Source organism: Mesoplodon bidens, assembly GCF_964165515.1.
Source record: "Mesoplodon bidens genome assembly, chromosome: 6".
Classification (NCBI taxonomy): domain Eukaryota; kingdom Metazoa; phylum Chordata; class Mammalia; order Artiodactyla; family Ziphiidae; genus Mesoplodon; species Mesoplodon bidens.
In genome coordinates, this window is record NC_138162.1 from 5,477,312 (window position 1) to 5,582,383 (window position 105,072).

Here is a 105,072-nt window from a genome sequence, read left to right on the forward strand (position 1 = left end):
CTCTGCGGAGAGAAGAAAACAGAGTAAACGCGGAGAGAGCAGAGGCAGAGGACAAGGGGAGGGGTGGGAGGGAAGGGAGAGGCAAGCCCCCGGCCCCTGACCATCTCTGAGCCTTGGCAGCCCTTCCTACCCCAGGATTCCAGGAGACTCGCCCAAGTCCTCCCAGCGAACTCCCCTTTTCTGCTTAAACCAACCCGGGAGGGGGGCAGGCCTCGTGGTCAAGAGCCCTGACTGAGCATGCGCCATAATCCCGCCTGCAACCTGAGTTCCTGGAGTGACCCGTGCGGGCCGGGCCCCTACCCTGCAAACGCTGCGCTGTTGCCCACCCTCTTGCCTGGAATGTTCCCCACTGTCTCCCCACCCTTTGAGGCCTGGCCCAAAGCCCTCCTCCTCCTCTCCTCACTGGTGTCCCTCCCTGAGCCTTTCTGCGCTGCTGGACACTGGTTTTGTGTTCCTTTCCTGCCTCGGTGTCTCCAGCCTGAGCCAGAGGTCAGCTGAGGACCTCTCCATACCCCACCCCTCAAACTCCCCCAGGCCCTAGACTTTGCCTAATAAGTCCCCCGGAGCAGAAAGGAGAGGGCAGATGGCTGGAGTTGCAGGACCCCAGCAGAGTCCCCCCCAGTGGGAAGACACTGGCAAAGCCGATGGGCTCAGCTTTGTCACCTTCCTTCTACCTCATGTGGGCCAAGAGGGATCACTGAACCTTCTGCCACTGACTCACAGGGTGTGTGTGTGTGTGTGTGTGGCATGTGCACCCATAGCCAGGTGGTGAGTCTGCACCGGAGGACCAAAGGCACACCACCAGCTAGTAAAGGGGTCCTTTATTGCCACGTTAAACAGAGTTGGTAAAACAGAAATGGTCTGGGCTGCTGCCTGTCTCCCCTGCTGGGGGGCAGGAAGAACGCTGGGAAGGGGCTGGGCCCCCCGAGGCACCCACCCTCCCAGTGCCAAGGCCCCGCGGTCTGCTGGAAGAGGGCCCGGGAAAGGGGAGGAGTGCCAGGAGGAGATGCCGGGAACCCTGGGCAGGGCCTAGCCACAGTGGGAGACCCTTGCGTGACAGGCTAGAAAGGCAGCCAGGCCTCCACGCCCAGCAGGGCCTCCCATGTGGCAGATGGGGCCACAGAGCTGCAGGGCCAGTTTGGGAAGTGTCAATCGGTCAAAGGCCAGCCAGGGTTGGCAGGGTCACAAAGGGAAGATCCAAGCGACCTGTCTGAGCCCCCTGGCCCAGGCCCCCTCAGGTCACAAGGCCATGGCCCAAAAGGGGCACCGGGCCTAGGGCAGGTGATTCCTTCAGTGAGTTTGACCCAGTCCCAGGATCTTGAGAAGGAAGTATTCCACAAAGCCAAAGAAACCCCTGCATGGGCAGGCCACGGCCCGGCCGGGCTAGCAGGCTGCACCACAGCCCCAGGAGCCCTGGGACTCAGGTTCCTTTGCTGAGAACCCCCCAGAATCTTGTGTCTTTTGACCTGCCTGGTCCCTCAGCTATGCAGAGTTGCTGGGTGTTCATGGCGGGTGACACATTGGTCAGGGGGCTGCAGGACAGAGGGCAGGGCTGGGACTGGGGGCTCTGGTTCTTGCTGAACCCGCCCTGGATCTCTGTGGATGCCCCCCCGACCCTGCCCGGTCCCAGCCTCCCAGGTACCAACCCTGCCTGAGTATGTCAGTGCCACAGGGCATTTAACATAACATAACATAACATAACATAACATAACATAACATAACATAAACACCCCCAGCATCCGGAGGGGGCGCACCACACATGGATGGACTTGCACACGTGTGCACTGCACACACGGGCACATGTCCGCATGTACCTGTGCGTGTGTATGTGCGTAAGGGGTGGGAGTGCACGCTGATGGGGGTGTGCACACCGTAGCCGCCTGGGTGAGCTCTGAATGCACACTCACTCCTGCCGGTGTGGAGGGGGTGTGGGCACAGACTCGGGGGGGTACGCGGCAGCAGGGTCTGGGCAGTGTGCCTGCATGGCGCACCTGTGGCGGGCGTGCATGCCCCGGGCCGGGGGCACCGTGGGTCCGGGCAGCCCTCACTGCCAGCTGGCACAGCTCTCGGGCAGGCTCTGCAAAATGGCCTCCAGATTCTGCTTGTCAGCACGGATCTCAGCAAGGTTGCTTTCGAAGCTCTGGATCTGCAGCTGCTGCTGTTCAGACTCCTGCTCCAAGAGCCTCAGTTTCCCTTGCAGCACCCCTGGTGGGCCCAGTTGCAGCCTCAGGCGCTCCAGTGCCCGCTGGGTCTCATTCAGGGCCCGGGCGGGGGCTCCGAGGGTGTCCAGTGACCCTGTGGAGGGGCACAGACAGCCTCAGGGTGGGCTGGATCCCCTGCAGGCCCCAGAAGCCTGTTCAGGCCCCACCCCCAGAAGCCCTCCCCAGCCCAAACCCTCCAGGTTTCCGAGTGCCCACGATCTACCAGGAAGGCAAGGGACCGAGAGGGCAGCGTGGTGAGGCAGGTGAGGGCCTGGCCTGGGCGCCCCACCGGGCTTACGTGCAGACCCTGGAACCATCCCCCTGGGTGGCACTGGGCAACTGTTAATTTTTTTTGTTGGTATTACTATTCCTGTTAAACAATGAAGGCCTCGGGTGAGTCCTGAGCCCCAGTTTCCTCATCTGTACAGCAGCGTGTGTGGGGGAGGCCCCGTAACGCCTGCTGCTCCCACACACTGTTTCAGTTCGCTGAGAGCCCACACTTACCGATGGCACTTGTGGGCCAGGATGCGGGGACATCAGGGTGAAAAGAAAAGTTTCTGGCATCAGAATGAGGGTGGGTGAGGCAGACGGGGCAGGAGGGGCTGTAGGCCTGGGAAGCAGGCAGCAGGGGTCTAGTCCTGGCCCAGCACACATCAGGACTTCCCGGAGGAGCCTCTCCAAGTGCAAAACGAGGGGGTGGGGCCGGGTGCCCGCATATGAACTTGGTGATGGTGGCATGGAATCCACGGGCTGTCTCCCCGACCTGGCCTTTGTCACCTTGTCATTAAGGTGGCATTCAATGGAAAGACAGCTGAGCCAGGTGGAAGAGTGCTGGAGTCACAGAAACAAATCCTCAATGCCTTTGAATCCCACAGGACCCCCCCTGGGCCCCAGGGCTCCCCATGGCCCTGAGTTTCCGGGGCAATGAAGGCTGGTTTGGAGGACAGGCGGCTGCAAGAGCTGAGCCCGGGGCAGGGAGAAGCAGAGAGAAGCTGAGCCCTGCTGCCGGGCAGGCCCTGCTCCCAGCCAAGACTCGGGGAGGTCCCACCATCCATGGGAAAGTCCAAACAGCCTGGCCTTTGAAGAGGTTACAGCCTCCACTCTAACTGCCCAGCTGGGTCTCCTGGGGCGGGGACAGGGTCTAGGTGTGCGTGGTCACTCCTGCACCCCCGAGTCAAGCATAGTGCCGATGTGAGAGAATAAATGACAAAAACAACGGCCGGAGTGGTTTACCCACATAGAGCGTTTGTTTCATGCTGGGCATCGTGTCCAGTGGGCTGAGTTCTTGCGGGTATAGACCTGTGGCTACGAGCGGGCACTCTGAATCGGTCAGACCTGAGCGTGATCCACAGCCTCCCCACTGACTGGCTGTGGGACCCTGGGCACATCATTTAAATTCTCTGTGCCGGGCTTCCCTGGTGACGCAGTGGTAGAGAGTCCGCCTGCCGATGCAGGGGATATCGGTTCGTGCCCCGGTCCGGGAAGATCCCACATGCCGCGGAGCGGCTGGGCTCGTAAGCCATGGCCGCTGAGCCTGTGCGTCCGGAGCCTGTGCTCCGCAACGGGAGAGGCCACAACAGTGGTACCGCAAAAAAAGAAAAAAAAAAAAAATTCTCTGTGCCTTAGTTTCCTCATCTGCAAAATAGCAAGAGCATAAGGATCCTTGCCTTGAAAGCTAAAATGGGATACGATCACGTGTGTGAATAGCTTAGCGGAGGCCTGGCATCCAGCCAAAATGCAGAACCCGGTGATTCTTCCTTGTCTTATCGATCACGGTAACCAAAATGCATGCTGTTACGTGGATGAGCCTTGAGGACGCTACACTAAGCGAAATAAGCCAGTCACAAAAGGACACACACTATATGGTTCCACTTAGGTGAGGTACCTACAATACCAACTTCACAGAGACGGAAAGCAGAGCGGGGGTTGCCGGGGGCTGGGGGAGGGGGGAATGGGGAGTCTGTGTATAATGGGGACGGGTTTCATGTTGGGCTGATGAAAAAGTTCTGGAGATGGATGGTGGCGATGGCTGCACAATAAGGTGAACGCTATGCCTAATGCCATTGAACTGTACGCTGAAAGATAGTTAAAATGGCAAATTTTATGTTTTGTGTATTTTACCCCAACTTTTTTTCTTTTTTGGCGGTACGCGGGCCTCTCACTGCCGTGGCCTCTCCCGTTGCGGGGCACAGGCTCCGGACGCGCAGGCTCAGCGGCCACGGCTCACGGGCCCAGCCGCCCCGCGGCATGTGGGATCTTCCCGGACCGGGGCACGAACCCGTGTCCCCTGCATCGGCAGGCGGACTCTCAACCACTGCGCCACCAGGGAAGCCCTACCCCCACTTTTAAAACTGCTTGTTGTTCACTTCAGCCTAACTGCTCTGACACTGTCCCCTCGCCCCTGCTCTGAGGGCTCCACGTCTTGGGGGCTGCCCCTTTCACGATTTACTATCTCATCACACACTGCACAGTGTAGAAAGCACTCTCTAAACTACCCCATTGTTACTCCCATTTCCCAGGTGGGGGAACTGAGGCTCAGAGAGGTGGAGTGATTTTCCCAAGGTCTCACAGCCAAGGAAGGGAAAGTGCCAGACTTGACTGCCAGTCTCTCTGATTCCAGACCAGCACCTGATCCTCGATGCCAGACTTGCTTCTGTGACGTTCTCTCTCCTTCTCTGAAACCCTCCACCACGGAGGGCGGACCTAGTCACCTGGTACCTACAGGTGTTCTGTGGGTGCTGAGTGTTCTGTGTCTCTCCTCTCCTCCTGACTAGCAGCCCCTGGAGGACCAAGTGAGCATGCTTCTGGACACCATCCCTGCCTCGCCCCGGGGGGCCTGGCGCGGTTACCAATGCTTGTCATTGACCACAAGTCTCGGGATGGGGGGAGCCACGGACAGGAGGGCTAGGAGGCCAGCTTCCCCAGGACGGGGCCTCCCAGGAAGATCCCGGAGATGCACCAGGGACCCAGGGGGCCAGGGCCCGGCCTTGGGGTCTCCTTACCCAGCCTGGCAAGCAGCTCCGACAAGGCTTTGATGTCCTTCTCCAGAGAGATGCGTGATTCCCGGATCTCCTGCTCCATCTCGCTCAGCCCGGCACCCACCTTTTTGGGGAGGGGGTGAGAAGAAAAGCTTGAGCGGCTCCTGGCTGGCTCCCGGGACCACAGGAGAAGGAGCGCTGGGGTCTCAGCACACGTACCCGATCAGCTGCTTCTAGCTGCTGTCTGCGTGCTTCTGAGGCCAGCACCTGCTGGGAGGCCTGTTGGAGCATCGACTGCGTCTGGCTGGAGAGCCGGCCAGCCCTGCGGTGCTCTTGCTTCCCCTCCGTCAGCAAGGCCTTGGCGAGCTACGGGGTGGGCGGCAGCAGCAGGGAGGGGAGTGTGAGCGGAGAAACTCCTTTTAGAGGTAAAGGGTGACCGCCCCGCCAAGCGGTCATAGATTCACGCACCAGATCGTTCATTCATTCATTCAACAGCTGTGTACCAGATGCCGGCAAAGTGCAGATTGCTGGACACTACACATCTCCCCCGAGAGGAGAAATTCCAGTAATTTACAGATGGGGAAACAGAGGTGCAGAGAGGAGAAGCTGGCCAAAATCAAAATGGCAGGACCAGAAACCAAGCCTGGGGACCCCTTCAACCCAGCACTGTCTCTAGGGAGCTGTAGAGGCAGTTTACTTGGGCCCTGAGTGACGGAGCTGGGAAGATGCATATCGATTCAAATTTGGCCCTAATTAAACAAGAAAAGTCTAGAAGTTTACGGAGGAGAGCCAAACAGGCCGAGGTGTGAGCCCTGGTTATGGTAAGTTACTGAACTGGGCTGGGCGTCAGGGTCCTCACCTGCCCCATGGGGACAGCAGTGGCATCTATTTCATGCGGAATTCATGCGGAATGTCACCCGCGTGAAGCTCCGGAGCTCAGAGCCTGGGACCCCTTAGCAAGTGCAGAGTATTCAGCATTGCATACAGAAGGGGCATTTACCCTACAGAAGGGCACCTCTCCTATGACAGTCCTCCCACAGGCCCAGAAGGCAGGGATGCCCCTGGAGTCACATCTGTGGCCCTGACCTTGGCACTGTCCTTGGCCAACAGCTCAGCTTCCCTGCCCTTCTTCTTGGCACTGGAGGAGATAGAGGCCGCATTTCCCAGCATCCTCTCCACCTGCTTGGTCTTCTTTTTGGACTCTGCAAGGAGCCTGTCCTGGACGATGGCTGCCTTCCTCCTCAGTGCGGCCTGGTCCTTGGGCCGAGGAAACCTTGGCTTCATTCCTGTAAACCCGGCCGAGGCTGTGTCAGGAGGGCTGGGCTCATGCCTGGAGAGCCCATCGGGTGGTCACTGTCAGATGTCTGACCAACCCCAGACCCTTGGACAACGTGAGCAGAGGTATGAGATGCATGAGATCTGTGGGTAAACTTCTCAGGCTCACCCAGGGAAAACAAATGAGTGAGACATACTGCCTTGTGAGTGTAAAGATTCATGTTATATTATGATACTTACTAAAGTCACAGAATTACGTGGTGGTCAATGCCTGGGCCAGTGGTAGAGATGGGAGCTATAGCACAGTACACAGCAAGATCCATTAAGTTCTTTGTTTTTACATACCATGCATTTCTCAATAGGCTTTGAGGCAGCTTATCGTGATGAACAGACCAAAAACTGGACCATTAAAATGATAAACCAAAGGCCATATGTAACTGGGGGGATGATGAAGAGTGAGAAGTGCCAGAAAATTAGGATAATGACAGTGTAGGTACCAAATGCACTATTTACCTTTTAGCCTCCTAGCAGCCAAGACAAAAAGAGGAATTCTACAATTCACATAGGTTTTTATTATCTAATAAGTAGTTTCCTTCTATATAGAAAGAGAGACTTTTTCATTTCCTTTCAGATAAAATTCTAAGGGAAATTTATCCTAAGGAGTACTGATTATAGTAGACAAAGTCAAAATTTAAAAAGAATCAAGGGGACTTCCCTGGTGATCCTGTGGTTAAGAATCCACCTTCCAGTGTAGGGGACGTGGGTTCGATCCCTGGGTGGGGAACTAAGATCCCACATGCCGTGGGGCAACTAAGCCCATGCATCGCAACGAAAGATCCCGTGTGCTGCAACCAAGACCCGATGCAGCCAATCAATCAACCAATAAATAAATAAATAAATATTTTTTAAAAAAAGAATCAAGCCTTCTAATATCCAGGGACATAATACTACATAATCATTCTACGAAGATAATCCAAAAGTTAGATCTACTTTGCTTCCTGTACGCAAAATTGGCATTTCTTAAAGTGCACTCTGGGGGGACTTCCCTGGTGGCACAGTGGTTAAGAATCCGCCTGCCAGTGCAGGAGACACAGGTTCGAGCCCTGGTCCAGGAAGATCCCACATGCCGCAGAGCAACTAAGCCCGTGCGCCACAACTACTGAACCTGCGCTCTAGAGCCCGTGAGCCACAACTACTGAGCCCGCATGCCACAGCTACTGAAGCCCTCGCGCCTAGAGCCCGTGCTCTGAAACAAGAGAAGCCACTGCAGTGAGAAGCCGCACACTGCAACAAAGAGCAGCCCCCACTCGCCACGACTAGAGAAAGCCCGCGCGCAGCAACAAAGACCCAACATAGCCAAAAAGTGCACACTGGGGAGCCCTAATTCTACAGGGTGTTGATAAACGCTAGGGGAAATTAAGTTTACATAAAGTGAACCTGGTTTCTTTATTGAAGGACTTCTCAGAGCCTTTAATATTCTCAGGTGTGCACTGCAAGATCTCAGGGGGATCTATAGCACGTGACATTTCCTAAACTTATTTGAACACAAATCCTCTCCTGGCAGAGCAACTACAGGCTAGGGGCTGTTCCACATTTCATTCAGTAAAATTTCCTTTCTTGGTCTACCCAACTGTAAAATGGGGGCACTTGGCCTCATTTTCCTACAGCTCAAAAGAGACCTGGACTGGCATCAACCCATCAACCCACATTCTAAAGAGAAACACTGCATCCCTTCCCATAGCCCCACTGGACATTGGACCAGGGCAGCCATATTTGTACCAGGTAACCAGACCCCCAGCCAGAGTAGCCTAGATCAGGGATGGACAGCTGATGGCATCAGATTCTCTTCCCATCTGGTCCTGAGGGGCTCTGCGTGTGGTCTGATGATGGATGGCCACGTAGGCAAGAACCTGGTGAGTGGTGTGTGAGATGGGGAGGGACAAGCAGCCACAGGACAGGGAGGTCCTTAGAGGCAGAGGGAATGGTCTCCTTGACTTAAGCCCACATGACTGGACTTCTGTCCCCTGCAGCCAAGCCTGCCCTGGCTGAGGCATGAGTCCTGGTATCTGTCATGGGCATCTGTGCATCCATGAGCCTGGGGCTAAGCAGGGCACACATACCTTCTAGGTCAGCCAGCAGAGTCCTGGCTCCTGTGACAGTCACCATGGCAGCCTGGACAGATGAGGAAGCCCGGGTCAGGGCAGATCTGGCTTCCCGGTGCAGCTGGAGAGAGAAGAGAGAGGCTGGTCAGGTGGTGCTGGAGGTGTGCTGGACAGAGAGGGGTCAGGTGGGCACGAAACCCACATGTACAAGGTCCCAAAACACCACCAAAACTCTGACACTGAATTATGCTGTTTACCAGGAACTGATTTGTTTTATTATACCAATATTAAACTTTGAATATCTCTCCCAAGAAGTTACCTGTCTCACAAAAGCTCAGAGGAAAAGTGGAACCTAAGAACTAAAAGAAAGATGGACAACTGGAAATTTCTTGTCAGAATGCTGCTGCATCTCAGCCAGAGGATGTGAAGTAGTGAATCTGTTTGTTATACAACTTTTACTCATAGAAAATTAGTTTCTTCCCCATTGCCACTAAAAAAGGCTGGATACTTAAAGAATTTGGGTTGATGGATGAATAGATACACAAAATGCTGTGTATCCACATCATGGAATATTATTCAGCCATGAAAGGGAATGAAGTGCTGATATATAGTACGATGTGGATGAGCCTGGAAAATATTATGGTAAGTGAAAGCAGCCAGACACAAAAGGTCACATATGGCACAATTCCATTTATATGAAATGTCTGAAATAGGTAAATCCATAGAGACAGAAAGCAGATGGGCAGTCGCCAGGGGCTGGGGGGAGGGAGGAATGAAGAGCGCCTGCTTAATGGATATAAGCAGTCACCCTTTGTGGTGATGAATGTTTTGGAACTAGACAGAAGTGGTACTTGCACAACATTGGGAATGTGCTAAATGCCACTGTGTTGTACACTTTCAAATGGGTAATTTTATGTGATGTGAATTTCAAGCCATCAATCAATCATGCGGGGTTTAAAAAAATTTTTGGTAAAGTCTTTATTGAATCTGTTACAATACTGCTTCTGTATTATGCTTTGGTTCTTTTGGCTGCGAGGCATGTGGGATCTTACCTCCTCAATCAGGGATGGAACCTGCATGCCCTGCATTGGAAGGAGAAGTCTTAACTACTGGACTGCCAGGGAAGTCGCAATCATGTGGGTTTGAAGAGCCACCAGATGCTGCCCTGGGAGCCCTTGTGTCTTAAGTCTTACTCCAAATGCCTAGCAGGATGGGAGAGGAAGGTGGGAGGCGCTGTGTTGGGGCACTGCGCACTGGGGTCTGGTCCTGACTCTGCTGTGGCCTCATCTGTGCCCCAGACCAGGGTGATGGACTAAATCAATGGGTACCACCTCAAGGGGCCCTGACACAGCACAGCTCTCCCAGTATGTGACAGGCACCAGGCCCAGCTGTTCGGATGCAGGCAACAGCTTTCTGCCTTGTTTCTTGTCTTTAAAAGGAAAATAAAGATGGATACCCGGGACTTCCCTGGTGGTCCAGCGGTTAAGACTCTGCACTTCCACTGTACGGGGCACGGGTTTGATCCTTGATCGGGGAACTAAGATCTTCAGCGCCCCGCCCCCAAAAAAGATGGCTACGGGATAAGCCACTGCTGGGATTTGAATAAGGTCTGTAGATTAGCTCAGTGTATGATATCATGTTGATTTCCTTATTTTGATCCTTGTAAGGTGGCTGGGTAAAACATTAACAGAAGGAGAATCTGTGTGAGGGTATATGGGACTTCTTTGTGCTTTCTTCGCAACCTTTTTCTAAGTCTAGATGAAAGATGAAAAGTTAAAAAAAAAACACTTGAAGGGGTGCTTATATTTTAATAGGTTGGAAACCACTGGCTGGGGCTCCATTCACCCCGTAATTCTTAAATTCCCTGATTATTTAGTCTTGCAGTGGGGTTTAGCACTAGAGCAACGTATGTGCTCCCTAAAATATCTGGCAAGTGAACTAATGAATGCAAGAATAAGTGAATGAGACCCATCCCAGCTGTAATTAACACTGAGTAAGGGTGGTGGGCGTGGCTCTGTCTGTCTGTCCATCCTGCCTCCTCTCACACCTTTACTCCTTCTCGGGAAATCAGGACCTCCTGCCTTGGCACGAGCTAACTGAGGTTCTCTGGAATTTGGGGGAAGGCACTGGTGGGGGGGAAGAACTACTTCTGGTCTTTGCCCTGCCCTCCCCCTGCAACCCCTGAGCCCAGATCATGCCTGGGGCAGCCCCAACCTTCTCCAGGTGCTGCCTCAAAGGACAAGAACCCACCTGCGTAAGGGGCTCTGTCTTGTGCAGCACGGCCTGGGCGGTGGCCTGGAGGGTCCGGGCAGCCTCGGTGACCACGCGTTCTCTCGATGCGACCGTCTTCTCCAGGGCCTGCACCTTCAGGTCCAGGGTCCTGGCCTGGGATTTCTGAGGCTGCCGGGAGATGGAGGGCTCAGACAAGGCCTGATGGGGAGGTCCGAGGGGCAGGTCCTCTACTGGGTGGGAGAAGCCCAGGGGCAGGGACCGTGGGGGGCAGGGGTGCACGTGGACCCTAAGAAGCAGAGGGGCCAGGGCGAGAGAAGCCAGACTGGGGAAGCTGTCACTTGAGGTTTGATTCCAGCCCCAGCAATTTCTAGAAGCACAGACTCAGGCAGCCCAGCTAACCTCCCTGACCTGCGTTTCCTTCCCCAGGCTCACAATTCCTCAGCTGAAACCTTGGGGCCGGACGTACTTCTGAATTCAGAATTTCCTGTGGGGACTGCTTATTACCTAACGCCCTCAGCAGTATCTGGGGCAGCGCTCAGGGCCAAACATGTCACTACCTACATTTTCCTTCTTCACACACAGTGGGAGGATCAAATACCCTGAGGAAACAGCCTGGGAGCAGTCAGTCCTGGGCAGGCTGGGCCCCAGATGCATTTCTGTAAGTTTAGTCTCTTTTTTTAAAGTTTAGCTCCCAAGTTTTGGAATTTCAGGATTACTGAGAAGACTTGATGAGCTGATTTATCCAGAGGTGAGGAGTGTAGGGTGACAGCCACATAGAGGATGAGGGCATTGCTCACGAATCCCCTCCAGCCCCTCATGGATGCAGCCCTGAATTAACCAAATGGGTGAGCTCTAGCCGACAGACGGACAAAGTAACCGAGGCACAGGGATGGGAAGTCCTTTGCCAAGGTCACAGAGCTAGAGTGGCGGAGCTGGGATTTGGTCCCAAGTCCGTCTGGTGTCATTGCCAATGCCACTATGATGAAGAAGAGGCCTCGGCCTTGATATCATCATTATAATCAACAACAAAGATTGGCTGAGATCTTTTAATCCACTGCCTGAGAGTTAGAAATAAGCCACGTCCTCTGCCTCTGCCTGGGCCACACTGGTTTCCCAGCTGCCATATTCTCCCTCACAACCACCGCATGCAGAGCTCCAAGGACAGCTGAGCTGACCGGTGCTGCAGTGGCAACTGGTGAGGCCAGGCGCTGGGCTGCATCTGCGCTGACTTGCTGCATGGCGGCCAGCACCCTCTCAGCTTCAGGCAGCACCTCCGCCACGGCCGTGCCCAGCGCCCTCTGGGCCGCGTGTACCTCCTGGTACCTGGGAGGAGACAGAGACAGGATGGCCCAGGAGCAGGATGCAGGCCATCCCTCCCCGTTGCTGTCCCGGCCCCCCCAGTGGAGCTCCCGGTTGAAGGGGCTCTGGCAACTTCCCGGGCAGAACCGCCGTCTGCGGAGTTGGTACCCAGCAGCTGGCCTCGGAAACTGGCTGCTGCTCGGCAGCTGTCTAATGAATGGGAAAGGCAGCCGAGGGACTGCATTCTTGTTTCTTCATTCACTTAATTCAATCACGCTTTTCTGAAGGAGCTCCCGCTTGGTTTCCACTTGAGAATCGCATGTTTTGCAAATGTTTGGCTCCTCTGGATGAATCATGAAGAGGAAAATGCCTGTTGTTGTTGGGGGGATAGCGGCCCAGGCCCTGATGCCCTTGAGTGACCTTGGGCATGTTGCTCTCCAGGTAAATGGAGACCTCTGGGCTGCATGACTGTTCTGGGGCCCTTTTTCCCTGAAATGCTGTAATCCATCAACTAGGACAGCTTTCCTGTCCAGCTGTCCACACCCTGCCCCACCCAGCTCCCCCTACCATGGGTACTGCTGGACCACCCCCCACGCCCCCCACCCCCCCAGCCAGGGTGCCTCCCATCCCTCATCCCTTTACAGAGAGCCAGCTGCCCCTGCCCCTGGGAGTGGGTCATGTGATCCACCCAGCCATACCGATTGGCTCAGGACTGGCCACCTGACCCAAGCTGGGCCAATCAGATTCTCTCATCTAGGAAATCTACTTGGGCTCAGTGAGACGTTGGTGGGTCTCCGTTGACCCTCTGAATGAGCTGGATACAAGGGGGCCACCCACAGCAGAGAAGCAGAGGCCAAGAAGAAAGCTGGTGCTTGAGAGGAGCTCCCGAGGGGTCTGGGGAGGGGCAGGGGAGCTTCAGGGGGCCGAGGATGAGCTGATCTGGGCCCTCCTTGTTTAGGTTCTCATTCCTTCTCTCCGGAGGCTAAGCTGCACCCCGGCATGAGTGGGTTCCTCTAACGCACCACCAAGCAGGCCTAAGACCCTAGGCATCGCACCCCGCCCTAAAGAACATCAGGACTCAAGGGAAGGAAGCCGGTTCTGGAACCATCGGCCTCTGACCAGGCCCTGCCAGCTTCAGGAAGCCAACCCAAGCTCCTACCCACACCTGGGAGGTCTCCTCACCTGTCCTCTAGCTCCTGCTGGGCCTCCAGGGCTGTTCTCCCCTCCACCAGACTCCAGAGAAGCGCATAACTGCTGTTGGAGGTGAGCAGGGCCTTCCGAGCAGTGGCCTCAGTCCTGGTGGTGGTGTCCCTGTGACTGTATGACAATACCCGCCCATCACCAGGGGCTGACAGAGGGGGCCCTGGCCCAACCCCCACCCCCCGCCACCGCACGGGCCTCTTGCCATCCCAAAGGGAGTACAGCCACGGGTGCCAGGCCCCTGTCCTCCCTCTGCCTGACGCACAGTGAAGACTGATGGGAAGGGGACCCGTGCCCCTGTTCCTGTTATATAGGGTTTACGCCTGTTGTCCTGGCATAATAAATAATAGGGCCTTTGATCACACATAAAATCTCAGCTTGGACAATAAATTATATGGTTACCCTAATAAAGAGAGCATAGAAAAGACAGCCTGGGTTTGAATCTGGCTCTATCACTTCTAACCCCATGTCCTTAAGCAAGTCACTTTACTTCTCTGAGTCTCTTTTCTCATCTGTAAAATGGGTCTACAGTCCCTAAAGTACAGCTAAAGGGACAAATTGCTTCAGAGCTTGTGTCTTTAGGATCTTAAGCTGCTTCTTAAAAGCAGTGGATGAAACAACCCAAATGTCCATCAACGGATGACTGGATAAACAAAATGTGGCATATTTGTACAATGGAATATTATTTGGTTGTAAAAAAGAATGAAGTACTGATATATGGTACAATATGCATGAACCTTGAAAATATTATGCAGTATGAAAGAAGCCAGATACAAAAGACCATGTGTGGGCTTCCCTGGTGGTGCAGTGGTTGAGAGTCCGCCTGCCGATGCAGGGGACGCGGGTTCGTGCCCCGGTCCGGGAAGATCCCACATACCGCAGAGCAGCTGGGCCTGTGACCCATGGCCGCTGAGCCTGCGCGTCTGGAGCCTGTGCTCCGCAACGGGAGAGGCCACAACAGTGAGAGGCCCGTGTACCACAAAAAAAAAAAAAAAAAAAAAAAAAGACCATGTGTATGATTCCATTTATATGAAATGTCCAGATTGGCAAATCTATAGAGACGGAAAGTAGATTAGTGGTTACCAGGGGCTGAGGAGGGTAAGGAGGAATGGGGAGCGATGCCTAATGGGTACTTGTTTCTGGGGTAAGGAAAATGTTCTAAAACTGATTGCGGAGATGGTTGCACAATTCTGTGCATATTCTGTGCAATTCTGTGAGTATACTGAAAACCACTGAATTGTACTTTAACTGGTTGACTTGCATGGCATGTGAATTATATCTCAGTAAAGCTGTTATAAAAAATGAAGGCTCTCAGATGCCTTCAGTCGACCAATGTCGGCAGAGCCCCCCACCCCGACCCCTGCATCTCATGCCATCCTTGCACACCTCTCCTTCCCATGGCGATGACACTTCAGCTCTGTACTCAAGTGATTCCAACTCCCGGGGTGGGGATACCTATGGGGCTGGCCCTGACCCTGGAAGCCCCCAGCAGAATGGCTGGGCTCCCTTCATGGTTGTGTGGCCAGGACCTCACCATGCTCCCAGGGCATGGGGGCTCACCTCCTGGCGAGGGCACGGGCCTCTATGGCCAGATGGCTCCAGTTGGTGGGCTGGCCGAGCCCTTCCTGAGGAATCGCCTTTAGAGAAGAGAGAGAAATAGGAGGAAACTGATGGTCCATCCCTGAAGGGCAGGGCCCACATCTGGCTAAACTGTCAGGCAGACCTGGGTGATGCCACTTATTTCATAAACACTCAGAGCCAGCTACAAAGTCAGCATCCAGTGGGCAGAGCCCTAGAGCTTGGAAATAACAATAACGACGCCTACCACTTGCTGGGCATTCACTGTCTACTTGGAATACGGCTCGTTCTTTGCAAATATTATCTCACTGCATCGCCAGAGGAGGCACTGGGTGACCGCTATTTTGCAGGTGAGAAAACTGAGCCTCCCAAAGCAGGGGGCGGGGGCATGCCCCAGGCTCAGTAGAGGGGAGGAGTTGGGGAGGGGTCCCCTGGGGTACCAGAGATGCAAGGATGGTGGCTGCATGCAGAATCTCCTCTTCTGAGGACTCCAGCACCGCCTCTAGGTCTGCCAGCTGGACGCAGGTCTTCTCAGCTCTGGCCTGGGCACAGTGGGCATTCCTGCTCAGTGCCTGCAGCTGCTCCCGGGCAGCCTTCACAGCACCCTCAAGGCCTGTCACCTGCTCCAGGAAGTCTTCCTGGGCCCCTGCAGAAAGCCCAGAGTCCAGGAGTCACAGAGCAGTCGAGATTTCACAATCAAGTCTGCAACTTCAAGGGGCCCCATCTGTGTCCCCTACTCCCCCTGGGCACAGCTTGACTCCATCACCAGGCCTGAGCACTGGCTCCAAAGGAAAGGCCTCCCCATTTTACAGATGTGAAGGCTGAGGCCCAGAGCTGGCAAATCATGACCCAAGGTCCCCCACACAGGACATCAGCCACAGAGGAAGGACTGGAAGGAATCCAGGCCTTCTAGATCCACAGCGAACAATTCCTGAACCTGAGACAGCAGTGAAACCCGCCTTGAGTCAGCTCTGTAACTCGTAGCGTGGCTCAGTGTGGGAGTTTCAACGCACAGCATCTGATAGCTCCCTATTTTGTTAGTCTTGCAAACAGGTGCTCAGCTCACCTATGGCTGCTACAGGAGTGCAGGTGCTTGTGAACACGAAATTTAACAGAATAAGCAATTCACGTTTGATGCTCCTAAATTTCAGTGTCCCAGGGACAAATTCCACATGGACTGAATGACCATCTTTTTTCTTATTTACCCATTTATTTTCTATGCTGGGGATACAGCAGTGAGCAAAACGGCCAACAGTCAAAGACGGCAGGAACTTTACCTGTTCAGCACCTGGGACAGCGCCCCAATGATTATTTGTTGAGTGACTGACTCAACGAATAAACCCAACCCCTGTCCTCACTGAGCTCATGGGTACAGTCTAGGTGGCGCAGGGGGCATGGGGACGGAGGCTATAGTCAGAGGCTGATATTAATAAGGCTACAAAATACAACTGGGTGAGGGATATTGAAAGAGAGGTCGGTGGGATGACAGGACTGCATAGCAGGAGGAACTCACTTAGTTGGGGAGGTCAGACAGGCTCTCCCAGCAAGTGAGTTCTCCTAGGGGTGAACCCGACTGAGGTCAGCCTGAAGGGCTCCAAAGGGGGCATCTGACCAGCCAGCCCCCTCCCCTTGCCTCCCAGTCTCCCACTCTGCTCTCCCACTGTACCTTGCAGCAGGGGGTGGCCCTGGTAGACGTCCCCCCATGGGGCCTCTCCCTGTAGAATGTCCACTGGTCCCCAGGGCCTGCCACAGTTTGACCCCTGCAGCCACCCTTCCATCAGGGTCAGTCTGGCCTTCAGCTTGGCAGCCTGGAGGGGTCAGGGAAGGAATGGTGTGTGAGGTGGGTGGCCTAAAGTCCTGCTTGGAAACCTCTGCCTGGCCTGCCCGCCCCGAGCATTGCCTTCTCCAGTCCTACCCTGGGCCTCAAAGCTAAGCACACACCGGACCTCTGAGAACCAACCGTGCCCACCCTGTCCTCAGAGCTGTCCCTTCCCTTCTCATACCCACAGCACCTGCTGGCATTCAGCCGACCACACCTCTGCCCTCCTGAGGGAGGGAAGCCCCAGGAGGATTACTGTCTGTTTTGCTATGTTCCCAGGACTTGGCACAGAGCAGGCATGTGATCCCTGCAGGCTGAGTGAGTGTGCTTTGCAACGTCTCCTAGCCCCATTCTTTCAATCATATGAACAATACACGCATTTATGGAGCACTTGCTAGGAGCCAGGTAGGAGCAACCGCTGGCCACACACCAGCTCACATTCACCTTGTAACCACCCTAAGGGGCAGCGGATACAGGCCCCGAGCCCACTCCTCGATTCCAAAGTCCAAAATGCTCTGAAAACTTGCAAAGCTTTCCATTTCTTATTGGGTGGCAAAATCAGGTTGAAAAAACCCTGCACTCATTTAGAAACAAAACTGCTCTGAACAAGGCTACTTACGATCTTTATTTACCCCCTTGGTGTGACTATTCCCCTGTTTTCCTGCAGATGTATCGCTGGGTTTGATTAGGGGGCTGGCCCAGGCACTGCTGGGAGTGGTACCTGATATTCAGCACACACCATCCTATCTTTCTACGGAACCATCACTGGTTTCAGGTTAAGGGGCTGCAGGTCTGAACGATTTCATTTTGGAGTAGGAGACACACACTGAAACTTACCAAGGCTGTCACCTGCCTGGGCATGTGACAACTAACAGGGTTGGGGGGTGGGTAGGGGAACCCCAGAGGTCATGCTCCTGACCCCTGCACAACACCACCTCCCTGCCTGAGATACTACTTGTGTCCCATAATGGGCATTGCCCTCCTCCTGACCCTCCCCCAAAGGGCCTTCTGTGGTCTCGTCCCCATTGAACTTGAGAAAGTGTGAGTGGGTGGCCTGGGTGGTGGGGAAGGACTATAGCAGGAGCCACCTTTCTCCTGTCCGCTCAGGAGCCAGGGGAGGGCAGAGGTGGGGCTGGGCCAGATGGCTGCGTGGGCACAAGAAGGAGGTGGCCGGTGGTCCCAGAAGGCCTGAGAGCTGTGGGTAAGTGGGCATTTCCCGGTGCCCAGCACAGAGCTGGTGCTCACTGGGGGCGTGACATGAACAGAAGGTGGAGCGGCCCTGGGCAGGGCCTGGATGGGGAGGGCTCACCTCCTTCTTCACCAGGGCGTAGCAGGACGGGCACTCCTGGCAGTGTGTGCCGCCGGCCGTGAGGAAGAAGTTGTCCTGGCACAGGTCACACTTGTAGCCCACAAAGCCGGGCCTGCACACACACGTGCTGTTCTCATGACATTGGGCCGAGGCGGCGCCCAGCGGGGAGCACCTGCAGGCTGGGGGGCGGGGCAGACGGCGCTGGGTGCCCTGATGGCCACCCCACACTGGAACCCCCAGGTCCCCTGCACCCTTGCACCTGGCTGCTCCAGACCCCGTGGGCAGCTCAAGTACATTCCTGGGTCCTTCCTGGGAGACTGATTCAGAAGGCTGGAGGGGATGGCTGAGAGCCTGAGTTGTTTCAGTGCCCCTGGGATCTGAGGACCAGTCAGGTTTAGGACTGCCACGCAGTCTAACCATACAAACGAGGCCCAGAGAGGTGGCCTGATGGCCCCAGGCACACAGGAATTCAGCAGTGGAGTCTAGGACTAGATCCTTGGCCTCCTATGCTGTCTTCCGCTCTGCTCACTCCCTCCATGTTCCCACGGCTGCTCTAAGAAAACCTGCCCCATATCTGATCTCTCTCCTGCTGCATGGCCGTCTTCCCCATTGGTCCTCTTTCCTAGAAGCCTCACTCTCTAGGGAGCCTGGGAAGGACCCGGCTTCCTTACCCCGGCAGCCCTTGATGGAGAAGCCGAAGAAACCCAGCTGGCATCTGTCGCAGGCCTGGCCCTCGACGCCTGGACGGCAGGGGCACTGCCCGGTCTTGGGGTGGCACTGGTCCTCCTGGGAGCCCAGTGGGTGGCACTTGCAGCTACGACAAGGAAAGGGACCCAGGTCTGAGTCCAGCTCTGGGCCATTCCCATTCTCACCTCTGCCGGCTAGGGCTGGTGATCAAGCCCTCTGTGGACAAGGCCCCACCTCTGTGTCGGCACATGTCAAACAGCTTCCCTCAAGCTGTGCCCTGGAAAGCACAGTCTCATAAAATGCTCCCCACCCAAAAAAAAAAAAGGTATGGGGACCTATATACATTTGGACTATACCCTTCAGTTGGAAAGTCACCATGCAATTAGCATATTAAAGGCCTGAGAAGTCCGGTCAGGAAGAAACCTGTTTGCTTCACTGGGCATTTCCCTGGAGTTCTCCACTGCTCCCTAAAGACGGTATCTAAGCTGCTGCTGTGACCCAAAAGGTCACAGAGTGACAGAGTTACCGAGAAGGGAATCAGAGACCAAACCAGCCCCTGCCCACCTGGACATCCCTTAGGGCTGCTCTTGGCCTGCATCCTGGGCTGGCAGGGCCATGAATCTGACTCCCAAGGGACCGTCCCTTTGTCCCCCTTCAGTGCAGGGCACAGTGTACCTGGCAGTGGGCCTGGGACGACACATGCCAAGCCAGGCCCCTCTCTGGAGGCTCCCTGGAGACTTCTTCCATCCTGGAGAAACACCCAGGGGAAGGGCACCCACAGCCTCACCCCACCCACCTCTGGCAGCCCCTGCCAGGCTGGAGGTCGTAGAAGCCAGGGCTGCAGTGGCCACAGTCTCGTCCCGTCACATGAGGCAGGCAGGAGCACTGGCCGGTCACTGGATCACAGGGTCCCTGCTCACTGACTGAGCCCGCCTGGTCGCAGCTGCAGGCTGGGGGTGGGAGCAGGAAAGGGTGTTGGGGAACCATGCCGATCATCTGTTCAACCTTTGGGGACCCAGGAGAGGCAGAGAAGATGGGGAGCCCACAGAGATGACTCACATTCAGCTCAGACTCCTAAGCAGTCTCTGCAAAAAGGTTCTAGGGCTGGGCTCAAGTCTCAGCCCATTTTCTATGTCCTTGGAGAGACAGCCCAGAATAGTCGTGGTGGCAGATGGCCCTTCTGAGCCTGCCCTGAGTCCCCACAGGCTGGAGAGAAGGCCAGAAACTTGGTTGGGGGTTAGGGGCAGACCTCTGTTCCCACTGTTTTGGGCCACTTGTCTCTGCTCTCCTGGGCCCCATAAAACAAGAGGCGACAGGTGCTGCATGCAGCAAGGGCTCAGGAGCAAGTAAATTTGGGGCAAATGCTGAGCTTCTCCCTGCAGCACTTGTGGAAGCCTCCCATGAGCTCACGCACAGAGGGCTGAGCATCTTGGTGGGGAGGCATGGCCTGACAGGAAGCCCAGGGGCAGGACAAACATGATGAGTGCTGCAGGCCATCTGGGACAGTCTTGCATGCCAACTGTGGAGCGTGAGATAAGTGCTAAATTATCCGGGCAGGAAAAAAGAAAAATCACAGGGTCAGAGTTGATCAGATCCCAAGACTGAAAGACCTCAGAGAAGAGCAAACCCTTACACTTTCTTGACAAGGCAACAGGGAAGGTGAGTAATCTGCCTAAGGTTGCACAGCCTTGCAGAGCAGCCAGCTGGATCTGGTGGAGAAGGGGCCCACCACGCCCCACCCTGTGGGTCTGGGAGGGGGGTACTCACGCACGCATTTGTCTGCGGGCCGAGGGGACAGGGCGCTGCCGTAGAAGCCTTCCTCACAGCTCTCACAGTGGGCACCTGTCGTGTTGTGTAGGCATCGCAGGCAGCGGCCAGACAGGGGGTCACAGTTGCCCACTGCGTTGGGGTCCACATTCCCACTGCACTGACACAGCTGGCAGGGCTGGGGGGCCCCAGAGAGCCCCAGCGGGTCCCCAAAAAAGCCATCATCACAGATCTCACAGCGCCACCCTGGGAAAGGAGAAACCTTGTGTGACTGAGGAACCCAGCCCGCTGGGTCCATGAGGGGTGAGGCCGGGCATGAACCCAAGTGAGCTCCCTCAAGTCTCCTGTGGAGCGGAGCAGGGGCTCTGGGGTCAGTCTGACCCGGGGCCAGGGCCCAGCTGGGCCATTAGCAGGCTGTGTGGTCTTAAGCAAGTCACTGTGCCTCTCTGAACTTGGGCTCCTTGTCTGCAGAGTGCGGACAATAATGGCAGCTACCTCAAAGGACTGTTGAGAAGGTTTGGTGAGATCACTCGTGCAAGCACTTAGCATAGATCCTGGCACATGGCTGGTGCTCAGCAGTAGTGGCCGTCATCACCCATTCACCATCATCAAACTCCTCGTCATCATGTCATCACCCACATTCTCCTCATCACCACCGTTCTCTTCATCAGCTCCTTGACCACCATCTTCATCATTACCGTCATCATCGCCTTTGTCGACGTCACCTTCATCTTGATCATCTCTGTCATCACTGTCATCCATCATCTTCATCATTATTGCCATCATCTTGATCATCACCTTCCTCATCATCTTCCTTGTCTCCATCTTCAACATCACTGTCACCCTCCTCTTCACTCTCCTGTTCCTCATCCTCTCCCCCATCTCCCTCCCTCAGCTGTGGTTGCTTTTTCGTTTGTGGTTTCCGACCCCTTTGCCTTTTCTGCTTCTCATGGTTTCTGAACTCCATTTGGACTGTTTATTTCATACTCCCACCTTGCTTCCTGGGTTTGATCTGGGGCTGCTGCTTCATCTGCCAGCCCCAGGGTTACTGTGAGTCTCAGAAAAGAAGGGGTGTGAGGAGGCTTTTGGAGGGTCATGGCCTGGGAGATTCACTCTGAACACAGACGGGGCATAAAAGAACACACTTGTACCATGTGCTTCATGCAGTGTCAGTTCATTCTTGGTAAATACACCTACCTCTCTGTGTATATCTGCATGAAACAGACTGGGGGGGCTCTGGGGGTGGCAGGATGATGGGCATCTTAAGTTGTCTTCTTGCTTGTATGTACGTTCATGTTCCTCTTTACACTTTTACAAACAGTTTACATTGTTACAATGAGTATTACTAACTTTATAATTTAAAAAATAGCTACTGTCATGGTGAAAGATAGTTGTGGGCTCCCTGCGTCCTCAAAGTTCATTGGTCCAGTTGAAATCAAGTTAATGCGACTAAAGGCAGGCAACCTTGAACATGGAGAGGAGGAATACTAAGGAAGAGATGAAAAAAAAAAGAGAGAAAAGGAAGAAAAAGAAAAATCTGAATGGAGTTCAAGGTAGAGGCTAGTGTCTGGCTTTGAGACTCTGAAATAGAAATGAAGTAAGAGGGGGGAATTCAATGATTAGGACTCCATGCTTTCACTGCAGAGGGCCTGGGTTCAATCCCTGGTCAGGGAACTAAGATCCCACAAGCGGCGCAGCGCTGCCAAAAACAAAAAAGTAAGACGGGCAAGGGGGAGATTGAAGCTGGTGGTGAAGAATGTGGTCCCCAGAGTTAACCTGCCATCCACTTGGGACCAGGTGAGGACAGCTCCCAGGTAGGAGGTAGCTGCAAGGGTTCAGGATGGTAGACACGTGAGGCAGGCAGGGATCAGGCCTTGACCCTGGTCAGTCTCGGCTCAGACTGTCTGGGTGAGGGCTTTGGCGGGACCTGAAGGATGCTGGTGTGATAAAGACAGGAACTGGTACAAAGCCCCAGGGCCTCACGTCGACCCCAGGGAGTCTTCTCAGGGTTCCCCCTGTGGACAGCGGTGCCTTGCTCCCCCCAAATCCTCCCTTGGGTAACTTCTCTAAGTGTCCACCCTCTCACTGAGTGGGGTCCCCTCGTGTTGCAGGCCAGAGGAAGCCACAGGTAGGGAGCCAGAAAATGTGGGGAAGTTTATGGAAACAGAGGGGCATCATGATGGCAGCGGGCGGGGTCCTGTGGTGGGACCTCACTCCCTCAGTTCTTGGGACCCCTGCTCTGGGGCATCTCCCCACCCTGCTAGCCATCAGGGAGCTGCTTTCAGAGTGGTCCCAACAAGGCAGGCATCTGACAGGACCAAGGTAATGGGCTGTCCTGATGCAGCCACAGGTACTAGATGTAGAACCAGATGTCTGGGAACCTTGGAACATTATGCCAAGTGAAACAAGCCAGGCAGGCACAGGGCTTCCCTGGTGGCGCAGTGGTTAAGAATCGCCTGCCAATGCAGGGGACAAGGGTTCGAGCCCTGGTCCGGGAAGATCCCACATGTCGCGGAGCAACTAAGCCCGTGTGCCACAACTACTGAGCTTCCGCTCTAGAGTCCGCGTGCCACAACTACTGAGCCCGCGTGCCACAACTACTGAGGTCTGCGCACCTAGAGCCCGTGCTCTGCAACAAGAGAAGCCACGGCAATGAGAAGCCTGCGCACCACAACGAAGAGTAGCCCCCGCTCGCCACAACTAGAGAAAGCCTACGCACAGCAACAAAGACCCAACGCAGCAAGAAAGGAAGGAAGGAAGGAAGGAAGGAACAAAGAAGCTGGACACAAAAGGACAAACACCGTCTGAGTCCACTTACATGAGGTACCCGGAATAGTCAAATTCAGAGACAGAAACTAGAATGGTGGCTGGCAGGGGCTGTGAGGAGGGAGAACTATTAAACAATAATTTAATGGGTGTGAAGTTTCTATTTAGGATGATTTTTAAAAATTCCGTGGCTGGATGGTGGTGATGGCTGCACAACATTTTAAATGTACTTAAGGCCAGTGAACTGTACACTTAAAAATGGTTAAAATGGCAAATTTTATGTTATGCGTATTTTGCCAAAATTTAAAAAAATCAATAATGGCATATACTGAAAAACCATTGAACTGTACACTTTAAATGGGTGAATCACAGGGTATGTGAATAATATCTCAATAAAGCTGTTTTTTTTTTTTAGAAAAATCAGATGCCTAGGATGACTCTGAGTCCTGGAGAGGGAATGAGGAACAGGGAGAGAGCTGGGGATGGGGACACTTCTGCTTCACACATTATCTGGTGACAGTTTAAAATTTTATTTATTTATTTATTTATTTATTTGATGTACCATGTGGCTTGTGGGATCTTAGTTCCCCAACCAGGAATCGAACCCAGGCCCACGGCAGTGAAAGCACCACGTCCTAACCACTGGATTGTCAGGGAAGTCCCACGATGACATTTTTTTAAAGCTGAAAGTTCAATCAGAGGTTTTCCACCTTAACTATGTAAAAGAATCAGCCAGGAAATTTGATAGGAATACGGATTCCTGAGCTCTGTCTTAAGCTACTAAACCAGGCTCTGGGGGGCCAGGACCGGACATGAGGATTTCCAAAATTCCATGTGGTATGTTCAGTGGCTCAAGTTCTGACAGGAACCCATTCAGCCCGGGGCCCTGGCGATGGGGCTATGAGACTCAGTGACCCCAGAGGTCAGGCCTGTCACCCCTAAGCTGGGCCCCCCGTCATCTGTCACACTCCAGACCCAGGACTCACTCCTGGAGGCCGGGCAGAGGCAGGGCCCCAGGGCATGAGCCACTCACCTCTCTGGCCGGGGGGGCAGTGGGTACACACCACCTCTCTGCTGTCTGGGACGGTCATGCAGGCCGACTGTCCAGGGCACGGACAGGGCTGGCAGTCATCGGCTTGGCCTGTGAAGGGGTTGCCGTAGAAACCTGGCAAGCAGTGCTCACAGGACGGGCCCTCAGTGTGGTGGCCACATAGGCAGATCCCTGAGGGGCAAGACAAGCACCTGGTCACCACTGCCTGAGCCCAGACGCTCCAGAGACAGCAGGCAGGCTTCTGGCCGTGGGGGTCACAGAACACGTCCCAGGCAGAAAAGGGGTGGGAACACTTGCAAGGTGGAGGCAGCATAGCCCAGGGATGAAGCGTCCACCCCAGGTTCACATCCACCACTTACTGACCGTGCGAACCTGGGCACCCCTGTGCCTCAACGTCCTCACCTGCAAAATGGGCATAAATGGCTCTGACCTCAAAAGGTTTTCATCAGGATTCAATGAGGCCATGCAGTCCAAGTGCCCTGCACAGTCTCTTGCACACAATTATTATTACTGTCGTCCTTATTATCTTGTATTCCAAAACCTGTAACCGAACCAGCTGACGATACAGCTAGCATTTGCTGTCACAGTTTTCCTTTTCCTCTTCCTCTGTGTCCTCTTTATCTTTTTAATTGAAGCCTCCGTGTCCTCTTAACTTCAGGGACAGTGACACAGAGCCAGGATTCTGGCCTTGACATGAGGCTCCCGTTTAGGGGGTCTATGGGTTTCCAGAGGCTTCCTGGTCTCATAGAACAGAACCCCCGTCTCTGCCCACTGGTTTCTAATGAAGGGGATTCTGCAAACCCCCTTCTCAAGCCCCATAGCATCTGGAGTCTTCTCAGAGCTACTGCCAGGGACTAAGGGAGGAGTCTGGCCGAGAAGGGGTTAAGCAAGACCAGTACTTCCCAGAGGCCCCCAGCAGCACCCAGCAGGGACTGAGGTGAACAGGAGGAGAGGGGACGCAGGGCGGACAAGCAGAGCAGGGGTGGCATCCAGGGGGAGCAGTCACACCTGCCCTGCTTTCCGCTGGTCCCTGTCTTGGCCCAGCACCCACATGCTCACTACTCCTCCTCCCATCCAGGGTGGACAGCAGTGGCTGCTGTGCCCATTTTACAGATGAGGACTCGCCCAAATGGAGCTGGAAGTCATGCCAAGGCAAGGGGCTCTGAGGGATGACAAACTAGTCCCATCTCATGAGACAGCTCTCCTGGAGCACTGCATAGAAGGACTATGAGGGCTCATCTGGCTCAATTAGTGATGCCTGCCATGGGCACAAGAAGCGGGGAGGCCCCTCATGTTGCCGGCGCATGCCCATCCTGGCTGGCCTGTTCATTCCCAGGTTACTGTGCTTTGCCAGCTGAGAAAAGGCATTCCCTTTTCAGAGACCCCAGCAGCTCCAGGAGAGCAGCAGGGCGCTGACCCTCCCACCTCCTGTGTGAGGGACCAGCATCCAGCCCGTCAGGCATCTCCTGCCCAGTGACTGTGGGCGAGGTCTTTCCCCAGGTTTCCTCTGCTACAAGTGGGGATGAATAGCTGGTACTGAACTTGTGGGAGGAGTAGCTCTGCCACCTATTGGCCATGCAGCCTCCCTGCACCTTAGGTCCTTCACCTGTAAGATGGGACAGGAACGGTCCCGGCACCGCCAGGGGTTTTTGCAGGATTCAATGATATAGCATATAAAAAGGTGCCTAGCACTTGGAGGGCCTCGAGGACACCATTTTATCGGTATTGTTTTTCGTGATCACTTACATGCTCACAGCTGACCCCGTGCAGGTCAGTACTCATCTCGCTGTTCTGTGTGCCCAGGTGGCCTTGCGGGGGGGGGGGGATGCAGGGAGACTCACCTGTGTTGGGGTCACAGGTGCCATGCTGGTTACAGGTGCAGGGAACACAGCTGGCATAGGGACCCCCCAGTGGTGGCTCCCTCTTGTATCCCAGAGCACAGGACTCACAGAACTGGCCTGTGTAGCCCCTGGGACATGAGCAAGTCTCCACCCAGGAGGCTGGTGGAGACAGCCCCCGCCGGGCCGACGTGAGCCGGACCTCAGTCAGGAACACTGGGTCTGCAGATCGAGGAGAGAGAGAGAAGGAGAGAGTTCCATGCACATGTTTCTCCCCCAAACCTTCCTATTCACATAGGTAAAAGGCAAAGGGTTATTGGCCCATGTATACAAAGGCAGTCCATGGATCGCTTATAATTTTTAAAAAACAGACCAAGGGCAAAGGAAAAAATAGGTAATTTTCAGAAGGAGAAATAGATATGGCTGGGAATTTTACAGAAAGACATTCACTCTCACTGGTTATTAAAGATGTGTACATTTAAAGACTGTTTTCATGACCCTCAGATTGGTGAGCATTTTACAGTCAGTGACAGTGGAGGAGGTGGGTGTGGGGAGCTCAGGCTCGGGACTGTGGGGATACAAATCAGGAGGTCCTGCTCCTGGTAACACGGCAGTAGCTCCTCTCAGACCAACCTTCCCACAGAAAACAACTAGAAACTTGGGACAAAATATAAAAACTATCTGTAAACACCGGAGGAAAACCAGAGCAGGTAAATAGGGGAAGAGAGTGGACATTTGTCATCAGAATATAGATTGGTACAGCCTTATTGAAGCAAAATTTGACAGCATGTGTCAAAATGTAAAATGTGCACCCTTTGACCTAACATTTCCATTTTGAGGAATCTGTCCTAAAGACACACTTGCACGAGGATAAAAGACCTTTACACGAAGCTGTTCCCTGCAGCGCTGTTGGCAATGGTGAAAAGCTGGAAACCGCTTCAATAGCTATGAATAGGGGGGTGGGTAAAACTTTATGGGGCATCTCTACCATGGAGTGATACGCGGTGGACATGGCCAGCCTTTTCTGCGTGTAAGGCAAGTAGCAACCTCCAGGATGCACTGTTAGCTGAAAAAAGCAAGTGGTAGATCCTTATACTGTGGGTTCACATTTCTGTATTAAAAAAATACAAATGTAAGTACATGAACACAGAAAGGTCTGGAGTGACACACCCCGGAACGTTGTCAGTGGGCAGAGGAGGTTTGGGGGGTGGGGTGAGAAGAGTGTCAATATGTCCACGTGCGTCTCCAGTTCACCCCCAGCACGGGACTGGCCTAAGTAGGTGCTTTGTAAACATCTGTTAACTGCCGGCTGAGTGAGTGACAGAAGGAAGTTCTGGAAGCTGCTGGAAAGAGTAAAAATGAAATTCCTGCAAGGGGGGGTCTGGGGAGCAGGGAGTACTGGCCAGGATGATGGGGATGAAGACAATTAAACCACAGCCCCAAAGGGGAGGAAGGTCTGGGGCTGGAGGGGGCTGGGTTACAACCCCCAAGCCTTGGACTCAAAGGCACCCCAGGAAAAGCTGGCCATTGAAGCCAGGGGTTCTCAAAAGGAGCAAATCACCCTCCTAGAAGCAGTGACTGGAATTCATATGGTTATTTTAAAATATCATTTACTTTCCTTTTATTTATTCTGTGTACTATAGTTAGAATATTGTACTGTTTTTTAAAAATTGTGTCTAGGCTATAATATCTGTGAATTTCATTTCCAGATGTTAAAGGGGTATTATATATGAAAGATCTGTTCTAAAAAGAGGGCATGGAGGATCCCTGGTCTAGGCACATACAGGTATGGGGTGGGGAGAAGAGAAAGTACATTAAGGAAAAAGGGAGGAACCAGGAACAGTCAGAGGACCATCAGGGCAATCACCCAGTGACCAGGATGAGAGGTGGTGAGAAGTCCGGGTTGAAGTTGAGATGACTTAGCTGGCTGGTTCAGAGAGTTTAGAAACCAGGCTTTCTCTAGGTGCAACACCTCCGATCACCAGCAGGGGGAAGCGATACCCTGGGAACCCTGGCCAGGCCCCCGAGGCCAGCACCAACCTAGGGACCCCTAGGGTGCGGCCTCCTGGCAGTGGCGGACTCTGCCATGGTGCGACCACGCCAGGCTCTTGGCTGCCTTGTGGCCAAGCACCTGTCCCTTAGAGCTGTCCGTCCTCAGGCCCCTCACCTGTCCAGCCCCTGCCTCTGTTCCCAGCATCCACTCCTGCTGCCCTTACTGGTTATATGAACTTGGGCAAGTGTCCCAACCTCTCTGAGCCTCAGACTCCTTTTCAGTAAAGTGGGGATGATGATCACCTGCTGTGAGGACTCAACAAGGCTATGCACGAAAGAGCCCGGGGGCCTAGCTGGTTTGGGGGCTGGGGGTGTCCCTCTCATTACTCACTGGAAGGGCCGGCACTGTGGCCACTGGCCTGGATGTGCAGAGCAGTCAGATTGGTGAGCAGCCGCTGGAAGTGGAAGGCGGGCAGCGGAGGGTCCACGTCCTCGGAGGTCTCTTGCAACCTGGCAGGGGGAGGGGGTCAAAGCAGAACCTGAAGCCCGGGGCAGGTGGTGCCAGGAATCCTCCAGCAGGAGTGGGGAGGGCGGGAGCCCCCAGACCCCAGGGAACCAGGTGTGCCTGGACCTCAGGGACCACCCCGACTGCTCGACCCCATCTCTCAGGACAGAGCAGGACACTTACAGGAACTTGAGCTGCACCTCCCCCTGTTGCCTGGTGTCCAGGGAGCTGGGCGAGCTGGAATGCCGCAGAGTCAAGGTCAGACCCGCCCCTTCCAGCCTCAGCCTCGCAGGGACGGGGGAGCCCCTGGGGGGGACCCGGAATGTCAGTGTGAGGGGCTGCCCGTAGCTGAACCGCTGGTCTCCCAGGAACTTCTCTGAAGACAAGAGAGGGCAGCTTTGACGGTCTTCAATTAATTAGCTGGATTTTAAATGTCTACACTGATTTTATTGGCAATTAAACCTTCAAAAGAGAAAACTACAAAACCAAAGAGTCCCTGCACAGACGATGCTGAGAGTGGCCCACTCATACCTCCGCAGACAGGGCTGGCTTCCTGGGCATGTGACCCTGGCAGTTACCTGGGGCCCCACATGCCTGGCTTAACGCTCTGCCGTCACTATCTTGACACTCTTAAGACTTTTATCTTGGAACTTGGGTTTTGTAAGTGAAGTGCCATGGGACAAGGGAGTCTGTACAGGAGGAGAGGAGAAACTCACAGTATGCAAGGCGGGGGCACCTGCCCGCCCGTTCACACAGTGTTCATGACACCCAACGCCCCGTGAGCTCAGAATCCCTAGGGACCCGCATCCATGGTATTTCGTGAGGCTCAAAGCGAGTACCAGGCAAGCGTGCTACACGTGTGACTAAGCAGGGGCACTGACAGCCTCCAAGGGCCACACTTTCCATGGGAATCAGAACTTGCTTCCAGTGGAAAGACGGCAGATGCACAAAGGACCAAGGGGCCCTGTCATAGCCCGTCTTACTTTGTCATTTCTCTGTATTAGCCAAGTGCTTAGGCGGAAAATCATGACACAGAAGGAAAGGGACCAAAAGACACCCCATCCTTCCTCCCTTCAGGCCTTCTGTACTCACGAGTGTTTGTTGAATGTGTGCATAAAAAGAAGTGAAATAAAAACGGTTGAGTTCACCCACCACCTGCCCTGCCCACTGCAGTGTGCCCAGCACACCCAGCAGAGAACGCAGCAAACACCTGAGTGAATAACTCCTTCTTAAATCTGTTGACAAAGCAGCGAGGGAACAGAGCGTGTTTTCAGCTCTAGGGCTTCTGAACTTGGAACACCTGCCCCAGGAGGGGACCCGAGGACCCCATGTCTTTTGTTTCCTGGCTGCAGGGCACATGGGTGCTGCATCCACACAGTTCCTCAGACATCTGAGTGCCTCTCTCTAGCCCCTCTTGCAGAGAGAGGGAAAGGGCAGGACTGGGTGAAGGGAGCCAGTGGACCCCAAATCTGGCCACAGTGGAGCTAAGAATGGGCTCCAGGCTCCTGGTCTGAGACAATTTCCAGGAGACCAAAGCTGCCCTAGTTGGTGGGGAGTGGTTCAGAATAATCTAAAACGTCTTGCTTCTACAGGAATACCATGGTCCCAGGCACGGGGGTGCGGTGGCCTGGCAGGGTGAGACGCTGATGGGAAACGCGCAGGGATTGTCTGGGGTGCGACAGTGGCCTGAGGGAGCCCTGGGTGGCAAGGCTGTGATGAGGAAGCAGAGGCTGTGGGGCACGTGGTCGGCAGGAAAATGGCCCCCAAAAGTGTCTGGGTCCTGATCCCTGAAATCTGTGAATATGTTATGCTGCATGGCGGGGGCAATTAAGGTTGCGGTGGAATTAAGGTTGTTAATCAGCCGGACCTTAAAGTAGAGAGATTATTTTAGATTACCCAGCTGGGCCCAATGTAATCACAAGGGTCCTTCAAAGATGGGAGAGGAAGGCAGAAGAGGTGGTGTCAGGAAGATGCAACATGAGAAAGATTTGACCGGCTTTGAAGGAGGAGGAAGAGGCCACGAGCAGAGGGATGCAGGCCGCCTCGAGAAGCTGGGAAAGGCCAGGGAACGGATTCTCCCCCAGAGCCTCCCCCAGAAGGAGCCCAGCCCAGCCGACACCTTGATTTCAGCCCAGAAAGACCCGTTTTCAACTTCCGACCTCTAGAACACTAAGAGAATACAGCTGCGTTGCTTTTAGCCACTAAGTTGATGGTAATCTGTGATAGTAGCCACAGGAAATGAACGCGGGCAGCCCTGCCCCTGCCTGTGGAGGCAGGTACCTGGTGCTGTGAGCTCCTCCTTGCCCTCTGGGTCCAGGAGAAGCCCCCTCGGGCTCCATTGTGCAGGATGCTCTGGGCCCCCCATGCTTCTGGTCCGCCAGCCCTCGGCTCCTAGACAGCAAACACACACACAGGGACCCTGTGAGGCCCTGGAGGGTGGCCTCTGCCCACTTCCACTTCACACCCTTTCCCGGGTCCCAAGGACGACCCCCAGAGGCCTGAGTGCAGCCTGAAACACCAGGACCCAGGGAGGGGAGAGACTGTTCTAGAGACAGGCCAGGGGGGGATGAGAGCCGGCTGGTGACAGCAAACGCTCTGTGCCCAGAGCCAGGCAGCTCGGAACCCCATTCCAGATCAGGATGGGGGTCTTGGGGTGGGAGGTGGCTCCAGGAGGAGCTGGGAGGCTCAGAGACCCGGCTCTGTTGGGGCACAGTCAGACCTCTGGGCCTGCCTTGTCCCTTCAGTGGGCTTTTATCTTTTTAAAAATATCTATTTATTTATTTGGCTGCACCGGGTCTTAACTGTGGCACACTGGATCTTTAGTTGCAGCATGTAGGCTCTTAGTTTCAGCATGCAGGATCTAGTTCCCTGACTAGGGATCGAACCTGGGCCCCCTGCATTGGGAGCATGGAGTCTTAACCACTGGACCACCAGGGAAGACCCCTTCACTGGGCTTTGAGCACATGACGAGGACATGAGGACAGCCGGGAGACCCCATTGTGGGCAGTCTCTAACGAGACTGGACTTGACCTCGTCTTCAGGTCTTCAGAGGATTTCCTCGCCTGTGACCTCACCACCCCGTCCTTCCGGGTGTGTGTGCCACGAGCCCCACTGCACCCAGGGAGGCCACCTGGTTAGGAAGTGGCCAGGTCAGGGTGGGAACCCAGTCCCTGTTCAGTCCACCCTCCCTCTGGTGATGGCAGTACACCAGGCACAGTCGGGCACAGAGCAAGTGACCTCCAGAGGGTGCTCTCCAGGGGGGCAGCTGGAGAATACGGTGGAGGCCCAACACCTGGGGCAAATCCTTCAGAGGATTTCCTCGCCTGTGACCTCACCACCCCGTCCTTCCAGGTGTGTGTGCCACGAGCCCCACTGCACCCAGGGAGGCCACCTGGTTAGGAAGTGGCCAGGTCAGGGTGGGAACCCAGTCCCAGTTCAGTCCACCCTCCCTCCGGTGATGGCAGTACACCAGGCACAGTCGGGCACAGAGCAAGTGACCTCCAGAGGGTGCTCTCCAGGGGGGCAGCTGGAGAATACGGTGGAGGCCCAACACCTGGGGCACCCAAGGGGTGAGGAGGGAGGGATGAAGAAACAGAAAGAGGTCAGAAAGGGGAAGTCCGGGGCTCCTCCGTGCTAGACTAGGCTCTGCCCCTTTGCTGGCTGTGTGACCCTGGGCAAGTTACTTAACCTCTCTGAAGCCAGTTAGTGCCTCATCTGCAAAATGGGGGCAATGAGGTACTGTGGTCCCGGTAGCAGTTCTCAAGTTGGTTTGAATATCCTGGGAGATCCCTAAGTCTCTTTCAGGGGGTCTATGGCATCAAACTATCTTCTAAATAACATTAAAATGTTATTTGCGTTTTTCATTCTCTTTCTTACAGTGAGAATTTTCCAGAAGCTACAGGATGTGTGATATCACAACAGACTAAATGGCAGAAGCCGTGATAAGAATCAGCTGACTTCTATTAAGCCAGACAAGGAGATGTGCAAAAATGTAAAACGGGTGTCACTCTTCTCAAAGTTTTTTGTCTTTTAAAAAGAGGGTTATTTTTCACAGGCAGAAGTTATATTTTGTTATAAGTTTACTACGGTCATCTGTAAATGAATTAATACACAGATATTTAAAAACTACTGTTTTGATTTCTAATACAGAAAATATCCATATAAACAACCAACATAAACAAAAGGACTTTGAGGTTCTCTCTAATTTTCAAGAGCATGAAGGGATCCAGAGATCAAAAAGCTTGAGAACTGCTGGCCAAGGGTGTTAGTGAGATCACGTGAGATGCTGAGACTGAAGTGCCAAACCCAGGGCTTGGCTCCAAGTGAGGAGGATCGTGGTGTTATTCTAGGATCTATAAAATGAGTCCCTTCTGACGCTGACAACCTGGACTACAGCCCAAGTGACCACAATGCAGTCCCCATTCCAAGCCCCGCTCGGTCCTGCTTTCTGCGTGGTGTCCAGCAGAGGGCGCACTGCTCCCCCTGCATCTGGGGCGCCCCAGAGCCAGCCTTGAGGTTCTAGCTCCCTGGGGGAGATGCGGGGGTAGGGAGACTCAGTGGGCATGGCAGGGACCCACGCAGGCCATGATTTAATCTAGAGTTCAGAGCTCCACTGCTTTTCTGCTCCAAAGATCCACCTGGAGCTGGGGGGCCCAGGTCCCCACAGCACCCCTGGACCTAGAGGGAAGACCTGCACAGCAGTGAAGAGCAAAACTCGGGAGCTGATGAACCCAAGATGCCAACAACTAAGTTACGTGACCTTCCTTTTCTGGGCCTCAGGTGCCTCATCTGCAAAATGGGGATGAGAATATCTACCTGCCAGAGAATCCAGGAGGTTCCATGGACATAACAAGCTAGCATACAGCAGGTGCTCAATAAATGTAGGCCAGGGGATTGAGCCCAGATTCCCAGCACTAGGATACACCAAGGGGGCCAAGGAGCAACTGGAAATTCCCCCACAGGCTCCAAAGGCTGCCAGGTGCCCACCCCCCACCCCTGCTGGTGGCTGAGGAAGAAGGCAGTGTCCAGAAGGGAGCCAAGGGGTGCAGGTAGGTGCTGGGGGTACTGAAGGACCCAGAGGGGCATGGCCGGTGTGTGGGCCTGTGGGAGACGCCCGGGCTGGGGCCCGAGGCTGCCCCCTCCTTTCCACACCCACCCATACCACAGGATCTCCCCAGAGCAGGACCCAGGACCGCCCGTCCCAGCTGCGCTGGGAGCAGACCCCTCGGAGGTGGCTGCAGGGGGGGCACTTCTTACCCAGGCGGAAGTCGGAGAGGATGTGGTGCTCCCGGAAGCGGGCAGCGGCCATACACGCCCTGGAGTGGCCGTAGCAGAAGCAGCTGCTGCAGCCGACTGGGCTGTGCGACTGCAGGTTAAATGTGCCAGGGCGACATCTGCAATGGAGGCAGACATGCCCACGGGGGCCAGATGAATTGGCTACATTCGGGGGATCCCAGCTAGACTAACCAGAGCCCAGAATCACTGGGGAAAGTTGTTTTAATTTCAGATTTACAGAAGAGTCGCAAAGATTGTAGACACGAGTTCCCATTGCCTTTTCACCCAGCTTTTCCTAATGTTACCATCTGCCATTACCAGGGTACGTTTATCAAAGCCAAGAAATTAACACTGATTAACGTTATTTCCTAAACCCCAGACTTTATTAGGATTTCTCCCCCTTTTCCACGAACGTCTGTTTTCTGCTCCAGGATCCCATCCAGGACATGGCATTGCATTTAGCGGTGTCCTTAATCTCATCTGTAACAGCTTCTCGGTCTTTCCTGGACACTTTTGACAGTACTGGTCAGATATTTTGTAGAATGTCCACCATTTGGGTTTGTCTGGTGTTTTTCAAGATTAGACTGGGGCTGTGGGTTTGGGGAAGAAATAGAGGCGAAGTGCCCATCTTCTCACATCATATCAGGGTAAATGATACCTGTGTGATGTCACTGGTAATGTATGACATCACTGGTCATGTATGATGTCACTGGTAAAGTTAACCTTCACCATTTAGTTAAGGCGCTGCCTGCCGGGTTTCTTTTCTTTTCTTTCTTTCCTTTTTTAAATATTTATTTGGCTGCACCAGGTCTTAGTTGCAGCACACAGGATCTTCGTTGCCACGTGTGGGATCTTTAGTTGCTGCACGCGAACCCTTAGTTGTGGCATGTGGGATCTAGTTCCCTGACCAGGGATCGAACCCGGGCCCCCTGCATTGGGAGTGTGGAGTCTTAACCACTGGACCACCAGGGAAGTCCCCGCCAGGTTTCTCCACTGCAAAACTGCCATACTCTAGTCATCAAAAGCAAGTCACTGGGGCTTCCCTGGTGGCGCAGTGGTTGGGAGTCCGCCTGCCGATGCAGGGGACACGGGTTCGTGCCCCGGTCCGGGAGGATCCCGCATGCTGCGGAGCGGCTGGGCCCGTGAGCCATGGCCGCTGAGCCTGCGCGTCCGGAGCCTGTGCTCCGCAATGGGAGAGGCCACAACAGTGAGAGGCCCGCGTACCGCAAAAAAAAAAAAAAAAAAAAAAAGCAAGTCACTAAATCTAGCCCAGGGTCAAGGGGAAGGGAATTAAGCTCCACCTCTGGGAGGGGGGCAGTAATCAAAGAATCGTGGACCTATGGTGAAAGCATCACAGTAATTAGTAAATATTTTGAGGGAGATATTTGGGGGCCATGCAAATATCCTGTTTCTTCCTCAAGTTCTGCCCACGAATTTCAGCATTCATCAGCGGCTCTGGCCTACAGCGATCGTTACTCTGATATTGTAACAGTGCTTTAATATTTCCCTCATCCCTTCTCCATTTATAATGTGGAATTCTTCTGCCAGGAAGATTTGTCCCTTCATCCCCCTGTATTTATTTATTCACTCATCTATTTATATCAGTGTGGACTCGTGGATGTTTATTTTATACTTTGGGTTATAATCCGATATTGTTGTTATTTATTTTGTTCCAGCTCTGGGAACTCTTTCAGGTTGGCGCTCATGTCCGTTTGACACGGGCCCCCATCCTGGTTTGGGGTTTTCTGGGTTTGTCTTTGTCTGGTTTTGTTTTTAAGCACTTCCCTGCTTTCTACAAGATGCTTCGGGCTCATCCTGTGTTTTCCCCACCCCAGCCCCAGAATCAGCCATTTCTCCCAGGAGCCCTGCAGAGGCCTTTTACAAACACATATTCCTGGTTTGCACCATGGGGGCTCCATTAGGGCCGACCCAGGTGGAGGAATCCAATTCATAAGAAGCTGCCAATTACCCCAAAGCTGGGCCAGCTCCAACGAACACATCTCACCAGCCCCCCCATCTCACAAACAGGTAAAGTGAGGCTCAGAGGAGGACCTCCTCAAGGTGTGAGGCAGTGGAGTACAGCTAGTGGGGTCTAGTCCCCCAACTCCACTCTGTCTCTTCAGCTTGAGGGGCCTTGGGGGAGGAAGACCCAGCAGGGAGTCTACCTCCCACTCCAGGACCCACAGGCCCTGCGTGGACAAGGTGAGAGTCAAGGCCGGGCTTCTTCCTGAACCAGTAGAGGCCCAACATAGTTTGGCAAGAGTAGAGTCCACAATATACGGCCGTGTCAGGTTCCCCACACACAGCCCATGGCCAGAGGATCAAAGAGGCCCTGGCACACCCCACGCTGGCTGCAAAGGCTGCAGAGGTTGGAGATGAAGCCAGGAAGAGGGGACAGTGTGCACCCACATGTGTCTGCCAGCCCATTGCCGGGGCTAGGAGGCCCCCTAAACACACGAAGGAGCAAGGGCAGGGAAAAGTCCTCTGCCTCGTTGAGCCTTAGAAGCTCCGTTTGTACCATGACAGGATGGCAAGGATGGCACACAAGCTTGAATCTCAGCTCAACTGGTGGGAGCTTCTTGGAGCAGGGCGTAGAGAAGGATTCTGAGATTACAGTAGAGCTTATGGTAAACTGCTGTGGTCCATTGGTGATGTCTGCCCTGGGTGTGAGATGGGAGGGTTGCGGTAGTGCTCTATTAGTGATGTCTGCCCTGAGTGTGAGATGGGAGGGTTGTGGTACGAGTACCATGTATCTGCTCTCCCTGGATTAGATGGTCTCTCCTATCCTTTCTAGCTCTTTCTTTTCAGGATTCTGAGCTGGGGAAAAAAGATGTATTTTCACAGCTTATGAACTCTCAGTGGTGGTGGGTCAAAGTATAAATGGTATTGTAAAGTCTTTAGATAACTTCCTGGGTGTCAGATCCATGGTGCTCCAGGAAGGGTGCCAGGTGGTGGGGTTGCCCACGTCTGGGAGGATGATGGCCCCTGCTCCTCCCACCACCACTGAGGTCACTTCCAGCAGGCTTATTACTGGATCGGTTCACTCACCTGTCACACAGGTTGCCTTCCACATTCTCTTTGCAGGGACAGCGGCCACTGCGGGGATCACAGGTGCCCAGGCTGCCATCGGGATTGCAGGTACAGGGTCTGCCAAAGAGAGAGGACAAGAGGAAAGCGTCCAACGAGCAGCTCCAGAGTGGGAATAGCCCACCCTCCTTGGAAGGAATCTCTCTATCCTTCCCCACGCCCGAGAGGAACAGGATGCAGGCTGACCCAAGAGCCTGTCTCCTGGCTCTACTGTTTCCACTGAGTGAAGGAAGTGACCCATCCACTCACCTGAACAGTGATCCATCTGCCTCCCCACCTGCTTATCCATCCATTTATCCATCCTTCCAACCACTGATCCATTTATCCATCCTTCCATCCTTCTATCCATCCCCCCCCCACACCTATTCACTTACCCATCCACGCATTTTCCATCCACCCAGCCATCCATCCATCCATCCATCCCCCATCTGATAAGACATGGTCCCTGTCCTCACAGAGCCTAGAGTCCAGTGAGGATGGACAGGCAGACAGGTAGATGCTGTACTTTGATACAAGCTAAGGGAGAGAATGTACAAGAAGAGGCTGTGGCAGCACCAGTGAGGGGTCTGGAGTGGGAACAAGGTGGGGAGTTGTACCTTGGCTGAAAATTAAAGAATGGGTAGGACTTTTTTCAGACACAGGCCGGGGAGAGGCAGGGAGTTGAGGGAGAAGAGAACGCTCCAGCGTAGGAGAAGAGGCACGGACAGAGGCCCAGAGGCCACAGAGACCCTGGGGAAGCATCCAAGTCCCCACCTAATGGCCAGTTTTATGCCTGAACGACTGAGTATTTTGAGAGAGATCTGAGACTCCCCAAACCTCCCCAGTGGCATTTCCACTGCCTTTCAAATATACAAGGAGACTGGTGCCATGAACCAAAGCCAAGGTCATTTAATAGTACTTCTGAATTTATGAGGGCTTTATTTTTTTTGGTCATTGCATATTTTCTCAATCAAGTCATAGTAAAGTGTTAGACCCTCTTCTGAGGTCCAGACCCCAGTAGCCCCTGCCCATCTCTGTCCCCCTGGATGCCCCACGAGCACTGCAGACTCAGCCTCTCCCCACCCTGTGCTCCCCTTGCCATGAATGGCCCCCCTTTGCCCAGGTGCCTGAGGCGGAACCCCAGGGGGTCAGGCTTCATCCCTTCTTCCTCTTCCGCTCCCGGGTAACCACCTTCTGCCAACTCTGCATTCCGAGGGGCTTGGGACTCTCCCTCCCACTTCCCATCATTCAGTCCAAATCCGCCGCCATGTGCCCCTGCTGGGTCATCTACATACACCCACTGTCCCCACTGCCCTCACCTGCAGCCGCCCTCACTGAGCGAGTGGAACCCGGGCAGGCAGCGGTCACACTTCCAGCCCGTCACCGTGGGCTTGCAGATGCAGGTGCCGGAGTCATTGCACTGGAGGTGCAGGGAGCCTGGGGAGGAAGGGCACAGGGCAGCAGGAGCCCGTGGTGGTGGGCGAGGGTGGGGGCCGGGGCAGTGTGGCCCACTCACCTGCTGGGTGGCAGTCACAGGGCTGGCACGGCATCTGTGGCTTCCAGCGATAGAAGTTCTCCCGGCAGCGCTCACAGTGTGGCCCGGCTGTGTGGTCACGGCAGCGGAGGCAACGCCCACCATGGCCCGAGCTGCGGAAGAGCTCCCGGTCAAACGTGCACTCCTCAGAGCGGCCGCTGCAATTGCAAGCTGTGGGCAGGAGGTGGGGGAGGGTGTGTGAGAGAGGCCGTGGCACATGGTAGGAGGGGAGTATGGGCCAATCAGCTTCCTTGTGGTGAGTGAGCAGGCAGCTGGAGGAAGGGCAAGGATGGAGTTCAGGCCTGGCTTGATCAAGGATCTGGAGACCAGTCAATTGATCTTCCAAAACAGGACACTCTCGAGAACAAAGGGGGCACCATTAATAAGTATACCCACACACAGGACCCTCCCAGGCAAGCCAGGACGTAGAGTCACCTGGTCATGGATCACAGACTGGCTACCTTCTCGAGTGGCAGCGTGGCTCCCTCCAAGATCTCCTGTGGATCCTCTGAGCCATAAGAGTATGTGAATCTGATCCCCAGTGACCATGAGGTCACTCAGAAGCATGGAAAATACAAGTCACCTTTCATTCACTCGTAAATACATTTTTAAAAAAACATCTTTATTGGAGTATAATTGCTTTACAATGGTGTGTTAGTTTCTGCTTTATAACAAAGTGAATCAGCTATACATATACATATGTTCCCATATCTCTTCCCTCTTGCGTCTCCCTCCCTCCCACCCTCCCTATCCTACCCCTCTAGGTGGTCACAAAGCACCAAGCTGATCTCCCTGTGCCACGTGGCTGCTTCCCACTAGCTATCTATTTTACATTCGGTAGTGTATATATGTCCATGCCACTCTCTCACTTCGTCCCAGCTTACTCTCCCTACATTTTTAAAAAGTATGTACCAAAGGGACTTCCCTGGTGGCACAGTGGTTAAGAATCTGCCTGCCAATGCAGGGGACATGGGTTCGAGCCCTGGTCCGGGAAGATCCCATAAGCCACGGAGCAACTAAGCCCATGCACCACAACTACTGAGCCCACGTGCCACAACTACTGAAGCCTGCACACCTAGAGCCTGTGCTCCACAACAAGAGAAGCCACCGCAATGAGAAGCCCTCGCGCAGCAACGAAGACCCAATGCAGCCAAAAATAAATAAATAAATAAACAAAGTACATTCATGTTAAAAAAAAAAAGTATGTACCAAAGATCGGCTCCGTCTTGGCTCCCGTGGTGAGCCCAGCATGGTGTGGACCAGTGCCCGCACACATGGTCCCACTGTTTGATGGAGGTCAGATGCAGCAAGCAGGTGAAAATCCTGCAGGTGAAGGGCTGTGATGGGAGAAGCAGGGAGGCTCCGGGAGGTGAAAGGAGGGGCCTACAGCTGCCTTCCTGGAGGAAGTCACAGCTAAGTGGGACCTGAAGGGTGAGCAGGAAGGAAGTGTCCAGGCAGAGGAGGGGAGGAGAGGGAAGGGAGAGTCCCAGGCAGGAGGTGGCACAGGCAGAGAAGCAAGGTTCACCCAGCATGGCGTGGGAGGGTGGCATGTCATGTGATGGGCAGGGCAGAGGGTGGGGACGCTGTGCAGTTGTGATGGGACAGGGAGGGGCCCAGGGGCAGTTATGAGGTCAAGAGGTCAGCCAGGGCTTGATCCAGGGAGGCTGGGCAGCCAGCCATGGTCAGTGGACTTCACCTTGGAGCGAGGGGCTCCGTGGATGAATATAATCGCATCTGCACTTGAAAGTGCCTTCAGCTGGGCGGCAGGCGGGGTATGGGGGCTGGGAGAGCAGGGAGGTGGGGGCTTCAGATGCTCAGAGGAGGGGTGACCGGCCGGACCACAGGGTCGACCGTGTAGAAGGACACAGTCAGATGGGTTGGGGGGACGTGAATGCGGCTCAGGGGCTGCCTGGACGGGGGGGCGTGAGGGGTCAGGCACGAAACGCAGGTTCCAGGCTGGGAGGACAGAGATGCGACCTCAGGGGTGAGGACCTGACGGGAGAAGCAATCTGGCCTTTTGTGTCCCCACCATGGAGAGAGCCCCAGACTCAGAACGGGTGAGCCAGCCAGCTTCCTTGGCCCCGAGAGGACTTCCTGGTAGAGGCAGGCCAGCAAGGGCAGCAGGAACCCATTAGGGCCACAGTGGCCCCGGGAAGCTCCTGCAGACAGCACCCTGTTCCACGGAACAAGCCGTCCTCTCCCCACCCCAGCTCTACATGCCAGCAGCCCAAGCCCAGGAGCACAGTGGGTCCAGAGGCTGAGCCGTCAGGAGCGCCTGCACATGAAGACATGCCTCCTGCCAGCAGCAGAGCTAGGTGGAGTCTGGTGCCCAGCGACGACCAGCCACACATGGTAGCCCGGAGCAAGCCAGATGACTGTCAGAGGGCAGGGCTTGGGGACAGAGGGAAGCTGGAGGGGCACGCCAGGCTGGGAGGAGCCCCCCACCCCATGCGTGGCCCCCGTCCCTGGAAAAAGTATGATGGCAACATCAGGCAGTGCCAGCCATGTCGCATGGGGGCCGGGGCAGCAGAGGGCTGCCTGGGGGCCTGCAGGAGAGGCTGGGTGGGCAGGTCAGCACCCCCAGGACCTGGGGTGACCTGGCTTTGATTGGCGGCTGTGGTTGGAGCAGTTGACACAAAGGAACAAGTTGGGGGTCCTTCTCAGCCCTCCTGCCACTCATGCCTCTACCTGGGGAGACTGGGTCTGAGGGGCTGCCCTGGGGGGTGAGGACGGAGGATCACGTGCCCCCTCCAGCGCCCCCTCAGCTCCTCCTCATACCTGCACAGGGTTTAGAGCCCCAAGCTGCGGCCAGGCCCCCCCAGGAGCAGCCCCGCTGCCAGGGATGGGGAGTGTGTCTCCTGGCCTGCACCCCCGGCCACCGAAGTCCCAGGACACTCACGCAGACACTCGCTGGCCGCCTCGGCTGTGCCCCGGGCCCACGGGCGGTCCCGGAAGAATGGCAGGCAGCGCTCGCAGTCCGTGCCCACGGTGTTGTGCTGGCATCGGCAGACCAGCCGGCCCTCCTCGTTGGGGCCACACTCGCTGGCGTGCCCGTTGCACTTGCACCTGGGAAAAGAACACGGGGGTGGGGGGTGTCCGGAAGCTGGGGGAGGTGCCGGCGGAGAAGGGGTTCATCACCAGGTAGCCCCTGCCTTCGGGTGAGCCCCTGATTTACTGCTCGGCTATGGAGCTTTACTGAACTCCTACTGTGTGCCCAGGGCAACAGGAACGGAACCGACCGCGCTGGGCTGTTCTGAGCTCTGTACGTGTGTAAACCCATCACATCTTCACAAGCCCACTATGATCCCCATTTAACAGATGGAGGACCCGAGACACAGAGAGGCCGCCCGAGGCCACCAGTTAGTGATGGTGACGTTCTCGATGCTGCTACTGAAGGCACCACAGCCAGGGGCCGAGGGGGACCCAGGAAGAAGTCATCTCAGTCTCCTGGCTAGAGGGTGGGCCAGCTCTCAGGGCAGGGGGTGGGAGGTGGAGGCAGCCAGGGAGGCGCCTCACGCCCCCTCCTCCTTCGTGTCTAAAGGGATGAGAAGGAGATGGCGCCTTACACAGGACAGCCCCCAACTCATCTCAAGACCCCAGTGAGCCTGTGCCTTGGAGGGCAGCCCTGGGCCTGCCCCGCCCCACCTCCTGCAGAGTCAGACAGGCGGAATCAGGTAGGAACAAAGGTGCTCAGGGGGGCACACAGCATGCTTGGCTGAGCCTGACCCGGTGGGGTCATCGCCCCCATCCCGGGTGGCCAGACTGAGGCACGCAGAGGATGGCCATGGCTCCTAGCTCCCAGCCTTCCTCTGTAGCAGCCCCCGACACAGCAATCAGCTCACATCCTCTCTCTGGAGTTTCAGCACTGCAGCACGAGGACCATAACTATCCACATTTCACAGATGAGGAAACTGAGGCTCAGACCATGAAGTGACGAATGCTACGTGGCAGAGCTAGAATCTGCACCCCGTTCTCTCCTACTCCACGCAGACCCCGAGCTCCTAGACACCCCTCTACGGCCACCTGGTGTCTCCCCATAAGCTATGTTCCATGCTCTGTCCTAAGTGGATGTTGAAGAACCTCTGACCACTGCCGGTACCCATGCTACTGGGGACACAGGGCTTGGGAAGGGCACTGTTTCCTCGCCAGGCCTCCCTGGCAGCTCAGGGTAGGCAGGGAATGCCCAGAACTTCTGGCAGGGGTGAGGCGGGCACCAGGCAGTCTTGGGAGACAGTGGTCACCCGTCTTGGGGCAAGGGACCACCCACGGCCCCAAGGGGATGTTGCAAACACTCCCTCCTCCACGAAGCCCTCTGATCCCAAGGGAAGAGTGAAATTCCTACAGGCCGTTGTGGGACACAGGCTGCCGGGCCACTGCCCCCCAGCCAGCTGCTGGCCTGAGGGTGGTTCGGCTCTGGCAGCTGGGGCCCAGATGTTCCCTGTCCCGAAGCCCCCTGATGGCAGACGCTGCAGCTCAGCGCCACCCACCATCCTTGGAGAGGCCCTGCTCCCGGGCCGTTTGACCTGAATCAAGTGTGGGAGTGGCGGGGAGGAGGAGAAGCAGAGGGGCCCTCACAGACACCCCCATTTCCCCTTCACTCCCGAGCGCCAGCCTCCAGAGGGTGCAGACACCCTGCGTGTAGGCAGTTGCGCCCGTGCTCCCTTCGCAGACATCTTCACCTCTCCGAACACCACCTAAACATCCTTGAATTTTGGAAGCCCCTTGCCCCCTACCCCCATGGGCCACCACTGCCACGTGCAGCTGACTTCCCACCCTAAATAGCTTTCGGATCCACACCTCTCCCATCCTACCACCATCTCTGCCCAACCAGCTTCTTCTCTCTCCTCTTATCTGCCCCCTTGCGATGTCAGGGCTTGGGGTGTCTTAGAAATCCGACCCTGTCACTACCCTGGCCAAATCCTCAGCAGCTTCCCACTGACTGCATAAACTTGGTCCATGGCCCCGACAATCTTCCGGCCGTCTCCACACCTCGTTCCAGCTGCAGAGCTGTTACCTCGTTCCTCAAGCTTGGGTCTCGGACATGCTGGCTCTTCCACCTGGGATGCTTGCCCTCACATCTCCAGCCTCGCCGGGTCCCCATCTGCAGGGTGGTCCCCCTGACCTCCTGCAGGGTGGTCCCCCTGACCTCCCGCAGGGTCCCCATCTGCAGGGTGGTCTCCCTGACTGTCAGCACACCCTGCCCTGGCTTCCTATCCTTGTTAATCTGGGGCATGCGACATGATTACCGGGGACTGAGCTGGTTACTGTCTGCCTGGGGCGGGAACACATCTGTCTCCTCTCTCCTTTCCAAGAAGGAGCCTGATGAGGGAGCGTTTACATTGAAGACATCGTTTGTGCCCGGAGGGCCCAGTACCAGGTGGCCACGTGTATACAGGATGGCCCCTGCTTCTTGGAGAGGCGAGATGCTTAAACTACAATGTGCACTGATCGAAGCTGGAGGAGTATGTAGGCCAGGGCCAGGGGTCCCGACGGGACAGCCCGACGCTCCTCACATGAGAAGGGGGCAGAAGTGCGGTGCCTCCTTCCTCGGTGACCTTTCTGGGTCACTGGCCGTGGGGCTTTGGAGTGGCCTGAACCGTTCGTACTGTTTGGAGATGCCTCAAAGCCTTATTAAACATGCTTGGGGGCTTCCCTGGTGGCGCAGTGGTTGAGAGTCCACCTGCCGATGCAGGGGACATGGGTTCGTGCCCTGGTCTGGGAGGATCCCACATGCCGCAGAGCGGCTGGGCCCGTGAGCCATGGCCGCTGAGCCTGCGCGTCCAGAGCCTGTGCTCCGCAACGGGAGAGGCCACAACAGTGAGAGGCCCGCGTACCGCAAAAAAAAAAACAAAAAAAAACGAAAACATGCTTGGGTCCCCAGGAAGCCCTACTCTACCCAAGTCTACCAGAAGATTTGGGGAAGAATGGGGTTGATGGGCTCCATCAGTTATAAGCTCATGAGTACTGATGAAAGAAGCTTTGAAAGCCTGGGGTCCCGCGCCTGCCTATGGACACTGTTAACCAGCTTCGTTTGGAGCCCCCATCCCACAGAATGGTGGTCCGACTGGAAATTTAAGCAGGTTCTACGTGTTAGACGGTGCACATGTGGCGGGAATGAATGTACTGTCAGATACAAAAAAAAAAAAAAAAAAAGGAAGAAAGAAAAGGGGACGGACCACCAGGCAGAGGGAACCACAGGTGCAAAGGGCTGGTGTGTCCCGCTGACGGCAGCGGAAACACAGCTGACATGGGAAAAGCAGCAGGAACGGGGCTGGGAGGCGGGAAGCAGGCGGGTCACAAAGGCCTCGACCGCCGGGCTCGGGAACCAGGCTCCTTCTCTTTTCCCCCCTGGAGCACCAGAAGTGGTTTCTTTACCCTCCACGGTAGCCACCGGGTGAGCCCACGTGGCAGCCACCCCGTCCAGCGTCCCGGCTGCTGCGCTGCTTCCCGCCTACCTGCCGCCCACAGAGAAGTCTGACACGGCGTAGTAGTAGGACCGCAGCACCTTGGGGTCCTTGAAGATGTCATCCCCAAACGTGTTGAGCCGGTCTAGGGAGATGAGGAGCTCGGTGCTGGTGACCCAGTCCTGGGGGACAAGGTGGAAGGGAAAGGGCGCCATCAGCAGGTTCCTGAGTGTCTGCCGGCATCTTCTGGGACACAGGGACAGGCCAAACACAGACAAATTCCGAGAACACTGCAGAAATAAGGAGCCTGTGCTTTTGGGTCACACCAACCTGGATGCCCGGCCCCTTCCTAACTGTGCAACTTTGGGGAATTTGCTCAATGTCTCAGAGCCTCCATTTCCCCATCTGTGAAATAGGACCAGGATTAATGTCGGCTCCAGGAGGGTGCTGGAGGAGGATGGCCAATGTCAGCAGCGGGGCACAGAGTCTGGCACATGGTGGAGGTGCTGGAGCAGCCCATCTAAAACCGTGTCACGCAGGTTACCTGACTCCTCAGCGGGACTGCACCCCTGTTCTACAGGGCAGCTGAGGGAAGATGCGTCCCAGTGCCCTGGCGTGGGGTGGGCCCTGGGTTTATAGGCTTCTCACGTTCTAAGGATCAGGCTCCCACAGACAAGGCACCTGCCCCAGGTGACATCTGTTCCACCAGAACATAGCCCCAAGAGGACAAGGACTCAGGGCCCCTGGTTCTCACAGCATCCCCAGCCCGGGCTCTGCCTAGCACACAGCAGGCACTCGATAAATACTTGCTGGTGGCGGAATGAGAGGCTTCCCCCTGGAAGAGCTGGTGGTGAAGTGGGGGAGAGCCCACGTGAAAGCTGACATTTTCATCTGCCTGCTGTTATAATCAGAGGTAGCCCCAGCTGAATGTTAATCAGCATTTTAATTCAGCCCAGCAGCTGCTGGTTTAGCAATCAGGCTCATCAGGACAGAAAATGAACTGGCAAAGTCTGACTTCTCACCCCAGCATGACTCAGGCCAGCGGGTCTCTCCGATCCCCTTGGGCTCAGCAACTCTTGAGCCCGTGGCCTGGGGTCCAGGGCCTCTGCCTGAGGATGCTTCAGCCAGGGAGGGGTCCAGAACCAGAAAGCTTCAGAGGGGACCTCAGCACTCAGCTGAGTTTGTAAACCTCCGGGGAGTCACTCCCTGAATCACTTCCCAAATGTCAGTGTGCATTCAGGGCTCAGGTTAAAATGCAGCTTCTGATCAGAGATGGGGCCTGAGACTCTGTATTTCCACACGTGCCCAGGGGGTACTGATGCTGCTGGTTGGTCCCTGAAGCAGCTGAGGAGCAAGGGGCTAAGGCCCGGGGTGGGAACCCAGCAGAGCACAACTGATGGTCTAAAAGTCTTTTCTTTCTCCAGAAAAAGTGCCCCTAGAGAACCCAAACCAGCTGATGTCCAAGCTGGAAGGTGCAGTAGCTGACGCTTATTGTGTGGTTACGGTTCAGGTCCTCACAATAACCCCACAGGGAGGTGTTATTCTTACCCATGTTTTACAGATGAGAAGACTGAGGATCAGCGAGGGTAAGTACTCGGCTTCCTAGTTGCACGGCTGGTGCACACGGAGCTGGGATTCGGGTCTATCTGACCCCAGGGTCCCAGCTTTCGCTACTAGGTAGCCTGCCTTCCTGCATCTACTCCAATGCCCTCATCATACTAATGGAGTCCAGAGGGCAATGACCTGCCCAAGGTCTCGGCCTGCAGTGACCCCTCTTTGGGTTCCTGCATCTGCTTTGCAGCCTATGACCTGCTCCATCAGTCTTGAAGACAATGGTGATAGGAACAGCATCAAAATCTCCCTGAGACACCAGGAAGGGAGCTGGGAGAGAGAAGGGGAATTTGTTCCCTTAGCCCAAATTGTACGGGTCGCTCCCTGATGCCTTAGAGGTAACTTTGGGGGAAAACCGGAGCCCCAATACACAGGGGCAAGGACCTTGTGCAACTTGCAGTGGCTCAGCTAAAACTACAAGTGGGCTCTTGGGTTGACTGTGGACAGACGTGGGAGCAAGGATGCAGTGTTAACAAGAAACGGCAGGCAGGAGCTTCATCTCCAAGCACCCCATGGAGGGTCAGCCTTCTCCCCAAGGTCCTGGGCCCCCACGGAGGACAGAGGGACCCAAGACACAGCAGCCGCAGGGGCACATCCTTTGTTACCCCACACCCCAAATGCTCCACGTCCTCAGAGGAAGCGCCACGCTGGGGGTGCCCAGAGGGGAGAGGAGGGGAGAGGTGGGGAGGGGGGCTTGGCTTTTTTGGTCCTTCTCTGACCTTCTCTGTCCTTCTTCTGCCTGGGGGCTGCAGGGGTCTCATTTCTGAAAAGGCTGTTTTTCCGTTAGGGACAGCATCCAGGACATAAGGGGCAACAAGTCAGGGGGCCCCTCTGTCAAGACAGCACAGATGCAGGCAGAGCAGGTGCCCAGCCCTTGTGCTTGTCTTCAGATGACCTTGGCCGATGTTTTCTAGTCTACAGAGCTTGGAGCCCCGTGGAGAAGAAATTGTCATTTTCAACAGGATCACATGATGATCACAAGTGAACGTTTTTAATGGGATAAGCAGGGCCTGGGCGTCTGGAGATGAGACTTTATGCCAGAAAGGATTAACCTTGCTTGGGAGAGTTCTGACCTTTGCCCCCCACTCTTGGGGGGTCACCTGCAAGCCCTCAGAATGTCCTGCTTGAAAAGAGGAACTTTGTCCAACTGGGGCCCTGGGCCACCCCAGATGGTCCATGCTGACAATGTGACTTATGGGGAGGGCTTGGGCCACACAGAATCAGCCTGCTCTCTGGAGGGGCTGGAGGTCAAGGTCAGCCATGGGCAGTCCGCCATGTGCATGTGGCTGACCCCCAATAAAAACCCTGGACTCCAAGGCACGGGTGAGCTTCCCTGGTTGGCAATGTCCTTGTCACATGCCGTTGCTGGGAGAAATCAGCACTGTCCCCACAACTCCACTAGGAGAGGACGCCCAGAAGCCCCATGCCTGGTCTTGCCTGGACCTGTCCCGTGTGCCTGTTCCCTTTGCTGGTTTCAGTCTGTATCCTTTCACTGTAATAAATCGTCACCATGAGTACAGCGGCTTTTCTGAGTTCTGTGAGTCCCTTCAGTGAATCACTGAAGCTGAGGGTGGTCTTGGGGACCTCAAGCCAGCTGACACCGTGTTTTCTTGTTCCCGACAGCCTGGGTGGGGCACAACCTCTTTCTGGGCCTCAGTGTCCCCTCCAGAAACAAACGGGATTCTAATCCCAGCCCCCTCATTATCCCAGACAGGCAAAGGAAATGCTCTGAACATGTCGAGGGAAGAAGATAGCAGTTTTTCTCGGCAGAGGTCTGTCGGAACGCAGGGAAGTGGGCTAGAGGGCCGTCCAATGCCCCGAAACATCAAACAGACCACCACATCCACAGATGAACCGTCACTGACGCACAGAAATGTGGACGTGCGTGGGTGCTTATACGGGTAGGGCCACAAAGCTGAGTAGACCCAGGTGGGCAGGATGAGGGCCCTGTATGGATGCACACAGCCACAAGCCTGCCGTGCTCTCTGCCACGAGGATGAGACAGGTGAGCTACCACGAACTCATCTTCAAAGCGTGAATGAGCATCTCTTCTAGGACACGCACTGTGCTGGTCACTTTATAGTTGGCTGTCCAACGTGGCAGCTGCTGGCCCCATGTGGCTATTTAAACTTCATTAAAATGAAATAAAAATGAAAATTCAATTCCTCAGTCGTGCTAGTCACATTTCATGTGTTCTACAGACACACAGGTGGCTTGTGGCTACCATACCGGAGGGTGCTGCTAGGGATCATTTCTGTCGCTGCAGGAAGTTCTGTTGGATATGGCTCTGCCTGACAGCACAGATCCCAGGACTCTAAGACTCCAAACTCACGTTCTTTTCGTGTTTTCCCTTTTAGCCCTGTCACAGCCCTTGGAGACACACAGGGCAGGCAACGCCATCCATCACAGAGGGAGGAAGCGGAGCTCCCAGCAGGGAGTTCTAGCAGAAGCTCCAGCCAGGAGTCAGGACCCTCAGGGTCTGTGCTGGGCCCTTCCACCAACCCACATGTGCCCTTGGGAAGTCCTTTCCCCACTCCGGGCCTCAGTTTCCACACCTGCCTAAGGAAGGGGTCAGATGAGTTGGTGGCTGTCACAGGGCACCCTCTTCCATCTATTTCATTATCAGTCATCCACAAAAGATTCAGATACAACAAAAGCTTCTGTTGTTTCATATCTGAAAACCATGGGAGCTCTCACAGTCCCCTGTGTTGTCCTGCCCTTTTAGACTTCCCTGTGGTCCCCTGGACCCGAGTGTCCAGCCCAGCCCCTGCCCCAACCCTGCCCCCACCCAGCCCCACTCCTCTCTGACCTGCAACACGGGGCTCTCCTCAAAGTTGTAGGCACTGGGCCGGCCCTCCAGGGTGGAGAAGGCCACGTTGCCCCCGCTCAGCGGGGAGATGTCGCTGAACTCGGAGGTGCACAAGGCCACGCGCTCGTCCTCGCCGGGGCGCAGGTACTGGCCCTCGGGCTTGCCGTAGGTCATCTGGCAGGAGGCGCTGTAGTACTGGTAAGGCTCCCAGGGACCGCCGGCCTGGGTGCGCTTGTAGATGGCGAAGCTCTCAGGGCGGCTGGTATGGAACTTCAGCCGCACGTAGGTGATCTCGTAAGCTTTCCCTGCAGTGGGAAGACGTGGACCCATTTTACAGAAGGGAAGGGAGCGTCAGAATCCTGGTCCAGGGAGAGCAGAACGGCTGTGCTGTGTATACTATCTTGGATGGATCGTTAGAGGCTGCCTGGAGCACCGTGCTGGGTGTGCCATGATTAATTAGTGATGCCTGTCAAGGACACAGGAGGGGACAATGCTGGCATGCTTCCCAAGTACCTGCCATCCCTTAACTAGGCCCGTTTGTCTCCCTGCACAGGAATCTGCAGTGTAACACCCCTGACAGGCAGCCATCTCTTTTTGCTCAACTATCTCCAGCAATGGGATGTTGCCACATCCTGAAGAAGCCTGCTCTACCATTAGAAAGTCATTTCTTTTACTACACTCCAACAAAACCAAACCTTCCACCTGTGCCTTTTGGTCTCATTCCCTCCCAGTGATTTTAGACCCCTGGAGTCTGGAGACATGCCTGTTTCAAGCCCCCCCCCAATCCTAACACAATCCCCCCTGAACCCCTCTCTTTCTCCTGCTTCCATCTAACTTCCGTTTGATCCAAAGTTCTTAAGAGAAGTCTGTATCTGTTGGCCCCATGGTCTCATCTCCCAATTTAACCCTCAGTCCACTGCAATTCAGCTTCTCTGGACCACTCAGTAGAAACTGCTCTTGCAAAGCCTCCTCACCAAGAGCCCCTTGTGGTCACAGCCAGGGGACCACGCCTTGCCTTACTTCCTGGGCCATGGATCGTCCCTGTTACTTGGAAGCCCCCTCCCCAGGCCTCCGTGCAGCCCACACTCCTGGCCCTGCCTCCTGGGTCTTGCTCCTGGGCTGCTCCTTCCAGCCCACCCTGGGTCCCCTCCTCGGCCCCCTCTGCTCAATCCCTCCTCTCCCAGTGGCCTCTCCATCGGCTTTAGTCCTGCTCCCCTCCCCCACCCCGCTGACATCAAGATGTGGGATCTTCAGGTCTGCCCAGCTGCCACCTTTATGCCGTAGGAGCGCTCACAATGGCTCCAGATCCACCACCGTTACTCAGAGCTGGGAGGCCGGGATGGGAAGGGACATGTGGCTGGGGAGCAGGGCGGGTGGGGAGGACAGCCGCCTACATCCTCATCTGCCCCGACAGGTGTCAGCAAGCAATGCCTAAGAACAGAAAAACCGATGGACTAATGAACGAATGAATGGCCGACAGAGGGAGCCCTCCCACTCCCCAGAGCAGCACAGAACTTCTCTACACCCCTTTCCCACATCTGCTTTCTTCCCTCTGGCTGTTCTGCCCGGGTCCCAGATACCCCAGGAGGCCTTTCCCGTTGCTGCCACCCCTGTCACTGTCCACAGTCTTCCTTATGCACTGAGGAGAAGTCACTTCAATCCTCTGTTTAAACATCTTGGCCCAAAGTGAGAGCTAAATCTATAAAACTCTTAGAAGAAAATATAGGAGTAAGTCTTCATGACCTGGGTTAGGCAAAGCCTTCTTAGATGTGACACCAAAAGCACAACTGACAAAGGAAAAAAACAGATGAATTGAACTTCATCAAAATCAAAAAGTTTGTGCTTCTAAAGACACCACTGAGAAAAATGAAAAGCCAACCCACAGAATAGGAGAAAATATTTGCAAAGCATTATATCTGTTAAGGGATTTATCTAGACTATTTAAAGAATTCTTACAACTCAAAAATAAAAAGACAGATAACCCGGGAATTCCCTGGAGGTCCAGTGGTTAAGACACCTCGCTTTCACTGCAGGGGGCACGGGTTCAATCCCTGGTCGGGGAACTAAGATCTCACAAGCTGTGCAGCGCAGCCAAAAAAAAAAAACAACAACAAAAAAACACACAGATAACCCAATTTAAAAATGGAAAACAGAAAAAAGGATCTACATAGGCATTTCTCCAAAAAAGATATATCAATGGTCAATGAGCACATGAGAAGATGCCCAACATCATTAGCCAGACCAAAAACCACAATGAGATACCACCTCACTCCCTTAAGATGGATATAATAAAAGAGACAGACAAAAATAAGTGTTGGCAAGGAGGTGGAGAAATCAGAAGCCTCGTACACAGCTGGTGAAGATGTAAAATGGTGCAGTTGCTTTGGAAAGCAGTCTGGTGGTTTCTCAAAATGTTAAACATAGAGTTACCACATGACTCAGCAATCTCACTCCTAGGCGTGTACCCAAGCGAAATGAAAACATATGTCCTCACAAAAACTTGTACACCAACGTTCAGAGCAGCAGTACTCATAAAATCCAAAGAATGGAAACAACTCAAATGTTCGTCAACAGATAAATGAATAAATAAAATGTGGTATATCATACAAAGGAATATTACTTGGCAAGAAAAAGGAATAAAGTACTGACACATGCTACAATGTAGATGAACCTTGAAAATATTGTGATAAATAAAAGAAGCTAATCCCAAAGACTATATAATGTATGATTTCACCTATATTAAATGTCCTGAATAGGCAAATCCGGAAAGACAGAAAGTAGATTAGTGGTTTTCAGGGCCTGGGGTGTTAGGTGAATACTTGGCAGGGGGAGGTGACCGCTAATGGGCACAGGGTTTCTTTGGAGGTGATAAAAATGTTCAAAAATGGATTGTGGTGATGGGTATACAATTCTATGAATAATACTAAAAAGCACTGAATTGTGTGCTTGAATTGGGTGAATTGTAAATTATATCTCCATAAAGCTGTTACATATATTTTTAAAAATTGGTCCTCACATCCATTAGGATGGCTATTATTTTTTTAAAAAACAGATAACAGGGACTTCCTTGGTGGTCCAGTGGTTAAGACTCCATGCTCCCAATGCAGGGGGCCTGGGTTCAATCCGTGGTCGAGGAACTAGATCCCACATGCATGCCGCAACTAAGACGTGGCACAGCCAAAATAAATAAATTAAATAAATAAATAAAAATATTTTAAAAAATCAGAAAACAATAACAAGCATTGGTGAGGATGTGGAAAAGTTGGAACCCTTGTGCACCATTAGTAGGAGTGTAAAATGGTGCATTTGCTTTGGAAAACAGTTTGGCGGTTCCACAAAAAATTAAAAATAGACTTACCATATGATCCAGCAATTCCACTACTGAGTATAGACCCCAGAGTATTGAAAGCAGGGTCTTGAAGAAATATTTGGACACACATGTTCATAGCAGCATTACACACAATAGCCAAGATGTAGAAGCAACCCATGTGTCCATCAACAGATGACAAATAAACAAAATGTGGTCCAGGGACTTCCCTGGTGGTGCAGTGGTTAGGAATCCGCCTGCCAATGCAGAGGACACGGGTTCGAGCCCTGGTCCAGGAAGATCCCACATGCCGTGGAGCAGCTAAGCCCGTGTGCCACAACTACTGAGCTTGCGCTCTAGAGCCCGCGAACCACAACTACTGAGCCTTTGTGCCACAACTAAAGAAAGCCTGCACACAGCAACGAAGACCCAACGCAGTCAAAAATAAATAAATTAATTAAAAAACAAAATGTGGTCCATCCACCCAGCGAAATAGTATTCAGCCTTAAAAAGGAAGGAAATTCTGACACATGCTACAACATGGATGAACCCTGAGGACATTATGTGAAGCAAATTAGGTCAGTCATCAAAAGACAAATACTATATGATTCCACTTATATGAAGCCCCTAGAGGAGTCGAATTTATAGAGACAGAAAGTAGAATGGTGGGTGAGGGAAGAGAGCAATAGTATTTAATGGGGACAGAGTTTCAGTTTAGGAAGATGAAAAAATTCTGTGGGTGGATGGTGGTGAACATACAACAATAATACAACAATGTGAATATACTTAATACCAGTGAACTGTACACTTAAAAATGGTTAAGGTAATAAATTTTATGTTATGTGTATTTTACCACAATAAAAGAAAAAACTGGGGCAAAAGTATACATATTGGCCCCTTGGGAATGCAGTGTGGTGACACACATGAAGGGCCATAAAAATACTCCTGGCCTTTGGTGAAAAAAAAAAAAATCCCACTTCTGGGAATTCGAACAAGGCATGGAACCTAAATCAAGAAGTTCATCAAGGAATCTTTTTATAATAGGGGAAAAAAATGGAACCATAAGGATTCAATAAATTGTAGGGATAAACTCACAGGATGATTGAAACCACTGAAACAGCTGACAATGAGTTTATATTACATGGGAAAGTGAAAACGTTGAATGAAAAAAAAAAAGACAAACGACCTTACGTTTAGAATCATCAGATGATATTTAAAAATCCCTAAAGAACAAGCAGAAAAGAAAGACATCGAACGCATAAGCGTGACTGTCCTCAGGGCAGAGGACCCAGTGACTTTTCTTCCCTTTTCAAGTGTTTTACATTTTCCCAATTTTTTCTCACAAAGTTTGTTCTAATTAAAAAACTGGAGAAAACACAAATTAAAAAAAAATTTAAAAAGCAACCGCCTTGCCATGTTCTGTTTTAAGACGTTTTTCAAAGTTACATTGCAGCACAGCCTGGCACTGTCACTCCAAGCCCCTTAAAAGAAAGCATGTGTTGCCAATGGAGCCAGTGTCTGGGGCGGCCGCTTCTGTCCTGAGCAGGCGTCAGACCTCGGAACCAGGTGAGGACTTGCCCCAGGTCCGCGTTCACGAAAGGATGCTGTGTGGAGGTCGCCGTGGGTCCACAGGCCTAGATTCTTCTGTAAACATCTAGCAGCCAGACACCTCTCAGGAGGGGAACTTGGAGCCACTTAAAAGGTAGCTGGCAGCTAGAAGTGCGATTGGAAAAAGGCAGCCACCGGGATTTCATGCAAATGAGCAACATCACACACTAGGAAACATCGCGGCTTTTCCCCTTCCTTGCCAAGCCAGGAGGTGAGAGAAGATGCAGGAACATCACAGAGGCACGGCAGGGACTTTCTGTTACAAGAGTTAACAGAAAGGGGCTTCCCTGGTGGCGCAGTGGTTGAGAGTCCGCCTGCCGATGCAGGGGACGCGGGTTCGTGCCCCGGTCCGGGAGGATCCCACATGCCGCGGAGCGGCTAGGCCCGTGAGCCATGGCCGCTGAGCCTGCGTGTCCGGAGCCTGTGCTCCGCAATGGGAGAGGCCACAGCAGTGAGAGGCCCGTGTACCGCGAAAAAAAAAAAAAAAAAAAAGAGTTAACAGAAGGGTTAAGAGTTAATTAGAAGGGCTAAGAAAGCAACTTAATCCCTGCTTTGCGATGAAAAAGTTTCTGCCAAAGGCAACCCGAAGAAGGAACTGGCCCTGAGATCTTCTAAACGGTGACAAGAATTAAATTTGCAACCTCAACCCAGACCCTTGCAAGCTCCAGGGGCCAATGAGGCTTCAGGGTGATTGAGACAGGTGTGCTCCCATCAAAAAAGCTGGGCCAAAGCGTCATCCTCACCTGTTAACTGCGGAGTGACACTGCTTGGGACCACATGGATCTCAACTCCCAGCCACCCAATATGCTGTTCCCTCTGCCTGGAACGCTGTTCCCTCCTCTCCTCACCTGGCTGGCTTCCATGCATCCCTGCTCATCCCACTGGTTTAGCAGACTGCTCAAATGCCCCAGCCTGAGTCCTGCGTGGAACACCTTTCTCCCGCCTTCCCTGATGGCTACTCATCCCTGGAGCTGTGGGTTTGGGTGCCTCACTGATGCTCCCCAGCTGCCCTGAGCCTCTTCATCCTGTTCTGTAAAGACCTGCTCATCCCTCCCACTAGTCTGTGCCCTCCTTGGGACGGGCCAGTGAATCCTTAGAGCTGAGCACAGTGCCTGGTACACAGTAGGTGCTCCATAAATGCTTGACAGATGAAGCATGATTTGTACCTTCAAGGAGGTTATAATCCAGTGAACAAGTTGAGACAGGCAGGCCTGACAACATGACTGAGGCTGTCACAGGGTTCTGCCAATCACGACCCCCCCGAATGAGTCTGTTTAACAACAGCCAGCATTTAGTGAGCACCTACTATGTGCCAGGCACCTTGTTAAGTGCTCTATGTACACTCTATCTCAGAGACCCCCAATCAGTTCCATAACCGTGCACATCTTACTAACAAGGAACCCGAGGTTCAGGCAGGAGAAAGGGTCTCGCACAAGGTCACGTAGAAAACAGCTGAGTCTCTACTCAACTACAGGCTTGTCTGCCCCCAAGTTGGCGAACCAGCCACCCCTCCATTCAATGCTCAGAGAGAAAGGGCTGCCCAGGAAGGAGGTGCCAGTGCCCATGAAAACTGCAGAGGTCGCCCAAGCCAGCACCAGGAGCACCAAGCCATGTCCTCCCCAGCCAGCTGGGACATAAAGCCCAACAGGAATGACACCAGGGCGGTCATAAAAGCAGGCTGGCCCACATCCGGCACTGCCGAGCAGAATGAGCTCCGAAGGAGAGGCTTATTTTGGGAAAATGGAAACAAAACAAAGCCCTTTAATTGGAGCCATCTGGGGAGCAGTGGCCTGGGGATGGGGCTGGAGGGGACAGGGTGGGGAGCTGAGCGGAAATGCCTGGGCGAGGCTGCCCTGCCCACTGTGGGCATGAGAACCAGGTGGGGAGAGCCGCTCCCAGCCTGCAGGAGGCATCACAGCAGGGCTCCTCCGCCCTAGCATCTGGCCATCCACTGTTCTCGACTTCCTCTCCCACCCTAGCTCTTGGCAATTTGGGGCTCACTGAATCCCTGTGAAGAGCTGGGGAATCCCTGTGACCACAATGCCAGACACCATGAGAACCTGGCTGAATCAGAGCTAGGCCCACAACAGTTCCCTCAACTTTGGGCCAAGAGTCTAACTCCCAAATATGGATCAAGATTGTCAAGCCTATTGTCTAACCTGGGGAGAGTGAACAGATTTCCTCTGATTGATTATTGCCTAGGGCTTTGTGTTAAGAAGGATTCTGAGGTCCAGTCTGAATGGAGCCATGACTGAAATGTACGAACTACACGTCTGCAAAGAGAGGTGTCAGGGCATTTAAGACCATTGCAATCAATCAGGGAACAGATGAGGGGCTGAGAGGGAATGATGGAGAGGAAGGCAAAGACAAGGAACATTCCAGAGAATGATCTAGTGACCTGGCGGATGCTGAAGTCAAAGGGTGAGGAGGGAAGAATTGCAGCGGATTCCTGAGTTCCTTGCTCTGGTGCATGGAGAGACAAGGGGGAAGGAAGAAGGCTGCCTTTACTTTTTAATGTTAAATATATATATAACATAAAATTTACCATCTTAATCATTTTTAAGCATATGGATCACTGGTATTAAGCACAATCACGCTGTTGTGCAACTGTGGCCACCATCCATCTTCAGAACGTTTTCATCTTCCCAAACTGAAACTCCATACCCATTAAACACTAACTTCCCGGGCTTCCCTGGTGGCGCAGTGGTTGAGAGTCCGTCTGCCGATGCAGAGGACACGGGTTCGTGCCCCGGTCCGGGAGGATCCCACATGCCGCGGAGTGGCTGGGCCCGTGAGCCGTGGCCGCTGAGCCTGCGCGTCCGGAGCCTGTGCTCCGCAACGGGAGAGGCCACAACAGTGAGAGGCCCGCGTACCGCAAAAAACAAACAAACAAACAAACAAAAAACACTAACTTCCCATTCTTTCCTCCCCCAGCCCCTGGCAACCACCATTCTACTTTCTGTCTCTATGAATGTGACTCGTTTAGGGACTCATATGAGTGGAATCATAGAGCGTTTGTCCTTCTGTGTCTGGCTTATTTCACTGAGCATAATGTCTTCAAGGTTCATCCACGTAGCAGCATGTGTCAGAATCTCCTTCCTTTTTTTTTTTTGCGGTACGCGGGCCTCTCACTGCTGTGGCCTCTCCCGTTGCAGAGCACAGGCTCCGGACGCGCAGGCTCAGCGGCCATGGCTCACAGGCCCAGCCACTCTGCAGCATGTGGGATCTTCCCGGACTGGGGCACGAACCCGTGTCCCCTGCATTGGCAGGCGGACTCTCAACAACTGTGCCACCAGGGTAGCCCAGAATCTCCTTCCTTTTTAAGGCTGAAAAATATTCCATTGTATGGCTATGCCACATTTTGCTTATTCATTCATCAGCGGACACTTGGGTTGCTTCCATTCTTCAGTTATTGTGAATAATGCTGCTATGAATATGGTTTACACGGTGCACCTTTACTTTTGGACCCTAAGTTTGGGGCCCAGGTGTGACATTCAAGGGTCGACTTTCAGGAGGATGCTTGAATGACCTGGTCAAGGGCTCTGGTGGGGGACTGGGCTGGAGGTGCAGGTGGAGCCCCAAATGGGACCATGATCCCAACAGGCAAAGCCAGGGGCATGAGATGGGGAGAGGGCACAGCTGGTGGCAGGGCTGGCGGGGAGATGAGAGAGAGCAGGGGAATGGAGGCAGGTGAAGCGGCTGGAGCCCTGGGGTGCCCAGGTGCAGGGCAGGGCCAGGAGGAAGGGCGGAGCCACAGCTTAAGAGTCTGGGATGGATCTGGAAGACTGGGGAGTTATTCATTCATGCATTCATCCACTCATTCCTTGTTTCCAGGGAGGAAATACAGTGTAGCCATGATGTGCAGGGGTTCACATCCCCGCTCCACTGCTTAGCAGCTCTGTTGCCTTGGGCAAAATACCTAACCTCCCTCCAGGGAAATGGGCAAGTGTCTTGAACACAGTGACTCCATTTCCCCATTTGCAAAATGGGCATCACAATAAAAGGGCTTCATGAGTAAATGCCTGCAAAGCACTTACAACAGTCCCCGGCACATGCATGACTAAACGCTGTCATTCCATCCATCCACCCAACCAACAGCACCACTGTGCAGGGGGCCCTGCACTGGGCGCTGGGGTGCAGCTGTGAAAACAGGCATTCCCTCTGTAGCCTGGAGCCAGTGATGGACACAAACAAACCAAAACCTCACGTGCATGATCTAGACTGTGACAGGGGAAGGGTGAGGGGCTGCAAGAACATGCAGGCAGGCTCTCCGCCCAATCCTGGGGGCTGAGGGTTTCCTGTAGGAGGTGACCTCAAAGCCTAGTGGGGCGGACAGTGGCTTGTCCGCTGTTGCATCCCCAGGGCTTGGTACAGGGACTGGCACGCAGTAGGCACTAGGCTGTTTTGTTTATGAATGAGATACGGGTTATCCAGGAGAAGGCGGGAACAGGAAGTTTTGCCGGGCAGATGCAACAGCAAAGGCAAAGACCAGGAGGAGAGAGGCGGTCTTGGCCCATCCTCGGCCCTGCTGCAGGGCAGCTGGTGCAGCCAGAGTGGGAGGTGAGGGAGGGGAGATCTGGAGGCTGCCTGTATCCTTCCTGGGCTTTGGGACTTCCCACTCCTGCAACTGCTGGGTCCATCCTGAGCCCAGATGGGGGGCGAGGCGGCCAGGGCCAGCTGGGCCCAGGGCCATGGGGGGCTGCTTCTGTGGTAGGGGCTAATCAGGGCTGCTGCCTTGACCCCTGACCTGACTGGGGCCCGGCATTCCAGCCAGAACCCCCAGGGAGAAGGAAGGAGAACTTGGCGCCCCGGCACTGGCCTCGTCCAATGCAAACACGGCCGCCCACTCAACAGGAAGACGCAGTGGAGCCAAAGCTCAGGAGACCCAGCCGGCGTCGGGCTCCACAGGGGCCGGCAGGTCCTTCTGACGTCCAGTTCCCACTGGGCCAGGCCCCGCTGTCCTCTTGTCCCCTCTGCTCTGGCCATCCAGGCCGTGCAGGTCCAAGAACACACAGAGCGGCCTCCTGGCTCCCCCTGACCTGGAATGCCCTCCACTCTTTTGTCAACTCCCACCACCCTTCAGGTCTCCGAGAGGCCCGCTCACCCCGGGTGTGTCCCCTGAGCATAAATCTTCATCCACATCGTTCCCGGGGCCCAGCTCGTCTTCTGGCTCCATGAAGATGGAGCAGATGCTGAACAGATGCAGGGAGAACTGGCCCTGCACACGGGCAGCCCCCAGCCGGGATCTGAGGCTGGAGGGCCAGGGGGGAGGAAGCCACTCACTATTCCTCCTGAAATCTTCCCCTCGCTCAGGGGCTCAGAACTCACCTGCTCAGGGACTTAATGGTCTTTCCAGTAGGTTCTCAGGAATCCAAGAAAGTGTACAAGCAAGAAGGGAGACTCCCCTGAGCCCAGCCGAAAGCTGAGGCATAACCTGGATGTTTATCATCCCCAAATGCAGCACACTGTGGGGAGGGTCCCACGGTCTGCGGTGGGACCCTAGGCACTGATTTCATCCTCAGAGCCTCAGTTTCCCTGTCTATAAAAGAACAAACAGGGACTTCCCTGGCAGTCCAGTGGTTAAGACTCCACGCTCCCAATGCAGGGGGCACGGGTTCAATCCCTGGTCGGGGAACTAAGATTCCACATGCCGCACGGCGTGGCCAAAGAAAAAGAACAAACGGTGCTGGGATGGGGTGCTGACTTAGTGGGGTCCCTAGCACGTGGTGAGGGCCCCCTGAATATTATGTTATCCCCGATGACCATCCACCTCCCACACACCCACTACAAGGCTCCAGCCTGCTCACTTCCCATGGCCTCCGTGGAGGGCTGGGAGCCACCAGACCCCGCTGCTGCCTTTCATCCCAGACAGGAAGGCTCAGCTTAGCGACAGGACTCAGGGATTTGGAACAGATGTCTGCGAACTCGCAGGGGGCTGGGAAAGCAGCGACCTCCATCCAGGGCTGACCGGCCTCCTGTCCCTCCCCCGGCTTCACCCCACTCCCTCCAGGAGACCGCCCCACTCCTCCCTCCAACGAGGTCAAGGAGAGAGAGGGCAGAGCCGGCAGAGGCGGCCTGAGGGCTAGGAGAGGCTGCCCCGCCCACCTTGACTGAGGATCCATCCGGCCCCCACCGGGAATACCCTGAAGATCCCAGACCTCTTCTTCCCCTGATATTACGTGATCTGTGGCTCAGCGTGGAGAAAACCAAATTTGAATGGAACCAAACGTGGGCCACATCTGGGGCTGCTGTGGGTCCCCAGAACCCCTCCTGCATAAATGCGACCACGGTCAGGATGTCTTTTGGGAGCCAGCTGGGCGAACATTTCTCAATCCCTTTGGAAGAGGCCGCCCCAAGGGGAACCTCAGCCTGAGCCGCTCTCAGCAGAGTCCTGTGGGACACACACAGGGATTGTCGCAGCTCCTGTAAGCACCTGGCCGACCTGAGCTCACAGGACCTGCACGCTGCCCGAGAGGTGGCAACTCTCATCCCATTTGACAGGGAGGAAACCGAGGCACGGGAAGGGGGTAGCGTTTGCCCAGTGAGGGGCTGTGCTGGGCCTGAGTGCAAAGCCTCTTCTGTGGCCTGGGGCAGGCAAAAGAGAGCCCTGAGCTGGGCCCGGGGCACAGGACGGAGGAGGTGACATTGTCCCTCCTTCATTCATTCACTGTGCAGACCCTTCCAGAGCCCCTGCCACGTGCCTGGTGCTGCACAACACCATGGGAAGGACAACGGGGGAGAGAGAGAGAGAGAGAGAGAGAGAGAGTGAGTGAGTGAGTGAGTGAGTGAGTGAGTGTGTGTGTGTGTGTGTGTGTGTGTGGCGCGTAGGGCCTGGCACACACCAAGTGTAAATGGGAACTGCCCCAAATCCAAACACATAGACCCTGCCCCGCCCACTCCTGCCTCGATCTGTGCCTGGCCTGAGCCCCTCGTCTGCCCCGGGTTCCACCCACACAAGCAACACATCAGCCAATACCGCATCCTCTGTCATGGAACAGACTGTCTCCCACAGACCCCATCCTATCCCAGATTCCTTACCCTGTGGCCCTGGGGTCCTGCCAGGCCAGTCCAGCCAGCTCCCCCAGCCTCTCTCCCCCCACTGGTTTCCTGTCGCACGCCTGGGTAGAGACCCTGTCCCATCCCATCCCTCCCATCCCATCGACAAGCCCCACCTGGAGAGCCCGACAGGTCAGTGGGTGGTAACAAGGCCTCAGAGCAACCGAGCTTCTTGGGGTGGCAGTGAGTACCAGCCTGCTCTTCTGAGAAGGCTCGGTGTCCCCCCTACCACTTCAGTGCCATTCCCCAGCCCTCCCCAAGGCACTGTTACCCAGAGCTAGGAAGAGCCAACTCCACCGATGAGTGGAATTCACGTCAAGGAGTTAATGCTCTGGTCTTGGATACACACGGATGTCAGGATCATTTAGCAGCTGTGTGTCTTTGGGCAAAAAACTTAACCTCTCTGGACCTCAATTTTCTCATCTGAAACATAGGGATACATTCCCATAATTCCTTATCGAAACTGTTTGGCTCCGGATGTAGTTTAGAATTCAGAACTCTTCAGACTTTAGAGAGATGATGCAGTCCTTATGCCACGCACTGTGTTAACACCTCCAGCCAGGTCTGGGGCTAACAGCCATGTTCAAACATCTCAGGACCAGAATGTATGACTCTTCACTCTAGGATCAACAAGGTCTGTAAGTAGCCTCAGGTCAGGTTTAGCAGCCGAAATGAGTTATAAAAATACTTTCAGGGCTTCCCTGGTGGCGCAGTGGTTCAGAGTCCGCCTGCCGATGCAGGGGACACGGGTTCGTGCCCCGGTCTGGGAAGATCCCACATGCCGCGGAGTGGCTGGGCCCGTGAGCCATGGCCGCTGAGCCTGAGCATCCGGAGCCTGTGCTCCGCACTGGGAGAGGCCACAACAGTGAGAGGCCCGCGTACCGCAAAAAAAAAAAAAAAAACTTTGAGGGGCTTCCCCACTGGTCCAGCGGTTAAGACTCCATGCTCCCAGTGCGGGGGGCCTGGGTTTGATCCCTGGTCAGGGAACTAGATCCCGCACGCATGCCACAACTAAGAGCCCTTGTGCCACAGCTAAGACTCAGCGCAGCCAAATAAATAAATAAATAAATATTTAAAAAAAATACTTTGAGTTTTCAGAGCTTTGGGAGAGTTTGAACTCACAGATAAGGGAGTGTGGACCGATGGAAACTCTCCCTCCCTGAAAGGGCTATGGAGCCAGGGGTCGGGGCGGAGGTGGTTATTCCCATTCCCTGAAATGGAGGAGGTGCCAGGAGTGAAGTGCTGCGTCCAGACTCGGGATTGTGATTCCCGGGGACCTAACGGCTCTTGCACCTTGGCGTGGGGTTGGGTGGAGAGGCTTGGGCACAGCAGAGAGGCCATGCCATCCGGTCCAGTTACCCAACAGCCGGGTGAAACTTGGCTCCTGCCCTGAGGGGAAACTTCCCGGTGATTAACACGCTGGTTCTGTCCCCAAGATCACCCCCAGGGACGGCACACAGCCTCAGGGATTCACTGAACCCCAGAAGTCAACCAGATGCCCCAAGATTAGGAGCCCCTGCCCCAGAGAGCCGACTAGTTCACCCCCTGGTGGGTCACCTCCCTTCTTTGCCCACAACAGCTCTGGGTCTAGGATGGACAATCATTACAGGGCATGGTCCTCGCACCCAGATCCACTGCTCTGTAAAGGGCTCCCAGGAGGCTTCCTACCCCTCCCAGCCCCAAGAGACACTCATCAGTCTATCCTTCCAGATAGTGGGGGGCACAGGTCCCTTTCCTGAGCCCCCCCCATATCTGGATCCTACAGCTAACCCAGGGCGCGCAGCCTCGAGCCCCCGATGGTGGGCACAGGGGACGAGGTGACGGCGGTGCCCTGAGCCCGCGCTTACCCAGGTTGAGAGTGATGTTGACCGAGGTGGGGTACTGCACCCCGAAGGCCATGGACGGGCTCTGCCACCAGGTGCTGTCGTCCTGGCTGTGGAAGTCGGTGAGGTAGGAGGCGTTGTGGTGGCGCTCGGGGTCGGCGTCGTCGCAGCGCTGGCACTGCGCCCCCGCTCCCTGAGCGGCCACGTGCGGACAGAAGTCCTCGGGCGGGCGGCCGCACGTGTGGGAGGCCTCGGCTAGCCGGCCGAACGCCGCGTTCTCGAACACGGGCAGGCAGCGCTGCGGGCGCCCCGCGCCGTCGTAACACGCTCCCATGCCCGCGCCGGCCGCCCGCGGCGCCAAGAGCGCCAGACCCAGGAGGAGCGCGGCCACCGCCGCCATGGTCAAGGGCACCGACGCCCTTGCGGTCCGGCAGTGCGCGCCCGCCAGTCTCTGCGCGCCCGCCTCGGCTCCCGCTCCGGTGGGCGCGGACCGCGCGCGGGGCCCCAGTACGCGCCTCCCCCGGCGGGCGGGACCCATGGCGGGAGGGAGGGACAGACGGTGGGCAGCGCCCGCAACCTCCCGACGGCTCCGTTCCTGGGCGCTCACCCCACCTGGTGGTCGTGCCCGGGAGTGCCCGGCTTGGGAGTCAGCCCCAGCTGCCTTGCCCTGGCTCTGCTGGGGGACCCTGGCTCTTTGAGCCTCGGTGTCTGCGTCTGTAAAAAGGGATTGGTAATGATGCAGGTTTATTGCCGTGCTTGTGAGGTTTCAGTGGCTGTTCATGACATGGAAACTGCTCACTAGTGCCTTTCAAGTCCTGAAATAAAAGGGGGCATCAGGGTCTTTACCTGGTCTTTCCCCTTGCACGTCTCCTCCCAGCAATAAAGTCACCCTAGGGGTAGTTCCTTAAGTTTCCACTGTTCCATTAACTCTGAAAAGTGCTTCTGCTGCTGGCTATTCTCTGCTCTCAAAGCAGAGATTCTAAGCCGACATTTGTGACCAAGGATACCTGGTCTCATCACAAACATCACCTCAGAGAGAGACCTTCCCTCCCCCCACCCGCAGGAGATGCCCCCTTATATGCTCCATTCATTAAAATTAGTAAATCAAAGGAGAAAGTCAGATACTCATATCAATAGATGCTAGAGAAAACACTTGATAAAACTTAGCAGCCCTTCCCAGAAAAACTCTAAGGAAAATAGTAATAAACTTCCTAAACATGCTCAGGACTATTTCTCAGCTGCAGTCTTTGCAGCTAGGTCCTTCCCATCAGTAGTCCTTGCTTGCGACTGGGAAAGTAAAAGTGGGCAGAAGCCATCCTCTGTCCTTCTAGTGATTTTTTCTGGTGGCAAGTAAGGTCACAGAGGAGGAGGATTTCTGCAGCAGCGTGCTTCCCATTCTCCAGCTCTGTGGGGGTTGAGAGGGCTTTGTGTGGTGGTAGCAGCAGCCGTGGCACCTTGACTCCTATTTCTGCCCCCTGGATTGCAGTCACAGAGTGAGCTCCCAGAGCCTCAGGTGGTGGCAGTTTCCCAGGTGGGTCAGTTCTGTAATGTCCTAGATGTCAGCACTTCCAGTGTCTTTCCATCCATCCCCTGAGCACTTACCTCTCTGCATCCAGTCCTTCCTACTGCAAACACCTAAGCACTTGCCAAGTGCTTGGCGCCGAGCCCAGCGTGGTGAAGGTGGAGAGGTGGGCAATAAATTGCTATCACTACAATGAAGAGAAGATCCTGCTCTCTATGAGCCCTCGGTCTGACTGGAGAGGGAGACAGGGCACTAAGAAACAGCCTGATGACATTCCAAGGCTTGTTCTTGCCTGTTTTATAAGACTGGATTGTGACCATGTGTTTTCCAGTCGTTTGTTCCTCAGCAAACATGTACTGTGGGTCCCCTCCCACTTCCTCTGGACACTCAGGGTCCAGCATGGACATCGTTGGGCCTGGCACTCCCTGGGGAAACCCCACGGCCGAGTCCACACAGACATGTCTCTGCTGTGCCTGACACTGCCCACACGCAGCCAAAGTCACCCACAACACAGGTCAGCCAGGAGCACAAGGCCATGGAGCCCACCCTGTGGGTAGATCACAGAGCCCAGCTGCTCCTCAGTGGGTTTTGTTTGTCTGCACCGCTCCCCCAACTAGGGGTCCCTGGAGGGTAGGCAGGAGGGGTGTGACTCATCCCCTGGGTGGGCAGCAAAGTGGGTGCTTGCAGAATGCCTAGTGAATGAATGAAGGATGATGAATGTTAAATGGATGGTAAGTGAATAAAAAGTACATGAAAAGGGCCTCCTTGGTGGCGCAGTGGTTGAGAGTCCGCCTGCCGATGCAGGGGATACGGGTTCGTGCCCCGGTCTGGGAGGATCCCATATGCCGCGGAGCGGCTGGGCCCGTGAGCCATGGCCGCTGGGCCTGCGCATCCGGAGCCTGTGCTCCGCAACGGGAGAGGCCACAAGAGTGAGAGGCCCGCATACCGCAAAAAGAAAAAAAAAAAAAAAAAAAAAAGTACATGAAGAATGAGAGCATCTGAATGAAGGGATGGATGGAGGGATGGATGGATGGATGGATGGATGGTGAATGAATGGATATAAGTGTGATTGATGATGATGGTGATGATTATGATGATGATGATGATGATGATGGTGATGATGGTGGTGATGGTGATTATGATGATAAAGATGAAGTGATGGTGATGGTGATGATGATGGTGATGGTGATGATGATGATGGTGATGATGGTGGTGATGGTGATGATGATGATGATGGTGATGATGATGATGATGGTGATGATGGTGATGATGGTGGTGATGGTGATGGTGATGATAAAGATGAAGTGATGATGATGGTGATGATGATGATGATGGTGATGGTGATGGTGATAATGACGGTGATGAATAAATGCATGCACGTGGGAAATAAGAGCTTCTGCTCCCTGGGTTCTCCTCACACAACCTCTGCCCCGAGTTCTGGGGCCCTTGCCCTCTCAGCAGAAGGCACAACCTGATAGCCCCTCCCCATTTCTCCCACTGCACCTGCCACCCTCTACTTTTGGCCACTCAGCTCCGGTCACACGGGCCTCCTTCCCAAACACAGAGCGCATTCCCACCTCAGGGCTTTTGCACGTGCTGTGCCTTATGCCTGGAGCACTGTTCCTGCAGATTTCTGTGTCCCTCCCTGCCCCAGGATCCCGATACGGAGAGTCCGGCCCAGACCTTCCTTGACCTTCCCCTGTGCTTCCTGCTCCTGCACTGTGCAGTGTTTTCCTTCCTAACCTGTGACACATACATATACTTGCTTATTTGTCTGTGGACTGTCTCTCCCATCAGACTGGGAGCTTCCTGAGGGCGGCAACTGTGCTGCCCCCCTTTCTCTGCCCAGCAGGGACACTTGTGGGATGAATCCATGGGGCACAAAGCAGCAGGTGAGGGCACAGAGTCCCCAGTGGAGTGACCAGCTCCACGCAGGCACTGGTCTGCGCCAGCAGTCCCCACCACAGGGAAGCTACCCTTAAACAGTAATTTCATTTCCAAGCTCTTTCTGCTGAGGACAAGGAAATGGCAATTATAAGTCAGCAGCAGAACCTAGCAAGGGAAGGGAAGGCACAGATAAGCCACACCTGCACTCCAGCTGCCCCAGGGATTCTTTTTTTTTTTTTTTTTTTTTTTTGCGGTACGCGGGCCTCTCACTGCTGGGGCCTCTCCCGTTGTGGAGCACAGGCTCCGGACGTGCAGGCTCAGCGGCCATGGCTCGCGGGCCCAGCCGCTCCACGGCATGTGGGATCCTCTGGGACCTGGGCATGAACCCACGTCCCCAGCATCGGCAGGCGGACTCCCAACCACTGCGCCACCAGGGAAGCCCTACCCCAGGGATTCTTAAGCATTGCTGTGAGCACCGCTGGAACCAGAATGGGACCCCCAGGCCTGAGTTGGACCTCTGTCTGTCCCCAGCGCCTGGCACGACCCTGCAGAGGCTCCCAGTGCTCTCGGGTAAGGGCGGTCTCTGAGACCTCAGCTCCTAAGACTCCAGAACTCCTACATCACTGGCCAGCACCTTCCGACCCTCAGGCCTTCCAGGTCCCCTCCAGCCCCAGGACTTTGGCACCTGCCGGTCCCTCTGCCTGAAAGGCTCCCCTGCTCTTCTCACCAGCCTGACTCTTGCTCCTCCTCTAGGGCTCAGACCTCAGGATAATGTCACTTCCGCAGCTTGCCCCGCCCCCTGGCTTCATGGCACTTCTAGACCCATCATTACTTTCATGTCCCTCTTTCCCGTCAGGCTGCCGGTCCCAGAGGACAAGAATCCTGTGGCTTCCCGCTCTGTCCCTGACGTGTACCCAAGGCAGGGTGTATGCTAGATGGTCCATAGAGTGAATGAATGAGTGTGGGAGAGCAGACTGGATCGAGGGAGGGAGGGAAGGAGAATGAGATCTGGCAGCGAGGCCCAGGCTGCAGTTGGGCTCTTCTTTGGGGGTGAGGCTGCCCGTAAACGGGGGTGAAGGCCAAAGGCAGGGAAGGAGCGCGCAAGCCCATGACCCATGGCTGGGAAGTGATCTACAAATGCACCTTACCCTTCACGTGCCTTTATTTTGAAAACGTGAACCTTACAAATGTCAGGGAGAGGCTGGGATTCTCAGCCTGGGGCCAAAAGGGCCATTTGCATTCCTGGTGCCAGCTTAATGGGGCTCTGCAGGGGCTGCGGGAAATTTGTGCCACCTGCTGGGGCGGGTCCAAGGCCAAGGCAGGGGCAGGAGCATCTAGAAAATAAAACAGTAAAGCTGCCAAATCTGTGCCTCCCCCAGGAGGGTGGGGCACCTGGAGGACAGGGAGGTGGGCAGAGGGTAGCTCCCACAGGTGAGGGTAGCCACGGGGACAGGGCGGTGAGAGGCCCCCCTTTCCTGCACCCTTGGATGCTGACCGCTCACCCTCCCCACCTCAGACAGGGCCTGTCCCTGACCACCTGACACGCAAACCATCAGGCTCCTCCTCACGGGGATCCTGCTAGGGCGCAGGTATCGGCCCCACGCTTCGGATGGGGAGACTGAGGCTCAGGAAGCAAAGTAACTTGCCCAGCGTTCCCTGGCTAGGGGGGGTCAGGTGGGGTTTGAACTCAGTTCTCTCGGATTCTCTAGCAGCCTCCGTGCCTGCCCTCCCCCACCTTTCCCGATTTCCAGAACAAACCACATGTAGGACGGCTCCCAGCACGCGTGTCAGATTAGAAGTCCCCCCGAGAGCATCCTGGATGCTCTGCCTGGGCCGCGCAGCACTTGCACATGCGCTGTTCCTGCCACTGGATCACCTCCCCACCGCACCCCCTTCCTTTCCAAAACCGTGGTCGATTGTCCGTCCTGGTCCCCAGCAGGGAAATTTATCTCTTCAATGGGGATCATCTTTGCAAATCGCCCTTCCCGCACAGCTGTGTCAGGGGTGTGCTGGAGCTGTCAGGCTTCTGTTTGGATGTGTGCGCACGTGCGTGTGCACGTGTGTGTGCATGCATGAGCAGTGTGTGTTTTGTGAGTGTGAGCCGTGTGTGTGTGAGATCGATGTGGGGTATGGGCAGGTGTGTGTGGTGTGTGCTCGTGTGGGTGTGACTGTGGTGTGTGTGTTGGGACCTGGGCTGGGGGTGGGCACAGGCACGGTCTGAAGGCTGTGGAGCCCTGAGACACAGGGGGTCCAGCAGGCAGGCTCCGTGGGAGGTAGAGGAGGAAGAGTGGCAGGAACTGATGGGGGGTAAGGGACGCATCCCCTGGAGCCGGAAGTTAGCGGTGCTTGTCCTAGACCCTGTGGCCTGGCCCGGCTGGGGGCGTGCGGGGCTCTGAGCCTACTGCTGGGATGGAGAGACACCGGATGGGAGCACCTCGCGGAGGGGGGCTTGAGGCCAGAGGCTGGCCCCTGGAGGACAGTCCCCGAGGGGCACAGGGGGGCGCTGCAGGCTACTCAAATCACGGGGTGCAGGAGTCCACATGAGATGGGGGGCCACAGAGCGGCTGTGGAGGACAGCCTTGAAGCCAGCCTCAGGGCTCTCCAGCTGTGTCCTCAGCAAGGGGCAGGGAACCAGCCACTGAGCCCTTCCGTCACCCCCAGAACAGGGCTGGCTGAGGGCGGGGCTGGGGTCTGCCCACTCCCGAGGCCCCTCAACCAGTCAGTGCCCGGGCAACGTTTGTGCGGACTGAACGCCCAGCCCTGTGCCCCGAGCGTGCGCAGGGCCTCCCCGCATCTTGGAAGCAGCCCCGGGATAAAGGCCGCTGTCCCCTCCTCAGATGAGGAGACGGGTCAGGCAGGGTGACTTACCCAGGCCCCCAGGGCTCAGAGGTGCCGCTGCTTGGTTTTCAAGATGTGGTTTGTCTCCCAAGCAGAAGCACGGCCTGGCCACGTGGCATAGGGTCCCCATGGGAGAGCGGGCAGGGGGCACATGTCACAAGTCTTCAGTGTTCTCCACCCGCAGAAGAGCTGGGACATCTGGACCTCAGGGGTACCTGCAAGCGAGTGGCACTGGTTTCAGTCCTGAGTAGGGATGCCTCGGCCTGGTGGCAGGCAGAAGGCAGGCAGGGCAGCCTGCCAGCAGAGACCCCTAAATAACAGGGAGTGACCAGCATGACTGCTGCCGTCCCAGCCGGGGGACAGGCTCAGGCTTCATAAAGCGTGATCGATGGGCCTAATATGGGACTGGAGACGGCGGGCTGGCAGCCCCGGCCCGGCCTGCCGGCTGCCATTTACCCACATATTTATTTATTTATGCATTCTCCTCCATGGCAAAAGCCCAAAGACAATAAAAGAAATTGAATTGCATATCAGATGGGACATCAGAGGGAGATACAGCCATAAATCGCGTCGTATTTATTCCATAAATATCAGCACCTCCCGAATAGCCAGTGCCCGTTATGAAGTTATAATCAGGAATCTGGTCCTGTGATGCTCACCACCAGCCCCTCTCCCATTAGGCAAACGGGCTGAGTCCCCAAAATAAATAAGTACTTCCTCAGGCCACCTGCCCTCTTTAAGGCAGGCATCTGGTCACCCGGGCTGCCTTCACCCAGAGTAAGGGGCAGGGTCCTCAAGAAAGGGCAGGCGGTAGCTGGAATTACAAGGTGCCCAGGCCCCGATGCAGTGAGCCCATGGAGGGAAGTAAGTTTCTGCAGGCCCTTTGCTTCCATCTGCACACCTACCACCCTGGCACCTGGTTGGAGCCCGGATTCTTTCTCTTTCATCCTATGACAGTTTTTTTCCCAAGATGTAATTCACATTCAGTGAAATGCACACATAAGTACATAGTTTGATGAATTTTTACATGAGTATGTAAAAACACCACCAGGATCAAGACCAAGAACGTTTGTCCCTGGGGAAAGTTCCCTCATGCTCCCTCCCTGTCATTAACACCTTTCCAAAGGAAGCTGCATTTCTGTCACTGTAGGTCACTTTGCAGGTTCTAGAATTTCAGAAAAATGCATTCATATAATATGTACTCTTTTGTGTCTGTTTTCTAATTTGTTTGACAGTGTATAGGAGATGCATCCATGTCACTGTATGTATTAGGGGTTCCTTCTTTTTCATTGCTGTGTAGTATTTCATTGTGTGGATACACAATTTTTTCATCCATTCTCCTGTGGATGGACATTTGAGCTGTTTCTAATTTGGCGCTATTGTGAATAAAGCTGCTTGTATGTGTCTTTTTGTGAATATAAGCACTCATCTCTCTAGGGTATATGGCTGTGAGTGGAATTGTTGTGTTGTAGGGTAGAGGTACATTTAACTTTACCAGAAACTGCCAAGAACGTCTTCCAAGCGGCTGTAACATTACATGCCCACAGCAACATATGAGAGTTCTGGTTGTTGCAGGTGCATGTCAACACTTGGTTATGTCTGTCTTTAATTTTAGCCACTCTGGTGGCTATGTACTAGATCTCTTTGTGGTTTTAATTTGTATTTTCACCACCTACTCTTACCTAGATGACTGCACTGACCTCCCACCTGGGGTCCCTGGGCTGACTTCCTGTCCCTGGCAGTCCATCCCGCACTCCGTAGCCAGAGGGACCCTGTTGTCAGGTCAAGACCCTCCTCTGCTCAGAACCCTCCCATAGCTCCCAGCTCACTGAAAGTAAACGCTGAGGTCCTGATGGGTCCTGCTGTGCTCGGGCCTTCCCCCACCATTGTCATCTGTCCGTCCTTCCCTGGTGCCAGCTCTCCAAGGGCAGCACCTGTGTTTTGCTCCCAGTTGCATCCCCATAGCCTAGGTCAGCGCCTGGCACAGAGCAGAGGCTCAATCAATACTGGCTGAACAGTTGAAACGAGTCAGTGGCAGGCAACGTGGCATTTAGCAGAGCCCCTGTTCTGAATGGACATGAAACTCATAATGTAGAAGTAAGCATTTTAAAGCACACAGTCCAGTGGCACGTACCGCATTCACACTGTCGTGCAACCACCATCCCTGTCTTGTTCCAAATGATAGCAGTTTTGACGTGGCCTCCTCAACTTCTGATGTGACCTTAACGGTCTCCCCTCTTTATTTTATTTTTATTTTATTTTATTTTATTTTTTGTGGTACGCGGGCCTCTCACTGTTGTGGCCTCTCCCGTTGCAGAGCACAGGCTCCGGACGCGCAGGCTCAGCGGCCACAGCTCACGGGCCCGCTCCGCGGCATGTGGGATCTTCCCAGACCGGGGCACAAACCCGCGTCCCCTGCATCAGCAGGCGGACTCTCAACCACTGCGCCACCAGGGAAGCCCTCCCCTCTTTATTTTTTTAAACAACTAACTGTCTTTGAGTTTCCAGCTCCCAGCCCTGAGTCTTCCTGTATCCTGGAGCTCTCTCCTACGGTGTTTACAGATGGTCCAAACGTCCCACTGTGAAGGTTGGCTGACCGGGGGCTCCCATCCCCGTGCCCAGAGCATCCCCCTCCACGTGGCCTTCCCAGGGGCCTGATGCAGAGACTGGGGGCAGGGAAGTGGCTGGTTGTCCACCCACCACCTCCCCCCACCAACACACACACTGTTGGCCACTCTGCCTGGGCCCACAAGTCCCCTAGAGGTGGGACAGTCCTGGGCAAACCTGGGCTCTGCCGTCCCACAGCCCTGCCCGCCTCCCTCACACCCCCGGCCTCCCTCTTCGACCCGCAGGAATCTTTCCTTTCCTTTGGCTGATAACTGGGGGAGGGGAGGACGACCCAATTTATTTGGCAACAAATAAAGAGCTGCCATGATTAAGAGCGGGGGAGAAAGTTTAAAGGAGGAAAAATACCTTGGGTAATGCCATCTCCTGCGTCTTTATATTCTGAAGCGGGTCGTTCTGGATGCGGGCAGAAGGCCTGATTTAATATCCTCATGGAAAATACTGCACCTGATCCAATTACCACGGGAATTTTGATACAGTCAGCAGTCAAGTTGAAAGATTCAGAGGCACTCACCGTGGGAATAAACACAGAGACTGAATTACCCGGACGCCTCTGGGGGGTGTTAAGCGGTTCGGGTCGCTGTGAGGGCACCTCAAGCCAGGCTCGGGGGCTCGACGGAGGCCAGTTTGCTGTAGCCGGCCCTGCGGCCATGCTTCTCTGTCCCTTGGGCTGCCCTCCACGCTGTACTCCAGGCCAGCAGAAGGCCCTCGGCTTGGGGTCCTGGTATGGCAGGCCAGGGGGTCCACACACGTGCCAGGGCCCAAGCAGGCCCTGGATGAGGTCCTCCTTGATGTCCAGCCCCTCCCCCACTCCATCCTTGCCAACCCTGCCCAGGCTGCCAACTGAACCAACCTCAACGCACCCAGCTGGCTCCGTTTTCCAGCCACTAGGCTGGCCCAGGCTCCAGCTCCCTCACCTGGACGCCAAAGGCAGCCCCTATCTGGTCTCCCTGTCTTGTCTTGCTTCCCTCCCATGATGGACGGCTTACAAACATAAGTCTAACCAAGTCTCTTCCATGCTCAGAGCCCTTCAATCACCTCCAGCTGTTTTCAGGAGAAAGTCCAAAGGCAGGAAACACCTCCAGGGTGCTGCCCATCCTGGTCCCTTTACCCACTCCAGCCTGCCCCCCATCTCCCTCCCTTGCACCCACCCGGCCTCCCCTGTCCCCAGTCCAGTCCAGGTCTTCCTGCTGCGTACACTCTGAGTCCCTGTACTCTGCCTGCAAAACATTGGTCATGACAATCAATATTACAAAACCATTTGAGGACTGTATGTGGAAATCCATCTCCCCCCACTGGATTTGGGTTACACAGAGGTTGGAAGGGCCAGAGGCTACTGAGTCTCTGTCCCATGTTGGCCATGCAGCCTTGAGCAAGGCTCTAGACTCTCTGAGCCTCAGTTGACTATCTGCACAATGGGACAATAATGTCTACTTCCCAGAGGTGGGAGGATGGAGGAGATAATGAAGGAAAAGAGCGTGATGAAGAGCCCAAGTCCTGCCACCAGGCTCTTTGGAGCCACGTCCCAGCTTTGCCACCCACAGCTCTGTGTCTCAGCCTCCTCATCTGTGAAATGGGTTGTTCTGGCCATCTCATGAGTTAATATCCCTGGTGTTAATAACACCATAGCTGTGTTAGCTTTTGTTACCTTGTTGGGTACCTTGAACACTTCCTAGTTACGACTGGAGCTCCTTCTCCCCTTGAACAGGAGGGCCAACTAAAGGCCTCGGGGCAGCCCCTTCATTAGAGACCAAGGCCAGGATCAAAGGGCCAAGTGTTTCCCGCTGAAGCCAGACATTAGCCTGTTAACCATAAACCCATGAATACAGCCAGGCCTGTCACCTCCAGAGCTCACCTTTGGGAAAGGACATGGCATGTGGGGTACACGGGAGGGATAAGTTTTGAACGGGGGCAGGAATGTAGGCTTGTGATTGGTTTGCTCCCTGGGTGACTTTTGTGCACAGAAAAGATGCCTGAGACAATGACTTTGACTTTACACATTCAGATTTGATTCATGAATGTGCCATGTTACAAAATGCTCTTCTGGGACTTCCCCGGCAGTTCAGTGGTTAGGACTTGGCGCTTTCACTGCGGAGGGCTTGGGTTCAATCCCTGGTTGGAGAATTAAGATCCCGTAAGCCACGTGGTGTGGCCAAAAAAAAACCAAACACAAAAATGTTGTTCTTTCTTAAGTTTTTAAGTTCACCTTACATCTTACTATTCTATTTCTATATTTATAAATTAACACAACTGAACTGTCTCTTTTAAGGGCCATTTGATTACTCTTTGGTCCCATATACAAAACTAGTTAATCAAACTCCTTTAAGGATTTGAAACTGCATAAATAAATTGAATATATCCAGTTTTCTTTTAAGTACTTCAACGATCTGACTGAGAAGGCAGCCTCTCAGCAACATTAAGTGCATCCTTTGCACATCTAATACACGGAATTTGTAAATGTGGTAAACTCCAGCACTGTTTACAAACTTCCTAAGAGTATAATCTGAAATCCCAAGTCTAAATCAAGTACTCAATTTCATATTTTAAATTCGAATTGCAAGGCTTGACTAGTGCTTTAATCAGCAAATCCTGAAACTTACAAATGCTTAAGCCACCCAACCTGTACACACTGAAGACGAAGATATTAATGTTGTTTTGATTCTCTTTTTTTTTTTTTTGCAGTACGCGGGCCTCTCACTGCTGTGGCCTCTCCCGTTGCGGAGCACAGGCTCCGGACGCGCAGGCTCAGCGGCCATGGCTCACGGGCCCAGCCGCTCCGCGGCATGTGCGATCTTCCCCCGGGGTATGAACCCGCGTCCCCTGCATCGGCAGGCGGACTCTCAGCCACTGCGCCACCAGGGAAGCCCTGTTTTGATTCTCTTAAAAGTGCCTCTTTTTTTTGCCCTGTGGCTGCACCGTGCAGCATGTGGGATCTTAGTTCCCTGACCAGGGATCGAACCAGTGTCCCCTGCAGTGGAAGCACGGAGTCTTAACCACTGGACGGCCAGGGAAGTCACAAAGGTGCCTGTTCTTAATGCTAAAGCTTCTTGAGGCTGAAAGAAGTTAACCCAGCATGGAAAGATCAGGTTCCCGGGTCTCGCTGGCTGGTGGGGCTGTGCCCCTGGGCCCTTCATTCTCCTCTCTGCTCAGCCCAGCCTGAAGCCCCCCATCCTGTCCACCCCCTCCCCAGTAGATTGGATTCAGCTAATCAGTTTACTGATTCCTTCTGTCCTGAGCTCTTCATATCCCTCCTCTCAGTTAGGGCTGCTGCCGCGGAGGACTCCTAATGACAGGTGATTGGATTCTGTGTGTCTCTCAGGGATTCTGTCACAGTTCTGAGGTCGCCACGAGGACAGGAGGTGGGTAGAAAGCCTGGCCACCACCCAGGAAGAGGCCCAGAGTAGGAGGAGGGGGTGGTCATGAGGAGACCGGGGCTCTCCGAGGGCCGTGGACCCTCGTGGAGACTCCAGTGTCCCCACCGTTAATTGCAGGCCCTGCATCCCCTGCTGCTGAAGCCACGGAAACTTGGGGCGGCTTGAAGAAGGCAGGCTCTGGGGAAGACCTTGGGCTTCGAGTCACAGCAGCCTGGCAGGCTTGCACTGCCTCGCCCTCCCTGCTGAGTGCTGTGGGCAGTAGCTCACTCTCTGAGCCCCACCCGCTACACAAACCAACCGCAAACAGGGTCTAACGCTTCCTCCTGGGCATCGCTGCTGCAACACTGAACAGGGGCTGGTGCCCCGCAGGCTCTGCGGAAACATCAGTCCCCTTCCCTTCCAGAGGGTGGGGTGGGGACAGAAACAGGCCTGGCATCCACACTAGCCCCTTTCATCGCTGAGCGCTTCCTAGGGGCCAGGTTCATGGGAGGAACTGTCCACACCGTCTCTTGTCTGATGTCTCCACAACCCCATGAAGGCTGTAACTGGTGTCTGGTCAGTCCTGGGGCTCAGCAAAGTGAAGTAACTTGCCCAACGTCACACAGCTTAGCAACAGCGGAGCTGAGGTTCGCACTCAGGCAGGTCTGACCCCTCGGGGCCCCGGTCTTGGCCCATGTGCTGTCCTTCCCCAGGGCTCTGGACCTCCAAATTCGGGCCAGGGCCGAATGAGACGGCAAGCAGCAGGGGGAAGCAGCCGTGACCGAGCTCCTTCCACAGTGGAGAGGATTTCATTCCATCAGCTCGTCACCCCCTCCTCAATTATCTTGCCACCGGGAACCTGCGAGAATCAAATCTGCTGCAAAGGCAGCGTCTCGTTGATGAAAGCTGCAGCTTGCAAGCCAGGCTGACAGCCCCGTGGCAGGGGTGCCCACCGTCCCAGCCTCTCCTGGCGGGACCCGCTGGAGGGTGGGCACCATAGGTGTGGGTGGGGTCGGCCCTCCAGCCTCTCCTCCCTGCCTGCCAGTGGTGGGCAGGGAAGGTTGTCTTGGTCACTCGGGCTGAGTTGATGTTAGTCATCTTCTTGGGATTTTTTTCCCTGTGATGAAAGGGGCAGCGAGGGGCGTGGGGCAGGGGGAGGGGTGGGGTCAGAGACAGAAGGAGGCTGACGCCCTCCTTCCACAGGGGCTGCTGACTTAATAAGAATAAAGGCAGCTCTGACGGTGCAGGAAACACCAACTGAAGGTTTGAGATGTGGCCTGGAGGTCGGGGAAGCCAGGCCCAGGTGTGAGGAAAGTCCTCAGGTCCCAAATACCCACCCCAGGCAGGGACAGAGCCTTGGAGGGACCAGTGTGAGTCGGGGCTCCTAAGAGGTGGGCACGGCCGGCCAGTGGTTAGAGTTCAGCTCTGGTTGGCCGTGAGTCCCCTCTTGTCACAGGCTGGGCGGCCTTTTCCTCATCAGAACTGGGGGAGTAGTGGCATCCCTCCCCGGGGTTGGGAGGTGGGGGTTGAGTGAGAGAGCACAGTGAGGCCCTTAGTGGGGCCCCATCCAACGACCAGCACTGCCCTCATCGTGGATGTGGTGGGGGGTGGCCTCGCCCCAGCCTGACCTTTTCTTTTTTTCTTTTTTTTGGCCGTTCCACGCGGTACGTGGGATCTTCGTTCCTCAACCAGGGATTGAATCCACACCCCCTGCATTGGAAGCGAGGAGTCTTAACCACTGGATCGCCAGGGAAGTCCCTCCTTTTCTTTTTTTGAAGCAGTTTGCAGAACTGCAAAATCATCTCCCTTGGACTTGGAAGAGAGGCTCACCATGGCCTGCTCTGGGGCAAGGGCACGTTCCTGCCTTGATCCCTTATTCACTTATGTCCCGCTTTACGGATGTGGCCACAAGCCCCGGGAGACGATATGACTTGCCCTGGGCTCCCCAGCCAGTTGAGTCTTCTCTGGCCGAGCGGGGTGGCCCAGGGTGGGGATGAGGTCCCGGTGGCCCCCACCGATGGCTCTTTTTTCTGACAGCCCATCGGCTCTGCCGTCTGTGCAGAGACCCTCAAGTCCCCCCGCAATGAGGATGGTTTCACAGCAAAATGCCACACTCTCTAACCCAGAGCCCCACGTGGCCTAGACCACAGCTCCAGGAAATGACCATGTCAGAGGCCAAACCCACTCTCGTAACTGACCACCCCCCAAGGCACCAACGCACGGCCTGAGAGTCAGAGGGGCTGTTAAATCACAGAGCCAAGGATGAGAACTCCTCTGAGGGGAAGGGGTGGGTGGGACGGGGCTCAGAAGGGCTACAGACGTTTTCTAAAGCTGCTTCTGCTCAACCACTGTGCAGGTGACCCGGGACACCGTCCACTGCCCGAGGGGCAGTGTCTCATTCCTGAGTATCCATACTGACAGGACTGCTATGCATTCCACGGCAGTCAGAAGAGATTTCTTTTAGTGAGCACTTACTGTGTGCCAGGTCCTACACTAAGGCCCTTCGTACTAACTGCATGCAGCAGGGAATGTTATGTCTGTCCATTTTACAGGTGAGGTAAGTGAGGCTCAGAGAGGCAAAGTCACCTGCTGTCTTAGGCGAGGTCTTCCAGGAGCAGAACTGAGTCAAGGATTTCAGGGCAAGTGATTTGAGGAAGGAAGTGCTCCCAGGAGAAGCCAGAAGGAGTGGGGGAGCAGGACGGGGAGGGAGAGAAGGCAGACAAGGGTGTGATTTCAGGTGAGGCCCGGACTCAGCCTGATCCCGTGAGGAGCGCTGGAGCCGGGATTGTACCCTTGGCCTTTGTCTCATCCGAGGACCAGGCTGGGCTTCTGTACCCACCCGCCAGCCAGTGGCTGTCAACTGTTATCAGCAAAGCCAGAGAAGCTGGATGGGCAACAGCGCCAGTAAAGGGGACTCTGGGGACCCGGCCAAACACCAAAGTCTCTACCTTACTTGCTGTAAGTCACACATCTGGAAAGCGGCAGAGCCAGGATTCAAACCCAGTCCAGCCAGGCGCTAAGCCCCGGGTTCTCACCCACTGTCCTGCATGGGCTCTCCTGGGGCTGGCATGTCCTCACTCAGAGGCCGGCGTCCCCTCTATTCCCTGCTCTCTACTAGGAAGCCACGGGGCATATTGTAGGTGCCAAAGTGACACGCCTTCATTATCCCATGTACTGTATCATGTCTAATACACGTCTCACCATGGAAAATGTAGCTCAGGGCCTCATGTATCTTTTATGCAAAGGGACTCTCAGCGGGGGTACAGTGGCTGAGCCTTGGATATATACCCACATGGCCCTGCACACTCGGAGAACGCCCCACGCGCAGAGGGACAATTAGACGATCCTGAATTAGGTCACTTGCCTTGCAAAGCGAACAAACAAACGAGTGGACTTAAAGAAAACGATTCCGTAAATGATGTGACCATTGGCCCACGGATATGGCCGGGTTTGGATCAAGACGCTCAGTTGAGGGAGGAGGAAACAGAGGGGCAGGGACGGGGAGTCACTCCTGGAGGCGTCGTTCCTGTGTGTACGGGGCATCGGCTGCAGACAGGGCAGCGGCCACCCTCACGGCACCCTGGGAAGTGGCCCATCACCCCGCTTCTGGGGCTGCCACCTCTCGAAGTTAGGCGCAGGCGTGCGGCTTGCTCTGGCAAAGGAAAGTTGACGGGGAGGTAGGGGGCCACTTCTGGGCCAGAGCAGGTACATGTGGGGGTGGGACCCCTGGCTCTGCTCTCCCCGCAAATGGTAGAGCTTCCATTCGCCTGGTTCCCGGAGCTTTTTTTTTTTCCCCCCCGTACGCGGGCCTCTCACCGCCGTGGCCTCCCCCGCTGCGGAGCACAGGCTCCGGGCACGCAGGCCCAGAGGCCATGGCTCACGGGCCCAGCCGCTCCGCAGCATGTGGGATCCTCCCGGACCGGGGCACGAACCTGCGTCCCCTGCATCGGCAGGCGGACTCTCAACCACTGCGCCACCAGGGAAGCCCCCCCAGAGCTTTTAAGCCAAGGCAATTCTGGGCTTGTTACCAGCCAGTCATGCGGATGGGGCATTTCACAAATAAGCAAACAGGCTCAGCGGCCAGAGGAGGCTTGCCCAAGGTCATGCCCTTGGAAGTGGGGTGGCAGGACCCGGATCCAGTCCCTTCAGCACCCCCAGCCCAGCTCCCTTCTCTCCCTGGGACAATCTGGGCTTGTTTCCGTCCCTCAAAACCCCACACACAGGCTGTTCCCACTGCCTGGAACACTTGTCCCTGCGATCTTAGCTCACTCTCACACTTCCTTCAGGCCTCATCTCAGACGTCTAAGAGGCCTCTGCAGTAAAAAAAAAAAGCAGTAAATGTGAGGGTGGAGGAGCACCAGAGCCCAGAGTCGGGGCCCAGGAACCGTGGGTGCACACATGTGAGCGTGTGTGTGTGTGCATGTGTGTGTGTGTGTGCGTGTGTGACCTCCATCTTCCCTAACACCCCTCCCCAGATGCTCTAGTCTCTGCCCAGGCCCTGTACCCACTGCATCAAGCCATGCTTGCTCCCAATCCACCTCCCCTACTTGAACAGAAGCTCCATGCAGGTGGCAACTTTGCCTTTTTACTGTGTGTCCTTAGAGTCTTGCCCAGTGCCTGGCACAAAGGAGGCATTTAAATAGTCACTGAATGAATGAATGAATGAATGAATGCCTTGTACTGGTTGACACCTCGAGTGGCCATGAGTCAATGAAGACATATTTGAATTTCTCTGCCTGTCCCAGCTGGGACACAGACCCAGCTGCCCCTGTCCTGGGGTCCACACCCAGGCCAAGACCCGCCCCACCTCATGGACGAGCCATGCCCTTCATAGGGCAACACCCTCGTGAACTCGACCTTCCTGCCCACAGTCCTGGCAGCTCCTGGTGCCCCTGTGCTCAGGGTCTGTGTTCTCTGAAATTCATGTGCAGAATTCCTTGTGCCCCCCAGGAATCAGACCTCCAGCCTTGAGCGTGTGCCTCACGCTGGTTCTGGGTAGTAAAGACCTTGGCCTTTGGAGCCACAGAGACCTCCCTTCCAGTCCCTCTTACTAGCTGTGTGACTTTGGACAAGTCACTGGACAACTCAGTGGAAGCCTCAGTCTTTTCCTCTGTAAAATGGGTATAAAATGGTACCACCTCCAAGGGCCATTATGAGGATTTGGGGAGCCAACTTCCAGAGTCTGAAGTTGTTGCTATTATGACCATGGCCATCCAGCCCTGCTCTTTGGACCTGCTCCCCCAGGCTGGTACTGCTGACCACGAGAGACTCACAGGGTGTTAAAATGGACTGGCCCTCTGTGGAAACTGCCTCTCCCACCGAGGGGCCTTGATGGTGGAGTGTTTCACATCTGGAAGAAACCACTCACCTGTCTGCATTCTCAAGGAAGACGTGCCTGTCGAAGGTGTGACACCAACATCACTGGAGAGTGCTCCCACCCCGAGAGCCAGTGTGGCCTCACCTTGGGAGAAGGGCCACATCCCACCAGGCTGGCAGCTATCAGGTGACGGCCTGAGGGGTCATTAGGTGAACCTTCTCTCTTCTCTCTGAGCCCAGGCAGGGCTTGAGAGAGAAAGTCTTGGTCACGTTTCCAAACCTGTGATCCTCTGGCCATGATCAACTTCCATGAGCAGAAGTCCCTGGAGTTTGGGCAGGAGTGAGCGTGAAACGTGGGCTGGTCCAGAATTTGAATTTGTGACCCAAAGCAAAAGGTGGGAGTGGCCAGAATGGCCAGGGTTCATGGCCTGGTGGACATCGCTGTCCTGGCTCCTGCTGCCCCGTGGGAGCTCCCCACGGCCTCCCACTTGCCTGGGACCAAGGCAGGCGAGTCCCCACCATGGGGCCGTCGAGGGGCTGCCTGTCTCCTCCCGCGGGGGCAGAGCTGGGAAGGCAGGGCTCACAGGTGACAGCACGGCTCAGGGAAAGGCTGTGTGGTCCCCAAGGAAGCCCCGGAGAGGCAGGTCCTCCTACACTGAGCTCTGGAAGCATTTCCACCCCTTCCTCAATGGGTGCCCGCTTGGGGCCAGTGGAACCGGAGGAGGGGATACCACGGGGATGCACACAGACATGACTCTGGCCACAGCTGCAGGAAGCAGAGTGAGCAGTTCTTGGCCACGGGCTGTGATGGAAGTTCAGGGGCCGGCACAGGCTGTCGGGGAAGACTGGACCCAAGGGTCAACCAGAGCTACAGTCAGCTGCTGATGACGGGCAGGGAAGAGTGGTCTAGGCAGGAGGGCAGCTTGTGCAAAGGCCCTAAGGAAATAAAGACTCAGAGTATCTGTGTGCAGTGTGTGTGTAGGGAAGGCTGGGTGGCTGCTCCTGGAGGGGCGGGGGTGGGGGGAGCAGTGAGACACGGGGCTGGAGAGGTGGGCACAGCAGCCCCACAGGCACGAGTCTGGGCTTTGTCCTGGAGGTGGGGCTGAGCCAAGAAGGGAGGGGATCGCCCCTCCTGTCCCACCGGGGAGGCGGCAGTGTATGAACTGAAGGGTCCCAGCTGTGGCCACAGCTATGCCCCCAGCCTCCAGGCCTGATGGAGGGACTGTCATTTAAACAGCCTGGGGATATGCAGGAGGTAGAGGCTGGGGCTGGGGCCGATGGGAGGCTGCTGGAAGCAGGGGATCACCACCCCCAGCCCCAGGGTGGGCAACTACACTCTGGAAGAAAGCCGGGCTGTGTTAGCAGCCAGGGACTTGCTGCTCTGGGCCCTCAGTGAACCCCGGTGCCCACAGACCTAGGTCAATTCCTCTTCCCCGCGGCACGCCGGGAGGGGTCGGCCCTGGGTGGCCTGGAGGGGAGCCCCCAGCCGTGGTGCTGGGACCACTGCTTCTCCCTGCACACCACGCCCTTCTACAGCGACGCTTCCTGGAATGGCCCTGCCCTGCCACCGTCGCTGTCACTGTCACAGGCGACGGCTGCCCACAGCCTGGGAGCCGCAGGGGCTGGCAGAGACCTCAAGAAGGCTGGTCTGGCATCTGCACAAATGGGAAGTGGGAAGTGGACCCGGCACCCCTCCGGCTGGGCCCCCAGTGGGCTGTGCCACCCGAGGCCCCAGCCCACCTGCTGGAATTTCAAAGGCAAAGGTTCTGAGGGATAATGAGGCTTAATAAGCCAGGCTGATTGATATTCCACTGAAGGAGAGGGACAGAGGGAGGGGGAGAGACTGACCCAGAGAGACACGAGAGACCTGGGGAAACACAGAGTAACAGAGCTGAAAACAGACAGAGAGACTCATACACGGAGAGATACGACACAGAGAGATACAGGCAGAAACCCACAGAGACAGAGGGATGGAGAGAGACAGACACAGATAAATACATAACACGGAGACACACAGAGATACAGCATAGAGAAAGGGAGAGACTGAGACCCCCACCCCGACACGTACCCCCAGAAGCAGAGACAGGGACACAGGGGGACACCCAGAGGATGGGGGACACCGGAGATGCGGGGCGCTGGGGGAAGTAGAGTTATGGGCTCTGAGCCTCCTCAGGGGAGCTTGGGTGAAGCTGCTGAAGTCCTGGGCCCACTGTCATCCCAGCTATGGGGTATTGTCCTTGGCCCTCAGGTGAGGGGCGTGTGTGTGGTCATCCCCCTGCCCCAGTGCTCAGGACACAGAACGATGACCACCTGACAGCGGTGCCTGAGGTCAGAGGGATGGGCGGGGCTGTGACCTCCCACCCCAGGCCAGCTCACCACTCTCCTGCCTCACTTTCTATATCTGCAAAATGGAGCGGGAGGCCCCATCTCTTGCCTCCAGGGTGATCTCGAGCGTTAAATGAGGTGAAGACGATGAGAACCACTAGTCCAGCAGCAGCTACCCTTTCCGGAAACTTCTGATGTGCCAGGTCCATCTGGGGACCTGAGGACCTTCAGAGTGAGGCACAGAGACCCCGTTTCCAGATGAGAACACGGAGGCCAACAAGAGAAGTGACGCGACTGAGGCCACAGAACTACCTCCGCAGAGATGAGATCGGGACACGGACCCTTCTTGTTGTTTCCATTTTTAAATCTGTTTCTACCACTCAAGTCCTAGAAGCAGGCAGACCAAGCAACCCAAGTCCTTTGTTAAGAATGGGTGAGCGAATAGCCAAGACATGGAAGCAACCTAAATGTTCATCGACAGAGGAATGGATAAAGAAGATGTTGTACATGTATACAATGGAATACTACTCAGCCATTAAAAAGAACGAAATAATGCCATTTGCAGCAACATGGATGAACCTAGAGACTGTCATACTAAGTGAAGTAAGTCAGACAAAGACAAATATCATATGATATCACTTATACGTGGAATCTAAAAAAAAATGAAACAAATGAACTTATTTACAAAACAGAAACAGACTCACAGACCTAGAAAATGAACTTATGGTTACCAAAGGGGAAAGGGAGGGTGGGAGGAGGGATAAATTAGGAGTTTGGGATTAACAGATACACGCTACTATATATAAACTAGATAATCAACAAGGACCTACTGTATAGCACAGGGAACTCTACTCAGTACTCTGTAATAACCTATATGGGAAAAGAATCTGAAAAAGAATAGATATATGTGTATGTATAACTGAATCACTTTGCTGTACACCTGAAACTAACACAGCATTGTAAATTAACTATACTTCAATTAAAAAAAAATAGGCAAATGTCCACTACCAGGGGCAGAGAGCCATTCACTCATTCATTCCCCCGTCCACTCACTCATTCATTCACTTCTTGAACATGTGTGAGTTGTCTGGCTGGTGTAGATTTTACTGATAAACAATTTTGGAAACTAGGTATCTCCCGTCCCTTCCACTGTTCCTCAGAGGCTGTTCTGAGGGTTCTTGACCACCCGCAGATTGCTAGACCTCAGGCCTCCTTCTCCGAGCTCAGAAACCACGTGGAGCCTCTTCTGTGCAATGTTACCCCGGCTGGTGCACCCTGAAGGAGAGAGGGGAGGGGAGGCTGGAGCTGGGCATCCATCTTGGGGGGCCTGCCTGTCGCACCCCATCAGGTCAGGCCTGGGCAGCAACGTGCAGGCTGCCCTTGCAGCCACCACCGGGAGAGTCTGCTGGATGGCCACCCCGTGCCAGGCCCACGCACGGCCCCCTCTCAGCTTTGCCACCACAGGAAGGAGAGCCCCTTCACGGCTTCATTTAAAAGCTGGGAGAGGGAGGTGTCACATCGGAGGTCGCACAGCTTGTGGTGGCAGAACTGGGACCCCAGCCCGTGCTCTGGGCTACCTTCCCGTCCGTCAGGCCAGGGCCCTTGCCCAGCAACGCTTCCTGCCCGTGCCCCTAACCCATGTGTCCTTGCTCAGGGCCTGCACAGGTGTGGCCACTTCAGGCTCATCTCTGGGGCTTGGTCCTGGAGTCCTGCCTCTGCGTGGAGCAAAAGGTCTTCGCCATCCTGGTCTACGAATCGTCACCATAACCCAGCTAAGCAGCGATTCGACTCTGCCCGCCCTTTCTCTGCAGACTGCCAGCTCGACGGCGCAGCCTTCCTGTCTTAGCGGGCGGCGTCCATGCTGCTCGGCCCCAAGAGCTCAATAGAACGGAGGGTTAGAGGGAAACTGCTCCCCTCACTGTCTTATTGCCCCGACCCATGAGCTTCCTCTCCAAACGTATGCTTCCTGAAGCCCCTCCCTTAGGTGGCTGCCACCCAACCCTGGCTGTACATCAGAGGCCCAGATTCCTGGGTCTCACACGGCACAGTCCAGTTCCACCAGCCCGGATATCTCCTGGTATCTGTTTACAGTGGTAAAATACAGAAAACATAAAATTTACCGTTTTAACCATTTTAAAGTGTACAGTTCAATGGAATTCAATACTTCTACAGTGCTGTGCAACCATCTCCACTATCTGGTTCCAGAATTTTCCATCACCCCAGTGGAAACCCATAAAGCAGTCAGTCTCCATTCTCTCCTCCTCCAACCCCTCCCCCCAGCCTCTAGCAACCACTTATTCTACTTTGTGTCTCTGTGTATTTTTCTATTCTGGGTATTTCGTATAAATGGAATCATACAATATTTAGCCTTTTGTGTATGGCTTCTTTTACTTGCCATAATGATTTTGAGGTTCATCCATGTTGTAACTTGTATCAGAACGTCATTCCTTTTTATGGCTCAATAATTTTCCATCGTATGGATGTACCATATTTTGTTCATCCGTTCATCCACTGATGGACAGCTAGATTGCTTCCATCTTTTGGCTATTGTGAATGATACTGCTAAGAATGCGGGTGTACAAAAACCTCTTTGAGACCCTGCTTTCAGTTCTTTTGGGAATATATTTTTCTTGGAATATATCCAGAAGTGGAATCGCTGATCATACAGTAATTCTATTTTTAATTTTTTAAGGAACCACCATTTTACATTTTTACCAGCAGTGCACAGGAGTCCAATTTCGCCACATCCCCACTAACACTTGTTATTTTCTGTTTTATTTTGTTTTTTGTTTCTTTGTTTGTTTTTTGTTTGTTTGTTTGTTTGCGGTACGCGGACCTCTCACTGTTGTGGCCTCTCCCGTTGCGGAGCACAGGCTCCGGATGCGCAGGCTCAGCGGCCATGGCTCACGGGCCCAGCCGCTCCGCGGCATGTGGGATCCTCCCGGACCAGGGCACGAACCCATGTCCCCTGCATCAGCAGGCGGACTCTCAAACACTGTGCCACCAGGGAAGCCCTTGTTTTGTTTTTAATCATAGCCATCCTAATGGTTGTGAAGTGGTATCTCCAGTTTTGATTTTCATTTCTCTGATGGACACCTCTCATTTCTTTTTCTTGCTGTGGCTAGAACTTCTAATACTACATTGAACAGATGTGGTTAAAGCAGACAACCTTGCCTTGTTCGTTCACTGTGGTTTTGCCCCCAGAATTTTTTCAGGACCTGGGTGATTCTGATGGGCAGCCTATGGTATAAACTCCTAGTTTGCTTTGGTCAGTGTTTCCCCACCTTATCTCTGATTCTCAGGACAGTCTTTTGAGGCCCTGTTTGTGTACCCACTTTACACTAAGAGAGAAAACAGATGCCCAGAGGTGAGGGTTCTCCACAGGATAGTTGGTGGACAGCAAAGCCAGGAGGGCCCAGGGAGGGTAACAGGTCTCAGCTGGCACCTGTTCTGGTGGAACAAAGATGAACAGGTTGCTGAATATTTCAAAGGCCACCAGCCCTGGCCCGTGTCCACCTGATTCCAAAGCCCTTTGCTCCCCCGTCTCTAGGCACAATATGGTAGCCCAGGGGTTAGCAAACTACAGTCCACAGTTAAATTAAACTCCAGCCTGTGAGCTAAGCTTGTTCATATTTTTAAAGGGTTGCCCAAAGAAATCAAAGATGTACATGCAAAGCCTAAAGCATTCACTGCCAGCCCTTTACAGGAAAAGTTTGCTGACCCCAGATTTGCCCAGAGGAGAAACTCTTATGGAGGAGCCCCCCATTCTCAGGGCGGGGGGTGGGTGCACGAGGTTTGGGGCACAATCCACACCCTTGGGCAGTGTCTCCCAGCTGTGCCTTGTCCAAGGCCCAGGTGCTGGCCGAGGGGCTGGGCCTGGGTCCCCAGTGCCAGAAGTCAGCACTCAGCAGCTCAACCCTCCCTCATCCCAGGAGGTGAAAAATGTGACACCTTTAATGGGACATTAAAGTTTCATGGGGACGATGCATATTTAATGGGGCTTAACAAAGCATTCTTAAAGGCGGCCCAGACAGCCCCCCAGGGGCGGGTGCAGGCTGCAGGCTGCAGGCGAGCGCTCCCTCATCTGTCTGCGGGGGACAACTTGGCATTCCAAGCTCCTGCTGGAGCCAAGTGCGGGCCCTTTTATTATTAATATTAATATTAATAATATTAATATTATGAAGATGTCTGAGGGGCTGCGTGGGCAGGGACGCAACTCAGGCTGCCTGGTCCCTTTCCAAGCAGCCCCCAGCCTGTGGGACAGATGCGGGAGGCCTGCCCCTCGTCCCCCCCAATTCTCCCTCCATCCTCTGACCCCCCACTAGTGTCAGGGGCCACTGCTGAGGGTGGAAGGTCAGTTAGAGGCATCCTTAGGAGAGGGGCACAGGGACGGCCCCCGGGAGCTTTGCTTGTGATGGGTCCCAATCACTGACTCTGAGATCAGTGTCTGAGAATCAGAGGTCACAGATTCTCAGATTCACGGCATCTTGGAAGGGCTGCTACGGACTCTCCTGCATCTAAATGGCCCTGGCAGCTGTGAGTTCTGACAAAGTCACGTGAGCCACAGGACTCACTTTGCCGCTCCCCACCATCCACACGACTCTGTGGCTGCAGCCTACTCTCAGAGCCACCCAGATCCTGGGGGCTTCCCACAAGGAGGCCACCAGTCCTTACTGATGTCCCGCACTGGCCACTTGATGAAGGAAGCTCCCCTCGGCCAAGCGGCAGGCGACCTGCCCAGGATGGCGACCTAGGATTCTCAAGCTGGGAGTCCCTGAGACTCGGCCCCGGGATCTTGCACCCATGATCACCCCGCATGCAGCGATGATACACGACCTGCACGTGCAGTCCAGCACCTGGACCTCTAACTGCCTCTAACTGCGACCTCTGACTTGCCGCATGGAATGATTCAAGGGCTCCCCCAACCCATTGTGTCAGTAGGAAGCTTCAGATCTACCCACCAAGCCTGGTTCTCACCCGGGTTTCCTGTTGAAGTGACTAGCACCCTGTTATTGAAATGCCTGGGCCAGATGCCAGTCTGAGGGTCACTCATGACGCCCGCCTCTCCTTCACCCGTTTCTGACCCTGTCCTTCCTAAGTCCCTGCAACTCTGTCCCCCGCACTCCGTCTCCTCTCCCCAGGCTGGCCCCTGTGCAGCCCCTGGTTGGCCCCCAGTCCGTCTCCTATCACCATCAGAGTGTATTTCCAGAAGCGCCATCTGATCACATCAAGCCCCTGTTTAAAACCATCAGTGAGTTCCCATTTCTCTCCCCAGCAGGTCTTGCAGGGGACACAGAGTCTGGTCCCTTTGCCCTGCAGCCCCCATTACACACCCTTCCCCCTCCTCCCCTCCCCCACAGCCCCTCCCCCACAGCCCCCTCCCCAGCACAGTGCCCTGGTCCCCTCCTCTCCTGTCCTGTAACACCTGTTTGCCTTCCCATCTCATCTGCTCCTTGTCGCTTCCTCAGGGGACCCTTCCTGACCAGGTCAGACCCCCAAGCAAGTTCCCGCCCTGCTGGGGTCTCTCTCCCTCAGGACACATCACAGAGGGCACTTGATAGCTCTCGGGGGACACCCCCCCCACCAGCTGACCCCCCCAATGCCCAAGGCGTGCTGGCTCCACTGTAAGATTCCTAGCATCACCCAGGAAGCTGGCTTCAGGCCGAGATGAGAGATGGGCCACCCCCTCCCGTGCCAGTTATTCAATCTCTATTTATTAAGCACCTGCTTTGGGCCAGGCCTAGTCCCCTGGGTCCCAGAGCAGCACCGCGTAGCCCCAAGCGTCCCTCCGCCCTTGGAAGGGCCCCTTCCTCGGAGCAGACACGCCAACTCCCACCTCCTTCAGTCACCTCCACCCACTGACATCTGGGGCCCCTGCTCAGTTGGTTATAGACACGAACAGAGCTGACGGCCAGGCTGGCAAGGAGCCCAGGCTCCCTTGGAATCTGAGGGGCTCACCCATCGTCCTAGAATCCGAGGGCTTTCCAATGTGCAGAAGTGTGGGTATTAACGTCTGCAGAGCATCCATCCAGGCCAGGGGTTAAAGGCGTCTCACAATCTCAGGTTCTGTGGAGCGGCTTTGGGGGTGCTGAAGGCAGGAGGGGCTGAAGGAGGAAACTGGGAGACCAGGACGGGGCCAGGGGCCTTCAGTACCCCCTGCCCCCCAACCCAGAACAACTCTGCTCTTAGACTGCGGGGTTCCTTAAAAGGTCTCCTGTAAACAGAGCGTTGCAGCTGAAATCGAATCCAGAGACCTCATTTGAAGATGGGGAAAGTGTAGCTGGGCCTGGGGGAGGGGGCACTGGGCTGGGGGCTCCTCCTGGCCTCAGCCACATCCCAGGCTAGCGGGGACCCAGCCGCAGGGATGGAGTTAGCAGGAGAAGGCAGAAGCAGGGGGGCTTGGCAACATCTGGAGTGGATGTCAGTCTCTGGCTCTCATTCAGGAAGCAGCAGGTGTCCTGGCAACCTCTCCAGTCCCCTCTGTGTTTCCACCCCCTCCCAGATACCCCACACCCACCCTTCAAGACGGCACAGAGCAATCAGCCGTCCTCACGTTTGGAAAGAATTACCAAATTCCTTTGCCATTTGTTATCTCTCTTTAAAAACAAAAGTATTATCCCAAACATCCTGGGAGGCCCATGATTTCATGATTCTAAGATCCTCTGGTCCCCAGATTCAGTAGTTGAAAGATTCTAGGAGCTGGAGATTCCCATTCTGCCCTGTGGACGGCAGAGCCCATCCTGGCCTCAGGCCACCTGTTCTCTCTGCCCTGGCCTGAGCCCTCCCGACCAGTCATGTGAGCTGAGAGACAGCTCCAGGGCAAGGTCCCACCTGCTGGCCTCCGGGGAGAGGAGGCCGAACACCCTCACCCTGCTCCCCCATCAGGGTCCAGAGGAAGCCTCTCCTCCGGGCCACCATGCTTGAGGGAGCCGTGTGGGGCTGTCAGAGCCCATGACCACAGCTCTCTCCTCTCCTTCTCGGCCTTTGAGGGCCCCCTCCTCCCGTCACAGCCTGGGTGGGCAGTCCAGGCCCCGGCCCCAGGGAGGGCAGACCAACCCCACCCCACCCCGGTTCCCATACCCCTTCTCTTGGGGCCTGAGGTGAGAACTGACTTTTCCTTTCCTGGCAGAGACACGGGGTGGTCAGCTGGGGGTCAGAACCACCTCTCAGCCCACTTTAGTTGGGGCAGTTTAGACCCGAGTTGCTCAGGACTAGGCAGAACTCTCCACGGAACCTTCTGGAATTGGAGGCACACTCAAGTTCCATTTCACCTCCCATTCACCATCATCGTCCCTGGAACCAATCTCCCTGAGGTGCCTCTGGGGTCGGGTGACCAGGGTCTGGGGCAGGATCCTTGAGTTCCTGGCCACATCGTATCCTGTGGAGTGTGTCTCCCCCCATTTTCCAGGTGCCTTTGGGGCTGGAGCCCTGGGGTAGCCATGTCCATGGTTTATCCCATCCTGGTCCTCTGTGAGCCCTCTTAGGTTTGATGTTGATAATTTATGGAAAAGGGGGCTGACTGGCGGGTGGGGGGCGGAGGAGGCCAGCAGGAAATCCAGGCTAAAGATAGGCCCTTGCTTCATAAGCAGGTCCCACTGGGCGGGCCTGAGCTGGGATGACAATCAAGGCATTAACACTGGGCCCTGTGAGCTGGGTAGAGAGCTCTAATGCTCAAGGGCCCACTCAGATTCAGCCCAGGCCCTGGGGGTGTACCTGATGGTCTATGGGGAGAGTAGGGTTGGGGTGAAAGGGGGTAATGAGGACTTTTGTATAAAAGTAATGGGGAGGTGTGGTGGTGGTGGTGATGATGGTGATGGTGGTGATGGTGGTGATGATGGTGGTGGTGGTGATGGTGGTTATAGTGGTGATGGTGGTGATGGTGGTGATAGTGGTGATGATGGTGATAGTGGTGGTGATGGTAGTGATGATGGTGGTGGTGGTGACGGCGGTGATGATGGTGGTGGTGGTGATGATGGTGATAGTGGTGATGATGGTGGTGATGATGGTGATAGTGTTGTTGGTGGTGATGATGGTGATGATGCTGGTAGTTATCTTGGTGGTGGTAGTGATGGTGGTGCTGATGGTGGTGGTGGTGATAATGATGGTGGTGGTGGTAATGGTGGTGATGATGGTGGTGGTGGTGGTGGTAATGATAGTAACAACAGCAGCCACAATTTATTGAGCCCTCACTGTGTGCCAAGCCCTGTCCTAAGGAGTCAATGAGCCTTATCTCATTGCATCTTCACGGCCACCCAAGGAGGTGTGGCTTCTTGGGTTATCATCCTACTTACAGATGATAAAATTGAGGCTCAGACTGGCAAAGTCACCTCCTCAAAATCAAGGTCCGTTGGTAAGTGATGAGGTAGGGACAGGAACCCGTGTCTGCCTGCCTACATAGCACTGCATTAACCTGTCATATTTGGCCCCCACTGCAGGGCCAGAAGGCGACCAGAAGGTGGCAGACCTGCTGGAGGAAAGTGGCACACCCTTTGTCCCCTCCCTCCCCCGCCAGTCACCCTTCCCTGGGCCCCTCACATACCCCCCTGCCCCGATAGCATCTGAGTGTGTGACTCACTAACTCCTTCGCAGACGGACTTCACAGCCCTTGTCTTCTTTGACCTCCGCAGTGGTCGTAAGAGGTAGACCTGATTAGCAGATGGGGAAACGGGGGCCAGAGAGGGGATGTGACTGGACAGAGGTCACGGAGCACAGTTCAGGAGGCAATTGGTCTAGAAGGCAAGGTGCCTGACTCTCAGTCCAGGTTCTACCCAACACCTCCCTGGGGCCGTCAGCCTGGTCACGGGGACACCCAAATGGGGGCACACAAGGTAGTGATGAGGGCACTGCCTGGCTGTGCAACCATAGGTGGGTGTCTCAACCTCTCTGAGCCTGGGTCAGGACTCAGCACAGGCCCTGGAACGGGACAAAATGTCGGTCCATGGACGTGTAGGAGAGGGCCCACGCTGGGCACGAGTGGTAGAAGCCCAGAGCCTTGGGATCCATGCAGGAGGCCACCCTGCCACCCACCGCCCTGGATGGAATGTGCTCACCCTGGAGGAGAGGACCCAGTCCATCCCAGTGGGTCGGAGTCCAGTTAAGGACAAGCCAAAACCCCCCTCCTACGCGTCTCAGAGGAGGAGCCTCGGAGGTGAAGAGCTTTCCTGAGCCTCACGCGAGTGGCTGAGCTGCGGGTCCCACGGGCTGCTTGGAGGAGGAGGTCCTCACACACCACCAGGGTGGCAAGGCCTCTTGGCAGTGGGCACATCCAGGCTGGGCTGCAGCCCTCTCTGCAGCACCCAAGCTGTTGATAATGGGGGAAATTGAGAAAAACAAAACCAGATGCTTCCTTGAATGTTTTTGGCATTCATAAGGCTGAGAGTTTCATCCCCAAAGCAGCTAAGTTCCTCTCCCCTGCTGCCGCCCGCTTTCAGCTCTACGCTCCCCCCACCCTCCAGGTGGGCAGCAGAAGGCCGGGAGGGCCAGCTCCTCTCTCTGGATCCCCCTCCCCCTGCCTCCTCCCCGTTCCCCCCACCCCACCTTACAGTGCTCCATCTCCTGTAGACTCAGCCCTCTGTCAGGCTTCAGCCTCCCCCGGGAGCCACGTTCCTGGATGCTAGATCTGGCCCTGCGCCTGGGCCTGCCCCCATCCTCCGCTCCTGGGAGGCCCCAGCCTTTGCCAGGCCCTGGGGGCCTCCTGCAGAGGAAATGAGGCCCCAGCTGTGCTGTGGAGAAAGGTGACTGACGAGCTCACTCAGATGCACAGCAGGGGAGGGGCTGGGTCTCTGGGGGGTTTCAGCTGGTCGGCATGTTGCTCGGCTTCCAGGGAAGTTGTCCCACCTGCCAATTAGCAAAGGGGCAAAGACCTGGGCTCTGAGCCTTTCCTCGACACCTGCCCCGGGGTTAGTCGGGGAAGGAAGCGGGCGAGGGGGCTCTGCTGTGTGTGCTAAGGGCCCCTGTGGCCTCAGTTTCCCATCTGGACACTGGGGGGAGGTTCAGGCTGGATGGCCTCTCACGGCCCTCTGACTCTGATGCTGTAGGATTCTAGAACAGCCGCCCCCTATAACCTCATCTCCATCACTAAGGGAAAATAAAAGGGAAAAAATCGCACCCACCCCACTTAATCCTTTCCCGGCTTACACCAAGCAGCTCAGCTCTCTTGCCGGCTCCTCTGGGGGATGATGGAAATGTGAATTTAAATAGAGTTATGTGGAAAGAACATTACCCAGCGCGGTCCCAGCAGGGAGAAGCCCTGCTGAGCCGCAGAGGCAGGCCCCGGTCTGCATGTTCCCGAGGAGGGCAGCGCCTTCAGACGATTTACAATCAGGAGGCTTGATTAGCCTTCCTCCCGCCTGGCCCCCTTCCCAGGACTCTCCTGAATAGGTAGCTGCCTTCTTTGGGGGCGCTGGGGCCGGCTGCCAGGGACCCACCAGGTGTAGATAATTTCCTGGTGGCACCGTGATGCCATCCATGACGAATGGGGACTCCAAACCAGCTCTCCGGGTGGCTCAGTGCCCCATCCCGGCCAGGGGCGGCCGCCAGCCTGGGACGGGATTCGCACGGCTGTCAGCTATGAGCTGAGGGCCCAGCCTTGGGGCTCCGGGCAGAACAGAGCTGGTGCCAGGAGCTGGGGGCAGCTGGGAGGCCCAGGCTCCCACCCCGCAGCCCTGAGCCACCCCTCCCCCTATGGCTCCCCCACTCCTTGCTGTTTCCCATCACCTGAGCACCCTGGAGGGAGGGGACAGTCTGCCTGATAACTGCCGGGCACAGAGCAGACACTCTGGGTAGGGCTGCCCTTCCCCTGCCCTGGGCCGGGGGGTTTGTAAGCTATAACTCAGCAGGGGCAGCTATGACAGGTGGGCAGGGCTGGCTGCATGGGCTTGTGTTAGAGGTGCACCCCTTGGGGGGCCCAGCACCCCGAAGCTCAGGCCAAGGGGGGCATGGCAGTCCCCAGGGGGAGAGCCAGGAGCCGGAGGCCCAGTGGAGTTATGCCTGAGCCAGGCTCTGGATTGGCTACACAAGGGGAAGCAAGAAACCAGGTGAGCCCAGAAGGCAGAGATCCTCATGCTGTCAGAGTGAGGGGTCTCTGAGCCCAGAGGGGCAGGGGTCAGCACGGTGAAGGGCCTCTACCTCCTACTGTCCTTCCTGACACTGTGGGGCTTGTTGTGGCTGAATGGTGCCTGCTTTGGGGTTAAGTTTCAGAAGCTGCCCTTACCCCCCAGACGTGGCGGTCGTGGTAGTGGTGATGACAGGTATGTGTAGGCCCCCAGGATGAATCAGATGCTTCTAGAGGGTCCACCTGGCCCAGGGCAGGCCCAAGCCCTCGCTCAGAGTTCTGGTTACTGCTGGAGTCTTCGGGATAGGATCTCAAGGCCCCAGGAGCGGGGGGCTCCAGTGCTGTGCCTGCAGGTCCTACCCCCAGCCCCCTGAGCAGGCTCCTGGCCAGGGCCCTCCTCCCAGCCCCAGAAGGCAGCAGTGCGAGGGGACCCAGCCCTGGTAGCTGTGTCCACGTGAGTGCTGGACTCAGCCTTGCATCTCAGGTCTGACATGGAGAGAAGTTCCCGTCCGTCCCCTTGCTGAGCTGAACTCAACCCCTCCCACCCGTCAGACACACTCTTGTGTCGAGTCTCAGTCTTTCCTGGGAATTGCTGCTGGTTCGAATGTTCTGGGTCAGCCCATACCATCCCCTCCAAACCCTCGACTTCTAGACACGTGCTAATGCCTCTGGGGCCCCACCATCTCACCTGGTGCTTTTGCATGAATTAGAAAAGGGCACCCATTTCAGCTCCCACCACCTTTCTCGGCCAGGCGCCCTTGAGCAGGGCACAGCCTGGACAAGTGTTCCAGGCGACTCAGCCTCATGTCTCCTCCTGAACCCCTAAAGCAGAAAGTCCTCTTGCATTAGTTGCATGCAGCTGGATCTCCCAGGTGCACCATTCTTTTAGGCTGCGAACAAATCCACTCTGGTTCCCAGTTTTGACTCAGCTGTTGGTGCCATTTGACATAGACTGGGTGCTGGGTGCTGGGTAATTGTTATAAGGCTGAGTGCTGGTAGTTATAATAAAACAACAGAGTCACCATGGACTGAGGGCCTGCAGGTGCCCAGCACCAGGCTCAGTGCTTGTCAGGCACGTCTCCATGTGTTCTCAGCACCCTTGGGAGGCAGCTCTGGTGGTTTTAAAGAATTTCCACTCCTCTCTTAGGGCAAACCTAACTCCCCTGCCCTTGAATGTGGAGTGTACCTAGGTGCTCACTTCTAATGAACAAAATGTGGAGGAAATGATGGAGTGTGACTTCTAACCATGGGTCCTAAAAGACACTGTGGCTTCTTTAGCTCTCTCTGATCCCCTGCTCCGGGGAAAGCCAGGGGCCATACTGTGAGGATGCTCAAGTCACCCTCTAGAGAGGGCCATGTGGTGAGGAACTGAGGCCTCCTGCCAAGCAGCCATGTGAGTGTTCCACCTTGGAAATGGGTCCTCCAGCCCCAGTCAAGCCTTCAGATGATGCAACCCCAGTCGGCATTTTCACTGCATCCTCCTGGGGGACACTGAGCAAGAACCACCCAGCGAAGCTTCTCCTGAAGTCCTGACCCTCATAAACTGTGTGAGATAATAAACGTTTGTTGTTTCAAGCTGCTTAGTTTCAGGGTAATTTGTAAAGCCACAGTCGATAACCAGTACAATAGGTATTTTTGTTCCCTGGTTGTTCAGACTAGATAACCGAGCTCCAAGGTACCCTGGGGAGCAGGTCTGGCTTAAGCAAAGGTGCCCTGGCTGGAGCACCCATCTCAGAAAGAAAAGCACTTGTCAGGAAAGGTGCACAGTGGGGATGAAACCAGGGATAGCCGTAGAGCTTTGGTTGCAGACCGAGGGGTTTGGGTCTGCATGTCGCCTTCCCTCCTGTCTCCCCACCCAGTGGTGGGGAGCTGCCCCTGTGGGCTCCAGAGTGGGCAGGCTGCTTCACAAGGAGCTGCTGGGGAACCAGAAGTGGATCCAGGCAGGCCAGGGGTCTTGTTCATTCATTCACTCGTTCATTCAGTGATAACCAAGCCCCTACTGTGTGCCAGGAGCAACCACATCCCTCCATTAAGACCCTCCCCTCCTCTCCCATCCTTTCCGGGAGAAAGCTGCCTCATTGAGAGCCTCGGCCCTCCTCAGTGGGGACACAAGTCAGGACCTGGGATGTCGGGTTGGAGGTCAGGGGCAGACTTGGGCAGGTTGGGACCAGGTGGAGAGAGGCCAAGGCTTGACGCTTCCCAGTGATGCTTGGCTCAAGACAGCGTGGGAAAGAAGGTAAGAGATTCCAAAAGCAAGGCCAGAGCAGGGCAATGGGGATGAAGAGTGTTAAAGACAGTCCCGTCCTTTGACCCTGTAATTCTCTTTCTGGAAATCCACCCTAAGGAAGTAATTAGCAAGGCCGACAGCAATGGGGGCCAGGTGAGGGGTGGGGGGTAGGGAGAGGTGAGGCTGTTAGCTGTGCATTGTTTACAACAATAGAAGTAAATAGAAGTAAATGTCCAAAAATAAGGGAGGCTTATAAATGCTGTGTCCCCAGCCCCAACTCTGGAGTCCGATGACCCGGATATAAATCTGCAGTCTACAGCTGTGACCTCCCTGTGCCTCAACTTCCTCTTCTGTCAATTGGGAGAATAACGGGACTTAGCTACGGCCCCTGTAAGGGTCTGATGAGTTAGCCCCCGACGCAGGCTAAGCTCAGCTCCTGAAAGAGAAACCATCTTCTGTACATATTAGCTAATAGCACCATTACACAAGCTTAACTCTAAAAGTGAGTTTTGGAATCTTTAAGAGCATGGGACAATTCTCACGATCAGGTTATGCAATGGTATGTATGGCATGATCTCCATGTGGTAAAACATGATGCGTGCCAGAAATAACCATCTCCACTTCAGCCTGAGGCCCTCCTCTGGGTTGAGGGTGAGACCTGGTCGCTGGGGCACAGACGCTGGGTCACTTCCATCAGCGCTTTGGCCACGATCAGTGTCTGGCGCACAGTAGCGGTAAGTAATACAAGAATATGGTTACGCTAGAATTTGCTGAATCACTGTGAGAGGGAACAGAGATACACATAAAGCCTATACACACAGCACCTGGTTGCCTTATGTTGGCTTCCCCAGAAGCAGAGATGTAAATACAAGAGGTTTATTTGGAGGTGATCCCAAGAAGCGCTGCCAGGGGTGAGGCAGGGGAGGGAAGGCAGCCTGCACTGGGTGTGTCGTGTATCAGATTGTACTGTGGCACCTGGAGCACCGGTCCCCAGGGGGACTCTGGGAAACGGGGTAGACCATGCCCTTGCTGGAGAGTGAGGGAGCTGGGGTATTTACCCTTCACTCTCCCGACTCCCCTCTGTCGTTCGCCAAGGGCTGCCCTTGGGGGAGAGGGTGCAGTTGCCGGTCTCTGCACATTCTGGAACCGTGCGTGGTGAGTGCCCACGTGGGCAGAGATCCAGCAGTGCCCGCTGCACTGGTATCTGGTAAACATTGAATAAATGCTGCTGATATTTTCCCATCTCAAGTCCACGGGCCTGCCCACAAAAACAGCACCAAAAAAAAAAACACAAAACACCACGAAGATCCTCTCCCCGTGTGTGCTTTTTTTTTTTTTTTTTGTGGTATGCAGGCCTCTCACTGTTGTGGCCTCTCCCATTGTGGAGCACAGGCTCCGGACGCGCAGGCTCAGTGGCCATGGCTCACGGGCCCAGCCGCTCCGCGGCATGTAGGGATCTTCCCAGACCGGGGCACGAACCCGTGTCCCCTGCATCGGCAGGTGGACTCTCAACCACTGCGCCACCAGGGAAGCCCCTCCCTGTGTGTGTTTTATATCAGTACATACAAATAGATTCCCAAGACGTTGCTGGTCCCGTGGCCCATAGTGTCCGGTAAATACTTAGAAAAAAAGACTGGAAGGAAGAACCCCAAATGGAAGTCAGGGTTGTCTCTGGACACAACTAAAACAGGTGATTTTTACAACTGGAAAAACTGATGAAATCGAAGAAAGAAACATAGACAGGACAGATTGTGGCAGGGGCGACCATGAGGAACCCAGGGTTGGGAAAACACTTAGGGGAGCATCTCTGGTTTAGATTCACGGTTAATTCCGTGTTAGTAACACTAACTGGTGTTGGCTGAGCACTGACTGTACACCAGGTCCTGCACTGAGCCCACAAGCGCACGGCTGCATTTCCTCCTCCCCGCTGCCCTGGGAAGGAGGAGCTGGTCCTGCCTCTGCGTGTGCATTAGTCAGCTCCGGCTGCAACAATGCTGTGTAATAACCACTCCCAACACTCGATGACTTACTGCAGCAGCATAAGTTTTTCTGGTTTGTGGCTCTGCTGGGTTCAGGTCTGTGCCACATGTCTCTCAACCCCTCGGACAAGTGGCTTCCCAGGGCATGTGCTTTTGAAGGTCATGAGACAAGTGCAGGAGGGTATCTCTCAAGGTCTGGGCTCAAAACATCACTGCGCTTCTGTGCACATTCCAGGAACCAAAGCAAGTCACATGGCCAAGCCCAATGTCAATGGGGTGGGAGGCAAAGGAGAGATACCAGGCAACGGGCATGGCTGTGTGATTCCCTAAGAGGGAGCAATAATTCCATCTACTCCAGAGCCCACCACCCGCTTGTGACCTCTTCTCGTCTCATGGCTCAGAGTTGATGACTCCAGCCTGGACCCCTCCCTGGAACCCCAGGCTTTGGTATTGATGCCCACTCCATGCCCTTCTGCAAGGTCTAACAGGCACCCCAAACTTAACATGGCAGAGACAGAACTCCTGATCAAAGAGCCCCAGCACGCCTCCCCTGGGCTTCCCCTGTCTTGGTAAGTGGCACCACCATACGTCCACCTGGGTCTCGGGCCCCAGACCTCAGCATCACCCTTGCCCTCTCTCTTTACATCATTTCCCACAACCACTCCATCGGCCAGGCCTACTGGCTCCATCTCTAAAACGTGCCCCACATCTATCCACTTCTTTCTATATCCACTGCTAACTCCCCAGTCTGAGCTGCCTCCATCTCTTACCAAGAGGGCTGCAAGCAACCTCCGTGGTCCCTGCCCTCCCATCCAGAGCCTCCTGAAGCCCAGCTTCAACATGGCAGCCAAAATAAACTCACAAAAACATCCATCAGCTCATACCATGTCCCTGTTACAATCTTCTGATGGTTTCTCATTGCAACCAGTGTAAAATCCAAACTCATTCCCTGCCCTGCCATCATCCATCCCTCCTTCCCTCTCCAACCTCACCTCTGCCCCCTTGTCCACTGTGCTCCAACCACAAGGCCTTTGTCAGGTCTTAACATTGGCAGATCTCGATCCTACCTCAGGGCCCTTGCACCTGCTGCCACGTCTGCCTGGAGAGGCCTCCCTCAGAGCCTCCCATGGCTCCTTCTTGTCCTTCAAGCACCACCTCCTCCCCAACCGCCCTGTATGACAGTGCCCTGTTTTATTTTCCTAGAGCACATATCACCATTTGAAAGTATCTTATTTGTTCATTAGAATTAAGCTCCACATAGTAGGTGCTCAATAAATATTTGTTGAAAGAACTCTTTGATGGGTTGGACATGGGAAGTGAGGGAAGAGGTGAGAGAGCAAGCGTTCTCCCTGGAGCTCAGCTGGCCTGGTACAGGGTGCTGGGTGTGTGTGTGTGGCTTTCAGATAGGTCTCCAGAAGGGGCCATGGTTGCACGGGAACCACGGCTCTTGAGCCCTGGGCCCCGCCAGCGGGTGGTCCAATCCCCGCTGAGGCCTGGGACATTCTCACCCGCAGGAGCTCTCAGGGGCCGATCTACCTGCTGGGCTCTCTCTACCTGGCCTCACCTGGCACTCCAGGTGAGACCTGGAGCATGAGATGTGGGGCACCTTGAACCTCCCACTCCAAGGCCTGAGGCTCCAGAAAGGCAGGGAGTCAGAGCCCAGCAGCAAGCCAGGGCCACACCCTCAGTGAACAGGCAGACGGAGCACAGATCCACCTGCAGGTGAAAGAGCCAGGAGAATAACAAGGAAAAAGTGTCTCCCGCAAATGTGTGGCCACAGGCTTGTTCTCATGGAGACTTAAGCTCTGAATTTATTCTACCCCTCATGGTGCTAATGAGAACAGCAAGTGCTACAGCCACGCTGGGAAGCCATTTGGCCATTGTTTCATGAGGGCACGGCCCTCGGCCCTTGATGCTGGTGGGCGCCGGGCAGTGTACCTGGAAGGTGGGGGAGTGGTGGAATGGGAAATAGAACGATGATCGACAGGCCCCTCCCCACGCTGACATATTTCTGAGGTTTGACCAGGATGCCAACTTTGGAGCACAGATGACAGCTGAGCTGCCCTCCCGGCCACGGCTGCAACACAGACCCTCTGGCAGGCGTGATAGGAAAGGATACCACCCACACGAGTAGAGCGGCACATGGGGGCAGGCTGCCCGGCCACCCTGAGGCCCAGATGAATGGGGCAAGGCAGGTGGGGTAGGCCTGCGGGACAAGTGCTCAGGAGATATTTGTGGAATGACTGAGTGAGTGAGGAAGGGGGCTTCCAGCAGACACACCAGAGCCACCATTAATCACGTGGTACCCACAGGTACACTGGGAGAAAACCAGGTGTGAGATACAGGGCGCCTGCACCCCAGATACTGCTAGTGGGGTGTCAGACGGTACGGCCACATTGGAAAGCAATTTGGCTGTTTCATATAAAGTTAAACTTACTCCCATCCCATCACCCAGCAATTCCAAGGAATGTGTACACGCGTGCACCAGCATGGGCGTACAAATGTTCACAGCCACACTGGGCTTGACAGCCCCAAATGGAAACGGCCCAAATGTCCATCACCAGGAAACTGGTTAAGCCAATTATACAGAACCATAAATAAAATACTATTGCAGTAAAAAGGAACAAACTACTGAAATATACAATGTGGATGAATCTCATCAGCCTAATGCTGAGCGAAGGAAGTCAGATCCAAAAGAGCACACACCATGTGGTTCCATTACATGAAATTTAAGAAAAGGCAGAATGAAGCTATGGTGATAGAAATCAGAACATTGGTTACCTCGGGGGATGCGGGTTGGGCAGTGCGTTGGGGGAGCAACATGAGGGAACTTCCTAGGCTGATGGGAATGACCGGTGTGGTGGCCGAAATTCACCAAACTCTACCCCTCAGATCTGTGCATTTTATCATATATAAATTAGACTTTATTCTTTTAAGTTATAAAAAGTAAATAGGCATGAGAGAAGAAGGGAGTTTTCAATAATATGGTAGACTAGATGCCTACAGCAAAAGAGCCTACAAATTTGGATATGATATCACAAATATCCTTTTAAATGTGTAGCTAAACTGAAAAAAAAAAAAAAAAAAGGAGACCAACAGTGGCCAGAAACCAAAAGGTGGCAGGGAACCTGCATGGAGATGGGCAGAGACTAGGAAAAATTCCATCTTTGGGGGAAGGGAAGAGAACAAGGAAAAAGTTTCCACTTTTTTTTTTTTTTAATTGGAGTATAGTTGCTTTACAATGTGTGTAAAAGTTTCCACTTGAGGGACTTCCCTGGTGGCACAGTCGTTAAGAATCCGCCTGCTAGTGCGGAGGACACAGGTTTGAGCCCTGGTCCGGGAAGATCCCTACATGCCACGGAGCAACGAAACCCGAGCACCACAACTACTGAGCCTGTGCTCTAGAGCCCGCGAGCCACAACTAGTGAGCCCGTGCTCTGCAAGAGAAGCCACCGCGATGAGAAGCCTGCACTCCACAAGGAAGAACAGCCCCCGCTCGCCGCAACTAGAGAAAGCCTGCATGCAGCAACGAAGACCCAATACAGCCAAAAATAAATTAAAAATAAATAAATTTTTTTTTAAAGTTTCCACTTTAGACTAAAAACCACAGGTGTGTTCTCATGAAGATTTGGGGTTTGAATTCATTCTACATGCAGGGTGAGAACTTAAAGTAGCCTTGAGTTCAGAGCATCCTCAGGTGCCCAGTGGAAACAAAAGCCATTCTTCTAGGGAAGGACAAATTCTCATCCCAGAACACATTGGATTCCCAAAAATAAAGCTCTAACAAAGAAGGAACACACAATCCAAAATTACAAAACACACGGGGAAACAATCACCATGAGTGAGAGTTGGCAGACATGTGACCCACAGGCTTAGTGCTGCAGGAACTGGAGATGGTGAATCCAGTATCTTACAGTACACAGAATGTGAAAGAAGCAGAAAACAAGGCACGCCATTTTTGAAAGTTTGGCCACTTGTAAGTTGGGATTTTTGTTTGGTTGGTTGATTTTTGTTGGCTGCAAGATTTTTGTTTTCCAAGCCCAGTTCCTTTCATTCAACAACAAACATTGGTAACCCAAGCGTTCGCTGCATAGGGAATTCTGCAGCTGTGGGTTCTGGAGAAGTGGGCTCTGGGGCCAGATTGCCGAGCTCAAATTCAAGCTGTGATGTTTATCAGATGCATAACCTTGAGCAAGGTACTTGGCCTTCGCATACTTTAGTTGTTCCTTTATCTGTGAGATGGCATAAGAAGTAATAGCATCTGCCTCTTAGGTTCTTGTGAGGGTTTCAGTGAGAAAATCCAAGTCACCTGCATGGTGCCTGGCACAGTGGGCATTCAGTAAAACGGCACCTATCCTGATTCCTCTAAAATGAAAACTGAAACGGCTCCAGTTCAGGTCGCCTGCTGGTCAGATTTCCTGCTTGGCCTGAATTCTGGACCTCTGTAGCATCCCTCCCCGGCCCTCCCATAGCCGGACCTTTGGACCTTTCTCTCACCTTGTCTTGCGCTGACCTGGCGGGGGGCGGGGGCGGGGCCCACTCCCTCCATTTCCCCCAAAGCCTTGCGAACACAGGCTGTTGCGCAGAGCAGACTCTTACCAAAGACGGGGGGGGGGGGGGGGGGTAACAGATGGGATCTCCTGCAGCACAGCATGGAAACCACAAACCTGCCTCTCGTATTCATAACCTCGCTGGGGTTCCCGGGCCAGCCTCCTCCTGAGGCCCCCATCCGGGTGGGTGGGCTTCAACCTCTCCCTCTCTTGTTCCCTCTGCCTCCCTTCTCCCTCCCTCACGGCCCTCCCCTTCCAGCTGTTTCTGCCAAAACCACATTTCTCCCTGGGTTTCTCGCCTCCCTCCTGGGTCCTGCCCTCCCCTCCGTGGCCAAGCTTCAGCCTCAGCTTTTCGCACCCAAATATTCCATCAGGATGTTCTGCTGAATAAAAACTCTGCCTCCAGCTTTTAAAATAACAGTGTTCCCGTCCTGCTCCATATTTCCAGAGCACTGATTATGTCTCGGAGGACCTGTGGAAAGGGCTGGGGACACCAAGGCCCATGGGGAGGTCCCAGCTGGCCCATTCTGCCTGAGTTATCCCTCTCCTGGGTTCCAGACGCAGCCTTGAGGGCCCAGCCTGGGCACACGTTTCTCTGGTTCCCTCCGAAGGACACGCCGCAGAGATGCCACACACAGAATCCCAGTGGACTCGGGGTGCAGACCCACCGGCCCCGTGCACAGCGCATCAACGCCAAGAGCTCACACACACACACACACACACACACACACACACACACGCACGTTCACGCCATACTAATTCTCGCCTTTGATCGCGGCCTCTAGTCTGTCATCACTACTCAGTGTTGACAAAGCAGAATAAAAAATAGAAAGAAAGAAATCCGCCCTGTCACTTGGAATGTCCCTACCCCCGCCGGGCTTGGCAGTCCCCACTCCCGCCCCCGCCTTTGTATTATGGGTTTATGTCAAGGTATGTTGGATGCTAAATTAAATGTCAGCTCACTGTACGTTTCTGGCTCCAGCCGTAGAAAATGAGGAGCTGGCATTGGAGACCATCCAGTTGTTCCTCTCCCTGTGCCTAACCGTGAGGGGTGACAAGCCCATTGAATCACTGCACGGTAGCTTTCCATGCCACGGGAAGCCAAGATAAATTTATTTTTAATGATAAATGTGACTGTCAGAGTTAAGTTGAGACAGCTTTTCAGTGAGAGTTCAGTGCCCTCAGCAGCGTGGGGGCAGAGGCTGCGTGGACGAAGGCCAGAGGTCCCAACCTCCCTGCCAGCCAGTCCCTGGGGCCCCATGAGACAAGAGTATTCAACATTCAGCCCACTTTCACTGAGCTCCACGTTCACTGGTCTCAGGCCCAGCTCTAGCCAACCAAAAGGATGGAGGCAGGGGAGAAAGGGAGATACACTCCAGCAGTGCAGAGCCCTGGGTTCAGATTCTGGTCCCATCAGTTGCTGTGTGGTCTTGGCCAAGTTACTTAACCTCTCTGAGCTTCAGTTGCCTCATCTATAAAATGGGAATATTAATAACACCCATAGGCTTTTGGTGAGGATTACATGAAATAAGATATATAGCTAATGAATGGTACACAGAACGTGAAAAATGCTTCCTGAATAGTAGCTATTATTTACATCATTTTACTAAGAGCACTCTTACCCAAGTTATGTAACTTACCTTTTGGAGTCAGTTTTGTCATCCATAAAATGAGGATACCAATAGCTCTCATTTATGAGGGTGGCTGGGAGGATACCGTGTGCCTGGCACAGGGCTGAGTGTAGGGAAGATGGGCAATGGATCACAGCCAGTCAAAGAGCAGTAACCTGAATGCTGTCACCCAGCATCTCTGGACACTCTTTCTCATCTCCCTGATGAGAAGGCTCTCTTCCTTTCCACCTTTCTCATGTTGGCATGTCTCACTGCCTGCCCTGTACCCACTCCCTGCTAATGGGGGTGCCCTGCGTCAGGAACCCACAGCCATGCCCTCCTTCAGACTATGGTGGGCACCTGACCAAGGACAGCTGTCTTTGGCCAGCTAATGACCTATGATTGATATGTCCTGGCTCCAAAGGATGAGCAAGTCGAATCACAGCCCGTCTCTCTGGAATCTAAACTAAAAATCCCAGACGAGAGCTTTCTCTTGGTGGGGCCATCACACTTAGGTGGCCATGGGCTGGAAAGACAAGAACGTGGGGAATCGGTGAGCCAGAGGGAGAAGGGTGAGTGGATGCGCAGGGAGGGGGCGGTCGGGGCGCCAGAGCAGCCTGGGGGGTCCTGGGTTCCGGCTCCCCTGGAATGCCCTGTCTTGGGCTGGCTGGAAAGCCCTGATCCCACTCTATCCTG

General features: G+C 54.8%; 1 protein-coding gene across 1 annotated transcript; it reads right to left on the bottom strand.

Moving 5' to 3' along the window:
- Window positions 1–958: 958 nt before the first annotated feature.
- LAMC3 (laminin subunit gamma 3) lies at window positions 959–63,491 on the bottom strand (the record flags this gene model as incomplete). Its single annotated transcript, XM_081238068.1, has 28 exons — window positions 959–2,295; window positions 5,204–5,303; window positions 5,399–5,545; window positions 6,266–6,465; window positions 8,575–8,677; window positions 10,807–10,956; window positions 11,964–12,111; window positions 13,270–13,404; window positions 14,848–14,924; window positions 15,306–15,511; window positions 16,532–16,673; window positions 17,994–18,172; window positions 18,665–18,807; window positions 19,477–19,630; window positions 20,448–20,693; window positions 24,247–24,435; window positions 26,106–26,324; window positions 28,486–28,604; window positions 28,783–28,975; window positions 30,880–30,990; window positions 33,856–33,992; window positions 36,922–37,020; window positions 38,259–38,376; window positions 38,456–38,644; window positions 41,373–41,539; window positions 44,929–45,059; window positions 49,298–49,602; window positions 63,116–63,491. The coding sequence occupies 28 exons, from the start codon at window positions 63,489–63,491 to the stop codon at window positions 2,045–2,047; spliced, it is 4,734 nt and encodes a 1,577-aa protein (XP_081094194.1). The 3' UTR covers window positions 959–2,044.
- Between the last annotated feature and the right edge of the window lie 41,581 nt (window positions 63,492–105,072).